The 105356-nt window shown below is 49.6% G+C and overlaps 3 protein-coding genes, 1 non-coding gene and 2 pseudogenes across 5 annotated transcripts; 4 read left to right on the forward strand and 2 right to left on the reverse strand.

Annotated features, from left to right (window-relative positions):
* Window positions 1–985: 985 nt before the first annotated feature.
* Window positions 986–10000, forward strand: LOC130839640 (nucleophosmin-like; annotated as a pseudogene).
* A 16607-nt stretch (window positions 10001–26607) lies between these two features.
* PRPSAP1 (phosphoribosyl pyrophosphate synthetase associated protein 1) lies at window positions 26608–54863 on the forward strand. Its single transcript, XM_057716454.1, has 10 exons — window positions 26608–27005; window positions 29450–29502; window positions 31795–31861; window positions 42800–42972; window positions 44667–44782; window positions 45244–45299; window positions 45994–46139; window positions 51940–52010; window positions 52797–52943; window positions 53609–54863. The coding sequence occupies exons 1-10, from the start codon at window positions 26836–26838 to the stop codon at window positions 53765–53767; spliced, it is 1158 nt and encodes a 385-aa protein (XP_057572437.1). The 5' UTR covers window positions 26608–26835; the 3' UTR covers window positions 53768–54863.
* Window positions 54864–56931: 2068 nt separating this feature from the next.
* QRICH2 (glutamine rich 2) lies at window positions 56932–83419 on the forward strand. Its single transcript, XM_057716751.1, has 21 exons — window positions 56932–57417; window positions 57874–57883; window positions 58846–58925; window positions 59347–59457; window positions 67696–69169; window positions 69215–70672; window positions 71280–71365; window positions 72042–72139; window positions 72702–72816; window positions 76068–76328; window positions 77053–77175; window positions 77261–77335; window positions 77517–77681; window positions 77798–77919; window positions 78500–78565; window positions 78812–78913; window positions 79521–79724; window positions 80217–80364; window positions 80733–80820; window positions 81574–81699; window positions 83150–83419. Exons 1-21 carry the CDS (start codon window positions 56932–56934, stop codon window positions 83332–83334), a joined length of 5583 nt encoding a protein of 1860 aa, XP_057572734.1. The 3' UTR covers window positions 83335–83419.
* Window positions 65374–67400, reverse strand: LOC130840818 (cytosolic 5'-nucleotidase 3A-like; annotated as a pseudogene).
* On the forward strand, window positions 71794–71866 carry TRNAQ-UUG (transfer RNA glutamine (anticodon UUG)). The gene has a single exon. It is a non-coding gene; the product is annotated as a tRNA-Gln (tRNA).
* A 2383-nt stretch (window positions 83420–85802) lies between the features above and the next one.
* On the reverse strand, window positions 85803–91387 carry UBALD2 (UBA like domain containing 2). 2 transcript variants are annotated; one of them, XM_057717035.1, is made up of 3 exons: window positions 90971–91387; window positions 90527–90589; window positions 85803–86967 (listed from the first exon to the last, which is right to left on the reverse strand). In XM_057717035.1, the coding sequence occupies exons 1-3, from the start codon at window positions 91088–91090 to the stop codon at window positions 86647–86649; spliced, it is 504 nt and encodes a 167-aa protein (XP_057573018.1). In that variant the 5' UTR covers window positions 91091–91387; the 3' UTR covers window positions 85803–86646. The 2 variants fall into 2 exon arrangements, with proteins under 2 accessions (XP_057573018.1, XP_057573020.1); XM_057717037.1 differs by having other exon boundaries at window positions 85803–86964; window positions 90971–91386.
* Between the last annotated feature and the right edge of the window lie 13969 nt (window positions 91388–105356).

A 105356-nucleotide genomic window follows, 5' to 3' on the forward strand; every position in this document is an offset into this window, starting at 1 on the left:
CGACACCGAGGCTCTCCTGGGCCCTGAGAAGCTGCCCCGCAGCTGGCGATCCAGGCCCACGCCCCTCACCCACCTGAGAGGAGCTTGGCGGTGTAAACAGGCCTAGGGGTCCCCATCCGGACTGGGGAGCCAAGCATCGGGGGCGTGCCCTCCGCCGCCCCCACTGGTTCAGCGGGAAGATGCAAACGGGCCCCGGACTCGTGTGTCAGTGCATGTGTGATAAACATATCACCCGCAAGTAAGTGACCTGAACGTGTCCGCGACCAATTCGAGTAAACCGCTCCCCCCCACCCCGCGGCGGGGGGGGGGGTTTGTTTGCGGCGACCCAGAACAGGAAGTTGCCAAAGCGGACTTGGTGACCTGACCAGGTAGGGCCAGAGTTAGAAAAAACCAAACCGCTGTAGGAGGCTGAGGTGGTGCAGGCTCAGGCTGCAAAGTGCTCACGCATCCACACCTGCCCCCGCCCGACACCCACTCACACCTCTCTCTTCCCATCGCCCTTTAAAGTCGAGAAGAGGCCGGTCTCGGCGGCGCCCGTAACTCGGGCACGCCTCCGCGGCATCAACCCTCACAGAGGACCCAGGCGGCCCGGCCCCGTTTCCCGACACCTGGGGGGCGGAGGGGGGCGGGGCCCAAGTGTCCCCACGCAGGGGGCAGGAGCAAGCTGGGACGCGCGGGTCGCCGGGCCTTTGGTCTGGCACGCGTCCGGGTGGAGGCCACCTCCGCCCTGCGCGGCCCCCAGGCAGCTCTGGCTGGGTCCTGAGCGTCCGGAGCGCATTCCGGGAAGGTGACTCAGCGACACTTTCAAGGGTCGAGAAACTCAGCGAAACTAGGAATCGGCGGAGGGAGCGGGGGCGGGGCGTCATCACCCTCTCGCAGCGCCGTGGCTGGTGTCCGCGGAGGTCTGATCTTGAACCTACAGGCCCCCCCACCCGGACCCCCCAGGAATCCAGCGCCAGGTGGGGAGCCTTGCGCTGCAGCCGCAATGCCGCGGTCACGCGACGCGGGGACGCAAGCGCCGGCGGGAGGAGGGGGCTCTTTGCGGGAGTCCGGGTTGGAGCCCTCGCCTCTCCTCTCCCCTCCCCCCTCGCCCAGCCTTCTCCTGCCGATACTACGGTCAAAGTCCGGGCTTTGGCACCTAGAAGACAGGGGACGCGAGGTGGTGCTCCCCGAGATCTCAGTCTTCGAGGGAGACGGCTGCGAACACCGCCAGGACAGCCTCCCCCTTCTCCCCGGCTGGGGAGGGCACTTCCATCAGTCCTGAAAAGCCGCTGCCTTAAACCTTGGAGTCTGGTGGGAAACAGGCCCCGGGAAGGGACGACCTGGCTGTACACGAGTCCGTAGTGAGAAAGCCCACCTGCCGCAGGGTCCCTCCGCCTCCCGGCGCCCAGCCTGGAGCCCCTGGGGTCGTGGGGCCGGGCGGGGGCGGGGTTGACTGGAAACCTAGCGGCGAGGGAGGCGGGGCAGCCTGCTGGGTTTATTATCCGGCCTCCGGGGGCCCAGTGGGAGGGAGGTGAAGGGCAGAGCCCTCTGGCCCCAGTTCCAGTACGCACAATGGCTCCTCTGTCCTCCCTGCCGCCTCTTCTCCTGCCCCCACCCCCACCCCCACGGTCCCTGCTCTGCCCTCTTCATTCTTGTCCGTCACCTCCCCTCTCCAGGCTGCCTCGCTCCCGGCCCACACTGCCCTCCGGCCCCTCTCTAAAGAGCTTTAGTTCATCTGCAGAAACACTCATCAGCATCCCTGGCCCAGGAGACAGGATTGGGCAAGAACAAGATGCTTTCCCCTTTTGATAATGCGGGGAACTGAAACCCTGAGAGTTGGAGTGTCTTGCCTAAGCCACTGAGCCAGTTCCAGACGGAGCTGAGAAGCAAACCAGGGTCCCAACCCCCAGCCTGGGAGGCGGAGCTGACCCCAGGCTTCGAGCTGATATTTGAGTATCTCTCCGCCTGGTGGGTTGCTTGCCACAGAACTACCCCAGGAACCCAGCTCCCTGAGAGACTCAGTCTCTCTGAGGCAGAGGAAGCATCTCGAAGCCCTCTCCAGGTTTCATCATCCAGGTCCTGATTAAGCAAATAGCTGCTGGGGCCACGTGCCTGGCTTGCATCAGGCTTGATCTGTCCTAATGGCTGACCGGCAGGTGACACCTGTCTCACAGGTGAAAGAGACTGCCTTTCCGTCTCCCCCAGCCACCCTCCTGCCTCCTTGAGGGCAGCCTCCCCAGGTGGATACACCTGAGAAACCCTGTATTTTTCTTCTTCAAAGAAAGCAAGCAGGCATTCCCTGGGCCTGGCCCAGCTTTCTGGAAACTTGGAGCCAAGGCTACCAGATGGCAAATGACTTGCTTTTAATAGGAGAGGCTTCCTGCCATCTCACCTATTCCTGAGTTTTTACCTCCCAAGTTGAATTGCAAGACCTCGAGGCCTCCCTTGACCTCAAGTCCTTTCTGCCTGGGAGGCTGCAAGGGCAGAGGAAGGGAGGTGTCCAGCCTGCAAACTGGTTTTTTTGCTTTGTTTTCTTTTTGTTTTTTGTGTTTTGGGGGGGTGGGGTTAATTATTTAATTTATCTATTTTTGGCTGCATTGGATCTTCATTGCTGCTGGCGGGCTTTCTCTAGTTGCGCGCAGTGGGGGCTACTCTTCGTTGCAGTGCGCAGGCTTCTCATTTGCAGTGGCTTCTCTTGTTGTGGAGCATGGGCTCTAGGCACACAGGCTTCAGTAGTTGCGGCATGTGGGCTCAGTATTTGTGGTGCACGGGCTTAGTTGCTCCGTGTCACATGGGACCTTCCCAGACCAGCGCTTGAACCCATGTCCCCTGCATTGGCAGGCGGATTCTTAACCTCTGTGCCACCAGGGAAGCCCTGGTTTTTTTGTTTTTGGGGGGGTTTTTTTTTTAGTGTATTTTTTAAATTGTTGTTGTTGTTGTTTTGGCCAAGCCGTGTGGCATGTGGCATCTGAGTTCCTCCACCAGGGATGGAACCCGCGTCTCCTGCATTGGAAGCTTGGAGTCTTAACCACTGGACCACCAGGGAAGTCTTGCAAACTGTTTTTAAGACTTGTGTTCGGGGACAGCCCCAGATGTGGTTTTCCATTCTAAGATCCTCGTGACCGTGCCAGGCATGGAGTGTGGCAGGCTGGGTGTGGAGGGGTGTGCCACACATGAACATGCAGGAGAGTAGACTAGTCACACGAGATTCTTGGCTGCTTGCAGGGAGTGTTCAGAGTTTCTCTCTCTGCCACTCTGGGTGTGGTGGGGTGAGCCTAGCTCTACCTCTTGGACGGCCTCCTTGTCCTCATGGGTGTGCTTGCCTGGGCTGGGAACCTAAGTCTCTTCAGGGCCTCTGGGCTCCGCCTCCCACACGCCCTCACGTGCAGGCTTGCTGAGATGGACACATCCCTTTCAGGGAAATTCACCTGCACAACCCTCCCCATGGAAGCCTGCGAGCCTTACCCACTCCACTCATTTCAGCTGCTTGCCCGGCATCTGAAGCATTTGTATTAGTTTCCTGGGGTCGTCGTAACAAGGTACCGCAAACTGGGTGGCTTAATAGAAATGGACTGCGTCACCGTTCTCAAGGAATCCAAGATTAAGGTGTCAGCAGGGTCGATTCCTTTTGAGGGCTGTGAGGGGGAGTCTGTTCCAGGCTGCTCTCCTAGCTTCTGGTGGTTGGCTGGCCAACTTTGATATCCCTTGACCTGTCATGCATCACCCAGGCTCTGCCTTCATCCTCACATTGCCCTCTTGCCTGTGAAAGATCTGGCTGACATTTGTTCTTTTAGGATCTACATTCTCTTCTGGGGGTGTGTTCTTTTTCGAATGCAGATTACTCTGGGAGGGAAAACCAATAAGTTATTAGGACTCTAGTGTGAATGGATGTATCCATTGTAAACTAAAAAATCTAACAATACTAGATGTCTCCAAAGAGGACAACAGTGCCTGCTCCTGTGGGTGTCACAGGAAAGGTGTCTGGGAGCTGGACCTGCCCACCTCCCACTGTTGGGAGGAGTTGTTTATATCTTCGCTGGCTGCCAGGTGGCCTTGCTCAGGCTTGCACGCCACCCTGGCTCCCTCGACTTTCAGATCTCACCTCACACCTTGGCTTATGGCACCTCTGGCTTCTTGAGCGGATGGGTTTATTCCCCAGCCCTCGGAAGGACAAAGCTGAGTTTTGTGTTAGTGTGCTGGGTTCGTATTGCTGCACCTACATATTATCCTGCGGTCCTGGAGGTCAGAAGTTTAAAATGGATTGACAGGGCCATGCTGTCTTCCTGTTCTAGCTTCTAGACACCTGCATTCCTTGGCTCAGGACCACTTCCTTCACCTCCGAAGCTGCCAGTATAGCATCTTCAAGTCTCCATCTGACTTTTGCTTCTGCTGTCACATCTCTGGCTCTGACCTTTCTACCTCCCTCTTACAGGGTCCCCTGTCTGTGATGACATTGGCCCCACCTGGCTAACCCAGGATAATCTCCCCATTCAAGAGGCTTCACTTAATTTAACTTAGTTGCATCTGCAAAATCCCTTTTGCCATATAAGCTAATATATTCGCGAATCCCAAGGATTATGACGCAGACGTCGTTGGGGGCTGTTATTCTGCCAACCACAGTTGGGTAGGAAAAGTCTGGGAACCGGGTCCCTACTTGGCTACGGAACCTTCTTTTTAGCATTCCTCACCTCCCCAGCGCTACCAACTGAAAAAACCAAGAACTTAGTTTCCCCCGAATAAGCATTTGTCATGGTGGGACCGAAAACACTCTTGCTGATGTCGTCGACATGATTCTGTAGACTTTGTGGTCTTTGACTTACCAGGCAGAGGGCCCTGCAAAAAAACACTGGTTTCCATTTTTTAAAATTACCCAGGCGGAAAAAAAAAAATGACCCAAGAGAGAGAAATTGGCATCTTTACTAAACATAGTAATTATAGGATTGCAAACGACTTTTCACCTGAGGAAGGGGTGGGGTGCAGACCAGCCCATCCATTTCCAGCCTGGCAGAATTCCCCACTCCGCTTTGCCGGAAGGGCTTGTCCCAGGGCCCAGCCCTCTGGGTACTACACAAAATGTGTGGTCCTCTAAGCTCCTGTCACAGGACCCGACAGTCCAGCTACTTCTATCCTCTGTGGTAAGGCTGGACCAGGCCAGCCACGTGGAGAACTGTGGCTGGGAACATTCCACAGGCTCCCGCTGACATCAGCTCTGGTTTGGGCCCAGTATGGGCTCTGGTATAGTCTCCAGCGCCCAATCCCACATCCTAGATACCTGTGAGGGAAGAGATGGTCCCCTTCGGAGACTGCAGCCAGCCCCCCACCCCACCCAACTGTGCTTTGTAATCGCTTACTCGTTTATACTGGTTTACACTGGTTCAGAGACACTGTGCAGCTGGTGAACGTTCTCATTCAAGGGAAAAGAAGCCATCCACCATGTGTCAAACTGCTTTGGGTGCTTTGGGTGATTCCTAAAAGGAGAACTTCTGGGAAGCAGGAAGAGGGACCTGGCCCCTGTGCAGTTGGGCAGCAGGAAAGCTGAGCTGCTTTTATCTGGTAGCAGCCCTGTGTCCAGGCCGAGGGGATGGGTGTGTACACAGTGTTCCGGGGGCTTTTGTTGTGCAATGTTTTCCACTTTCACATCTCTCAGAAGCTAAGTTATGTCCTTGGTTTGTTCCCAAAGCAAACAGACAGCAGGCTGGACTGGACACTGTGTTTGCACTAATGGTCTGGGGTGGTTTCCTCATACCTGCTGATGGACCACTTCCGCTGAGCAAAGATGAAATCCTCTCTCACCCCCGTCGGGAGATGCTCATTCTGCCTCGGGAACACTCTTTCCAGGAGCCCTGGTGGCCCCTGGTGGCCACCTGGGGATGCATCCCTCTCGTCTTTAATCCAAACGATGCAGCCACTCAGGCCTCCTCCACAGAAGCCAGTTTGTTGGAGGCGAAAGAGGGGCCAGCGTGCTACTTCGCCGAGCTGCAGAGTGAGGGAGGCTTACCTGTCCCCGATTCTCATTAGCCACAGCCCAAAAATAGAAATTCCCCTTCCCTGGAGGCTGGTCTCCTGAAAGTCAAACCCTTCGATTCTTTCCAGACACAACCCTGGTAATTTAAGTAATGATTATACGGGATGGGCTGGACAGCTGGGGCTGAGGAGAGGGACCCAGGGCAAGGGACACCATAACCTCATTCCACACGTGGGCCCCCAAGGCTTTGTGCAGCCAAGGGGGTGGTGCTGCGCAGATCCAGCAGGAGAGCCGTATCCAAAAGTGGCGCCTTGTGCTTTTTGCTTATCGCCCTGAAGCCCTGACCACGGCAACATGACCAGCGTCTTGAAAATGAGTTGAGATGTCATTTCCCCTTCAAGGCACCATCAGATGATCCTAGCAGCCTCCTCTGAAACCCCCCGTTTCAAAACAGAACAGGGAACTAAGTGATTACCTGCCAAAGCTTACAGACTAAGGAGTGAAATTATTGTAAAATAACAAACAGAAGATGGAATGGGATTAGAGAACTCTCCTGAGCGGTGAGGAGCTTATAGGTGGCAGCTAAAGAACGGATCCTTTTTTTTCTCTTTCTGTCTCCTTCCTAGAGCTGCAGTCGGTGTGGTTCTGTACGCAGAGGTCCTCGAGAAATGCTTGTGGTCTGACCTCTCCCAACCTCATCCCTCTGGCAGATGCAGCAGAGGATCCAGGGGAGGGAGCCCCATCTGGATACCAGGTGGCTGCTGCAGCGATGCAGAGAGCCCAGGAAGGGCACAGTCCAACACCCCACCTCCTCCTGGCTCCGGGCAGCAAGCTGATGGGTCCCAGGAGGGAGGGAGGGACAGACAGACAGCTCTGATGCAGAGTTAAAAGGACACATCCATCTTCCTGACTTGGCATGACCTAGAAAAATCCATAGCATCAGAACTTGGCATTTGCAAACAAGCACAGAGATCCTGTCATTTTCAGCCAAGTTCCAGTTGCCATGTGACAGGTATCTGTGACCACTGGGTTCTCAGATTGAGAACTTTGAGCACTTAAGGAGGGAAGACAGTCTAACTGCAAAATATGATTAGCATGGAATCAGATCTGCCGCCTTCATCTCTTGGCAGGAGTGAATGTTATTCCTAAGGGGAGAGATGTGTTGAGCCCTCGGGGTGGATCTGTTTCCCTGATCTGCAGCCATTAGCAGTGCAGGAGCCGCACTGGCTGGGGAGAGGGTGAGCGGAGGGAGGCAGGCAAACCCCTGGACACGGAGGGCCAGGTCTCTGAGGTCCCAGGCATTTCTGAAATGCTAGGACCATGAGTGGAACAGCAGGAGCCTAATTCTAATTCTAATCCGAGACTTGGATGTTGTGTGTACTTAACAAAGACTGTTAGCAGGTCACCCATGAAGAGATGGTCCTAATAGACATAGAAAACAAATCTGGAGGGACTTCCTTGGTGGTGAAATGGTTATGAATCCACCTGCCAATGCAAGGGACTCGGGTTCGAGCCCTGGTCCAGGAAAATCCTACATACCACGGAGCAACTAAGCCCTAAGCCCGTGCACCACAACTGCTGAACCTGAGCGCCACAACTACTGAAGCCCAACGCCTAGAGCCCATGCTCAGCAACAAGAGAAGCCACCACAATGAGAAGCCCGTGCACCACAACGAAGAGTGGCCCCCGCTCGTAGCAACCGGAGAAGGCCCGTACACAGCAACGAAGACCCAATGCAGCCATAAATAAATAAATAAATTTATAAAAAGAAAAAAAAGAAAGAAAGCAAGCAAATCTGGAGTACCCACCAGCCCTTGAGAAGAATATCTTTAAAAAAAATTTTGGGGGTGTTGGGGTAGGATGAATTGGGAGATTGGGATTGCCATATATACATTACTAATAAGAAAAAAATATCAAATTGTACACTTTAAATATATGCAGTTTATTGTATGTCAATATCTCAGTAAAAGTTCTTAACCTTTTTTTTATTGAAGTATAGTTGATTTGCAATGTTGTGTTAGTTTCAGGTGTACAGCAAAGTGATTCAGTTATACATATATATATATTCTTTTTCAGATTCTTTTCCATTATAGGTTATTAAAATATTGAATATAGTTCCCTGTGCTTTACAGTAGGTCCTTCCTGTTTTTCTTTTTTTTTAAATATATTTATTTTTATTTATTTTGGCTGTGCTGGGTCTTAGTTGGGGCACATGGGAATTTTTTTCTTTTTTTTTAGCTGCAACATGCGGACTTCTTTGTTGCAGCATGTGGGAGCTAGTTTCCAGACCAGGGATGGAACCCGGGCCCCCTGCATTGGAAGCACGGAGTCACACCCACTGGACCACCAGGGAAGTCCCTTGCTTTTTCTGTTTTATATATAGCAGTATGTATCTGTTAATCCCAAACTCCTAATTGAACCTACTTCCCTAGAAAAATCTCTCTCTTTTTTTCTTTTGCGCTGCACCGCGCGGCTTGTGGGATCCTGCGCCCCTGGCAGTGAGAGCGCAGAGTCCTAACCACTGAACCACCAGGGAATTCCCGAAAAATATCTTTTAAAAAGGGGAGACTCAAGATTCCTCAAAAAGTTAAACATAGAGTTACCATGTGACCTAGTAATTCCACTGCTGAGTATTTACCCAAGAGAACTGAGAACACGTGTCCACATAAAAACTAGTACACGAGTGTTCATAGCAGCTCTGTTCACAATAGCCAAAAGGTAGAAACAACCAAAGTGTCCATCAACAGATGACTGGGTAAAAGAAATGTGGCCTAGGACTTCCCTGGTGGTGCAGTGGTTAAGAATCCGCCTGCCAATGCAGGGGACACGGGTTCGATCCCTAGTCTGAGAAGATCCCACATGCCGTGGAGCTCATGGGCCAAAACTACTGAGCCCGTGTGCCACAACTACTGAGCCTGCATGATGCAACTACTGAAGCCTGTGCGCCTGGAGGCTGTGCTTTGCAACCAGAGAAGCCACCGCACTGAGAAGCCCTCGAACCTCAACTAAGAGTAGCCCCCACTTGCCGCAACTAGACAAAGTCTGCATGCAGCAACAAAGACCCAACACAATTAAATAAAATAAATAAATTAAAAAAAAAAAAAAAAGACCTGGTGTGATTCCATCCTACCCAGCTGTTTTTCAGGACAGTAGTCGTTTATCTCCGTCCACCTTCTCTCCCACCTAAGTGTGGAAGAGTCGATGGACATGGACATGAGCCCCCTGAGGCCCCAGCACTATCTTTTCAGTTGTGAACTAAAGGCCAACAAAGATTATCACTTTAAGGTGGATAATGGAGAAAATGAGCACCAGTTATCTTTAAGAACGGTCAGTTTAGGGGCTGGTGCAAAGGATGAATTGCACAGTGTTGAAGCAGAGGTGATGAATTATGAAGGCAGTCCAATTAAAGTAACACTGGCTACTTTGAAAATGTCTGTACAGCCAATGGTTTCTCTTGGGGGCTTTGAAATAACACCACCTGTGGTCTCACGGTTGAAGTGTGGTTCAGAGCCTGTGCATATATTAGTGGACAGCACTTAGTAGCTGTGGAGGAGGATGCAGGGTCAGAAGATGAAGGGGAGGAGGATGTGAAACTCCTAAGTATATCTGGAAAGCGTTCTGCCCCTGGAAGTGGTAGCAAGTTTCCACAGGAAAAAGTAAAACTTGCTGCTGCTGAGGATGAAGGTGATGCTGACTGTGATGAGGAGGGAGCTGAAGAAAAGCTCCAGTAAAGAAATCTGTACGAGATCCTCCAGCCAAAAATGCACAAAAATCAAACCAGAATGGAAAGCACTCAAAACCATCAACACCAAGATCAAAAGGTCAAGAATCCTTCAAAAAACAGGAAAAAACTCCCTAAACGCCATTAAAGACATTTGCTTTAATGTCTGCAGAAAACATTAAAGCAAAAATGCAAGCAAGTATAGAAAAAGGTGGTTCCCTTCCCAAAGTGGAAGCCAGGTTCATCAATTATGTGAAGAATTTTTTCCAGATGACTGACCAGGAGGCTCTTCAAGATCTCTGGCAGTGGAGGAAGTCTCTTTAAGAAAATAGTTTAAACAGTTTGTTAAAATTTCCCCTCTTATTTCGTTTCTGTAACAGTTAATATCTGGCTGTCCTTTTTATAATTGCAGGGTGAGAACTTTCCCTACTGTGTCTGGTAAATGTTGTCCAGATTCCATTGCCAAGAATGTGGTGTCCAAAATGCCTGTTTAGTTTTTAAAGATGGAACTCCTCCCTTTGCTTGGGTTTAAGTATGTATGGAATGTTATGATAGGACATAGTAGTGGTGGTGGTCAGACAAATGGAAATGGTGGTGAGACAAAAATATACATGTGAAATAAACTCAGTATTTTAATAAAGTAGAAAAAAAGAAAGAAAGAAAAAAAGAAAAAGAAACTTGACCTATCCATACTCAGGAATAGTATTTGGCCATAAAAAGGAATGAAATCCTGATCTATGCTACCGTGTGGATGAACCTGAAGAACGTTAGGTGAAAGAAGTGACAGAAGCCATATACAGAATGCCACACATTGTGTGATTCCATTTCAATGAAATGTACAGAGTAAGTAAATCCATAAAGACAGGGAGCAGAGCGGTGGTCCCCAGGGACACGGGGAGACACCGCTTAATTAGCTATGGGATTTTCTTTTGGGTGGTTTTGTTTTAGGCTGATAGTTATCATGGGTTTTATTTCAGAACTAGGTAGAGGTCACGGTTGCACAACATTGTGAACGTGCTAAATGCCAGTGATTTATTTTGTGTGTATTTCACCCCAAATTTTTTTTCTTAAATGAGGGACTTGAACCAGCAATGTCCCTTTCAGGATCATTCTTTTGTGATACATATAAAGTCCAGTTCTGGGGACTTCCTTCGAGGCACAGTGGCTAAGAATCCATGTGTCAATGAAGGGGACACAGGTTCGATCCCTGGTCCAGGAAGATCCCACATGCCGTGGAGCAATTAAGCCCGTGCACCACAACTACTGAAGCCCACGTACCCTAGACCCCATGCTCCACAACAAGAGAAGCCACCACAATGAGAAGCCCGCGCACCGCAACGAAGAGTAGCCCCTGCTCGCCACAAGTAGAGAAAGCCCTTGTGCAGCAACAAAGACCCAATGCAGCCAATAAATAAATACATATATAAATAAATTTATTAAAAAAATAAAAGTCCATTTCTAAGGATGCCGTTGAAATTCTGATTTGGGGGGCATTAAAGAAAAAAATTATTCCAGGCACTTGTTAAAGAAGGGTAAAGTGGACTTTACTGAGGACCATGGTGATGAGGGCAGGGACCCCTACCGTGGGGACTTGCAGTGGGAGGGGAGGGAGTAGAGATTGAGGTCAACTGTGAATACAAGGAAAAGTGGGAAGGTTAGCCAAGAAGCAGGGTGGAGGGTGAGTGGATGGAAGATTACTAAGAGGAAACATCAGGGGTAAGGGGAGATTCTCGCTAAACCAACATAGCTGAACTTGCTGAAGGTAGACCAGGGAGCTCAGACATTACCCTGGGATGGTGGAGGATGGGGAACCTGAACAGGTATTGAAGAAGGTGCCCAGACATGGAGGATGGGGCATTATGGCTAAAGTGACTTAGCAGGGTTCTTGCTAGGACTGGACTCTGCAAAGAAGGACACAGAAGCCCAGGGTTTGAGACCTAGTCAAAAAAGAGGGCTCAGATGACCCCGATTAAATCAGAGAGAGAAACTTTTTCTGTGGCACTGAATTATTAGGAGTCCAGTATGCTAGCCTCATTGAAACATTCAGAGGCGCCTTCCCTCTCCTTTCAGGGGTAAGGGCTTGCTGCCAGAGCTCTGGCGGCATTAGCTGGAGGGACTACCTTGTCTCAAAAGTAGTGTCACCTTGTGGAGGCCCTAAATGCAGATCTCTGGTCACTTATTTTCATTTCTCTGTATCTCCCCCCCACACATAGTTATGCAATATATGTGAGGTTTTGTTTTTTTTTTTAAAGAATATATATATGTATAACTGAAGTGCTTTGCTCTGTGGGGGGTTTCTTATGTCTTTATTGGATTATAATTGCTTTACAATGTTGTGCTTTACTATGTGGAGTTTTTTTTTTTTTTGGCGCACGGGCTTAGTTGCTCCACGGCATGTAGGATCTTCCTGGAGCAGGGATCGAACCCGTGTCCCCTGCATTGGCAGGCAGATTCTTAACCACTGCACCACCTAGGAGGCCCCATGTGGGGTTTTTATTGAAGGATGAATATATACAGAAAAGCACAAAAGTCATAAACTATGAATTTATGAGCCAACACACCTGCATTAATAAAAGAGCACATCCTAGAAACCCCTGGTGCTTCCTCCTAGCCACTGCTACCCCCACCCCTGCAAGATAACCACTCATGCAGTGTGTTTTTATATTTGGGAAAAATTACTTAGAATTTAAACAAAGTGAAAATACATTAGAGATGGAAATTTATTTTTATTTTTTATGTTTTGGCTGTGCTGGGTCTTCATTGCTGCGCGTAGGCTTTCTCTAGTTGTAGAGAAAGGGGGCTACTCTTCGTTGTGGTGCACCAGCTTCTCAGTGCAGTGACTTCACTTGTTGTGGAGCATGGGCTCTAGGTGAGTGGGCTTCAGTAGTTGCAGCATGGGGGCTTCAGTAGTTGTGGCACACGGGCCCAGTTGCTCCATGGCATGTGGGATCTTCCCCGACCAGGGCTCAAACCCATGTCCCCTGCATTGGCAGGTGGATTCTTAACCACTGCACCACCAGGGAAGTCCCCGAGATGGAAAATTTTTTTTATTTATTTATGGCTGCTTTGAGTCTTCGATGCTGCACATGGGCTTTCCCTAGTTGCAGTGAGCGGGGGCTACTTGTCATTGTGGTGCGAGGGCTCCTCATTGCGGTGGCTTCTCTTGTGGTGGAACACGGGCTCTAGGCATGTGGCCTTCAGTAGTTGTGGCACACAGGCTCAGTAGTAGTGGCTTGCGGGCTCTAGAGCGTAGGCTCAGTAGTTGTGGCGCACGGGCTTAGCTGCTCCACGGCATGTGGGATCTTCCTGGCCCAGGGATCGAACCCGTGTCCCCTGCATTGGCAGGTGGGTTCTTAACCACAGCGCTACCAGGGAAGTCCCAGAGGTGGAAGATTTTTAAATCCAGCCTTTTTTATTTGTGAAGGTTCTTCCAAGTGGCTCAGACGTGGTAAGGGCTCCAAGTGGGTTTGGCCTCGGGATATTCCTAAAGGAAAGCAGAAGGAGGCAGCTGGCAATAGCTGTGGGATCACCCGATGGCCCCATCTTCTTCCTGGGTCGTTTTCCCAAACTAGGCAGCACATTGGAACCCTTGGGGGAGCTTCAGCGCTGCAGATGCCTGGGTCCCATCCCCAGAGACTGTGATTTAACTGGTCTGGAGTGTGGCCTGGACTTCAGAGTTTTTCAAAGCTCCCCAGTGATTCTAATACGCACACAGGGCTTCCCTGGCGGTCCAGCAGTTAACACTCCGTGCTTCCAATGCAGGGAAACACGGATTTGATCCCTGGTCGATGAACTAGGATCCCACATGCCACGCGGCGAGGCCAAAAAATTAAAAATAAATAAATAAGCAGACAAATGTGGGAACTACTGACAACATAAAAGGAGGATCTGAAGCCTGTTTTCCAAGCAGGTGGGCAAACTCAAAGGCTTCCCAGAGATTCTGTAACTGCCACAAAAAACCTTCTTCTTCAAGGGCATCATGAATTGTCACGGTCCCAGTGACTATTTCATGTCTGGAAGTGAGTCAGGCGTAGTACAGAAATGACACATGCTCTTACAGCCTCCCCCCACATCCTCCCAGACACCGGCGTGGGAATGTGGGAACAGTGACAAAGCTGGCTGCCACCCAGGCTCCAGGAAAATGGGGGGGCGGGGGGGGAGGCTCTGCAGTTATTACAGCCACACCCACTAGGTGGCATCAAAGCAGATGCTCTTGTGAATTAAAAAAAACTCAGATCTTATTTCCCTGCTGCACAGTAATATAATTTTGAAGGTGCTCTTTCTTAATATTGAATTGGTATTTAATTACTGGAGGGGGAGATTCTATTTTCCGTGAAAGGAAGATGAAGTTACCTTCCCACCATGAGGACTCTCACACTGGGGCTCATCCTGGGTGTTCCCACTCCCTCTACCTCGCCACAGGGTACCTTCGTGCTTTGGGTCAGATTTCTAAGACCATGACTCTGTTCCTATGGTGGTAGTTTGGAATAGTGGTTTAAAATTTGCAGAAGGGGGTTCCCTGGTGGTGCAGTGGTTAAGAACCTGCCTGTTAATGCAGGGGACATGGATTCGAGCCCTGGTCGGGGAAGATCCCACATGCTGCGGAGCAACTAAGCCTATGGGCCACAACTACTAAGCCTGTGCTCTAGAGCCTGAGAGCCACAACTACTGAGCCCGTGCGCTACAACTACTGAAGCCCATGCACCTAGAGCCCGTGCTTCGCAACAAGAGAAGCCCCCACTCGCCACAACCAGAGAAAGCCCATCTGCAGCAACAAAGACCCAATGCAGCCAGAAAATTAAAAAAATAATAAAATAAATAAAATTAAAAAATAAATATATTTATTTAAAAATTAAAAAAAATAAAATTTATGGAAGAATGGGAAAGGAGTGACAGTGGGAAAAATGGGCAGGTGGGGGAAGTCAGGGGTGAGGGGCTGGAATGCTTTCATGTCAAGGGTTACCCGGCCTGTGAGTTGGTACCATGCCTTGGGCTTGGAATGGTGTTTGACCTGTGTCTTTCCACCAGCCCGGACATCCCACTTGTGCAAACCCCTCTTGGACAATCACTAGAAAGACAATTTTTCATCCAAGGAAGCACCATATGTTTCCGAAAGTACGTGACTCCCTAGGAAAGTGTTCCAATTATCTGTTTCCGAGTGATAAATCACCCTAAGATGTAGTGGCTTGAAGCAATAATTACTGGGTCCATTGTGGGTTGATTGGGCTCAGCCAGGTGGTTCTCACTTGGGGACTCATGTGGTTACAGTGTCAATGGACTGGACATCTGAGATGGGGCCCTCCTGTGGGACCGCTGAGGCAGGCTGTCAGCTAGATGGGCTGGGGCTGTCACCCAGAGTGCCTATGTGGCCTCTCCATGTGACATGGCGGCTGGCTTCCCAGAGGGAATGTCTCACGAGCATTATTCCGAGACACCCAGCAGAAGCTGTGCTGCTTCTTATGCCCTGGCCTTGGAAGTCCCAGGCCATCACTCGTGCCACATTCTACCACTCAAGCAAGTCACTAAGTCCAGCCCAGATTCCAGGGAAGGGAACCAGGGCCCCTCCCCCTTGGTGGGGGAGGAGGGATTGATGGAGGCCATATTTAGGGACTCTCAGTTACTTATCTCAGGACGTGACAATTGGGACAAATTTAGGGAACTGCTTCACCCTTAAGGAAAGTAGCTTGTAGCTTAAGAAGAGATTCCTTCAAGCATATTTTCAGGAACCTCAGTGCTATGTTAATCAACATCCCAGCTTCCCTGGGTCTCCATGCTTCCGCTGAAACCAGCTACCCTGCCTGACAGCGTTCATCCTTAAGTCCTCTCTCCACCGGAAGCTGTTGATTTTCCATTTCCTTCTTAATACAAGTGCCAACATTCATCACATTCTTATTCTGTGCCAGACAGTGTGCTAAGCATTGCATGTACTTGGCCCATTTGATTAAGAAGGCTTGTCTCGTTGAAGTGCCCCTTAAGAAAAGGTTGCTTGTTTGTTGGTTTCCGATAACTGCCACCAGCTGTGCTCTGTCCAGACCCCTTTGTCACTGGGTGTAAGGCACCCCATCTGTAAAGAACCTCCGTCTGATTCCACTTTACCAGTCATTTTTTGTTATTATCAGCCCCCTTTGGGAGTTTCAGATTTGTCCAGTTAAAAAGTCAAACTTGAGACACAGAGGTAGCGAACAAACTTATGGATACCAAGGCGGGAAGGGGATAGTGGGATGAATGGGGAGACTGGGAATGACATATACACGCTACTATGTATAAAATAGATAACTAACGAGAACCTACTGTGTAGCACAGGGAACTCTTACTCAGTGCCCCGTGGTGACCTAAATGGGAAGTAAATCTAAAAAAAGAGGGGATGTTTGTATACATATAACTGATTCACTTTGCTGTACAGCAGAAACTAACACAACATTGTAAAGCAACTATATTCCAATAAAAATTAATTAAAAAAAAAATCACACTTGGAAATTCCCTGGCAGTCAGTGATTAGAACTTGGTGCTTTCACTGCCAGGGCCCCAGCTTTCATCCCCGGTAGGGGAACTAAGATCCCGAAAGCCACGTGGCATGGACAAAAAAAAAAAAAAAAAAAATCAAACGTCTCAAATTACCTCTATCCTTCCCAAGCACAGACCTGAGGCCAAGCACTGAAGCCTGGATGAGGCCTGTCTTTCACAAGCCACCCCCTCCTCTGTGCTTATTTCAAGAAGTTGAAGCAGGGGGGAGAGAAATGGAAAACTGATGTGTTTCCTGTGGTGACTGGTGGGGGGTTGGTGACGTGGCTGTCCTGGGCCCTGGGTCTTTACTGCTGACCCAGGGTTTCTCAGCCTCAGCACTATTGACATGTAGGGCTGGATTATCCTTCGCTGTGGGGGCCTGTCCTGTTCACTGTTTAGCAACATCCCTGGCCTCTGCCCACTAGATGCCAGCAGTACTCCCCAAGCCGTGCAACCAAAAATGTCTCCAGTCCTTGCCAGTGTCCCCTGGGAGCAACCTTGCCCTGGTCGAGAACCAGTGCTCCTTAGACTCGGTGTGGACAAGTGGGGGCCCCTGGGCCTGAAGACGGAGACACTCTCCCAAGGGGCTCCCCTGGTTACATGTTCTTGCTGACCCATGCAGGTGGCCTCATGCCATATTTATTGTTCTGAATAGGTTCCCCAATCCCAAATCCCAGAATCTGCACTTCCATCCATACTCTGGACCCGACTCTGGGGCTGTGGGGTTGCATCCATCTTCTGAGGGGATGGGTGGCCCCAGTCCTTTGTCTCCTGGCCGACTGCCCACCATGCCAGCTTGTCTGGGCGCTGTCCAAAGTTCAGGAGCCCCAGGGCAGATCCACCAGCCCATGGCCAAGTGGACAGCCAAGTGGGAGGCAGACGAGGTGTTCCTCTCTACTGTCCCACACACTTTACAATGACGCCGCTGTGTCCCCAACCCTCCTCACCCCCACCTGGTTTCAGGGAAAGTCAGTCAAGTCTTCATGAAGAAGCGGCCTCTCACCCCTCCTCCTTCCCTTTTACTTTCTTTTGGTTTTTTGTTTTTTTGGTGGTTTTTTTTTTTTTTTTGGCTGCGTTGGGTCTTAGTTGCAGCATATGGGATCTTCATTGCGGCATGTGGACTTCTCTCTAGTTGTGGTGCGAGGGCTCTAGAGTGAGCAGGCTTAATAGTTGCAGCGCGCCAGCTTAGTTGCCCCATGGCATGTGGGACCTTAGTTCCCCAACCTGGGATCAAGCCCTGCATTGGAAGGTAGATTCTTAACCACTGGGCCACCAGGGAAGTCCCTCTCCCTTTTTCTTTTGAGGCAGGATGACGTGACACTAGCTACCCAGAGTTGGGCCAAACTTCACAGGTTAAGGGCACGGTCCTCCACAAGACTGTCCTCCCTCAGACACCAGCAGCAAGTTTGGAGGTCCCCAGGCCACACTCACTTTTGACCGGGGGCTCCCACCAGCCCCTCAGGTTCAATAATTCACTAGAATAACTCACAGAACTCAGGAAAGCTCTGTACTTGCTGGTACAGTTTCATGACAGCAAAAGGATACAAATCTGAACCAGCCACAGGGAGAGACACCTAGGGTGAGATCTGGGGGGGGGGAGGTGGGGGGTTGGGAAGGGGAGGTTCCAAACTTGAAGTTTCTGGTGTGCTCAGGGACACATTACCCTCTTGGCACATCAGTATGCGACAATATGCAGGGCACTGCCAACCGAGGAACCTCACCAAGCTTGGGTGTCTAGAGTTTTTATTGGGGTTTCATTATGTAGGTGCAACTGATTGTCATTGACCACTGACTGAACTCAATTTCCAGCTCCCCTCCCTTCCCCAGAGGTTGAGCTGATATCATGTGATTTATCCTAAGCTATCAGGTAGAATTGGAGGGGCCCACCGTGAATAACTGACACTCCTATCACTCAGGGAATTCCAAGGAAATTCCAAGGATTCAGAGGTGACCACCCAGGAGCCAGACAAAGGCCAGCCCAACGCTGGATTACACACAGGATTCATAGCGTCAGTGCCGTGAGGCATCTCCCCGCCAGCCCCCTGCTGGTGGTTCTCTGAACTTAGAATGTGGGGTGCATTTTATTCTTCGCAGTAGGCTCTGGCAATTTTTTTTTTTATTTTGTTTTTGGCTGTTTTGGGTCTTCATTGCTGCGCGTGGGCTTTCTCTAGTTGTGGTGAGCGGGGGCTACTCTTCGTGCTGGTGCGGATTTATTGCAGTGGCTTCTCTTGTTGCAGAGCATGGGCCCTAGGTGGCGGGCTTCAGCAGTTGTAGCACCCAGGCTCAGTAGTTGTGGCTCACGGGCTCTAGAGCGCAGGCTCAGTAGTTGCGGCACATGGACCTAGTTGCTCTGAGGCATGTGGGATCTTTCCAGACCAGGGATCGAATCCGTGTTCCCTGCATTGGCAGGTGGATTCTCAACCACTGCACCACCAGGGAAGTCCCTCTGGCAATTCTTGGAAAGCAGGAAAGATCCTGCCAGGCACCTCCCTCCACCTTGTCACACACACATCATCTCTTTTTCAGTCCTTAGCTCCCCCCACCCCCACCCCAGGCAGGTATTATTGTGATCACCATTTCCCAGATGAAGAAACGCAGGTGCAGGTTGGTGGGCTCCTCCAGGTGAACCAGCGGAATAGGACTGAGTCCATGTCTGACTCCAGCGCCGCTCCCTCATGGGCCAGGGAGCCCTGCCTCCGGCCCTTCACTGGTGTAATCCTACCAGCTCCCCAGGCGGCCTCCGAAACGCCTCCCTTACTCCTGCCCTCCCTGTTCTGGCCCTCTGTTCCTGGGCTCACCACTCTAAACCTTCCCCCTGCTGTCGCCCACTCCTGACGTCTCTGGTCCCGGCTCACAATCTTCTTGGCTCCAAGTTCTGAGAACGGGTAGGACATCCGGTTCTGGGAGTTGGACACCTGCCATAATCTCTCTCCGACCTAGAATCGTCTTCATCCGCGTCTGACTCCAGCCCCGACTCCTGTGGCCGCGGCAGGACCACCACCCTCCCCTTCTCCAGTGCTAAAACCCACATGCCAACCTGTCCTGCTTTCTCCCTCCTGTGGCCACACTGTCATTCAGGCTTGCCTTTAAACCTCTGGCCTTGAGCACCCCACCCTCTTCCTCGTCCAATGCGCTGTCCTGATGCTGTGGGGAAGGAGAGGAAGGGCAGTGCTTCGAGTGGGGACCGCACGCAGCTCCGCGATGCTGCTGGGACTCTGCGAACCCCGTTTCTCCTTTGCGGCCGCTCCCTTCCAGCTTCGGCCGCCAGGGGCGCTAGAGGGCCCCGCACAGCTGGAGGGGGAGAAAGGGCCGCTGCGTCCTTCCTGTCTCCTGAGCATCACCCTGGCAATGGTGACATTTGGTTCCTGGCTCCAGTGTCCCTGAGCTCCCGGAACCAGCCTCTGTGCCTCTCAGAGATACCGCACCACCTGGGCAGTGCTCCTCGCCAGAGATCTGAGTCCCAGCTCCGTGGGACCCCTCCTCCAGGCTTCTAGAATCCCATAACCTCCAACCTGTCGTCCTGGTTCCCCAGCCCTGGGAGTGGGGTGGCTGCTTCTCGTTGTTCCCCCAGTGCCGGCTTTCTGTGGCTTCTTTCCCGCAATACCCATCTAACCAATTCTCTGTATTAAATTCTTTGTTAAAATAATGGATGCATTGGGCATTCCCTGGCGGTCCAGTGGTTAGGACTCTGCACTTTCGCTGCCCGGGGGGCGCGGGTTCAATCCCTGGTCAGGGAACTAAGATGGGGGTGGGGGCGTGGAGTGGTGTGTTTTCCTGGTTGCCGCTACTAATAAGTATGTATTAAACGTTTGCCACCTCCCTTCACCTAATAGCTCATACGTGCCCAGACCTTGTTCTGTTTGACGTGTATTTACTCACTTAACTCTCACAAAACCCTTCCAGATAACAATTACTATTATCCCCAATTTACAGGGGAGAAAACTGAGGCAAAGGAAGACATAATTATTTGCTCAGGTTCACACAGCTGGGAAGAGTTGGCTCTGAGAGCCTGACTCCTGAGACAGCACTCACATCCACACACCCTGCAGCCTATCAGGGTGTCCCTGGGGCATTAAGTGACCACATAATGTTCCCGTTTACAGATGGCTGAGAGCTATTTTTGGATATTTGTATTATGTGGGGGTTTTAGCTATTAGAGAGCCTGGATCCCCTTGAACCTGACAAATTTAGGAGACTTGAGCCAGGAACCTTGCAACTTTCTGAATTATCTGGGCCGTGATTTGTTGTAACCTGTCTCCTTAATGTGTACCTTCTGTCTTCTCAACCTCCACTCCCCCTGGCCTTTTTCCTCCCTCCCATGTCTTTCCCTATGAGCCCACCTTGCCAGTGCTGCTATATATCTGAAGATACAGGCAAGGAGACGTCTCCCTTTGGGCAGAAGTCCAGAAAGTACTAGAAGGCACTATGGTCTCACCTTGAACTATAGTCTTCAGCGACGGATGGGTATTGGTGGTACCCTGAAATGCTTCCGAAGGCCTCCACCAAGAGTTCCTGAAAACCCCATGGCAGAAGAGGTCCTATCCTACTGAGCCTCCATGCTGGATTCCAGTTCAGACCTTCCAGTGGCCATCAGGGCAGCTGTTCTCTACAACTGCCCTTGTAGAAGTTGGGAAGTGTCACTCCCAGCGCGCTTGGCTCTGTCGGCCCACTATTTTGCCCTCGCCCCCAGCATGGTTTCTGGTGTCCTACGGAGAGAATCAGCTTAGAGATCCAAGTCAGTCTTATTTTTAGAACTAAAGATCATTCCATCTCAGCTTGCTTAGTCCTGTTCAGGGAACAAAAACAAGGAAAAGTCTCATATTTTTCCAAAGTTCAAGTCAGAGAAGTGCAATGTGGGGGCAACACTTCTGAATCATTGCCTAAAATGTGCTCCTTTGTTGCAAAGACTGACCTTGTCTTGCAAATAATTCATTCCCCGGGGACAAGGCTGAGCGGTTTGAAACACACCCCTCTTTGTCTTTCTCTGCTCATGCTTGGACAATTCTTCGTGCCAAATCTGAACCTGTGCTTTCTCTTCCAGTTTTTAGAACAGAGGAGATTGTATTTCCATAATTCATGCTGAACCTACAGCCCAGTTAACAACAGGATCTTTTTTTTTTTTAACTTGAAAACTGAAATTGGGTTGAATATGGAAAATGTCACCTTGCACTTGAGTGGAGCTGTTTTTGTTTTTGCAGGAAATGTCCAGCAGATCTGGAGCCTCAAGGATCAGCCTGTTCATATAGAAAAACATTAAAAAAAAAAACCTGGTACTGGACAAGAGAAGTTTCACTTCAAACTGCAAAAAATACATTCTTGGACTTCCCTGGCAGCATAGTGGTTAAGAATCCACCTGCCAATGCAGGGGACACGGGTTTGAGCCTGGCTGGGGAAGATCCCACATGCTGTGGAGAAATTAAGCCTGTGCACCACAACTACTGAGCCCATGTGCCACAAGTACTGAAGCCTGTGCACCTAGAGCCCATGCTCTGCAACAAGAGAAGCCACCGCAATGAGAAGCCCACGCACTGCAACAAAGGTGTAGCCCCCGACTCCTACAACTAGACAAAGCCCACACGTAGCAACAAAGACCCAACGCTGCCAATAAATTAAACAAAAAAAAAATACATTATTTGCAAAATGAGCAGAGCCATCTTTCTTCTCAATCCAGGCCCTGTGTTGGTCAGGGTTCTCCAGAGAAGAAACAGAACCAACATGATTATCTATCTGTTTAGAAACTAAATGTTGAAGAACTAAAAGGAAAAATAAAAACTCCACAATCAGATGAAAAATAATTAATAGAGAATCTGAATACAACTAACAAACTTGATCTAACCAACAGATATATAGAACACAAACTCCAGAACACATATTCTTTTCAGGTACGTACAGGACTTTTAGCTACATAGATCACATGCCAAGCCGCAGAGTGTGTCTCAACACATAGCCAGAAGATATAAGTTCACTTTGAGTGTGTTCTCTCACCAAGTGGAATTAAATTAGAAATCAAGAATAGGTCTCTAGAAGTTTCCCAAAGTTCAGAAACCAAGCAACACCCTTCTAAGAATTCACAGGATAAAGAAGAAATCTTAGTGAAAATTACAAAGATTCTCAGACATAAAAAACCATGTCATTTTCAGCAAATGGCAAACAGTTCAGAAAGCCACAGACCCAGGGTGTGGCCTGGGAGAACAGGAGATGGGGTGGGAGACTCAGGCCATATCAGGCTAAGGAGTTTGGGCTTATAAACAGTGGAAAGCCCTGGAGGCTTTTAACCACGGAATCTGCTGTGTGGGTGTGGAGGGTGGGCTAGAGATTTTGGAGGGAAGGATGGGTGGAACGTGAAAGAATGAGACCAGTTGGGAGACTCCTGCCCAAGATAAAAGATCCGTAGCCACTTGCCGTATCACTCAATGGGTCCACAAATATGAGTAGAGGCCCTTACCATGTGACAAGCACCAGGAAGTCACTAATGGATAACTTCTCCCAGATATAGCTTGTGAGCCAGCCCGGCACCACACAGATTATGTACGTAGGCCACAAGCTGGGAACATTTCCAACAGCGTAATCTAAATGTTCATTTTTTTATGAAGCTTCACGTTAAAACACCATGGTTCTATAGTTCTTGATGCCAGACTAAGATTAAATGCCTAGCCTGAGGGCGCTTCCCGTGACATTCTGTGCCTAGATCCCAGCCTCCTCTTTCCACGCCTGAGCCAATCTGGGAGGGCAGCTGTTTCTCATAAGCAGCCCCCCCAAGGTTATCCCAAATTCATCTTTTATGGCCCTTCTTCCCTATCTTACCAGTGGAGAAATAAGGTAAGTTTGTAGGAACTTAGAAACTGAGGCTTGGTGAATACTTCCAATCTTAAATTTTGTGATTTCTCCTCAGAGAAATTGATTATTAATCCTTGTGAGAGACCCACAGCAGGGAGGAGAAGGTGGGAGGGCTTCCAGAGGTTTTGGAAGGTAGAATACACAAAACTTGTTACCCCATTCTAGAATCCCCTTCCTCCATTCTTTTTTCTACTTTTTTCCCTCTGTGGTAGCAAGAAGAACAGTCCCCCAAAGCTGTTGACTTCCAGATCCCTTTGTTGATGAAAATTATCAATAAACAATCTATACTAGGAATAGAAAAGAGGTTTTTTTTTAATCTTCGTATTTTATTTATTTATTTATTTGACTGAGTTGGGTCTTTGTTGCTGCACACGGGCTTTCTCTAGTTGTGGTGTGGGGGCTACTCTTCGTTGCAGGGCACGGGCTTCTCAGTGTGGTGGCTTCTCTTGTTGCAGAGCACAGGCTGTAGGCGCACAGGCTTCAGTAGTTGTGGCAGAGGGGCTCAACAGTTGTGGCTCATGGGCTTAGTTGCTCCGCAGCATGTGGGATCTTCCCGGACCAGGGCTCAAACCCGTGTCCCCTGCATTGGCAGGTGGATTCTTAACCACTGCGCCACCAGGGAAATCCTAGAAAAGAGTTTTATTTGCCCCAAACGGAGGACTGTAGCCTGGAAGACAGCCTCCCAGATAACTGAGGAACTGCTCCAGAGAAGTGTGGTTTTCAGCACAGTTTTATGTCTTGTCAGAACAAAGAACATGAAACAAGTCAGGGAGACATTCCTTCAAGATTTCAAAAAAACAAAACAAAGCAGACCAGTATGTACACGAGTCAGTATGGCCTTGGCGCCTGGGAAGGGAGGGAGTCTTATCATTGGAGGAGAACGAGCATTGCAGCTGGTGTCCCAGGAAAGGAGACATTTAATCTTTTTCTTTTTTTGGGGCCATGCTGCGAGGCTTGTGGGATCTTAGTTATCCAACCAGGGGTTGAACCCAGGCAGTCAGCAGTGAAAGCACGGAGTCCTAACCACTAGACCGCCAGGGAATCCCCTAATCTTTATTTCTAACTCCTTAATTCTTTACTCCTGGTCAGTGCTCCCTTTTCTTAAGTAATTAAAGCAGATGTATAATATATGTTTGATAGGTCACAGACAGGCCATTTTAATTAGTATAAAATTCATCTTAACTCATGAATAAGCCAGAATGACTTCCCATACCTCAATGTGTGAAAATTTCTTTTATCACCCCACCCCGAACCTGTGAATGGATTACTTTACATGGTAAACGTGACCTCACAGATGAGGAGTTTAGGTCCCTGATATGGGGAGATTTTACTGGCTTATCCACTTGGGTGCAAAGTAATCATGAGTCTTCCTTTATAAGAGGGAGGCAGGAGTGTCAGAGTGGATAAAAATATGTGAATGGAAGCAAAGATCAGAGAGAGAGAGAGAGAGATTTGAAGATGCTAGGCTGCTGGTTTTAAAAATGGAGGATGGGGACCACTGGCCAAAGAGAGAAGTGGCCTCAAGAGAGGAAAAGGCCAGGAAGTGGATTCTCTTCCGGAACCTTCAGAAGGAAATCAGCCTGTCAACACTTTGATTTTAGGAACTTTGACCTCCAGAACTGTATGATCATGTAAGTTTGTGTTGTTTTAAGCCACTTTGTGGTAATTTGTTATCACAGCAACAGGAAACAAATACAACTTCTAATATACATATAATTTACTCAATTATTATGTTTATTTTTCAATTGCTCTCCCCCTGCTAGGTGTACCTCTCCAGGGCGGGAATATGCATAGATGGAGAAAGCGAGGGAAAGGAAAGAGTCAAGGATTCTCCTGGAATTTATTGACTGGGAACCTCATGTTATGTTTACTCACACAGGGGATAGAGGAGCAGGTGCAGTTTGGAGAGAACTGAGAAAATGAAAATGGGTTTAGTTTGGGGCATATTAACGTTTGAGGGGTTATGTGGAAGATATATATATATATATGGAAAATGGGAAGTAGTTTCCTTTAGTTTTTTTTTTTTTAAATAAATTTATTTATTTATTTATTTTTGGCTGCTTTGGGTCTTCGTTGCTGTGTGTGGGTTTTCTCTAGTTGTGGCGCGTGGGCTTCTCAGTGTGGTGGCTTCTCTTGTTGCAGAGCACAGGCCCTAGCCTCTTGCGCTTCAGTAGTTGTAGCACACAGGCTCAGCAGCTGTGGCACACGGGCTTAGTTGCTCTGTGGCATGTGGGATCCTGCCGGCCCAGGGATAGAACCCATGTCCCCTGAATTATTGGCAGGCAGATTCTTAACCACTGCATCACCAGGGAAGTCCTTCCTTTAGTTTTAGAAGGTAACATGGCTTATGGCTGGGTTCATCCACTGAATGAACCCAGCACAGGTAAATAATTTGATCTAAGCTATTTACCCCATAGCCCATTTGCTTTTTCCCTTTCCTTCTTTCTTTTCCCTTTCTTTCTTTTCTTTCTTTCTTTTTCTTTTTCAACCGCTCTATGAGAGAGGGGGGTGGGTGCGGCAGTAATTCTGGAGAACCAGCTGGAATGTGGGTCAGGCTGCTACAGGCCCTGGGGCAGTTCAATTTCCAAATCCTGAAGCTTCAGGCTCGTGAGCCTTCAAGACACAAGAGTCACAATCAATTGCTCCCTCAGGCCCAATGTCACAACAGGCAGAGTCCTCAGAAGATGGAGAAGCACGAGATCAGCCTCCTCCTCAATCCTGGGGCAACTGATAACTAGTGACTCAAATGCTTCCCTGCGCTTTACTTTCTTCTGGGACCTTATTCAACAGGTCTTGATTGTGTGCCTCTGGAACCCACAACACTGCCCTGGACACTGGGAAACAGGAAGCACTAAGTGATACACGATCTTGCCCTAAGAGGACTTACATCCTAGTTAGGAAGACAGATGTTCACAAACTTAAATTAAAAGAAGGAGTTATACACGGTGCCATGCATGGTACTGTCCAGCGGGCGAGGGCGGCTTACTGCTGTTGAAGTATTTAGAAAGACTCAGTGGAGCAGAGGTCACGTGAGTGTCTTCTAGGGACGAGAGCACGTAGAAGGGGAGGAATAACGGCTTTTCTGATCGAGAGCAAAGAGTGGCAGGAGTGCCTCGACTCGATCAGAGAGCCTTGTGCAGATGCAAGCTTGGAGTCTGGGGAATAAAGCCCAGGTTCAGGACTGCAGCATCTTTTGAGCTTGTTAGTATCCCAGGCGACCAGCTGGCAATAACCCCGCCCTCCACTTTTCAAAGCCGTGCCAGCCCAGCGCATGCGCCTCGTACGGCTCTGGCGCTGTGTTACCATAGAGGCGTAGAGCTAGACCGTCAGCCACCTCGGAGGCAGACATTTTGGATACTGGCAGAAAAGTTGGGAAGGCTGGCACCGCTACCAAGTCAGGATGCACCGCTCAAACACATGAGAGCAAACGAACTTCCTTGGAGCGACAAGATCAACCGGGGAAGCGAATCCGTGATGCTTCTCTCGGAAAAATAAGCTTGTAGAGAGTTGCCCACCGCCTTGCCCTCACCGGAGATGGCGGCTGTACGGGCGCTCTAGCCGCCCCTTTCGGATTCCCAGAGGGGGCGGTGCCCTCGCCGCTGGCTCTGAGGTGGCTGCGGCGCAGGTCCGGGCGAGCTCCGGTGGCGCCAGAATCCTTAGCGGCCTTCGGTGCGGGGAGGGTGGGGGTCCCGGGCCTCTCCGCTCCTGTGCCCCGCGCCGGGCTTCTCGGCGCCTTCCCCAGCCGGGCCTCGCGGCCGCCTCGCCGACAGCGCTCCCCGGTGCAGCCCCTCGCGGGCCGGCTGTAACTGCGCCCCCGGGCCGGACGATGCCCAAGAAGCTGCTGCTGCTGCCCCCGCTCTGCGTGTCCTCCGCTTTCCGCGCCCCGCGAGCCTGCCCCGCCGCCCGCCCGGCCATGAACGCCGCCCGCACCGGCTACCGAGTCTTCTCGGCCAACTCCACGGCCGCCTGCACCGAGCTGGCCAAGCGCATCACCGAGTAAGGGGCGGGGGCCGGGGACGTCCCGGGGGCCCCTCCCGGGAGACAGTCCTTGCTCCTCTTCGCCTCCACGTCCTCCGACCCGGGCGAGGGGTCGTGTGGCCCCACCGTCCTGCCCCTGGGGGAGGGAGTCGCAGAATCCTGCAGTGTCAGGGTTGGACGAACCCTTGGAGGTGACAGTAGACCCCCGAAACCACCTCACCCACCCACCCCCACCCCCCATTCTGTAGCTGGAAAACGTTCGGCAGACTCTTACTGGCTTCTCTCCACCCGCGGGTCCTTGGACCCCTCACCCTGCGGTCGGCTCCCGACTCCCACTTCCCAGGCGGTGGTGAGGATTCTGTAAGCCCCGAATTAGCGCCTTGGAGAGAGGGGCTGTGGGTTTGGCTCCCCTTCCCACGGTTGGAGATGGCCTCTGAATCTGGGCATCGCCATCCCCCCGTCTCCCCCAGGAGACGGAGGACCGCGCGTAGTTGCAACACCGGGGACGGGACGGGGCAGGTGCAGTAGGTGGGGGCGGCAGGAGGGCCTTGCAGTTGGAAGGCCGCCCGAGGCGCACGGTGCGCCGACGGAAGCAGAGGGGTAGGGGAGGGCGGTGAGAACTAGGCAACCCTAGAGGAGCGGATTTGTCGGAGTTGGTGATGGAAACGACAGGTCTAACCGTATTCTGTAAGTCAGTTAGATTCCATCAGTCTGAGTCTTTGCCTTTCCGTGTCTTTTTCACCTAAGGAAGCCTCTGGCCTCGAGTGGCCTTTGGGATCGAGCTGCCTTCCCAGTCTTGCCCCTGGGCAAGAGACGTCTGATTTTCCTGAATTTCGGTGGTAAAATAGGGATAGTTCCATCTGTTGGGTCCAGAACATCGTGAGCATGAACAAGTCAACGTAGATCAAGCATCTAGCAGAGCAGGGGCTCAGAGTGGCCCTCTAACACACGCTTCCTAAATGGCCTCCTTTCTAATTGGCTCTTGTGGAGAATCCCAGAGCCTAATGTAAAGGAAAAGCTTTATAAGCTCTTTGCAGATAAACTTGTTACAAGATAAGCTTGTTTTTTTTAACTTTTAAAGTCATTTTCACATTCTAAACAACTTACATTAGAGTTCTGTGGGTCTTTTAGAGTTGAAAAATAATGGCATGAATACATTTTAAATTCTAGATGAAAATGTAGAAGAAAGGGGAAACTTTAGTTATATTTCCTCAGTAATGCCTATGTTCATTTCAGCTGGAGTTTTAAAGATTAGAAGAGCGTCAAAAAAACAAACAATCCTTTTGCATTCTACTACCTAGTTTCTATTTCTGACCGCTGATTATTTGTCTTTCTTTTTGAGGCCAACTAAAATACTAATTTTAAATATAAAGGTTGTATTTGTTTATTTTGGGTCACATTTACCACGGTGACCTTGCTAAGAGGAAGCAGAGGGAGGAGGGCAGATCTAAGTAGTCAGTAGTTTTGCTTTTTTGTTTTTCTCTTTTGTTCTTGAAAAGTCTGTTCCAGAAAGATTTTAAGTTTTAACCATTTTAAGTGTGCAGTTCACAGGCATTAAGTACATTCACAATGTTGTGTGATTGTCACCACTATTTCCTTTTCAGATCTTTTCCATCCTTTCAAACAGAAACTCCTTACCCTTTAAGCACTGGCTCCGCATTCCCCGCCCTCTCAGCCCCTGGTAACCTCTGTTCTGCTTTCTGTGACTGAATGTGCCTGTTCTAGGTACCTCCTATACATGGAATCATGCAATATTTGTGCTTTTGTGTCTGACTTATTTTACTTGGAATCATTTTATCAAGGTTCATCCAGCATGTACCAGAATTTCATTCCTTTTCTTTTAAGGCTGAATAATATTCCATTGTATACTTGGGCCAAGTGTTTCTGAACAGATTCCACCCTTATATCATTTCACTCATAAAAATGGTAATGCTGATAACTAAAAACAAACAAAAACCTACCATTAATTCCTTGATATCTAGCATCTAGTCCTTGTGCATATTTCCTAGATTGTCTCAGAAATGGGTTTTTGCACTTGGTTATGTAATCGGGATCCAAACAAGATTCACGCAGTGTTTGATTACCGGCACTGAAGTCTGTAATGCTTTTGACAATTGAGGCGTTTCTCTTTGGCTTGTGTTTTTGGAATTATTGCTGGTAACCACATATTTGTTGGCATTGATCTTCCAAGACAATTATTATTCAAAAAAGTATGGGACTAGACATTAAACGGTGGTTGTGGGCTCTTCCCAGTGAAGTGTGTTACAGGATGGTGAGCTCTGGAAGCTGCTTGTGGAGTGACAGCAGATTTTTAGTTCTTAATGAATTAAATTTTTTTTTTGTAAAATAATGCTGGTGCAGTTATTGTAGTCTTTTTGTTAAACACATGCCTATCAAGTGGAGTTTTTTTTAAAAAGCCTTCTTAATTGCCTCCCCCCCACCCCCCCCCCCCGCCCCACCAGGCGTCTTGGCGCTGAATTGGGAAAGTCTGTGGTTTATCAAGAGACCAATGGAGGTAAGTTAAACTTATTTCTCAAGCATCCTTTGTTCTCTAAACTCCGTTTAATCGGCTGGCCTGTTTTTAAAAGGCGAATGTTACTGGTGTTTAACACAGAAATGCGTTTCTCTTTAATAGTTGGGGTAGAAGGCATTCTGTACTTCCCTCTAAACCTTGATTTCTTTGTCTCCTCCTTAAAAGTCCCCTTTCCTCCTGTTCCAAGATAATGCAAATATCTTGTCATTTTAGAATGAAAAAAAGGAACGATGGTAGGGAGTAACTTTTCTTTTTCCTTATTGTGCTGTATTTGATAAATGCTTTTTACATTTATTTGTCTCATTAAGTCATCAAATGGCATTAAGTACAGTCGGTACTAGATAGCAATGACTTGTTTAAAAACCCTGTTTGAGTTAGTTTTATCTCTCATTTTTTCTCAAGTCTTGTCGATGCGCACCCTGGGCTGGTCACCCACTTTTGCTGCCGTCTGGGTTTCTGGGCGGAGCTGGGACATTAAATGATATTGCTTGAAGGCACTTTGTCGAAAGCCAGTGTCCCAGCAATGCAGCAGCATCAGAAATGCCCTGATGGATTCAGAGTGTAATGCCATCACTCATTGTGAAGACAAGTTCGTATAAAAACAATTTGGAATTATTTTTGTAAAGTTGAAAGCCTTGGATTCATGTTTCTGTGCTTGCTTTTCTCTTTCCAAGGTATAACTGCCTATGGCATAACTAGCTCCATAGGAGGTAATTAAGACAAAATTGGTGTTTGGGGAGCTAAAAAAGCAAAGTATTGGAAGAAGGAAAGATAGTTTAATGGAAAGCACATGTTCCCGGGGTGAGTGTAAGTTACATGTGTGTTACAGTTAACCCCCAGAAACCCTTCATCCAGCTTCCACACTCACAACTTTTAACTTGGTGACTTTAGAAACTTCCCTGCCAGGGCAAGTCAGGAGATGTTGGTATTTAAGAACCTGAAGATGAGTGCAGATAGGTGAGATCTATTTAACAGTATTTAACAATAACAAATTTAACTCATCGTGATGGCATTTGGGTTTCTCATAAATGAAGCGCTCGAGGAAAAGAGGGTGGTTTAGGGAAGACCTTTTTCTCCATCCTCCCATCACTGTTGCAGGCCTCCTAGCTCTCTCTTGTGCTGTCGAAGTAGCTTCTTAACGGGTCTTCTTACCTCCATTTTCAGCCTCTCTGGTCTGTTCTACTCACCTCCATCAGGATATCTCCAAAATGCAGTTTAGTTACTACTGCTTAAAATTGTATAGGCCAGGGTCCAGTCTCCTTAGCAATCACGTGGGGCCCTTTGGGATCTGAGTTCTACCCATCTCTCCTGCTCCTCTTTCGTCACGCTCATCAGCACATCTTGTGTGCTCTGATTCAATAATCCACCTGACACCTGACCGCTTCTCACTGCCTCCGCTGCGGCTGCTCTGGTCCAGCCCACCATCTGTCCCTTGCCTGGACTCCTTCAAAAACAGCTGGAGTGGCTCCCCCTCAGAAGCCACTCTTGCTTTGCTACCATTTTCTTCACACAGTAGCCAGTGATCACACGAACCCTCCAGTGGCTCTCCTGTCACCCATAAAATCCAGACTCCTGTGTGGTCTGGTCCCGGTCAGCTCCCTGACCTCCTCTCTATCGCTTTCTCCACTTTCACTCTCTTTCCAGGTGCACAGTGACGGCCCCTCTGCTTGGCACACTCTGCCCCACGTCTTTGCATGTTCTGTACTCCCTTCCTTACTGCTCGTACCAGCCTGCAGTGAGGCCGTCATTCCCAGGCCTTTTCCTCCCTTCTCACGGCTGGTCTTTCTCCTGCACATTGACCTGGACAGTTTGCCAGCCTTTGGCCTCGCATTCTCTCTCCTAGGTCAGTCTTTGTCCCTTTGGCCCAGGTCCTCCACTTTGGGACCCCAGCTCCGGGCCTGGCACAGAGGAGGCATTGGCCTTGTTAAAAGAATAATAAGGATGTTAACCTCTGGCCTTTTTATTCGCTGTATACTTTTCCCTAAACATCTTGTGTTTATTTAGTAATGCATTTTCTTTTCTGGACCCTGAGATTTTATGTAGACCTGTTTGTTGCTTTTGCCTTCTAGTCTGTTTTTGGCTTATTTTCCCCTTAGCTTGACTGTTTTTTATGTAAGTATTGTACATGTCATTCAGAGATCTATTAAGAATTTATTTTGGTGCACTAAGCATGGTGTTACAGGTTTAGGTTCACCTTTACTCCCTTCAATTGCTGCCTAGTTATTGCCCCATGAAGAGCTTCTCTTAAAACTACAGAACATTTTTATTTTTCAGAAACAAGAGTTGAAATAAAGGAATCTGTTCGTGGCCAGGATATTTTCATTATACAGACGATACCCAGGTAAGAGTTAGCACTACTTTACTTATCCCGTGTCCTCTAAAAATCTTAGTGATGTAACTTATTATCTTTTTATATGAAGAACAATTCCATTTTCTTTTTTTAATATTTATTATTTTATTTTTTAATACATTTATTTATTGGCTACGTTGGGTTTTCGTTGCTGCACACGGGCTTTCTCTGGTTGCGGCGAGCGGGGGCTGCTCTTCCTGGGGCTCCTCATTGTGGAGGCTTCTCTTGTTGCAGAGCACGAGCTCTAGGCACGTGGGCTTCAGTAGTTGTAGCACACAGGCTCAGTAGTTGTGGCTCATGGGCCTAGCTGCTCTGTGGCATGTGGGATCTTGCTGGAGCAGGGCTTGAACCCGTGTCCCCTGCATTGGCATGCGGATTCTTAATCATTGCCTCACCAGGGAAGTCCCTTCTCCAAGCTTTAAACTCCTCAAGGACAAAATATCCTACCTCCATTTGCAGGAACCTAGGCCAGTGTCTGTCCGCTCTAGTCTGCTGGAAAGCTGTTGTTGTTAAATGCAGTGCACAGCTGCTACTGGTTCGTAGCCATCGAGACAGGTTTTGCACCACCTGCTCAGTGGCCGTTTCTAGCGGGTCTCCGTCCCAGATACCGTCTACCACTCCTTCCCTCAGGGCGGGAGAACTGGCCCTGGGAGGAGCCCCGCATAGCTGAGCAGGAGCTTCCCTGTGGGGTTATCTCCTCTCAGCGCCTCACTGGGAATGCTGTGGTTACATCACGAGTATCTCTGAAACATCCAGACCTCCACGTCTTGATCAGTGTAGATTCCTGAGACCGTGTTAGTGAGGAGCACGGCACGGGGGGCCAGCAGCCCGCGGAGGCTTTACACACGTCGTGTGTGATCCTCACGCGTCAGCCATACATGGCAGCTCTTGTTGGCCTCTGTGATACTGTGATTTGTAATAAGAAGTATGTATTTGGTCTTTCTCTCCTGGCACAGAGCTCCTAAAACCCTTGGAATTTGCTAAGTGATAAGAGCAGTAAAGGTGTCTTTCGTTATTCAGAATAAGCCCCTTTCAGTTACACCTGAGTTATGTGAATGAGGTGATTTTTGGAAAGCCCCTGGATAAACACAGGATGGGGGCTGGTTGCCAGGGAAACCAACCTTGTGATCAGAGGGTTGGTACTTTCAGCCTGGCCCCCTGACCTCCAAGGACGGGAGAGGGGCTGGAAGTTGAATCAGCCGGCAGTGGCCAATGATTTGATCAGTTGTGTCTGTGTAATGAAGCTGCCATAAAAAACCAAGAGGCCTGGGTTCGGAGAGCTTCTGGATTGGTGAAGACGTGGAGGTGCTAGGAGCCTGGTGCACCCAGAAGGGGCCTGGAAGCTCTGCACCCATCCCCCCTACCTCGCCCTGTGCACCTCCCCCATCTGGCTGTTCCTGAGTTACATTCTTTATAATAACCTAGTAATCTAATGAGTAAACTGTTTTCCTGAGTCTTTTCATTTATTTACTCCTGCTATGCAGCATGGGAGATCTTAGTTCTCCAACCAGGGATCTAACCCGTGCCCCCTGCAGTGGAAGCATGGAGGCCTCACCACTGGACCGCCAGGGAATTCCCTGAGTTGTTTTTTTTTTTTTTTTAATTTGCTCTAGCAAATTAATCGGAGCTGAGGAGGGGGTCATGGGAACCACTGATTTATAGCAGATTGGTCAGGAACACAGGTGATGGCCTGGACTTGCCCATGTCTAAAGTGAGGGAGAGGGCAGTTTTGTGGGGCCCTTACCCTTTGGGATCTGATGCTTTGTCCAGGTAGAGAGTGTCAGAACTGAGTTGAATTATAGGACACCCAGCTGGTGTCCCGAGATTCCAAGAATTCCGTAGATGTGGGGAAAAAAACCCCACATTTGGTGACCGGAAGTATTCAGTGTTGTGAATGTACAGAGAAGGGAGATACTGTTTTTCCCTATAGCCCCCTGTGAAGGGATTGAAAAAACTGGGTCTGAAGGAAACTGAGGACCACAGGGTCACAGAGTGAGTAATTTGAACCAGAGTATAACAGAGTTTCCCTGTACACTGGTAACTGGTAGATACTAAGTATTTTATTTTTAATACTTTTTTCTGATTATAAGAATAATGTTCATCTGTAAAAACACAGGCAGTATAGAAACATGTATCAGAAAATAAAAATTCCCAGCCCTCATCCACCCCCAGTCTTTTAAGATAAGTACTTTAAATAGGTGTTTGCTCCTCTCTGATAGGTGCATGCAAATTTAGGCTCCATAATTCAGGTGACCCTCAAGACCAAAATAAAAATAAGTTTAATTTATTGTCATGGTTCAAGTTTCGAAAGGGTGTACAGTGAGGCCTGGCTCTGCCCTCAGCCACCCTGCGGCCCTCCCTGGATACGGCAAATGTTACCAGGTTCTTGGGCATTCTTTCAGAGAGACTGCGTGCCCAAGCAGTTGCTTATATGTTTTTTCTTAATTTGTACTTAAAAGGAGTCTAATACACTTCACTGAACTTTTAAAAATAAAGCAACATACTATATCAATACAGAAAGAGCTGCCTTATCTTTTAAAGATCCTTATTTTAAAACAATCACAAAGTTACAGAAGACTTGCCTGTGCGGTGCAGCCACTTTCGATAGAGTTGCCATCCTGGTGTGTCGCCAGCCCAAACGCTTCAGGACGTAATTCCTGCAAAGGAGGGCTTTCCCTTACGCAACCACAGTGCTGCCAACAGAATCAGGATCCCTCCCTGTCGTTGCCACCTGAGCCTCAGGACCCATCGCCGTGTCGCCTGCCATTTCCCCCACCCACCCCGCGCTCTTCCCAACACAAGGAGGCAGTTGAGGCTCAGGCAGCTCTTACTGGCCACGTGCTTTGTCTTCTGGACAGTCAGGAACCATCCCTCGGTCTTTCCTTGACTTTCGGAATTTTGGCACTTTTGAAGACGTTGACGCTTTGGCCAGTTTATTTTGTCAAATGACTCTCAGTTTACGTTTGTCGTATCTCATTATGGTGGGATTCGGTGGAGCTGTGTTCCCATCTTGTCTGTTGCAGCTTCGTAGTGTGTTCTGTGGACGCTCCGAAGCTTATTCAGCCCGTCACACGTGCTGCGTCTCGTGCTCACCAGCCGTGGGACATCCTTTGTGTGCATCTTATTGCCTGTGTTTCGGGTGTGTCTGTATGAAGAGTCCAAGAAATGGGATTTCTGGGTGCAAGTGTCCATGTGCTTGTACTATTGATAGATGTGACTGCATCGATAGACACTTGTAATGTTTGTGGTATCGATAGATATTTCTATATTGCCCTCCACAGAGGATCTATTATTTTACGAAAATTTCCTCCAGCAGTTGTGGTTTTGTACTGTTGTCTCCTGGTGATGGGAGTGTTTTGTTGCTTTTTCTGCCCAGTGCTTTTGTTCGATGGGGGGACGGCCTGAGGCTGTATGTAGTCAGGGAGCTTTGACACTCCCTGGCGCTGCTCCCTGGCCTTCTGTGCTCATCCTGGATTTTGTTGCTGGTGAATAGCGAGGTTGCATTGTCATCACTTTTTTTTTAAGCATCTGAATTCTTGAGTTCCTAATACTAGTTTATTGAGGGAGAGAGAACAGAACCTTGACCTTTGTAGCCATAGACGGGCCAGCTTTGTCACTGCTCCTCCAGGAAATACGGCGGTCTGAGTCTAAAGGCAGTGGTGGTCAGTGAAGTCTCATAAGTCTCCCCTAGCTGAATTTATGACAGCAAAAGAATGTGTGTCATGTCAGGAATTGTTTATCTTTAAGGAATCTTAGCCTTTATTCACAGGTCTGCATCTCAGCCTGGAATTTGAGCTCTGACTTTGAACTCATCTCCAGGACAGGAGTTAACTTGGTCATGGTCAGTTGTACGCCAGCACACAAGCCGCTGTTCTCTTGGTAATTTTGTTCTGTTCCGTGAATCAGGGATCATCCCTGAGTTGGGGGAGGAACTAAGAGGTTATGACCTTGTCACGTCAGAGACCCCATTGTGTCAGATAGTCCCGGGTGCCGTTAGTGACCAAGGACTTGATGAGCTGCCTTCCCTGCTGCGTGTAGACTGCAGACGTCCAGCTCTTGGAGAGCCAGGGTGTTGACCAATCTTCATTTTAATGATGAGCTGGGATGGTCGAGGCTTTGCCGCCTATGTGAAAGTATAATCTTTTTCTATCAATTTCTCAATCATAGGATTGACTTAGCAAGACCAAATTTTTAAGTTTTTTTTTTTTTTGGAGTATAGTTGATTTACAATGTTGTGTTAGGTTCTGCTGTACAGCAAAGTGAGTCAGTTATACATATGTATATCCACATTTTTAAGATTCTGTTCCCATATAGTTCATTACAGAGTATTGAAGAGAGTTCCCTGTGCTATACAGTAGGTTCTTATTAATTATCTATATAGTAGTGTGTATATGTCAAGGACTGAATGTTTTTATAGCACATCTCTGAGGCTATCGAGTATTCTTTTCCCTTTACTTTTGAGTTCAGGAAGCAGTGAAGAGATATAATAGTAACAGCTGACTCTGCCATGGCCAGTGTGTGAAGTTGGTGATGTGTGTGAAGCTGAAGGGCTTCAGGTGGGTCATTCCATCCACACGCTGCCACCACCCTCTGAGGCATGTGTCATCATCACCCCCTTTTATGTCCTGTAACCACAGATTTCCACATTTGGGTGTCATTGTCTGCATGTTAATGCATGTAGGGCAGAGGGACAGCTATATCCATAATTTCCTTTTTGTTATAATCCATCTCCCTCCCTGGTATTAGCTCAGACTTGCTTTAACATATCATAAGCAGTATAAACTCACAGTCTATTGGCATGGCAAAATGCCACCCACTGCTAACAGCCCTGTCCTCCTGGGATCTTGAGACAGATTATGGTTAGTCTTCTTCATGCCAAGAAGTCGTGCTTTAATTCTTGGTTTCCATATCTTATGGTAACCGAGAATGCAGTAGAAATACTTAATACATGCAATCTAGAGTGATCCCAGGGCAGTAACATAGACAGAGCTTTACAATGTGCAGGTGTTTTCCAGGGAAAGGACAAAATAAACATGGAAAAATGAGTTGGTTAATGGCTAATTGGGAAACATTTGTAGTTTTTTTTTCTCCACTCGTGCTTAGGATATTCGAAAATTTGACCAAAGGAAGAGGTAGGGAGCTTGGAGTTGCAGCAGAGAGAGTGAATCTTGTAGAATAACCGTGACAACAGTTTTACCTGCTTACCATAGGGCAAGGTGTTTCTTCGAAGAAGCAGCACAGCTATACATGGTGCTTTTGAAACCAGAACCCTGTCCTGAATATGGTGCAGTTCCCTTGTGTGTACTTGTTTTGAGATTATTTAGCAGCCACTGTTGTCTTCCCTGTAGTTCAATTGGGTGGTATCAAAGCAAAAACATCCTCACCTGGCAGTTCCTGTATCTTTAGGATGATGGGGATGGGAGAAGAAAAATTTGGAGAAAGGACAAAGAGAATGTGTGTGTATATCCCAATAAACTATTTTATTGCTAGACTACAGAATATTTTAGTGACAATTAAATTTAGTTAATTTCGCAGGGAATTTAGTTTTTTAGTACCATCTGCTATAAATGGTTATATAGATTGTCAACTGAAGCAAAGCGCACAACCTAAAAGTTTGTTTTATTTGGAGACTTTGTTAATGCATGTAGGATAGAGAGACAGCTATATCCATAATTTCCTTTTCATTGAAATTATTCCTTAGATATGCTGAAGATGATAGCCTGGAGCCAGCCACTCAGCTGACTCTGAGGAGCAGCTCAGAAGAGGTAAGGGAGGAGGCAGGATGTGAGTTTTTTGCTGGGAGAAAAACCAGTAGTGGAACCTCAAAAGATTACTGCTGATCACAGAGAACAGACATCTCAAGTTAATGATTTTAGTGCTTTTCTGTACTTGGGAAGATGCAAGGATGTGGGTCATTGAAGTTATTCCTTAGATATGCATCTTCATATCTAGGGCCGTATCCAAGGCGCAGAATGCTGCTAGGTTTCCTCCATCCCGAATTCCCCTCAGGGCTTTCCTTTGGCTGCGGTGGCAAGTGGCTCAATCCTGGTGGAACTGGGCTGGCAGGCAGCATCCTTTGTTTACTGGGATGGCAGGGAACATCCCTTCATGCACAAGACGAAGGAATGTATCTTATAGATTTTTCTGTTGAGGAGGAGAGGATGTTACCTAAAGTAATAAGGCTGATTTTAGACAAGACGCAGCTGAGACATTGAAATGAGTTCAGTCACTTTTAGAGCCGATGTCCTGAGATATAATATACACCTCTTTTTGGTGCTGTTGTAACTCATCTTCTGGATGTCACTTAGGAAGGGCCAGATGGAAGCGATGTACAGGGCCAGGTATGCGGGAAGGGGCACGAAGCTTTCATACCTTTCATACCGCTGTCCCCACCTCTCCAAGTGGTCTCCTGCGCAGAAGCTCTCGGAGCCCCTCCTTTGGGGTTTTTACTGAGGCTTCATTACATACATATGATTGATTAAATCATTAGCCTTTGGCGATTGATTCAACCTCCAGAGGTCCTGGGGGTGGGACCGAAATGTCAACCCCTCTGATCACGTGGTTTGTCTCCCTGGCAACCAGTCCCCTCCTTTAGGTGTGGTCCAAAAGTCATCTCCTTCACAGAACTAAGGACACCTTGATTCCTCTCGAGGCTTAGGAAGTTCCAAAGGTTTTAGGAAGGAGCTTGGTGCCAGAAATAGGAAGCAAATACATATTTCTTACTATAAATTGCAGTATCACGGGGTGCTTCCAAATACACTGAGCATTGGAACTAGATAAAATAGATATGAAGCTTACAAAGTGTTTTTTGAAGGACGGTTTTCATGTTTTATGTTACAAGTTCTAGTATGTTAATGTAACATAAGAAGACTGATTAAAAGAACATTACAGGGACTTCCCTGGTGGCACAGTGGTTAAGAATCCGCCTGCCAATGCAGGGGACACGGGTTCGTTTCCTGGTCTGGGAAGATCCCACATGCTGTGGAGCAACTAAGCCTGTGCACCACGACTACTGAGCCTGAGCTCTAGAGCCCTTGAGCCACGACTACTGAAGCCCACGTGCCTAGAGCCCATGTTGCACAACAAGAGAAGCCACCGCAATCAGAAGTCTGTGCACTGCAACGAAGAGTAGCCCCCACTCGCTGCAACTAGAGAAAGCCTGCGCACAGCAAAGAAGACCCAACAGCCAAGAAAGAGAGAGAGAGGAAGGAAGGAAGAACATTACAGCTCATTCGCTGCGGGTGATTAATTGTTGGAGGTGGGGGTGGGGTAAATCCTACTCCATGACCCTGTTCTCAGTACTTTCCTCTGCGGTGCTGGTCTGTCTTTGCAATTTTAATTGATGTATATAGACCATGTCTGTTTCCTTACCTCACACTCATTTTTGTCTATCGAAAATGAGAGGGCAGTCAGGGCTGAGTTTAATATAAGACATGATAGTCACAGGGAAGAGAAAAATAGTTGATAAAAAGTTAAGATTGTCCTACTTAGATACAGAGACTACAGGCGCTAGCCCAGACGCACTTGAAAGAGTCTTAGGGAACAGATAAAGCAGAGGCTGCTGGCCAGTTTCTCTTTGCCCTGCTCGCCCACAGAGTAACTGCCTGGTATCCAATTTGTCCAGCGTCCCTCAGTGAATGGGTGAAGCCATTGTGACAAAGGCGCTTTTGTCACCTTCCTGACCAATAAGTGGTGGGGCATGGGAGGCTTTCCTTAGCCTTGGGCTAGAGAATGTTGAATCCCTTAGCATAGGGCATTAGGGAGAGGAAAAAGTAAAAAATAAAAACCTCATGGGAGAAATCAGTAATTAGTGGCAAGAAAGTTACTCTGAAATCAAGGCCCCCTCCAAAACTGTTCCTCTTGTTACAACAATGTCTCACCATCTGGCCCTCTCTTGTGTGCTATCCAAACCTCGTGTCATACGGTTGTGTATTATAAATGCTGTCACAAAGCCAGCTAGAAACCCATGATCCAGGTACATACTCTTCAGGATCTGTTTAATTAACTTCAACTGTTACTGTTGGCGTTGGGATCTGGTGTACGAAAGCACCACGTCAAGTGGAGCTTTTATAATGCCACATACTGCATCGCACAAGTGGAAAGTTAAGAAAGCTCTAATTTTACTTCTCACATTGACAAGCAGTCTGTGTATGGAAGAGGCTTTTGCTAGAGGGTATATGATGCCTGGTGTTTAGATGTGGACTCCTGAGTTCCCTACATTCTATCCTCTGAGTACTGTTCAGGCTTCCAGCTCAACCACCAGAGCCCACAGGGCATCGATTTAGATGATCTCTTGTGGGAAGGGAAGCTCTCCCCTCTGGAATGAAAGATAAGAGTGTTTGGGAAGGGGAACATTCTCAGGAGAGTTATCTGTGCTCCTTCTTGGGGCAGATGGTCACAGGGGTGATCCCGGGGTGGGGTGGGGGGGCTGTTTCTGGCTTTCCCCAAGATGAGGTCAGCCTTACTTACCCTGTTCTCTCTCCACTAACACCCCTAACACAGCGCCTGGTACAGGGTGCTCAATAAATATTTGTTGAATGGATGACCCAGGGTGGAAATTGTTGAAAAGTGTTGAAAATCGACCAAATATTATGAATTCCTGAGTATCTTGGAAGTGTTTTTTGTTTGTTTGTTTGCAATGAAGTGAGGACATTTTATTTATTTTTAATTTTTTAAGCTTTTTTGTTTTTTTAGTATTTTATTTTTAGCTGCGTCAGGTCTTAGTTGCGGCTTGCGGGTTCTTCACTGTGGCATGTGGGCTTCTCTCTATTTGTGGCTTGCGGGTTTTCTCTTCTCTAGTTGAGGCACGCAGGCTCAGTAGTTGTGGCGCATGGGCTTAGTTGCCCCTCAGCGTGTGGGATATTAGTCCACTGACCAGGGATCGAACCCAAGTCCCCTGCATTGCAGGACAGATTCTTTACCACTGGACCACCAAGGAAGTCCCCTGATTTTTTTTTTTTTTTACTTTATTTATTTTATTGGCTGTGTTGGGTCTTCACTGCTGCACACGGGCTTTCTCTAGTTGTGGTGATTGGGGCCACTCTTCATTGTGGCGCGTGGGCTTCTCATTGCGATGGCCTTTCCTGTTGCAGAGCACGGACTCTAGGTGCGTGGGCTTCAGTAGTTGCGGCACATGGGCTCAATAGTTGTGGCTCACGGGCTTAGTTGCCCCGCGGCATATGGTATCTTCCTGGAGCAGGGATCGAACTCATGTCCCCTGCATTGGCAGGAGGATTCTTACCCACTGCACCACCTAGAAAGTCCTCCCCTGATGTTTAATTTTTGTGGTGGGGTATATTTGAGCATGTTTTGTATTCATTAGGGAGATCCAGATCAGTAGCGGTAGCTACTACCTGGAAACTACAGTTCTTAAGACACACATTTCATAGAATCTTCTCCCACACTGAGTTTTCATTAGAAAAAAAAATTGCGTTTAATATATAAACAGGCATATGGTGAATGGTTGGAAGTGTTTGATAAGTGTTTTGTCCTGATTATACCAAAAGGTTGTGTGTCCTCTGACCTTTTGATGCCAGACTTGAGACATTATTAATTTGGGAGTATGAGAAGAATGTTCTAGTTTATTTCAGAGGAAGGAAATGAAACTGGAAAATAATATAACCAGCAATCCAAAAGGAATGCCTTAGTTGACAATTGCATCTTGAAGTTGAGCCCAGAATCAACCCTGCCTAGCCTGTGGGAGAAATAAACATAGACACTTACGATAGAATCTTGCAATAGTTGTGAAAAATCCAAACTACAAAGGTGAGGTTGGAAGTTCCACCATTTGAACGTGGGTGTGGAAAACATTGTCAGAGTGAAAGGGTGTCTTTGCATCGCTCACTCCCAGGTGCACAGGTGTAAACTTAAACTGGAAGAAACTGGGGGGAAATGGCCTCACTGTCCTTCAGACGAAAAAGCATTTCATGATGAGTATTTCATTCCACCACTTATTCAACAAGTATTTATTAAGTCTCTGCTATGTTGATGGCAGGCTTTCCATTTTGCTACAGATCAGATCATTCAGGAACTGAATGAGCTGAAGAGCCTGCTCCTCATGTGGGTGGGAACTAGGACGTGGGAAATGATCTTCTTTATCTGGGGACGGCAAGGAAGATATGCTCCTGACACAAAAGAGAGGGTGTTTGAGGCTGCGTGGATAATCCGGAGAGGAGCAGGAGGCTAGAGAGAGAGGGTTGAGCTGTGGAAGGTCATCCTGAAGGATTTCAAGGCCTTTAACCTTAAGGGCAGAGCCCACCTTATGCTTGGTCAGCCTTGGCAAAGGGTAGCAGTCAGCATTCATTAAAATTTGGAAATAACCTTTCATTTCAGTACCTTTCAGATTCATAGTCCCTTCTTTGTCTGTGTGGGTAATCTTTGTTAGGAATCTCTGTATCTCAAGGAAAGAAGGGATGGGGGAGATTTTTGGAAATTAAGTTCCAAGACCTCCCTGCCCTCCACCCCTTTCCACCCCCAAAAGAAAAAAAGAGACCAAATCCTTTCTGATAGTGGAAGCTAAGTACAAGGACAGGTAGGTTTCCCTTGGTCCCCAGGAAAACAAGGTGCTCGCTCTGGCCCGCGTCAGATCCCGGGGGTGGTGCCAGCAGGTGTGGGTTAACTCTGGTCATCAAGCAGTCGAGGTCTGCTCCACCTGCCACTCCCGTGACCGCGTTCCCGACAGAAGATCCAGACAGAGGTGAGAGTGGATAACCTGTTAATTTCAGTAACCTCAAGATGCAAACCGAAACTCACACAGCTAAAAAGAAGAGTTAACAAGCTTTCTCCTCTGTTCAGGAGGTGCCGTCTAAGCTAGTGTGATGATCCGCCCAACACCCGTCTTGGCAGCCCAGTCAGGTTGCTGAGGTCGAGGTCTTTGCCAGGGGTTAATAAATGAAATTCATCCGAAAGGACAAATCTCATCTGTTTCAGAGACGTGAATACAGCCGTGATGGAGTTACTGATCATGGCCTATGCGCTGAAGACCGCGTGTGCCCGGAACATCATCGGCGTCATCCCCTACTTCCCCTACAGCAAGCAGAGCAAGATGCGGAAGCGGGGCTCCATCGTGTGCAAGCTCCTGGCGTCCATGCTGGCGAAAGCGGGTGAGTACGGCCGGCGCCCCGGGGTCCCGCACTGTCACTTGGGACTCTCCCCTATGCCCGATCAGTCCGTACCTCAGGGAGCTGGTTGGGTGTGGGGACCTGTTTTCTCTAAGTGTTGTTTGGTAGTTACTTCATCTTGCTTCCTTTTGCAAGTCCTGGTTAGGGATATGTGAGCTTAGGTGTACCTTCTTTTTCTGTTCTCTTTGTCCTGCTTCAGGGTGACCTTATCTGCTTCAGGGTTTTCTTCTCTTCTCTCATCTTGGACTTTTTCCTCATTCCGCCTCCTTTTACTTGTCATCTTATCATCGAAACTTTAGCTGGCAATCTTGGCTTTCGGATATGATCTTTGGAGCTTCAGATCTAGATGAACCTTAGCTAAATTCTATTTATGTACATAATAGTAAAACTGATTCTTTTTTACTGCTTCTTCAGCTTATATACTCTTTTTTTCCCCTCCCTGATTGATTTTCTGTATAGTAGATCATTTTCTTTCCTTTTTTTTTTTTTTTTTTTTTTGGCTACATTGGGTCTTTGTTGCTGCATGCAGGCTTTCTCTAGTTGTGACGGTTAGGTCAGGGGCTACTCTTCGTTGCGGTGCACAGGCTTCTCATTGTGGTGGCTTCTCGTTGTAGAGCATGGGCTCTAGGCACATGAGCTTCAGTAGTTGCGGCATGTGGCCTCAGTATTTGTGGGGCACGGGCTTAGTTGCTCCGTGGCATGTGGAGTCTTCCCAGACCAGGGATCGTACCTGTGTCCCCTGCATTGGCAGGCAGATTCTAAACCACTGTGCCACCAGGGAAGTCCCTCGCAGATCATTTTAATTGTGTGTTTTTGTAGCGGTGACATACTTTCTGGGCTCTAAATCAAATATAATAGCATTTTACAATTATTGGGATTTTCTTTGCTTCATGTTTATTTAAAAACTCAAATATATATCTGAGTCCTCAGAAACATTTTTGAGTTCCTTTCTCTCTAAAAAAGGTGTAATGGTTTTGGAAAGAACAAGTAATTCTGGTTCTTTGCTCTGGAAATTTTTCAGTGACCTTGGCCATTTGCCATGTATTTATATATGTACATTTTTTTATTTGTTTAGCACTGTTGATTATAAGAGTATGTTTTTGTTGTTTTTCTGTAAGGATACTTCTTGATCGATTCTCTTAGGACATACACACATTTTTCCAAACTCTTTAGTGTCTTATCCTTGTGTTCCATGGATTTTTTTCCTTCCAGTATGTATATTACTTTGCCTTTGCTTTCTTATTCCTTCTGCCTTTATCCACAGTCCTTTAACATTTCTCCCTAGATTCTTTAATTGAGGCCTTACTATTTTTGTACATCTATTTTTGCTCCAGTATTTAATTCCATATTCATATTTTTGCTTCTACCTGACTTTTCTTTTCCCAATTTTCAGGCCTAAGCTAATGATTATAGCAGAGGATAGTGCTGTTTTCTAGTTTTAGTGTTTTAATCCGCGTGGAAGGTCATAGGCTCCTTTACATTAGGCTTAACATTGTCTTTAGTTCATTAAGTTTTGTTAAGGTTGCAAAGAAGGTCTGTAACCAACGTGCTTGTTCACAATACCCCACTGCCTTCAGTCTTCTGTTAGGAAAGAGGTGTTGGGCGTCTAGTTTGTGTCCACTGTAGGCGTTAACTTGTAGGGGTGAACTTTGTAATTTTTTGTTTTAAAATTTCAGGTTTAACTCACATTATCACTATGGATCTTCATCAAAAGGAAATACAAGGCTTTTTCAGCTTTCCCGTGGACAACCTTAGAGCCTCACCTTTCCTGCTTCAGTATATCCAGGAAGAAGTGAGGAGCACCAGCAAATACCCCATTGTCCTCAAAAGAGAGCCTATGTAGTTTTTCTCTGGTACCAGATTTCGATTTTGAAAGGCCCATAAAAATGATCAGATGATCTTTCCCTTAAGTCTTAATGCCTGAGGCAGCCAGACAGGGTCAGCATTTAGGCACAGAGGATCATATTTTTTAGATGTTAAAAATGGATTTCCTCCTAAGTATTTTTAGCGCTTCACTTATGTTTTCTAAAACAAAGGTTTTAAGAATTATTTTTTGTCTTCTTGATGTAGCAGACTTTGGCAATGATGTTAACTGATAAGGGCTAAAAATTGTTGAATGTGTGAATGAAGTTATAGCCTGTTTGTTTACCAGGGTGGATCACTGTTATAAGAGGGAAAAAATGTAATGCCAGCACCCAGGTGTTATTTTTTGGATACCTTTTCAGTATTTTCTTATTTTTCCTCCAAATCTAGATCCCAAATTACAGAAATGCAGTCATTGTAGCTAAGTCTCCTGATGCCGCGAAAAGGTAAATAAGCCAGATGTTTAGATTCATCCCTTTTGGGTGTTTCAGAACTTGGGGTCCATCTTAATATGGCCTGTGAAAACTCAGCTCCAGCTTTCCCCCAAATCCTGGTCGTACCCCGAACCACAGCTTTACCTCTAGTTTCCAAACAGCACAAGCAATTCTCAGAATTGTTCATTTTTCCCCTGGGAGAAAATGATGGTCTTCCTTCAAGTTCTTAGGAAAAGGAAAACAGGAAGACTGTCAGCGCCTTTCAGACAGTGGTTTTTGAGACCTTTTTGAACAGAGTTCTTCTGAAGATGAAGGACTTCCCTGGTGGTCCAGCAGTTAAGACACCGCGCTTCTGCTGCAGGGGGTGCGGGTTCAATCCCCGGTCAGGGAACTATGATCGAGCATGCCACGTGGTGCAGCCAAAAAATAGGAACAACAAAAACCCCTGAAGATGAGTGTGAGACTGTTGGACAGAGGTTAAAACCAACATGCTCTAGAGTCAGACACCAGCCCACATCCCAGCGCAAGCGCCTCTTGAGGCATTTACATTTTGGTCTGGGCCTCACGTTCTGATTTGTAGAAATAATTCCTTTGCCTATCCCTAAAAGGTTGAATATTTTCGTTCTGCAGTTAACAAAGTGATGAAAAAGCAGCGCTTGGGTTTTTCTTCCCGTGAACCTCCCCCTCCCCCGTGTCTTCCTCTTAGGGCCCAGTCGTACGCGGAGAGGCTGCGTCTGGGTTTAGCCGTGATCCACGGGGAGGCTCAGTGTGCAGAGCTGGACATGGATGACGGCCGCCACTCTCCCCCAATGGTCAAGAACGCAACTGTCCACCCTGGGCTGGAATTGCCGTGTAAGATCAGCTCTGTGGTTTCGCTCTATAAATTGAAGAAAGTTTTGAACAGTATAAATGGCTAGGAGTTAATTCCTATATAGATGTATGCTGTCTTGGTTTTTTTATTTTTTATTTTTATTTTTTTACAAGTTTGGAATTTTATTTCTTTTTTTGATTATTACTATGATTTTAAAAAATTTATTTTATGTTGGAGTATAGTTGATTTACAGTGTGTTTCAGGTGTACAGCAAAGTGATTCAGTTATACATAGACATATGTCTACTCTTTTTCAGATTCTTTCCCCATATAGGTCATTACAGACTATTGAGTAGTGTTCCCTGTGCCGTACAGTAGGTGCTTGTTGATTATTTTGTATGTAGTTGTGTGTATATCAGCCCTCATAATTGATCCCTCTCCCCACCTTTCCCCTTTGGTAACCATACATTTGTTTCCTAAGTCTGTGTGTCTTTGTTTTGTAAATAAGTTCATTTGTATCATTTTTTTTTTTTTTTTTTTTTTTTTTTCTGGGCACACGGGCTTAGTTGCTCCGTGGCATGTGGGATCTTCCTGGAGCTGGGATTGAACCCATGACCTCTGCACTGGCAGGCAGATTCTTAACCACTGCACCACCTAGCAAGCCTGTATCATTTTTTTAGATTCCATATGTAAGTGATATGCTCTTTGGTATTTTTAAATAACTGGATAGTATTACATTGATTTCGCCTTTTGTTAAAGATTTTCTTACACACTTTTGTAGACTAGGTAAGGACAATTTAGCTAATCTGGGTAGCACTTGGCCTTCAGAGAGTGTGAGATAATTTTAGCTTTAGTAAAAAAGCTGTATGTGTAGTGGTGTGAAATCTTAAGCTTTTATATTTTGGTAAGATGGGTGATGGCAGCCATTGATCAACTATCAGGCTTTGGCGATCAGGTAGCTTTAGCACTTATTTTAGTGATGTAGCCCTTTGACCTGATACCTGACTAGTTTATTTTTAATCCAACAGAGTGGAAGCTCTTTACTTCAGTGGACTTTTGAATGGCAATAACCAGCATTCTGTGCTGGAGATATTTCATGTCTTTTAGAGGAAGAAGAGCATTTCTTTTTCGAATCTGTATCTATTTGCCATGCCTCAGAAACATACAGACTAATAGGGTGGAGACATTTTAGCATGGTTACACCACAGACAGGTTAGTTTCAGACAGGCTCCTGTCTAAGGTATAAACATTACCATTTTTTCCCCCATTCTATAAAATTTCCATTGCTTTGTTTTCAACTTTGGAGGTTTTTATTATAAGAAAAACAAGTAATATACTCTTTAAATTTTTGGTATCACAGCATTTTATATTTTCATAATTAAATTTCTTGAATAGGGAATACAATTCACGTATTTCAAAATTCAAAAAGTATAAAATCCTTTATGGTGAAAAATATTTCCACCTTCCCCCTTTCCCTCAGCTACTCTGATCTCCAATGTGGTTGGTTTCTTGTGTATGGATTTAGAGCTTTTATGCAAATAAAAGCAAATATGTATTTCTTTTTCCCTCATTTTCACGCAAACGGTTGTATATTATACATTGTTCTGCCCCTCGCTTTTTTCATTCAATGGCTCCTTCTCAGTCCATACAGATTTCTCAGTCTTTACAATTTCATAGTTTACTGTTTTGTGGATGGGGCATAATTTATTTAACCAGTCCTCTGTTGATGCACTTGTAGATTTTTTCCCAACCTTTGGGTATAAAAAACAAGCCTCCAATAATAAATGTCTGTTGGGAATTCCCTGGCGGTCCAGTGGTTAGGACTCGGAGTGTTCACTGCCGAGGACCCGGGTTCAATCCCTGGTAGGGGAACTAAGATTCCATGAGCCTTGCGGCACAGCCAAAAATAAAAAAGAAATTAAACATTTTTTAAATAAAATAAACATCTGTTGAGTCCTCATTATGTGCCAAGAGCCGTTCTAAAGATCTCTTTAGTAGATCTTTGAATTTGTTCCTCGTGAAGTAGTATGCATAGATGCTCTTGTGATCCCTCCTTCTGCCAGTGAGGAAACCGAGACGCCCAGCCGGGGCTGGTGGCGCCCAAGTTTGGAATGTAGCCGCTGAGTCCACAGCTTTTTTATTTTGAACTAACTGCAGACTTAGAGAAAAGGTGGAAGAGTAATACAGAATTCCTCTCTGCTCTTCACTCAGAATCCCTAAATTGAACATTTGTATACCTTTTTTCCTGAACCATTGAGAGTGAGCTGCAGACACGATGCCCCTTTATTTACAATACTTGAGGGTATGTTTCTTAACAACAGAGAGTAATATAAGCACAGTGTGATTCTCAGACTCAGGAAGATGATGTTGTTACGGTGCTGTTACCTAAGCTGCAGACCTTACTCACATTTTACCAGCTGTCCCCACCAGTGTCCTTCAGGGGAAAAGAAAAGTTTTTTGGGGCCCAGGACCCAGTATAAGATCACATGTTGTACCTGTTTTGTCATTTCTCTTTGGTCTCAGTTCATCAGAAATGACTCCTCTGTTGTCTCCTGTGACCTTGAGACTTTGGAAGAGTGCAGGCTGGTTATTTGTAGAATATTCTTTCATTAGGGCTTGTTTGTAGGTTTTTCTAATTAGTTGCTTAGTTACTCCACGGCACGTGGGATCTTCCTGGACCAGGGATCAAACCCGTGTCCCCTGTGTTGGCAGGTGGATTCTCAACCACTGCGCCACCAGGGAAGCCCCAAGAAACCCTGTTTTAAAGTAACTTATTAAAAGTACGGTTGGGGACTTCCCTGGTAGTCCAGTGGTTAAGACTTTGCCTTCCGATGCAGGGGGCACAGGCATGCCTCAGGGTGTGGCAAAAAAAAAAGTGAAGTTGTATAAATGTTTCTCTTTTATAAAGTAGGATTGATACCTCCCTGATGGCAAAGGCATCTAATGAACTGGAAAGGATTGTATGTCAGGGTTTCATAAACACTGCTCTGTGTTTGCCACAGTGGTGACACTTTAAGAGTTTGGAATGCAAAAATGAGAGGAAGTCACCTTTTCTGGCTTGGTTTTCCTGGCTTGTTAATTTTACAGGTGAAAGTGTGGCTTTTACCACTAAAGTGAAAACCGACATTAGCTCTTCTTAAGTGTCTGTTAAATGTAAGTTTTGACTTGTTTGCATGTAGATTCGGTTATGAGCTTGGAAATAATTTCAGTTCTAGTTCTACTGGTGACCTTATTTTATTTCCTATATCTCTGTCTAATGTCAGTCTATTGATAAAATTTATTATTCCACTGAACTAGAAATAGACCAAGATCAAAATGGATAAACAGTAATTTCCCCCTTAGTCCTTTTTCACTTTTTATTTTAGGAGAGGAAGGTTTTTTGACTCTGGGAAAAGAGTAAAAGAGTGTGTGTGTGTGTGTGTGTGTGTGATCTAAAGGATGGTTGTAAATGCAACATTATTTTACTTGGAAAATGCTAATTTTAAAAGCAAAAGACAATTGCTTACTTCCTTCATAAGAACATTGGAAATTGACGTTTTTACCACAATAAGTTGATGTGGTTTTTTTTTTTATTTTTTAAAAACATTTATGTATTTTTACCTGTGTTGGGTCTTCATTGCTGTGCGCAGACTTTCTCTAGTTGCAGTCAGGGGGGTCTACTCTTCATTGCAGTGTGTGGGCTTCTCAGTTTGGTGGCTTCTGTTGTTGAGAGAGCCTGAGCCCTAGAGTGGACGAGTTTCAGTAGTTGTGGTATGTGAGCTCAGTAGTTGTGGCTCGCAGGCTCAGTAGTTGTGGCACACAGGCTTAGTTGCTCTGCGGCATGTGGGATCTTCCCCCACCAGGGAGTGAACCCGTGTCTCCTGCATTGGCAGGCGGATTCTTAACCACTGTGCCACCAGGGAAGTCCCTGATGTAGTTTTAATAATGATTTCTGGCCACAAGTAATGGTGCACAGTTCATTGTATTCTTAAACATATTGGGTTTTATTTGACAAAGTGGAGAAAGAGAACAGAATCTTAAACATAGAATAGTTTAGCACCCTTTATCCTTGACCTTCAGTACATATATTACTTTTACTGAAAAGTTTGAATCATTAGTGTTTTATTTTATGGGCGAGCTTTTAAAAACTTTGAGGCATTTTTTTAAGCCTGTGAGGTCCTGTTCTCTTGATGCTGTAGTGAAGTCTATCTCTTTTTCAGTAGCCCCCAAATTATGTGTTCAGTTTGTGCCGGTCCCGAAGCCAGTAGTGAGCAGGGACTGAGCATCCCAGGAGAGAGACTTTTTTTTTTTCGTATCCTTTTTTTTAAAGCCTTGATCTTAGCCATGCCTGTTTTTCATTTCAAACTGACAAAAGTTTTTTTGGGAGAGGCAGGCTTACAGAAAAGTCAGCAGGAGTACTGTGACATGCATCAAACTAGAGTGGAATTTCTATTGATATCTGATGAGGGATACAGGCTTGCAATCTTTTTCTTTTTTTTACAGAGAAAAATGGTCAAGAAAGGGACCACATCTCTTTAAGAAGTAACCACCTACCCACATGGTTTAATTTAAAGACAGACGTTGAGGAAGGCTTTTCTAATGTTGGTGGCTTACATGCAGAGCCTTTTTGACTGCCCAAATTCAAGAAATTGCCTGTGTTTCCGGGATGGGAAATCAGGAAATGTCTACTGAGATTTGTCAGTTAAATAGTGCTGAATTTCAGCTTGGCTAATGTGCTAGTATACGCAGAGGGACACGTGTTTTTCCAGGTTGACAGCGCCTGTAGACAGGAGTCAGCTAACATGGATTGCTTTCTGATCATTACGAACCTAATGTAATTACCCTGAATTTATTCTCTTCCCCTCCCCCACTACTCGTTTAGTAAATATTTCAGAATTAAAAAATGCTTTCCCACAAAAAAGTAGAATGTTTCACTTGTTCTTGTGAAATATTTCTCCCCTCACAGTTTACTAACCTCCTTTTCATGGTGAATTCCTGTGTCCCTTCTGCATCCTGTAGTTTGCTTTGTACACTGATGGGCCTTTTTCACATGTAAATTTTGTAGTGAGATAAGAAGCCTCTAATCAGGAAAAGATGATGGACTTGTGGTTATTGTCTCCGGCTTCCTAATTTTCAGGAAACCTATTATGTCGGTGGTGTAGTTATCTGATAATAAGGTTCCATTGTCCCAGTAAGGTTGCTTTGGAAGAAAATGAAGTCAAGCCAGCTATTCATCTGGCAGCCTTTTCCCTGTTTACTTTCTACTGAGCAGCGTCTATTTACATTTCTTTACGAGCTGTCGCCAGATGTTTCTGTTTTGCGTGGCCTCGCGGTGCTGCTTCTCTGTGCCACTGGGATCTTTCTCGCTCTGCTCCTCCGTCTGGAGGGCTGCGCTGGCCAGCATGGCCTGGCTCTCAGGCACACGGGGCTGCTGAGCCCATGACACGGGGCTGGTCCCAACAGAGCATTGCTGTGTGTGGAGAATGCACACCAAATACCAAGACTTAGTATGACAAAAAAAATGGAAAATGTTTCTAATAAATTTGCATATCACTTATATATCAGAACAATGATATGTTGGCTATATTGGGTAAAATAAAAATCTATTAATTTCACCTGTTTCCTTTTGCTTTTTAATATGGGTCCTAGAAAATGTGAAATCACTTTTATGCTCACTGCCCTGCTGCTGGACGGCGCTGCTGCGGGTCGCCTGTTTCCTAGAGACCCCGGTTGGCTGAGGAAGCTGCAGGGTACCTGCTTGCCCTGGCTTCGCCACCACGTCCAGGGAGTGGCGTCGCGATGACTGCATTTACCTAGTGACACGCGACTAACTGGGGTCTTGTGATTTGTTTTGCTTTGCTAGTGATGATGGCCAAGGAGAAGCCGCCGATAACGGTAGTTGGAGATGTTGGAGGACGCATCGCAATCATAGTGGTAGGTCATGGTCTTCCTGCATGTGCAGAGATGACATTACTGGCCCTTAGTGGGTGTCCACCGTGGGACTGGCGTCCAGTGACGATGATAGATCTAAATGGATACATCTAGCTGTTGTCGCCCCGGCTCCCCTGGGACAAGTAGCAGAAAAATTTAAACAGGTGAACAGGGATTATTATAACCTACAGGTGTAAAACAAGCATAGTAGTAGCAACTATAAGTAAATCCAGTTCCATAAATAACCTTTGTCTTAAAGGGTCTGGGTGCTCTCAGACCAGCTGACCCACTACTCAACCTTAAGCTCGTGGGCCGTGAAGTGAGCTAAAGACAGGCTCTTCCATTTTCACTAACAGAACATGTGTCTCCTTTGTTACTTTAACACAATCCACATGCTTCCAGCTCTAAATGCCTCAGCTGAGCCAGAGGATCAGCCCTTGACAGTGGCTCACTTCCTTTCTCCGTTCTCCTCAACGTTCTCTTGGAAAAAAGTAAATGAGGCACTGGCTATGTGGAATTCATCAGAAATTTGAAACAGGAAAAGGAGTCTTGGGGTCTCCTGATCTCGAGCCATAAATGTCACACGTGACTGTAAGGCTTTGCTGCTCTTTCCACTGAAGTACAGTCCAAGCAGTTCTGTTGCCACTGCTGGGTGGATGTTCAGTCTTTTACCCAGGCAGATGGTCTGATTTTCTGTTAGACATCCTCCGAAGCAGCGTGCAGAGAGGTATGTGCTTATATCCAGGGATGGAGGGAACTTCTTACACACTGACACTGGCCTCTTCTCAGGATGACATCATTGACGATGTGGAAAGTTTTGTTGCTGCTGCGGAGATCCTGAAAGAGAGGGGTGCTTACAAGATCTACGTCATGGCCACTCACGGCATTCTGTCTGCCGAGGCCCCCCGTCTGATTGAGGAGTCCTCCATCGACGAGGTCTGTCTGCTCTTTTTTTTTTCTTTTGAAGTTTTTGATTCTTAATGTTGTATACAAAGAGCTAGCATTGTTTCTGCATTAGGTAGATGTTCTGGGTGACCCATTCAAGGAAGTTCACTTAGTCCAACTTAGAGGACTGTCCACTCTTGAGTCACAATTGGCTGCTCTGTTTTCTGTGAATGGTTCAAATGGCTCAGTCAGTATTGCTAAATTACTCCGTCTTGAGAGGACTGTGAAATCCTGCTTTGGGTGGCCGGAGGTCTGTTGGGGCAGATGTATAGTTAGGCATATATGTGTATTTTCATAAAGATTTGCTCTGTGTACGTCAGTATAATTTGTATTTCATTATGATTTGATACCATAGTAGCATTTCTCTCGAGACTTGAATTCTTCCTCGATAATGTGAAGGTCTCCTGCGGTGCTAGGGCTCACCCTGTCGTTTCTGCATACATAGACGTGACCTTCATAAGCTTCTGTTTTGAATCATGGAAGCTTCCCCCTGTGTAAAGTTGGTTTAGTTTGTAAAAACAATACACAGTGGAATGAGGTTTGGTAGTTTGGGACTTGGTCTGTGGGTACCAAATGTTGGATAAACTTTTCTGAGTGACCACGTTGGGCCACACACATCAGTAACAGTGTTTATTTTCTGTTGCTGCAACGACCAGGTGGTGGTGACGAATACTGTCCCTCATGAGGTGCAGAAGCTGCAGTGTCCCAAGATAAAGACTGTGGATATCAGTCTGATTCTCTCTGAAGCGATTCGGAGAATCCACAACGGGGAGTCCATGGCGTACCTTTTCCGAAACATCACAGTGGATGACTAGCTTTCCTCGTTGCCTTGGCCCTGGAACTCCTAAGGAAAACATGTGAAAAGCAGTGCCATCAATTATGTACACAGTGTTTCCTTTCAAGGGAGGCAGATAATCTCTCTGGCCAAGTTCGGTGGGTAGGAGGCGTTAAGATAAAGGGGAAGATAGATCACAGACAGGTACATGGCTTCAGTCTGCCGTGGTCATCTTGTTCCTTAAAAAAAAGTTAGACACCTTCCCAAAAAGAATCTGAAAATCTTGTTGATATTGAAAGGGAGTGAAAGGCAGTAAAGTCCTAACTCTCTAACGTTCATTCGGCTGTTTCCACCGCAGGGAAGTGTCCATGTTAACGTTGAACTTGGTTAGGGAAGCTCAGCGCCCAGCACTGTTCCTATTCCAGTTATCCTCTCACCGGTCAACTTCCCGCACATCTTTTATAGAGCATCATATTTTTCTTTGAGAAACTCCTTGCCAACAGCCAGTGAACAATGAAGCATTTGTGGTGTTACTCCTAGCGAGGACATCAGTTTAGAGAATCACATCCTATCTCTGGATCTCCGAGTTGCTCTTAAAATGCAAATAAAAGAGTTTGCTGTCTTGCTAGTGTCTTCACTACATTGCAGAGCTGCCCACTCTCCTGCCTTCTGTCCAGACTCTTCAGAAGCCAGTGCCTTGAATGCAGGGTGGTCCAGGTCCACGGCTGGCCCCAGGCCCTGGATATGTCTCCTGCTGCAGGTTCCCTTCCCTTCACATTCTGTGAAGTTAAATTCTTGTCGAATAATATATTTTAAACCTAAATTAAAAAAAAGGAAAAAAAAAGACCTAACTGTACTCTTTCCTGCGTGACAGGTGACACAGGTTCGCTGCATTACTTCGGACTGCACTTGGTCTTCCTGCCAACATTTTAAATTACATAATCATGATTCTAGTTGATACCTTATTTGTCAGGCAGGTCTTGCCACAAATGTAGTGTAGGCTTTTTATACCTTTTAGCCTGGTCCGTGTCAGAACTGAATGAAACAGGCAGGACGAGTGTCTGCCTGGAAGTAAACTGCAGTCGCTCATGGGTTCTGTTCGTTTCTGAGAGGTAATAAAGGGTAGTTGGCTTGTTTGTACAATTGTATTTCTCTGCAGGGAAGTTTCCTGGACATTTCTCATCCTTTCCCAAAGACTAGGAAAGTTCCCAGCCCACCATCATACCTTGAGCACATTTGCTTTTTCAGGCATACAAAGAAGTTGCCTTCTGTTAATAGTCCAAGTAGGGGAGTTCTGAGAAAAGAACTTCAGTTTAAAATAATTAGCGTGGTTGTAGAGGAAGAGTTGTGGACTGTTACTCAGGAGACTGGTTCTGTCCTGGAGGTGGGGCAGATGACCAGTCCTTGCTGGGCCTCTGTCACTGGTTGTGAAAGGGGAGGTTAGGAATTGAAAGCTAAGGTTCTTTTCAACCCCAAATTCCATTTATATCACTGGTTAATGCTTTCTGTGTCTCTGAGAGAGATTTTTAAATGTACTTAAGTAGCAAAAGCATTTAGGAGAATATATTTCCTGGGATTAGAATTGGGAGTATGTTAAAAGAATATGGTAACAAGTCTCAGGGACATGAAAATGGAAACATGAGTGCTTGGGGTGCTGGTGTTCTGGCCTTAGCTAGTGTAGGAGCAGTAGCAGTCACATTCTTCTGGAAAGTCACTGAACTTAGAATCAATTAAGCCCACGCACCGTAGCTTCCAGTACAGCTGATGCTCAAATCCTAAGGCTTCAACTTCCACTCTGTGATCTGGCCTTACGTTTTCTAATGTAAAAGTGGAAGTGCACAAAAGACTACAAATAATTTCTTCTTTTGATGATCTCAACAACCACCTGAAGGCCTACTGAGTGTCAGCCTCTGGGAATATAATAGTGAATGAAAATCCTTGGGTGTTACCCTCATGGAGGTTATAGACTTGTGTTTAACTCCATTTCCAGGAAACACTGCTTTTTTTTTTTTTTTTTTGCAGGGGGGAGGGAGTGAACATGAAGGGTTTCAATTTTACCAGTTCAGACTAAACTAAAAATTTGAATTTGAAAAGTAGTTAAAATAATACATAGTATAGATGCAGTTACAGGTTTTCTTTAGCTTTCCTGAATATAAAAACTGAAAACTGTACCTGTTTTCTGGGAGGATCTGGTATGGGGAAGTCAAGCCTCAACTGCTGAGAGCATCAGATTCCTCTGGTCCTGTCTAATCTGCCCTGCCCTGTAACCAGGGGAGATGCTGGCACTGGACCAGATGAGCCCATTTTGAGATGAATGAGGCCAGGGCAGCACAGAAGAGGCCTGTCAGCTGGTGGCTGACTGGAACCGCCTGGGTGGGGAGCGGTCTTTTTCCAAGTTACCTTCCCTTCCAATCAAGCAAGATGATATGGGGACTGTCCCCAAGGGGCCAAGGTCTCAGGACTGTGTCTCTTAGATCCGTGCCACTGCCCTGCGAAGGGAACAGCTGAAACACACAAAATACAGTGGCCACGAGGCCCCTTAAATTTTTCCATTATTGTGGCCCCCACGGGAGAGTGAATCGGCTGAAATCTAGGGGTCTCCACCCCTCCCCCACAAAAGTGATGTGTCCTCTGGTGCGAATGCCTCGGCACAGCCCCATAGCGCCGTTTTTGGGGAGCGTTTACTGAGAACAAAAATTGGTGGCGCCTTGGGGTGTGGCCAAGGCTTCCCGACCCACTAGGACAGGCTCTCCTTGGGAGTCTGGGGCGGCTTCAAGGACGCTTAGGTCTCCGCGCCGAGGCCGAGGCCAGCTCTCCTCTCTGCAGGGCGCGTTCTTCCGCGGAATCCCCGGGGCGCGCGCGGGGGAGGGGGCCCACAACAGGGCAGCGAACGGGGCCGCGCACCCCGTTCCAAACGTCTGCCCGCCGCCAGGGCGGGGCACTCCAGGGCTCGAGCTCGGAGACCAGAGATCAGACGGCGGCTGCGGGCTGACAGCAGAGGCTCGGCGGTGCCGGGACCCCCGTTTCCACGGAGCGAAGAGTGGGAAGCCCGGCGGCCGGGCGCTTCCTCTCCGTCCTCCAGGCAGGCCCCAGACCGCGGCTGGACCCGGGGGCAGGGGCGCCCCGGGGCCTGGCAAGAGCCCCGAAAGGCCCCAGAGGTGCGGCAAGCAGTGAGGGGGGCAGGGTCGCCCCAGAAGGGGCACAATGCCGCCCGCGGCGGTGGCCCCCTCGGTCTCCCTCCGGGAGCTGGCCGACCTCGCCATCGGCACCCCGGAGGTGGGTGCCGTCAACTTCACGGCCCTGCACAAGCTCATCGTGGCCATGCTCAAGCACCTCAACCTGCAGGATACGCGGATCGACTTCCAGTCCCCGATGCTCGAGCGGAGTCGCTCCTTCGAGTCCCCGCGGGTCTCGAGCAGCACCCCGCAGGTGGCTGCGCCCAAAGAGAAGCGGAAGGGCAGCGTGATCAGGGCGCAGCCGCAGGCGCTGGAGAGCCAGGTGAAGGACCTGGGCGGGCAGGTCCAGGACCTCAGCCAGCAGCTCAAGACCATGGGGAGCCAGGTGCAAGCCATCGTGACGCACGTGCAGCACCTCCCCTCCGAGGCTGGCGGGCTGGACGCCCGGGACTGGCTGGAAGCGAAGGATCTGGCTTTGGTGACGCAGGGCAAGGCGCAAATAGGGTCTGCGACCGTCGGGAAGGACAGCAAACCGGTCCCCCAGGTGGGCGCGCGGGCTGTCCGCCCCCTCCGGGCCGCTCTCCAGCGCCCCCTGGAGCTGAGCCCCGGAGGCGCACCGCGGGAACGAGGCCGGGGGCCCGGGCCTGCTTGCGGCCTGGGCCCAGCGGCCCGTACTCTACCTTGCAGGGCATGGAGCTGCTCCGGGACATCATGGAAGACGTGAAAATCCTGAAGGAAGCCCAGCAAAAGGCGAAGGAGCAACCTGAGTTGCGCCCCGAGGTGAGGACGGCAGGGACCCCACCCTGGGGAACTGAGTGGCCCCATCTGGGCAGCCTCCTTCCTCCCCTCTGTTTACAGAGCAGCTCACCCACCGCTTGTCAGACACCCAGGCATCCTGAACCCACCCAGAGAGGGGCCGACAACTTCTCAGAATATTCTTTGAGCAAATTTCCTTTAAACTAGAATGAAGAAAGAAGGTGGTGGGTGTTGAGAGACAAAGCTTGGTCTAGGAAGAGGGGGCCTGGAACGGAGAAGGTTATGGGTCACCACCACCATCCTCCCACCTGTAACCCCACTCTCACTGGGATCTTTGCTTCCTGGGAGAGAGAAGCACAAATCCCTCAGCGTAAGCATTTTCCAGGGAACAGCAGAGACCAGAAGCATGTCAGTTCCAGGAGATACTAGGCAATGCTCCTGTTTCAGGCCCACGTGAAGCCCAAGGAGGGGATTTAGAGCTGGGGAAAAAGGAGGCGCAATTAGGAGGAAGCCCAGGGAGAGGCTGAGAAGAGAGAATTGAGGGAGAAGAAAAGCTGGAAGGAGGAGGCGGTCGAGACCCTGGAGGAGACGCACCCACCTCATCCCCAGCCTCCAGCCCCCAGCGGGACTCATTTTTTGCTCTGGGAAGCTCTTCTTTTTAAAATGTAGTGTTTTTAGGTTTGCGGTTGTCTTTGGTTTTCAGACTAAAGGCTTGTTTTACCTTTAGAGTCGTAGATACTGGAGGTTTGCAGAAGTTATAAGGAACCACTTAAGTGGTAGCAATTTGTTTGGGTTCTTTAGAGGCGCTTTTCTCTGTAAGCAACACACGTTCAGAGGCCCTTGAAGGCCCAATCATCTTTGTCCTTGAGAGGCGAGGTCAGCCTCGTTGAGCAGAGCTGGAATGTCTCACTAGTGGGCTGTATGAAAAGCATCCCAGGACCAAAAAAGTTTCCCATCCCTGCATCATTTTAGCTCATGGCACACTCTCTCCGGGTACCACCCACCACACCTGCTTCCCTTCCTCTTGTTGGCCGGGAAAAGAACAAGGAGCCTGACTTACCAGCCTTCTCTTTACCCTCAGTTCCTCTCAGACCAACATACCTCCTCTCCTCTTCTGCCTTGTGTGTGTGTGTGTGTGTGTGTGTGTGTTTGTAGGGGCCACAGGAGGGGCTGCTTTGATCCTCAGTCTCTGAACTCTTCTTCCAGAAACTCCTCCAACGGATTGACCAACTGGAGAAGCTAATTAGAGAAAGGGACGAATTCCTGGTAATAAATATCAGCCAGTTTGGTGGGAAAGGGCTCTCAGGGGCGCCAGGGGGTAGGATGGTTGCCCGCAGCCTGGCCCCCTCTCCTGGGGCTCATCCAGACTCCCACCCCATGTATCTGCATCCCTCCAGGGTAGGGTGGTGTGTGCCCTCTGCCTCTTGGGGTGCCTCCCCTGGAATGAGGGAGCATTCTTTCCATCCCTGCTATCTGGGGCCCACATGGGACAGGAAACCAGCCGCCCAAGACTCACTGGTTACTTGTAGGACAGTGACTTCTCTGGGCTTTGGAAAGACCCACCCAATCCTGTTAGTTCTGTTCTGTTCCTAAAGCTTCCTGGGATTAAACTAGGGGGGGGTGTGTGTTGTATGTTGTATGTGTTTGGGGTGTGTGTGTGCGCATGTATGCTGTCTGTCACTATCAGGAAATAATAAGCCGGAAGGTGGGTGTGATGCCCGGTGCAGAAGAAGCCACCATGGTCACCTGGGAAGAGCTGGAGCAGGCGATTACTGACGGCTGGAAGTCCTCACAAATGGTGAACAAAGGCGGGGGTGGCGGTGGGCTGGGCAGTGGTCTTGGGTGGGGCCCTGAACCTTTTTCCCTTTTTACTGCTATGCAGTGTTCCATTATGTGAACGTTTATAATTTATTCTACAAGTTTTCTATCATGGATATTTTCTAATGTTTTCCCCCAATCTTACAACAAACCATGGTCTAATGTGACATTCACACACGTGAAGGTACTCACAGGGTAAATGCCTAGAAACAGAATTCACTTTTGTGGTTTGGCTAGCTTTTGCCACATTGCCTTTCGTGGGGTGTGGTTCCAGTTTGGACCCCCACCCAAAGAGAGAGAAAGAGAGAGCTTGTTTCTCAATATCCCACCAACACTGTGTGTTGGTACCCACTTTTTTTAGCTTGGTTGATCAGTTAGATGGAAAACAGTCCCAGAGTGTAGTTTTGATTTGCTTTCATAGCTTTTCAAAGGTCCTTTATAGAGTCTGTCCTGAAATGCACGAGTCCCTTCACTATTAGTGGATGAAGGCGACCAACCCTGGAAATAAAACCTCTTCAGGGAGCCTTTTGCTGATGGTAACTTGTACACACGGGTGCACGTGCACACATCTGTCCCGAGGCGGTGCGCAGCGTAACCAAACTAAGTGTTGTTCACCTGAATAAAGTGGATATTTTCAAACGGCCCTCAAGGACAAGGATCAGCTGCCCTTTTGGTCTTGACTTTCCTCTTCCCCTGGCTGTGTGTATCTGGGTCACTCAAAAAGCATCCCATGGATGTACAGACTCCCAGCGGGAAGAGAACCAACCCTTGGGCGCCACCAAGTGGCCATCTGGGGTGCGCCAACTATTGAGGGTACAAAAGACACCCTTCTAGTCTCCCGAGACTGCTTTCCGAGTCTGGGGACCTTCTTCAGAGGAAAGCAGCATCAGACGGAGCTGGAAGAAGAGCCTGCAAACAAAGCGAGTGGCCTAGAGAAAGGTGGCCTCTGCTTTCACTGTTATTTTTTTTTAAGCCAAAGCTTTTTTGACACTTACCCACATGTCACTGTCCTATGTTTTGAGTGAGCAACACATTTCCTCGGGGTGCCAGCAGAAGACACCTGCAAGCCCTAAAAATAAGCCTCGGCAGAAGCACCCCTAGACATTTTCACTTCTCCGGAGGTGAGGAAGTGTCAGGGCTCTGACGGTTGCTCATAATCATGAACGACCCCAGAAGCAGATGAGAATAAATGTAAATGTTAATTTTTGAGACGCAAGAGAGCAAGTAATGACAAGTGCAGGCCTGCACAGACCACAGTGAAGGCAGTGGAGAGTTTCACTGTCTCAAGCTGAAAAGATGCAACCCACTTGAACCCAATTTTTTTTGCATCGTTGGCGGTAACGCTAAGGCAATTGTGAGGCGCGCCATCTGCCTGCATCATGAGTAGTCGGCCAGGCTGGGAAGGAGGGTGTGAGTGCGGGGGCGGGGCTGTGATGGGCACCGAGGAGTAGATTCCATGTTTGCAGATCCAGACACGAGGAAGGAGGCTGCAACTGTCCGTGTAGCAGCTGCAGTTAAAGGAGCTCGGAACTCACATGGAAGATGCCCATCCGAGGACTTGAATGTGAAAGGACACTGACCGTTTCCAAGGGCGTGTTCTGATGGCCAACAGGGCAGTTCTTTGCAGTTTTGTTCATATACACAGAGGTGATGATGGTGGCACTTCTACTCCTCTTCCTCCTCCTCCTTTTCCTCCCCCACCTCCTCATCTTCCTTCACCTCCTTCTCCTTTTCCTCTTCTACCTCTTCCGCTTCCTCCTCCTCTTCCTCCTTCTCCTTTTTCCTCTTCCTTCTCCCCCTCCTCCTTCTCCTCCTACTCTTCCTCCTCCTTTTCCTCCTCTTCTTCCTCTTTCCTCCTCCTCCTCCTGGTACTACTTCTTCTAATGGTCAGAAAGAATGAAAGATTTACCATAACCAGGAAGACCCAATCCTAGCATTGTAGTCAAAACTTGCTTAAGGGACGAAAAAGCTTCCTCAGTTCCTTGCGATCAAGGTAATGAGTCTGGCGTGCCAGCTAGATCCATCGCAATGGGCTTTTAACAATCAGAGGATCCTCCAGTGGCCATTTTACTAGGTCCGTTGATGTTGAGGATAGATGCTCTCTTGCAGAAATAGCGTGTCCGAAGTAAAGGACATTTTGTCTTCAAAGCTTTGTGACCTGACAGGTTAAACAAAGTAGAAAGCAAAAATTAAAACTTATCTGCAGGCCTTCACCTAGCGAAAGGCAGGTGATTGCCTGTTAGGCTGTGCTCACCCTTTGGATATCTTCTGCTTTGGGACCCAAAGAATAGTGGAGCGGTTTAGAAAGGGGCTTCACAAGGTTGAACATGACTTCAACTAACTGGGCAAAATGAGTTAAGTCTGACTTCATGGCACATCCCCAGAGAAGCAGAGCTAAGAATTTCGTCATGTCCTGAGGTCACAGAAATAGCAGGTTGGGGGTTGGGGGTCTCAGTGAAGACACTAAAGACAGAACGTCCCAGTTCCACAGGGACTGCCAGCCAGATCTATCCTGTCTGGAGGGGAGTTCATCTTACACCCTCCTTGTTCAGATCACAACCTAACAGGTTATTAACAGGGAAGAGGAGGCTCAGAGAAATGCCTTTTGACTCAAAATAAAGTCACTGATCCAAATGTATATCTCCCCCCGCCCACACCCACACCCACACACATTTTAGTATCTCTGGATACAAGATGTATTTTGGAGTTGATGGTGTTTTGTAATTAATTGGCAGGGTTTTCCCTTTCCTACCAGTACTTAAAATAATGGTATCTTAAATAGTATCTTAAAATGATACCAACACTTTGATTTCAGACTTCTAGTCTCCAGAACACTTTTCTGTTGTTTGAGTCACCCAGTTTGTGGTACTTTGTTATGGCAACTCCAGAAAATGAATACAACATTCTTGCTGATTTACTGCTTATTTCTATTATTGAGAGAGGGGTACTGAAGTCGCTGGCTCTAATTATAGATTTGCAATTTCTCCTTGCAGTTCTATCAGCTTTTGCTTAATGTATTTTGAAGCTCTGTTATCAGATGCATAAACATTTAGGATTGTTATAGCCTCTTGATGAATTGATTTCTTTATATTAGGAAATGAGCTTTTTATTTTTTTATTTTTATTTTTTAAAGCTCTTTATTGGAATATAATTGCTTTACACTCTTGTACCAGTTTATGAGGTACACCAAAGTGAATCAGCTGTATTTATACACATATCTCCATATCCCCTCCCTCCAGCGACGCCCACCCCGGCTCCTCCTCCTCCCCCAGGAAATGAGCTTTTTAAATTCCCAGTAATAGTCTTGGTTCTGAAGTCTACTTTGATATTAATATAGCGATTCCAGCTTTTTTTCTTTTACAACTGTGAACATGGTGTATCTTTTCCCATTCTTTTTAGTTTTAACCAATTTATGTCTATATGTAAAGTGTGTTTCTTGTAAGCAGCATATAGTAGGGTCTTGCTTATTTAACAAATCTGACAATCTCTGCCTTTTAATCAGGCTGTTTAGATCATTTACACTGAATATGATTATTGATATAGTTAGGGTTGAGTCTCTCATCCTGCAATTAGTGTTCCATTTAGCCCATCTTCTTTGTTCCTTTTCCCCCTCTTTTTCTGCCTCGTTTGAATTATTTGAGAGTTTTTTTTTTTTAAACCTCCTTTGTTGGATTATTACCTATAACTCTGTTATTTTAGTGGTTACTTTAGGGTTTATAGGTTTATACATCTTTAGCTTACCACAATCAACCTTCAAGTGATATTATACCAGTTCAACAGTATAAGAGCTTTACAACAGTATACTTCCAGGGGCCTTTATTCCTGGGTCAGCAAACTTTTTCTGAAAAAGCCAGGTAAATATTTTAGGTTTTATGGGCAATGGCAATCTTTGTCACAGATACTCAGTTCTGCTGTTACTGTGTGAAATCAACCATGAACAATACATAAATGCCTGGATGGGTCTGTGTTCCAATAAAACTTCATTTACAAAAAACAGATGATGGGCTGGATTTGGCCTTCGGGCCAGTTTGCCAGCTCCTGCTTTCAGCTATATTTTCCATGCCTTTTACTTTTGCAGTTGTTCTAAACCCTACGATATATTGTTTTTATGTTTGCTTAGTCAATTCTCTTTTAAAGAGATTTGAATAATAAGACAAGCATCTTATATATTCACCCATGTCATCACAGTTTCCAGTGCTCTTCATTCCTTTGTGTAGATCCAGGTTTCCATCTGGTATCATTTTCCATCCACCTGAAGGATTTCATATAACATTTCTGATAGTGGGGGTCTGCTGTGCATTAATTATTTCAGCTTTTGTATGTCTGAAAACATCTTTATTTTCTCTCTGTTTTTGTTTTTCGTTTTGTCTTCTAGTGAAAATGTTGCATGTGCACATGAGAAGGATGTGTACTCTGGTGCTTTTGAGTGGAGTGTCCTATAGATGCTGGCTGATCCAGTTGGTTTATAGTGTTGTTCAAGTCTATGTCCTTGTTGAGCTTCTGCCCATTAGTTCCACCCCTTATGGAAAGTGGGGCATTGAAGTCTGCAACTGTTACTGTTGAAGTATCTATTTGTCCCTTTAATTCTGCCAGGTTTTCTTCATGGACACTGGGGCTCTGTTGCTAGGTTCCTATGTATATATTTTAAATTGTTGTCTTCCTAATGAATTGACTTTTTTATCAGTATAAAATATCTGTGTCTCTAGTAACAATTTTGCCTTAATTTCTATTTTGTCTGATATTAGTATAATCACTTCAGCCTTCTTTCAGTTGCTGTTTGCATGGGATATCTTTTTTTTTTTTTTTTCTTACATACCATGTAGTTTGTGGGATCTTAGTTGCCTGACCAGGGATTGAACCCAGGCCCACGACAGTGAAAGCACAGAGTCCTAACCACTGGACTGCCAGGGAATTCCTGGGGTATCTTTTTCTATCCTTTTACTTTCTACCTGTTTTTTCCTTTGATCTAACGTGCTTATTGGTGCTTCAATATAGAACATTTGGTAATGACTAGTGACATATAGGTACCAACAGCTTTTTCAAACACCCAGTGCCAATATTTTCTGGAAAAATATTGATTTTCTCCCAAAACAAAATAACCGCATGTAACACAATTTCAGGAGATGGTTATACCATCAGGACAATTCAACCAAATTACAAAAATGGGCAATACTGAAAATCTGGCACATTATTTTACCATTTCATAAAACTTCTTTTTTAACTTCTCCAACCTTTGCCCATGTAAAAAGACTCCTCAAAAATTTTGTGATAACATAAACTACTACAAAATTCACTTCAGAAAAGTAGGAATTTGTTTTTTAAATTTTGGTTTAAGATTTGTTTTTTTTAACTGTTAAAAAAATATGGTGACGGATGTATGGAGAGAGGTAGGGGGAAAGGAGCTTCCAGTTCATGGATTCAATGTGTCTATTTTTTTTTTTAAGATTTGTTATTTATTTATTAATTTATTTTTGGCTGCATTGGGTCTTCATTGCTGCATGTGGGCTTTCTCTAGTTGTGGTGAGTGGGGTCTACTCCTCACTGTGGTGCACAGGATTCTCATTGAGGTGGCTTCTCCTGTTGCAGAGCACAGGCTCTAGGTGCATGGGCTGCAGTAGTTGTGGCACGTGGTCTCAATAGTTGTGGCTCACGGGCTCTAAAGCATAGGCTCAGTAGTTGTGGCACTTGGGCTTAGTTGCTCTGAGGCATGTGAAATCTTCCCGGACCAGGGATCGAACCCATGTCCCCTGCATTATTGGCAGGCGGATTCTTAACCACTGCGCCACCAGGGAAGTCCTGGCAGGCAGATTCTTAACCACTGCACCACCAAGGAAGTCCAGATGAGCAGTTCGTGTGTCAGTTGCATCCATAGGAGAGAGGTCTTGAAGGATGCTTCTCATAGACTCTTCTGTAAGATAGGGTTGGCTACCTCCCATGATTCATCTTGCACTATAAAACAATATCATAAGAGTCCATGTACCTTCTAAAAGCACATCCCCTCTACCATTTAGATATCCAGCTTCTGGAATGTGTCAAACGTTGGCTATTCTGTCTCCCATTCTTAAGCCTCCTTGGGTGTCTCCCAGCAGAATTATGTTATCTTTTAGTTAATTGAAATATTCTGTCAAGGCACTGTCATGTTTGTTAATGTCATGAATTCGTTCTCTTTAAATCCTTGAGTACTCCATTTGCATCAAAATCCATGCAGTTGGCCATGACTTTGACATTCGGGTGATAAACACCAGCTTGATGGATAAGTTCCTCTAGTACATTACTGATACCAGCCAAAAGTAGGAACACAGGAAGACTGTGTGATTGTTTATCAGAGACATTCTTAAGTCTTTCCTTGAATATAACATCAGGTTCTGCCACAATTTCTTTTAAGGGAAGCTTTTAGAAAAGCTGTTCAACAAGCAAGCCATGTGATTTTTAGTATACCATTCTACATTATAAAGATATTTCTCTTCTAGGGTAAGAACAGGATCAATTTCAATAGCATAATATTTGTCCTTTAGTTGCAGTAACTTTTTTCAACACTCATCTGTAGCCAGTTTACAGTTGTCAATAATATCATGACACTTGGGGCACCTCTTCCCTTCCTAGGAAAATCTACGTAATGTCATATTAAAGTCTGTTACTATCTGAAGTTTGACAGCTTCTCCTTTAATAAGATCACAGATAACTTCTCCTACTCTTGTGGGGTTTTTTGGGTTTTTTTAATACATTTATTTATTATTTATTTATTGGCTGTGATGGTTGCCACGCTCAGGCTTTCTCTAGGTGAGCAGGCTACTCTTTGTTGTGGTGTGCAGGCTTCTCATGTTGCAGACCACAGGCTCTAGGTGTGCAGGCTTCAGTAGTTGTGGCACACGGGCTTAGCTGCTCCACGGCATGTGGGATCTTCCCAGACGAGGGATCAAACCCGTGTCCCCTGCATTGGCAGGCGGATTCTTAACCACTGCACCACCAGGGAAGTCCTACTGTATATTTTTTGAGTTATTTTCTTAGTGGGTCATGGCCATGTTCAGTGGAGGGTAATTATCCTTCACTTCCAACGCAGCACCTTTCTGAGTCCTTTGCCTTCTGAATACCAAGTTTCTCCAAACTAGCTGGTAGAAACAGGCACTGTTCCCAACCCCACAAGAGTCTGGAGCGCTGTTCCCTCTAGCTTCGCAGAAGGGTCCTCTCCCCAGTCTGGGTAGTTTCCTCACATGTACGTGCTGGCCATTTCTGTGCTGAGTACCCAAGGGGGAACCCTCTGCAGATTGGCTTTGTCGTCTACGTGCTTGTGCTTTCTTCCCAGTCCTCTGTTCTTTGAGCTCTCACGGCTTCAGTCTCCCTAAGTGCTTATCTCTGTGTCCTCCACACAGGGAGTCTGCTGGGCCCCCCATCAGTCCCCCGTCCCTGCACTGCAGCCTGGCAACCATCCAGGCAGTAAGTCGAGGCATGGACCTCCCCATCTTTCAGGGATTGCTAGTCTTCCTCAGCTGATACCCAGTGTCTAGAAAACCACTATTTCATAGTGGTTGCTTTTTGTGTTTTTGTTTTTGGTTGTTATAGACAGGAGAGTAAATCTAGTCCCTGTTACTGAATTTGGGCTGGAAATGGGAATAACCCATCATTCTTTTTTTTAACAGCTTCTTAATGATCTGCTGTATGGGCTGTCATAAATATATCAGTCCCCTGTTGATAATCTATCTCCATAAACAATGCCGCAGACTGTCTTTGTATATATATCTTGGTACATTCTTCTGTGAGAGTCCTTACAGAAAATTCCTAGCTATGGAATTTCTGCGTTTGTGCTTTACATTTTGAATACACTGTATACTTTCCTTGCAGTGTACACTCTACCACCAGCAATGGGTCAATGATGGAGTAGACTTTATATTGTAAACTCAATAAACTACTCATGTCCTTTATTTGTAGACTCAGCAAGAGTTGGAATTGATCACTTGTATTTTGCAGGTTTCCCCCTGCCTTTTATGAGGGAAATTACGTATTTTGATGCCATTAACAAATGTGCAGATTCTCAAAAATCTGGAGAATTATCCTTCAAGAATGTCAAAGTCGGTCTTTGTGTCCAGTTTAGTTTTGTAAGAGTATTTTTTTTCCCAAGGGCTCTAAATCATCTTAGATACCCCAGACTTCTTTGCCTCCAACTGTTATAATGAGTCCTTTTTACTTAGAGTCACTGATTTCTTTCTCCCTTTTCCACCAGATCTCAGAGTCATCAACAGGAATTCCTAAGCGCAAAGTACAGGGTTCTGTGATATCAAATGATATCATTCCAAGTGGAACCTCCACCAAGTATCCAAGTACTGACCAGGCTGTGGGGTCCGCCAGTGGTTTTATCACAGATAAGACCTTATCAGGAACCAGTGGCATAGGATACTCTGAAGGGGTTACTGGCAGGGAACAAAGCAAAGGTGCCCCTGCTACTGTGTTTCCTGGTAGAGAACAGCACTCCAGGGCCCGTGATGAAGCTGGTGTGGCCAAAGCCCATCCCCCATCTGTGTCCCAATTGAGAACAGAGTCAGATCGTCGCCGGTCTAGAGAGCAGCACAGCTTAGCACATAAACGCAGAGATGAACGAGATGTACACCCTGGCCCATTATATCAAGACGTGTCCTCGGCCACCTTGCCTAGAGAGAGGCATGGTCACATGTCCCCAGATCAGCATGGGGGAGTGTATGGTAGCCAGGGTCAACTCTATGCAAGGCCAGATCAACATGGATTAGGAGCCCTTGGCATGGAGCAGCTTACGTCGCTACAGCCTAGCACTTACATACATGGCGTGTTACCTTTCATTGTGGGTCAGCTTGGAGTGATGCCACCTGGAATGGATGAGCAGGAATTGGTACAAGCTGACATGGCTCAGAGGGATGCGGTGCCACCATTGGTACCTGGCAGAGATCAGCAAGGATTGGAACTACCTGGTACAGATCAGCCTGGTGTGGTTCCCCTTAGCGCCTATCAGCGTGATGTGATACTTCCTGGCATGAACGAGAGTAGTATGGGACCACTTGGCACAGAGCAGCATGGACTGGTACCTCTTGGTGTAGATCAGCATGGATTTGTAATATTTCGCATGGATCAGCAAGGATTGGTGTCACCTGCTTTGATGCAAGTTGCTGCAGATCAGCAAGGTTCTGTACAGCCCAGTTTGGGAATATCTGGCTTCATACAGCCTGGCGCAGAGCGGCATGATATGATCCAGCCTGCTGCAGGTCAGCCTGCTGCAGGTCAGCCTGGTTTTGTGCAACGTGGTGCACGTCACCCTGGATTCGTGCAGCCTGGAATGTATCAGCGAGGTTTGGTGCAGCCTGGTGCAGGTCAGCCTGGTTTTGTGCAACGTGGTGCACGTCACCCTGGATTCGTGCAGCCTGGAATGTATCAGCGAGGTTTGGTGCAGCCTGGTGCAGGTCAGCCTGGTTTGGTGGAACCTGGTGCAGGTCAGCCTGGTTTGGTGCAGGCTGGTGCAGGTCAGCCTGGTGCAGGTCAGCCTGGTTTGGTGGAACCTGGTGCAGGTCAGCCTGGTTTGGTGCAGGCTGGTGCAGGTCAGCCTGGTGCAGGTCAGCCTGGTTTGGTGGAACCTGGTGCAGGTCAGCCTGGTTTGGTGCAGGCTGGTGCAGGTCAGCCTGGTTTGGTGCAGGCTGGTGCAGGTCAGCCTGGTTTGGTGGAACCTGGTGCAGGTCAGCCTGGTTTGGTGCAGGCTGGTGCAGGTCAGCCTGGTGCAGGTCAGCCTGGTTTGGTGGAACCTGGTGCAGGTCAGCCTGGTTTGGTACAGCCTGGAGTGGATCAGCCTGGTTTGGTGCAGCCTGGTGCAGGTCAGCCTGGTTTGGTGCAGCCTGGTGCAGGTCAGCCTGGTTTGGTACAGCCTGGAGTGGATCAGCCTGGTTTGGTGCAGGCTGGTGCAGGTCAGCCTGGTTTGGTGCAGGCTGGTGCAGGTCAGCCTGGTTTGGTGCAGCCTGGTGCAGGTCAGCCTGGTTTGGTGCAGCCTGGTGCAGGTCAGCCTGGTTTGGTACAGCCTGGAGTGGATCAGCCTGGTTTGGTGCAGCCTGGTACAGGTCAGCCTGGTTTGGTGCAGCCTGGTGCAGGTCAGCCTGGTTTGGTGCAGCCTGGTGCAGGTCAGCCTGGTTTGGTGCAGCCTGGTGCAGGTCAGCCTGGTTTGGTGCAGGCTGGTGCAGGTCAGCCTGGTGCAGGTCAGCCTGGTTTGGTACAGCCTGGAGTGGATCAGCCTGGTTTGGTACAGCCTGGTGCAGGTCCATATGGCTTTTTTCAACCTGGTGTATCTATGCCTGGCTTGGTTCCACCTGATGCACATCCACCTGGTCTGGTACAGCCTGGCGCGTATCCACGTGGTTTGGTCCAGTCTGGTGCCTTTCCACATGGTTTCATGCAGCCTGGTGCCGATCGGCGTTCTTTGGTTCAACCTGTAATAGATCAGCGTTGGTTGAGGCAATCTGGTACAGATCGAGGCTTGATACCACCAGGAACAGAGCTTTATGGCTTTCCAACATACCATGCAGATCCTCGAAGTTTTATAACAGCACGCCCATACCAGTATGGTGTGGCACCTCCTGGCAGAGATCAATATGGTCGGATGTCATCATTCCTAGCCAGTCAGGGTTTGGCATCACCAGGGATAGATCAAGAAAGTTTGGTACCACGAGAGACTTATCAACAAGGTTTCTTGCGTCCTGGCTCAGACCAGCGCAGCCCAACCCCATTACGCACAAGCGTGGGATCTGCGCGCCAAGATCAACAGCATTTGGAAACACCTGAAGCAGAGCCGCGTGACCAGGCATATTCTGTGCCAGACTCCCATGGCCCAGGGTACCAAGGTATAGATCAGTACACCCAGGTAGGTTTGGATCCAAATGAAATCTATGACTCAAGCCAACGTGGAGTTTCTGTTCAGACTTCCCCAAGCCAAGATGCCCCCTTTCTCAGGAGCACACACTCCTTTGACTATTTATACCGAGGCTCATCAGAAAGGAGTGATGTGCAGAGTGAGAGACATGATTCACTGGAGAAATTGGCTCCCAGCTTCCCCATAGCGCTGGAAACATTCCATCTGATGGGAGAGCTTGTCGGCCTCTACGTGGAGCTGAAGGAGAACATAAAGGATCTGGTTGATGAGCAAGCTGGCCAAACGGACTTGGAGAAGATCCAGTACCTGCTGGCACTGATGGGTGGGTGCTGCATGCACGGAGGAGAGGCCGCCGTCCTCCTCCTCCTCGCTTGATTTCATCCTTCTCTTTCCCTGGGCCTCTGCCTGAGACCCTGAAAACAGCACTTCCATCCGTAGCCGTTCTGGGTTCTCCCATAGCCTTCAAGGTCCAAGAGATGGGATTAAACCAGTAGGAGTGAAGGAGCCTCAGGAGAGGGGTGAGGCAGCTTCTTATGCCTTTGCCAAACTCTCTGGAGAGCAGCTGGGAAGATGTTGGGGTGAGGGGAAAACGATTGCCTTGGGTTGGGCGGGCAGAGAGAATGTTGAAAAATTAAACTTAACGTTTGCACTTTCACAACTCTAGCTGCAGGGAATAATTAAGATTTTAGAGTTGGGTGGACATTGTGGGTAAGTGGTCCCACAGCCCGTTAGGATATGAAGCATCAGGTGGACTTTTTAGGGCTAAGGATGCTTGTCCCCTAAAAAGACACTCCTTTCTCCCCATCCCCTCCCCCAGCCCCCAGGAAAAGCCAGATAAATGATATGTGTTGTTCTTCATTGTGAGGCCCGAGATGGGGAGCCCGTTGGAAATCTGACCCTTCTGACTCTAAGGTCTCTATTCTCCTTAGTCAAGAAGTCCATACCCCCTGACCTGCAGGAACAGCTGAAGACCTTAAAGACCTTGACCAAAGAAGTTCAGCAGGAAAAAGCGAAAGTAAGTAAGGGAGGGTCCGCCTACTTTGCTTTGAGAGCCAACAATCCCACTTTCACTTCCATCATCATCTCATTGGAGCTGTACAATCCCCTCAGGTGGGAAATGCACCTCAGGCATCAGCATGTTCATTTCCTGGATCTAAAATCTGACTTTCAAAACTATTAAGATTCAGTTGAGCCAACAAGGAGGCCTGAGCTCCTTCCATTACATGTGGCCGTTTCCAATAAAACCCACTGTCACTGGAACAGCCCGGGAGCCAAGTTTGTGGGACTGTCTGGGATCAGCAGTCATGGCGAGGGACTGCTAGGTCTTCAGTCATTCTCTTAATGCTAGCTGCCTACATGCATGGGATGGATGGGTGGGTGGATGCCAGGAAGGGACCTTGGGCTTTGCCAGAGGGTTGAATAGGAATAGGGAATGGGGGGACTTCCCTGATGGTCCAGGGGTTAGGACTCAGTGCTTTGACTGCTGGGGGCCCAGGTTCCATCCCTGGTCGGGGAACTAAGATTCCCGCAAGCTGTGTGGCACAGCCAAAAAAAAAAACAAAACAAAAATAAATTTTTTTTTTTAATTTTAAGAAAAAGGATTAGCAATCGGGGAGGGGCTTGCTGGGACTGCAGAGGTTTAGAAAGTAGAGCTCTCCAGCCTGCCTAATCCTCCTCCATCGGATGCGTAGCTGGAGAAGATGAACAGGATCGTGGAGGGCGACGGGGAGCAAGAAACAGGAAAGGAGGTGAAAGCCGGCCAGCTGAACCTGCAACTGGGCATCCTCAGGTGAAATCCCCCTGCCAGTGCAGCTGCTGCCTGGCATCACGTGTTCTCGGCCGAAGAGGCGACAACAGTCTTTGGCTCACTCACCCTGAATCACTCATCCCTGAACCGACCACAGTCTTTGACCCGGGATTGTGTCTGCCCTTCAGGTTGTCCGTATCTAGTTCAAGTTCCACTAGAAACTAGTGGAAGTTTCCCAGGTCCTTAAAACAGCTCAGTCAGAGCTTGGAAGAGGAAAAACAAACAAAAAAACAATCAAAAAGAAAAACCCCAAATAAACCTCCTTTAGATTCTGTCCCCAGTTGGAAGCTTTGGAGCATTTGCTAGAGCCCCTCAGAGACGTCTGTGTGCAGTGCCAGGGCTCACCCCCTAGAAGCCTCTCAGACCAGCACACTGGGCACCCACCTCCACGACAGGCGGGGCCTTGGACTCCTTAAGAGCCTGCCGGAGCAGGGCGCGAAAGGGCCCCATTCGGCCATCCCCACCCCTGACAGCTGGGGCTCAGCGGTGGTGGGCCCAGGCCCCTGGGCTGGTGGTGGGGCTGGACCGTCTCTCGTGCACGCAGAGTCACCATGGCTGACATCGAGAAGGAGCTGATGGAGCTGAGGGAGAGCCAAGAACGGGGCAAGGTCAGCATGGAACATTCCGTCTCCGAAGCCTCCCTTTACCTGCAGGATCAGGTGAGGGTTCCACACTCTTCAGTCGCAGGGACTAGGGCCCCCTTCAGAGCCGGATGTGAATGGTGGGGATACTGGACTCTGATATATAATTTGCAAATATTTTCTCCTGTTCTGTGGGTTGTCTTTTCACTCTCTTGAAAGTGTCTGCCTTTACATCTTTTTTTTTCTTTTAATTGGAGTATAGTTGATTTACAATGTTGTGTTAGTTGCAGTTGTACAGGCCTTTACATCTTGAGTGTTGCTAAACTTGGTCACCCCAGAATGTTCCCGGTGAGGAGTGTCTGGACTAGGAACAGCCCTCCGGGTGCTCGCAGCAGAAGGATCGGATGGGCAAAGCCACTGGGCCCAGGGTGCTCACGTCAGGAGCCCCTGTGTGCTAGAGGCCCCTTTCTGGGCCCACTCCAACTTGGCCAAGACATTGCTGGGCACCATTGCATGACCCAGAGCTGACTGTCCCATGTAGGACACCAGTAGATAGTGTGTTGGAGGGTCACCTGTCATCCCACAGCTCACGCCTGAGCCCAGCAACCCCCAGGGCTCCCCAGGGCCTCACCCGGGAGGGCATCCGTTCCCTGCTGCCAGGCCCGGCCTCCTGACTCTTCGGAAAAGTGTCGGCTCTTCTGGTGGCAAGAGTCTTGCTGAGCTCAGGCAACAGGGAGCCTGGCTGAAATACACACGTGTAGAGGAAAGTGGGAAAAGCAGCATTTCTAGGCCAAGCGGGCAGTCTGGCCCGGGCCACTACCTGTCTGTCTTTCTGTGTCTTCTTTTGTGTCCATCTTTGCCTCTGTGTCCTCTTCTTCATCCATCGCTCTCAAACCCCCCCCCCCCCACATCTCTCTTCCCTTCTGCTCTCAATCAGCCTTCTTATCTCACACACGGTCCAAAAGGGCTTCCCCGGGCCTTGTAATGTCACACACTTCCAAGAAAAGGGGCCTGAGGTGGCTCAGCCCCTCTCTCTGAACCAGGACAAGACGTCACAGGTCTACCCGGGACCAATCATTTGTGGGGACAAACTAGGACCGTGGGATCCAGAAGAGAGCAGGAGGGCCAGCGGAGGGAGTTTGTTCCCACCCAGGCCGTGAGAGGCCCCTGTAGTGGCAGCACTTGTCACATTTCCTCTCTCTTTATCTATTTTTAGTTGAAATGTAGTTGATTTACCATATTATATCAGTTTCAAATGCAAAAATACTGTTTCAGTATTTTTATAGATTATATTCCATTTAAAGTTTTCATAAAATAATGGCTCTGTTTCCCTGTGCTGTACAATATGTTCTTATAGCTTGTTTATTTTATACATAGTAGTTTGTACCTCTTAATCCCCTCCCCCCTTCTCTCCCCACACTGGTAACCGCTAGTTTGTTCTCTAGATCTGTGAGACTGGCTCTGTGTTGTTATATTCACTAGTTTTATTTTTTTAGAGTCTACATATAAGTGACAACATACAGTATTTGTCTTTCTCTGTCCGACTTATTTCACTAAGGATAATACTCTCTGGGTCCCTCCATGTTTTTGCAAAGGGCAAGATTTCATTCTTTTTAATGGCTAAGTAGTATTCCATTTTATATATAAACCACATCTTCTTTATCCACTCATCTATTGATGGAAACTTACGTTGCGGCCATATCTTAGCTATTGTAAATAGTGCTTCTATGAACATTGGGGTGCATGTATCTTTTTTGGGGGGGGGAGGTGCATGTATCTTTTTGAATTAGTGTTTTCATTTTCTTCAGATAGATACCCGGGAGTGGGATTGCTGGATCATATGGTAGCTCTATTTTTAGTTTTTTAAGGAACCTCCATACTGTTCTCCATAGTGGCTGCACCGATTTACATTCCCACCAACAGTGCAAGAGCATTCCCTTTTCTCCACACCCTCTCTAGCATTTACTGTTTGTAGATTTTCTGATGATGCCCATTCTAACCAGTGTGAGGTGATACCTCGTAGTTTTGATTTGCATTTCTCTAATAATTAGCAATGGGTTTTTTTGTTTTTTTTTAATTAATTTATTTTATTGGCTGTGTTGAGTCTTTTTTGCTGTGCGCGGGCTTTCTTTTAGGTTGTGGCAAGTGGGGGCTACTCTTCGTTGTGGTGCGCGGGTTCCTCATTGCCGTGGCTTCTCTTGTTGCGGAGCACTTGCTCTAGGCGCGTGGGCTTCAGTAGTTGCAGCACGTGGGCCCAATGGTTGTGGCTCACGGGCTCTAAAGCGCAAGCTCAATAGTTGTGGTGCACGGGCTTAGTTGCTCCGTGGCATGTGGGATCTTCCTGGAGCAGGGATCGAACCCGTGTCCCCTGCATTGGCAGGCAGATTGTCAACAACTGCGCCACCAGGGAAGCCCATAATTAGCAATGTCGAGCACCTTTTCATGTGCCTGTTGGCCAGCTGTATGTCTTCTTTGGAAAAATGTCTGTTCAGGTCTTCTGCCCATTTTTTAATCATGTTGTTTGTTTTTTTGATATTGACTTGTATGAGCTGTTTATATATGTTGGATATTAACCCCCACCGGTCATATCATTTGCAGATATTATCTCCCATTCCGTAGGTTGTCTTTTCTTTTTGTCGATGGTTTCTTTTGCTGTGCAAAAGCTTTTAAGTTATAATTAGGTCTCATTTGTTTATTTTTGCCTTCGTTTCCTTTGACTTAGAAGACAGATCCAAAAATATATATATATTGCTATGATTTATGTCAAAGAGTGTTCTGCCTATGTTTTCCTCTAGAGGTCTAAGGTTTCTGGTCTTACAGGTCTTTAATTCATTTGGAGTTTATTTTTGCATATGGTGTGAGAAAATCACATTCTCTTGTTATTTACATGCTGGATGGGGACAGAGCCTGTGTGAGCCCACCCCTCATGTCCCCAGGGCCTGGAGCAGGGCCTGTGTGTCATCGGGGTCCTCAAAGTGTTTGTGGGTTGACTAATGGACATCACCACTTTAGGATTTAGCTAGAGGAGATGTGTTCTCACACTGCACCAATGGGCTGGCTGCAGAAATGTCCAGAAGCCTCCTTCCTGCAAGGGCTTTATCCGTATCAGTGCTACCCTCCCTGGGAACTCTGGTCACTATTTCATAGACAGAGGTCGAGCGCCTCCCATGTGCTGTATACCCTGCGAGGCACCGGGGCTGCGGGACGGCCCAGATCACGCAGGCCAGGGCTGAAAGCACATGCTGGTGGTGACTGTGTGGACGCAGCGTAGACGCGGCATGGCTGGGCCTCGCTCACTGCCCCGCACCCACCCTCGCGCCCACACCCAGCTAGACAAGCTCAGGACCATCATCGAGAGCATGCTGGCCTCGTCCTCCACGCTGCTGTCCATGAGCGTGAACATGGCCCCGCACAAGCCGCTGACCACCCTGGCACCTGGCCAGATTGACCCTGCAGCCACCTGCCCAGCCTGCAGCCTGGACCTGAGCCATCAGGTCAGCACGCTGGTGCAGCGCTACGAGCAGCTCCAGGACATGGTCAACAACCTGGCGGCCTCCCGACCCTCCAAGAAGGCCAAGCTGCAGAGCCAGGTGATGCCGCCCGCCTCCCTCCTGTGTGACCACACGCGGCCCGCCTGCGGGGAGACGCTCAGGGAGTCCCCGGCGGGGGGGGAGGGATGTTTGGGCCACTTCTCCAGGGGTGGAGCCCTTTAACGAGTGCACAGAAGTCCCTGGTCTTTCCATAGGGTCACAGCAAGGGCAGCCATAGAGCTGGCTCTGGGGACAGGGGACCGTGGGGAAGGGCTGGCTCCATGGGTGGGGACGGCAAGGCCAGCTGAGGGGCGGGACAGTGCCATTCACGTGCCTCAAGATGCTGGCATAGCTGTAGGATTCATTGCCACCCCTTCACGCCGGTCTTCTGGGCCCCTTCCCGCTTCCCCTTCAAAGGGTAGCCCTGCTGGTGGGGCAGGGAACGACACAAGTCCCTGAGGCCTGCTGCTTAGACTCTAGAATTCAGATTCAGCTCAGAGCAGGTGGGGAGGCTGTAGCCCACACCCCAACTCTCAGGGGCCCCAGGGCAGCTCACCACTCCTGAGCCTCGAGACCACCTCTACTGATCACCCGCCCCCATGGACCAGGTTCCTCAAGGCTAGTCCATGGGGAGATGGGAAATTGTGATGGCAACCGAGGAGATGCAGAATGGGGTCCGAAGTTGACGTGGCTGCCGGGTGATGTTCTAAAGGCTGACTCACCAGGGGCAGCAGTACCCCTTGGGGGTGCCTCAGGGAGCCTTGTCTTTGTCCTTCTGCCGCAGGACGAAGAGCTGCTGGGCCGTATCCAGAGTGCCATCCTGCAGGTGCAGGGTGACTGCGAGAAACTCAACATCACCACCAGCAACCTCATCGAGGACCATCGGCAGAAGCAGAAGGACATTGAAGTGAGGGCCGGCAGGGCGGCGGGGGCGGGGCCGAGGGGCAACCCCGGTTCCTTGCTCCTTATTCTCTGCTCCCTCGGCCTCCCAGGTGTTGTACCAGGGTCTGGAGAAACTGGAGAAAGAAAAGGCCAACAGGGAACACCTGGAGATGGAGATCGACATGGTAAGGCCAGGCCCAAGGGACCACCCTGCATCCCAAGAGGTCCCACTACTTGTTCTTCCAAAGGCCGGGAGAGGGGAGCCGGAGGAGGGATGTGGGTTCAGTGCTGGGGCTGACGCTGCGGGGAGGGGGGGCCCTCCATGGCTGTCTCCCATCTGGGGGGCCTTGTCCTCTCTCCTGGCAGAAAGCCGACAAGAGTGCCCTGGCAGCCAAAGTGAGCCGGGTCCAGTTTGATGCCACCACGGAGCAGCTCAACCACATGATGCAGGAGCTGGTGGCCAAGATGAGCGGGCAGGAGCACGACTGGCAGAAGATGCTAGACAAGCTCCTGGTAGAGATGGACAACAAGGTGAGGGCGGGACGCTCCAGGGCCCCCTGTGCTGGGACAGTGCCATCTTCTCCGGGTGCCACAGGCCCGCACCTGCTTTCCCAGACCTCACCTGGGCCCCCCCCCCCCCCCGACAGCTGGACCGCCTGGAGCTGGACCCAGTGAAGCAGTCGCTGGAGGATCGCTGGAAATCTCTGCGACAGCAGCTCAAAGAGCACTCCCCCCTCTACCAGGCAGACGAGGCAGCCGCCATGCGGAGGTGAGGCCTGGGAGGGGACGGGCAGGCGGGCTGGAGGGTCCCCAGAGGAGCAGCTCCCACCAGCACACAAGCACACGGTGTGTTCAGAGGGAATGGCTGGTCCTGCCTGGGACCATCCCGCAGCAGGAGTCACAGGTTTGGAGCGTGCTGAGAGAGGGAGGGGAGGGAGGCGTAGGCTCTCTGGGCACAGATGGGAGGGGGTCTACAGCCCCCAGAGCTGAGAGCACTCCTGGGGGCCTGGCCCATGGCAGCTTGAGTCCTAGGATTTCCATTCCTGGCCACCAGAGGGCCCCCGAGGCTTACGCAGGGCAGCCCTGGGGCCTGGGGAGCCCTGCGGCTTTGGGTTGGTGTGGGTGGGTACTGGGTGTGTGTCCAGAAGCGGGCATGTCTAGGAGCTGGTGAGTTCCCCAGGGAGCTGAGCCCGGATCTGCCTCTGGTGGCCTGGGGCCTGTCACTCTGGGCACTGGCGTCCAGCCTGCCTGGCCCACAGAGAGCCAGGTCCCACTGGTTTCTCCATCTCTCGCATCCGGGACCCTCTGGGCAGGGCACTCACCCCCGGTGCGTGTCCCACTCCTCACAGGCAGCTCTTGGCACATTTCCACTGCCTCTCATGTGACCGTCCCCTGGAGACACCTGTGACTGGACAGTGAGTGCCTCCAGCTGGTGGCCGTAACGGGGGCGGGCACGGCTGGGCGGCCTCTCCTGTATTCCCCGCCTCGACTCCTGGCTCCTCCTCTCTCACGGGTCCACTCCGTTCGCCTGGGCTGCTCCCACCCCTTGTCCCTCGGCCCCAGGCCGGAAGGCCCCTCGGGCAAGTGGAGAAGTGGAGTGTGGGGAGTGGGCGGTGGGTTTGCACAATGGGGTTTCTCACACGCCAGCCTTCCCCGTGCAGAGTCATCCCCGTGACTCCTGTGGGCCCGGTCCTGCCGGGGCACCGGTCCATCCGCCCCTACACGGTCTTTGAACTGGAGCAGGTCCGGCAGCAGAGCCGCAAGTATGGGCAGAGGAGTCCTGTCCAGGGCTTTGCAGGGGGATCTGGAGGGTGAGAGTAGGGGCTCCTCCTCGTGGCTGGGATACGGAGTTGGGGCGGGGGCGGGGCGCTGCTGGGGGTTTTCTGAAGGAACTCCCAGCTCTTCCCAGGGCGAGAGCATCGGAGGAGAATGCAGACTGTAGACCCACCTGCCTCTGGGTCCCTACGAGGCATCCTGGGGGGGCGTTGCCCCTGAGCCCCCTTTCCCTGCTCACAGCTGGCATGGGAGAAAGGGAGGGGGTGACTCCGTCAGTGTGTGGGAGGAGGGGGTGGGGGGCGTGTGTCACGCTTCCTGGGGCTCCTGCTCTCCTCCCCACAGCTTTCCCATCTCCTAAGGCCGGGGGTTCCGTGGAAAGGATGGTTTTCAGACTGCACTTGGAGCCCTAGGGGGACCAGGGGTGCAGGGCCAGGATGAGGGGCCGATGGAGCTGGGCTTCTCTGCCTCTGGCTCTCCTGCCGTTCCCAGCTCAGGAAACCTTCCCCGGCGCGTCCGGCCCAGGTCCCCGGGGCTCTGTGGAAGGGGAGGATGTGGGGGCGTGGCTCACCCCTCCGCGGGGCCCGCCCCCCGCAGCCTGAAGCTGGGCGGCACCGCCTTCCCCCGGGGCGACCTGGAGCAGCTGGAGCGGGGCGTGGGGCGCCTGCGCCGCATGCACTCCAAGATGCTGATGGACATCGAGAAGGTGCAGGTCCACTTCGGGGGCTCCGTCAAGGCCAGCAGCCAGACGATCCGCGAGCTGCTGCACGCCCAGTGCCTCAGCTCCCCCTGCTACAAGCGGTGGGCGGCCAGGCCCGGGGGCCCCCCGGGAGGGGTCAGCGTCTGTCCGCCCACAGCGCACCCACTGCCAGAGAGCTGGCCCAGAGGAGGGCAGTGTGTGTGTGTGTGTGTGTGTGTGTGTGTGTGTGTGGAGTGTGTGTGTGCGCGCCTGAGGGGTGGGGCCTGTGGGAGAGAGTATGTGATGTCTGAGTGTGTGTGTGAACACGTGTATAAAGCTGTATGAGACCGTGTGTGAGAGTATGTGGGAATCTGTGTGGAAGCACGTGTAAGTGTGTGACTATGTGAACGTGTATGTGTGTGTGTGTGAGAGAATATGTGTGTGAGGAGGTGTGAGTGTGTGTGTGAACGTGTGAATGTTTGAGAATGTCCAGTCCTGGCTCGAGCAGTGGCCCCTGGCGACCCCTGGGAGTACTGGCCCCCCTGCCCCCGTCCCCACCCTAGTGGTGTCCCAGGCCACACCCACTCCCCGTGACTCCGCCGTCTTCACCGCAGGCTGCCAGATGTGGCTGATTACACCTACTCGACGGTGCCCCGGCGCTGCGGGGGCAGCCACACCCTGACCTACCCCTACCGCCGCAGCCGCCTGCAGCACCTGTCGCAGGGCCTGTACCCCACCGAGGAGATCCAGATCGCCATGAAGGTGGGGGCCGTGAGGGAGGGGGCCCTGACGTGACCCCAGACTCTCAGGTCCCTCTGGAAAAGCCACCAGAAGTCCCCTCCTCGGCCCTCGGCCTCGGGGCGATTTCTTAATCAGACTGAGTCAGAGCCTCCAGTTCGTATCCTTTCCTGGGAAAAAGAATGCTGCCTCGGCCACTTGCCCACCTGGCACTACAGCCTCCACCACGGGCCCCCCTTCACCTGGCCGCTCGGCCCTGGTGCCGCCCAGAGTCCCCTCGAGGGCTCCGAGCACCAGTTGGTGGCGGCATCAAAAGAGGATGGCCCTCTGGGAAGCAGGACAGGACAGCTCCGGGCAGCAGGTGGTAATGGGCCCCCCACCCATCTCCACAGCACGATGAGGTGGATATCCTGGGCCTGGATGGACATATTTACAAGGGACGGATGGATACAAGGCTGCCAGACATCCCGAACAAAGACAGTGAGTGTCCAGGTGGCCCAGAGGCCCCCAGGCTCCCTGCTTGGGTCCCACAGGGTCCGTCCAGCTCCTGCAGGCCCAGGCACTTCTTGGGGCCGCCGGGCCCCGACTGCCCTCCTCCTCCACCTCCCTGACTCCAGACGTCCAGGTCTCCAAAAGCCCCCAGGTCAGTGTTGGCAGAAGGGGGACAGCTGTCCAGTCTCAGCCAATTAGCTGGGATGTCACGGCCCCATCTTTTCCTGCCAACCTTCACCCTCAGGCTGCCACCCCGGTTCTCCTGCCTAAGCCTCTGTTCCCCGCATCACCGCGGCCAAGTCCTACTCCTTCTTCAAAACTCAAAACACCCTCTCCTGCGCGAGTCCCCCATCACTTTGTGAATCTCCTGTGTCCTAGGATGTCCCCTTCAAAGTTAGCCACCCTGAGGTGTGCTCTTTGCCACTTCCCACTGGGTCTCCCACCTTTCTAGCTGCCTCCCTTCCCGAACTGTAAACCCGGGGTCAGAACTCACCCAGCACCTGGCACGGGGCTGATGTCTGTGGATGGATATCTGAGTGAGTGGGTAGATGGACAGACGGACAGACATATGGGTGAACGAGGAGCTTATAAGGGGCATATCCACGAATTCAGACCGAGAAGGACGCCAGCTGAGGCTGGCTGAGACCAGCAGCCCTGCAGCCCTCTCTCCCTCCCCGTGGGTCCCGAAGAGCTCCCACCCAGCGTCTCAGAACTGACCTCCCCTCCACCGTCTCCCATCAGACTCAGGGATGAAGCACAAGGCCAAGCAGTCCCGGCCGCACGTGCACCGGCAGCAGACCCTCAGCGACAGCAGCCAGCTGCCCTCGCGGCCTCAGAGCGCCCAGATGCTGGCTGGCAACAACTCAGGTAGCTCCTCTCCGGATGGAGGGTCCTTCTGGGTGGCATCGGCACTGCCCCGAACCTCTCCTCCTTGCCCTGCCGGCCCCTTTCCTGCGCATGACTGGTATATACCTTTATTTCCCTGGAGATAGGAAGGGCCTGGGAGCTGAGGGACGGGATACAAGGGAGGAGAGAGAAAACCCTTCACTGCTGAGTGCTTGATATGCTCCAGGTCTGTGGGCAGTTACTGCTACTGCCCCCATTTCACAGAAGAAGAAACAGGGGCAGGGTTGCAGCCCAAGCTCTGGCTCCAGGCCCAAGTCCTTCCCCTGCTCTCCCCAGAGGGACTAAATCCTGCCTGAAAGTCAGAGGGCTAAGGGTTCCCCTGGGGTTTGGCTACACATGGGGGCCAGAGAGGGACACTGGTCTGCAGCCAGGAAGCTCCATCACTTCCAGGTGACTCTGCGCACATCTCCCCCTTCTGGCAGGTTTCCTCGTCTGTTAATAAAAGGGTGCTGGGTTAGGGCTACTTGGTTAGGCTCCCGCTTGAGAGTCTAAGAAAGGTGCTGAATTCTTCCCATAAAAAGTTATGCACCCACAAAGCTTTGCAGCTACTTGCCGGAGGCTCAGGGACCCCACCCCCCACCCCCGCCCAGGTTAAGAGCCCCAGCCCTAGGGGCTCTTTACTCACCCTTCAGTGCCAGCATTCAGTAAGTGCCTGGAGGAAGCAGAAACAGAGTAAGTGACAGTGATGGTCGCTTGGCCTCGCCTCTGTTGAGGGCTCCTCATCCGCCAGGTGCTGCCGAGGAGCTTTAAACACATGTGAACCAATTTCAATCCTCACGCACTAAAAGGTAGGGACCATTGTTAGTCCCATCTATGGCTGAGAAAGCTGAGGCACAGAGAGGTTAAAGTACTTGCCCAAGGTCACACAGCTAGGAAGCAGCTGAGCTGGAGTTCAAAGCCAAGCCTTCTGGCCCCAGAGCCAGCGCTGGTGACACAGGCTGAAAGCCGGGGATGGAGGATTCAGCAGTGGACAGACAGCAGGGGTCTGTGGCTCTGGCTCCCAGAACTGTTTTCTTGGGGGTATTTAGCTTTTCTCTCCCCAGCACTCCACCATCTACTCCAAGGGCATTTAAAACGTTATGGGAGAGAGAGGGAGAGTAGTCTTAGGGAAAATTCCTGGGCCCATTTATGTCAATATTGCCCAAACAGTCTCTGTATTAATAGAGGGAATATTACCAAAGAGGCAGGCTCTTGGCCCCTAGTGAGGTCTTGTTTATTTTTAACTCAGAGGGATTCTAAAGGAGAATGGCTTAGGGGGTCGTACGAGGGCTTGGCCCCTCCAGCATGAGGCCCCAGCTCGGCCTGGCTCCTGAGGCTGCTCCCGACTTCCCCGGGCTTTGGGCAAGCTGGGGCGGGCCACTGGTGGACCTGGGAGCGAGCCAGAGCCATCTCAGCCCCTCCTGTCTCGCAGCTCCTTCCCGTCAACGGAAAGACAGACCCGTCTCCACGGAGGGGCGCCTCTCCCAGCCGAACACTGGCCACCTGCCCAGCGAGGTGGCAAACCTGCCAGCAGGGCTGGAGATGCACATGGATGTGCCTCCTGGGGAGGGGCTCGAGGAGCCCACCCGGGGGCCGCAGTCCACCACTGCTCACTGAGCAGAGCTATAAATAAATGTTTAGGAAAAAGCTCAGGACCATGTGGCTTCTCTGGTCCTGGCTCAGGAAGGTGGAGAGGGAGGGGCCGCTGCAGGTTGGGCGGCAGACCTCTGGCAGCGGACAGGCCGTGGCCCCCCCAAACAGATCAAGCTGTTCTCTGAGGGTGCCAGGGCTTTGAGAGGACTGACTGTTGCACCCAGGGCAAGGGGGAGGCAGCACAGGCCAGACCCCAGATTCCAGGCACTGGTGGGCCTGCAAGGGGTCTGCCCTCTCCTGACCCCGACTGGACCCAGTGCTGCACCCTTCCACCTGGGAGGCTGGCCAGGCACTCTGGAGAGGTCAGGATGCTTTACGTCCGTGCTCGAGCTGCACCTTGGAGCGAAAGTAAGGGTGGCAGCCCTCCCACTGCTGGCACTGAGGCTCCTGGCACATCCTGGTGGGGAGCAGGGCCACCAGCACCTGAGACGGTTCCTGTTTGCTGTCCTCTGTGGCTTATCCTTGAGTGGCTGCTGCAGATACAAGGAGGGGCTAGGCCGTGTCCCGCTTCCCTCCCCTCCCGTCCCCTCTACTCCCCTTCCCAGGAAGATAGAGCAGAAGAGTGTCTGGCATTTGCCAGGGGGCCTTGAGGCCTGGCCCTTGTCCTGCTCTAATGTCACCCCAAACAGGCAAGAGGGCTCACTGCTGTCCCCCAACTCAACTGTAAGGGACAGGCCCCTGTCCCCAATTAAAGCCCCAGGGACAAGGAAGAGCTGCCCCCCACCCACACGGACGCCTCTGCAGTCATGAAAGCGGGTTTTCTGCCTCTAGATCTGTTCTCATCGGCTCTCTCCTCCAAGGTAAGGTCCCCTCCCCCCCACCCCCAGTCCCCTCTGCCCCTCTGACGTGGGAAAGGGATGTCTGGGGCAAGAGGCCTGCTTTAGGGTGTGAGGGGAGGGGTGACAGAGTCACACAGGAAGGTGTGGCAGGAAATTGCCCAGAAAAGGGTTTCTCCCTCATTCCCCTGTGGGCACAGGAGGGTGGGGCTGGCTGGGGGTGTCATGGGTGGGACCGGCACTCCCTACGGGAAGGGGCGTCCCCCCCTTTCCCCGTCTGAGATCCCTTTCATCCTGGAATCCTGGGGTCCCAGTGGGCACCCCCCACACCCCGCACCCTTTTCTGTGCAAGCAGGAGGGAGGGCCCAGCCCAGGCCTCCTCTGCTCCGGCTGGAGAAATGTCAGATGGCCTCTGACTCAGTGTCCCTGGCCTAGAATCCAAACTCACCAGCTTGGCAGGGAGGGGCGGCAGCCAGGCCTCCATGACACCCCCAAAGGATGAAGGGTGACATCCCCCAAGCAGCCCAGGCCACCCCCGCCTCCCCACACCTGGGCCCGGCCACCCACTAGGACTACGCAGGCTGCGCAGCACTGACCGCCCACGTGCCCGTGAGGGGCTCCCCCTTGCAGCCTGGGAAAGCACAGGTGGGCAGAGTGAGGGGTGCGGGTGGGAGGAGTCCCACAGGTTCCCAACCAAGAAACAAAACTGAAAGGACAAACCCAGCCTCAAAGTACACGATCACATGCAGCGGGACCAAGAGCAGCTGTGTCCCCCGTTCTGCTCCACTCCCACAGGGGCTGCCCCACAGGCGACCCTGTGAAGGTACATGCAGGCCCAGGAGCAGGTGGGCTGGCTGGCCAGGTAGGGCCCTTCCCAAGTGTCACTGCACGTTGGGCCTGAACCTTCAGACCCCGCAGTCCAGGGCTGCTGAGGGGAGGGAATGAGCCCACTAACACGTGTGGAAGGGGCGGGCGGGGGTTGGGGGGCTGGCAAGGGGCTCAAGGAGGAATCCCAGCCCTGGAGCCAGCCACCCACTCCTACACGCGGGCGGACAGCTCCTCACCCACCGGGCCACCTGTGCTGGGGAGTCAGAAAGAGCCCCACTGGGCCAGGAGCTGCCATCACGGCTTCCATCCTAGTGCTTGGAGGCCCAGCAAAGGTGGGAAGACAAAGGACGCCAGGCCTTTGGGACAGGGCCACACAACATGCACAAGGGGACAGGTTACCCCAAAGGAAGCTGAGGGCAGGAACAGCAGAGACGAGCTCAGCGGGAAGATGCCTGGGGGCCAGACAGAAGCGCGGGGCTGCCATCAGGCCACCAGGCGGGGAGGCAACTCCCCCCGCTGCAGACAGAGACAGGGGCTCCAGGGCTGAGGCCTAGCCTGGGGTGGGCTGCATGGTGGCGAGGCCCAAGGGGACAGGGTCACCGTAACCAAGCCAGGACCAGTCCTGCCGCTCCTCCCCACGCCCAACCGGATCCGGCCTGTCCCAGCAGCACCCTGGTCTGGATGCCCCTTGTCCGAGCACCCAGTCCTGCCACACGACGATGGAGCTGGTCCCCCAACCGCAGCACAGCCAAGAGCCCCACACCCTTCTCCCCAAGGAGAGCACTCTCCGTACCAAGGTAAATAAAGGCACCGCAAACCAGGGAAGTTAGAAAAGTCTCTTTTAAGTTTTAAATTAAAATTTCACCCTGGTGAGATGACTGATTTGGGAACTAAATCCAAAGGCAAGCTCTCCACTCTTGTCCGCGGCCAGGATACACGGGGGAGGCAGGGCGGCTGTGGGGTCAGGCCCCCGCTGGCAGAGTTTGGGCCTCTGACTCAGCTGGCTCTTAAAGTCCCGCACAAGCCCTGCACACCTAGCTGGAGACAGAAGTGACCCCAAGAGAGGCGACAAGAACTGGGGAGCCACTGACTGGGGGTGGGGACAGCCTCCTGATGGCCAAGAGGCCCCCACACCTTCAGCCACCCAGCACCTCTGGGAGCCCCTCCTGCTGCCACCATGTGGAGTAAGGTGGTGGTGGTCCTTCTCCTGATTCCAAAAGGTGTGACCTTTGAAAGGAGGCAGCTAGCAGACACCTCGTGACTGCAGGATCATGCCACCTGGCTTCCAAGCACCTGCCCTGGGACTGGGGTGGAGGGAAGGTGCTGGGCCAAGGGGAGGGTCCTCTGGCCCTTCCCCGCAGACCCAACCCCCCCCCGCCCCCATCAGCCAGCCCCATTCTCACATACATTAGTCACTTTTATATATTCATATATATATTATAGTTATATATTAAAAAGAGAAAAAACTTGCCTGAAGAGAAACTCCTGAAGGACCCAAATGGCTCAGGAAGTTTACTGTCCCCCCACCCACAAAAATTCTCTTATAAAATCTTCCAGTGCGATCTTCAGGAAACCCCCACCCGCCCCAGCTCCCCCCCACCCCAGGCCTCCTATGTCCCCACGACCCTGGACTGCCCCCCAGCTCCAGCCCAGGACCCGGCGGCATCCAGTCTCATCTCTGGCCATCCATCGCAGCCATGGCTTTCTGCTGGGTGCCCCCCTGCTGTGCTCCAGGGGGCCACGTGGGCTGTGGGCGGTGGAGGTGGTGGAAGCTGTGGGCCGTGGGGGAGGAGGGCGGGATCCAGGCGGCCTGGTGGCTGGGTGGGGACGAGGCCCAGAAGGGGCTGAAGTTTGCAGGGGGGGAGCAGGCCACGGCGCTCATGGGGCTGTTGCTGCCCTGCAGGCCCTCGGAGGCGCGGAGCTTGGAGAACATGGCCAGCGCGTCGGGGAAGTTGGGCGGTGTGGCAGGTGTGTTGCTGGGCGTGCACATCTGCTGGGAAAGAACACGGGTTGTGAGGGCTGCCCGCACGGGCTCCCCCACCCCAAGCCACGGTCCGTGGTCCTACAGAGCCTTCCCCTGGGGCTCACCCAGACCGGGCCCTCCTTTCCCCCCCTTTTCCAGTCCATAAGTGGTTTCAACAGGACAGAAGCACCCCTTGCACCCTGAGCCAATAAAAACAAAAACATGGGGACAGACGCCTACAATTTTTGTCAAAATCAAAGTGTTTTCCGATGCTTGGGAATGCTTGGGAATTCCAGCCAGATTAAAGCCAGGACAAGGAAGGCAGCCCAGGACACCACTGCTTAGCGCCTCGCCCTGGGTGAGAAACCAGCTGGCTCCTCAATAATCCGCCCTCAGATGTTCCCAGGTTGTTAGTCATGGGAAGGCGGCCAGATCCAGGGTCTCCCTCCTGTGCCAACCCAGGAGGAGCTGCACTTGCTCGGTGCTGGGTCCTCGGGGCCCCCGCCTCTATTATCTCAGTTCTCGCAAGAGTGCTAGGTCATTCTGATTATTCTGTTACAGATGAGGAAACTGAGGCCCAGCATGCAAGTCACTTGACCAAAAGCACACCACTGCAGGGCACGAGTTGAGAAGCCAGAATCCTGGGGGCTCCCAGGTCTGCTAGGCCCAAGCTCTTAACCTCTACCCAGCCCCCACTCTGCAGTGAGAGTCAAGTGCAACTTCATGTCTGGGCTCCCTGAGGACAGAAAAACAGGGATTTCAATTTCCCCAGTGTCTCCCCGCAGCCTGCCCTCAGCCAGATGCTGCCAGAGTGTCTCAGTCCGCTCAGCCCCCTTCCCAGGGGCAGCTGCAAACATCCCAACATCTGTCTTCTGCCACCATCCTGAGCAGGGACCCCAGCCAGGAAGGGTAGGGGCTGGGCTGGTGTGTGGTAACTGGCAGCCTCCCTGCAAACACCGGGGACCACAGGCCCCCCAACCCTGCAGCTTTGGGGGAATGGGGGGAGTGCCATCCACAAGCACCTCACCAGGGCGCAGGAACAGGCAGTAGAGAACAAGGCCTGCACCAAGCCAGTGCTGACCCGAAGCCAGTGCTGACCCCGCAGCAGCTTCTCTCTTTCCCAGGAAGCCATGGGAGCCCTTCTTTGAATTTCTCCTAATTTTAGCAACACCGGCCCCTCCCCCAGGCACAGGGCTCAGGGAGCAAGATTCTAGGGCTCTTCACCTTGCAGAGACAGCGTTCACGCTCTGCAGCTAAACCCCAGCCCCACATGGGGACAGGCCTGCGAGAGGGGGTCGAAACCCTCTGACTAAGTGGGCCGGCCCCACATCAGCAGCTGGGGCACTCCAACCAGTGTCCTCTCTGGGGAGGCCACAGGACCCAGGGCAGGCCTGGCCCCACCCAGACCATTTCCCCCCTCCTCCCTTCACTATTCCCGCCCCCACCACAGGGCTGACTTCTCGGCAGCAGGAAACAATGAATGGGGGGTGGGGGGAGAAGCTAATTGCATCACAGCATCGTGACCGACTTCCCCAGTTCACCAAGCCAGCAGCCACCCTGCTCCAGACAGCGGCCTGGATCAGGAGCAGGCCTGTGCCCGCCTGCCTGTGTGAGCTCGGGCAAGTTCCTTAACCTCTCTGAAGCGTCTCTCTACTTCTATAAAACCAGGGGTTTGCATCAGGTCCTGTAAAAGTCACTCCAGCTCTACTTCTAACAGCTCTGGATGGAGCTTTCCAGCTCCCAAGCATACCCAGTGTCCACAGCACCCTGCTAATGTCCTACTGCTTGCCACCCTCAGTGTCTTTCTCCTCTTCCTGGCCCTTCCCAATCTAACCCAGGAGGCCCCTCCCCCACCTTTTCTGGGACAATGCCTCCAACTGTGTATGTACGGTAATCTATGGGACAACCATTTATCAGTTACTCATGGCCTGGGTCACTGCTGGTATTTTTATTCAACATTTTCCTTTTATTATCTCTCAAAAAAAATTACCAGCTCCTTGAGGGCAGGGATGGTGTTCTCTGTGCTGCTGGTTAGGTACTCAATACTTGGTGCACTCATGGATACACTGCTGCTACAAAGCCAGCCACAGCCCTTGAGGGAAGCTTCAAAAGGAGTACAATCCCTCTGGGTTTGCGGGGAAGGAACAGAACCCGAAAGGACCATCAGTCCCAGCTCTCTCGGGCGAGCCTCTCTCTGTGCAAGGCAGCACAGAGAGGCTGTGCTGGAAGCGTGGGCCTTTTGAAACGACCACAGTTGGTGGAGCAAACCTCAAGGCCCTTTTGAGAGGAGATGAAGGCAAGATGTTCCCAGGCTCACACTGGAACTTCCTCATGGCCAGGTGCAGAGGAGGGTCCCCTGGAGATGAAGCCCTCTTGGGTTTACAGAAAGCCCAGCCTTGACTGCCACAGCCCTGCAGCCAGCACAATTCTCATCATATTCCCATGCGGTTTTGTTTTTGATTTATACACAGCACGAGCCAAGAGCAAAGCTGGTTAAAAGGGTCAAAACAGACCCCTCTCTACTTGTCCTTTGCAACTAGATGAATACAGGGCGTCAAGGACAAGACACAGCAGAGGAGCCATTTGCAGCTTCTCCAGGCAAGGCGGCAGCTCTGAGAAGGGAGCCACGGGCAAGGACACCAATTGTTAAAAATGCCAAAAATGTACTCCAGAAGCCACAACAGACCTCCTGGGGAATCATGTTTTACAATCCCTATCTTAGGGCCCTCCTCCCCAGCAGGGCTAATCGGTAACTAGAGGGGTAGAGAAGGCATCCAAGCCTCTGAAGCGAAAGGGATGTCCTGTGCCCGTGGAGAGCAGGATACCTTATGGCCAGGAGGGCAAAGGCCCAGGCCTGGGGCCAGCTTGGAAAAGAGAAGAAAGCAAATCCAGGCCTGAACCACTTCTGTTTCCTGTGCTCTATGTATCTTCACCTACTGAGATTAAATGCATTCTCGACTTATCTTGCCACAAATCTGTAAGTTTCCCACACTCAGGGTAGGTCTTTTTCCATGAACAGGAAAGAGTGGATATAACTCTCGGGGTAGAGCCCAGTTCCCAGGCCACGGTGGACTCATCCCTTTCCTGGTCTCTGCGGAGCTGAGCTGTCTGGATGGGGGGCTGCCACTGCACCCGCAGGAGGGGGGCTCCCCATGAACAGACACCCCAGGTCCCAGGCCCCTGGGGACCCTTCACTCGCCCCGGTTCCCCCGACGTCTAGTTACCGTCCGAGCCCCCCTCCCCATTCCCTGCCGCTCGGCTACTCCTCCGGCCGCCCCCCCCGCCGCCCCAGCCGCCCTATACCCCGTGGCGCCGGCGAGAGCGCCGGGCACAAAGCCTCGGGCCGCGCTACAGCAGCCCAGGAGGCCTGCCCGCGACGCTGGGCGAGCCAGCCGGCCCCGGAGCCGCTCTTTCCTGGAAGACATTTTGGCTCTTTGTTTACATCGCGGCGCGGCGCTCCCCGGCAACATGGCTGTCACCGCCGGCGCCTGACAGCGGCCCCCGGCCCGCGCCCGCGGCCACCCGGGCGAGCTGCGGCCGCGGCGAGGCCGGCCCTCCCGCCCTCCCGCCGGAGCCCGGCCACACTTACCATCTGGTGGTGGTGGTGGCTGTTGGGAATGTTGGTTTCTTGGAAAAACGTGCTGAGGGCGGTCTGCGGACAAACACAGCGGCAGGGCGGCGGTTAACAGGGCCGGGGCAGGAAGCCCACCGGCCCCAGGGGCCGGACTCATCCGCGGTGTGCGCCGCGTCGCGCTCGGGCCGCCGGGCCCGACCCCTCGGCCGGCCGGCCCGCGTCGCTCGAGGGGGCGTCCCCGGGCCGCGCGCGCGCGCGCGCGCGGGGGTCCCGGGCGGCAGGGCCCCACGCGCGGCCGCGGGTCGCCGGTCGGAGCTATATAGAGCTTCCGCCCCCCCCCCCCCACCCCTCACCTCCGCGGCGCGCGGCTGGGCGCCCCGGCCTGCGCCCCTGCCCCCAGCGCCGACAGCCGGGCAGCGCGGCCGGCCGGGAGCGCTCGCTAGGTCGGCCCGCACGCACCTCAAACTGCCAGTGGGCCGCCTGCAGCAGCTGCTTCGCCTGGTCGGCCGCGCAGCCCGCGGCCAGCACGAACTGGTTGATCATGACCTGGTGCCGCAGCTCATCCATGTTCACCGACATGGCTCCGGCCGGCACGCACTCCGGGGCTCGACGGCCGCGGGAGGCCGGCCGCCCTCGGCTCGCGCTCGCCGCCACCCGCGGCCCCCGGACCCTCGCCCGCCCCGCAGCCCGCCACCCGCCGGGCGAGTGTTGTGGTCCGGCTCGCGAGGCCGGCCGACACCACAAACAACAGCGCGGGGCGGGGCCGGGTGTCCCAACGTTCGGGGGCCGCGAGCCGCCGCCTCTGATTGGCCCGCGCCGCTCGGCCGGCGCCCCGCTCCGGTGCGGACGTTCAATTCGAATCCTGCGGCCTGCCGGCCCGCACTGTTTCTCTTTTAGCCTGGCCGCGCCCATTGGCGGACGTCGGCACCGTGGGGTTCCCCGGCATTGGCCGGGCGCTGTGTTTTGGCTTGTCCGGGCTCATGATTGGCCACGGCCCGGCGTTTGGGGCGGAGCCGCGCGCGCTGATTGGCCTCCCGTGGGCCTGTTTGAACTCAACTTGAAAACCTTGAGTGCCTGCTGATTGGCTGAGGCCCCTCTGTTTGCTGTTGTAGGCTTGGGGGGTGGTGCGGCCAAGTTCATTCATTACTTCATTGAAACTGAACATGCTCAGCTGGAAAAGCAAGACAGAGTGGCTTTGACTCACTTCCTCTGAAAGATGTGGTCATCTCGAGAAACAGAGTGATCAAAATAGAAAACAGAGCCTTTGCAGCTGCTCAAGTCTCAAAATTGTTTATTTTTTTAAACGTTCAAGCCGCTCTACTTTTTTTTTTTAAGCTTTTTATTGAAACATAACGTACCCCCTTTCATGCCTCCTTCCAGCCTCTACCCACCCCAAGAGCCCAACAATCTTTCCCTACATTTTTAGGCCAAAAACTTTGCTCTCTGAAGATGTAAACTAATGTTAATGTACACTAAATATAATTGCAAGGGGGAAATGAGACTTTCTCAGACACTAATATTCCAAGCTAAAAAACGGTTTTTCCTTAAATTGATTGACCTAGCTGAAACTTTAATTTGTTTCCATACAGGTAGGCTCTCAACCTTAGACATTTAAAAACAATGTTTATTTGTATGCCCTGAACTTCCATCTTCTGGATTAGGATTTAACCTTCATGGTTTGTGTTTGGGAATTGTGGGGGGTGGGGAAAGAGCTAGGAGTTGAAACAGACTGAAGAAACTCCAGAAAGTGTAGGAAGGTAAACATTGCTAGGAATTCACTGTTTGAATTTCTGTTTCTAAAAAACCCAGTAAGTTCTGGATCTGAAATACAATCGAAGAGTATATAATAATTAGTTAAGAGTCTTCAGAATGGGAGGCAAAGAAGAAAGCAAGCCATGGTTCTATTTTGACTTTGCCTAAAGTGGATTTAACTCTCCATCTAAGAAAACTTAACCATGTAAAAAAATAGAATATAAATAAGGAAAAAGTTACACCCAATGTTTATGTACTGATGAAAACCAGCCTCGGGCACTATAATGAGTTTGTCCCATTTAGTTAGTCTTTTTGTTTGTTTGTTTGTTTTGAGTGGGCAGGAGTCAGCTTTTTGCTTGCCCAGACCCGTTTCTCTTGCCGTAATTGCACTTGGCCGTCCCCAAGTGCGCATGGGCTGAGACCTGGAGTGTGGCTGGAGAGTCAAGCACAGCTCGCAGCCCTTCCCTTCCAGTAATTGCAAGGTGAAAACAAAAGTGAGCAGCCAGCAGCTGCCGTCGCCAAGGAGCGTGGGCCACAAGCAACCCGAGAACAAGGAAGTACTATCACTGTGGGACTCCAGTTTTCACAAGTACCTACAGGTGTCAAGCATGCCAAGGCCATGAGTAGTAGGAGCTAACTGGGCAGAGGCATTTCAGGCTGCAGGAGCGCTTAGGTCTTAACTAAGAAGTTCTCAAGGAAGACAAAGGTCCTGAAAACACCGAAATTACCAGACCTATTTTTTCTTGGATATCAACGTGGTTTATTCCGAAGCTTGCTTGCTTTTTTTTAATATTTATTTATTTATTTGGCTGTGCCGGGTCTTAGCTGAGGCACGTGGGATCTCGTTCCCTGACCAGGGATCAAACCTGGGCCACATGCATTGGGAGAGGGGAGTCTTAACCACTGGAGTGCCAGAGAAGTCCCCCAAAGCTTTCTTTAATGTTTACCATTTGCAGGGCACAGTTTTAGGCACCTGGCAGAGGCATGGAAGACTAGGCCCCCAAGCCATTCTGGTTATCTGCTGGGGACACAAAGTCACCCTGGGCAGAGAGAGCAACAGACTTCTGCCTCTGATTTGTGGCCATGAGTAGTGGAAATGGTTAATCAACACCTTGGCTTCTGAGAATCTGTTTGGTTATGAATGGGGGTACGGCTTTCCCTTCTCAGCCTGGGAAACTGGAGTGCCCCCCTCCTGGGAGCACAGGGAGAATGAATGAGGTCATGTTTGTAGAGGGCTCTGAGCTGTTGGGATGAAAGCAGCTCCCCAAGAGCAAGGTATTATTAACTGAAGGTGTTATTATTTTAATCTGAGAGGACAATGTGCAGCAGGTAAAACAGAGCGATAAAAACATGCCCATTCATAAGGAATAAAACACAGTAGTAGCCTCGGAAGGAACAAAATCCTTGTTACATCAACAGTCTAGGCTACAGAACGCGCCACGATACAACAACTAAGGGAAACAATCTTAGCCAGTATTTCCTCCCTGCCCGGATAACAAGGATATTATGAATGCAAGTCATTGAGTTGGTGCAGAGACAGGCGACAGTAAATGGCTGGACCATCACAAACAGCTGCTATTTACCAAGCACTTCCTGTCTGTCAACTCATTTCAGTCCCCACAACAATCCATTTCACAAGCAAGGCACTTAAGGCACAGAGGAGGGGAGGAGCTTAACCCAAGGTCACAGTAATAAGTGCTGGAGTGAAGCATGGGCCCCGCGTAGTTCTAGAATCTTGCAGTTAACCATTACGCCATACTACCTTCCTTAATGCTGTAGTGTCACCTCGGCGGGGCTCACAGGCGAGAGCTATCAAGGGCACTGGGATGTGCACAGGGGATGCCTGGAAAGGAGTGGACCCCACATGGGGGAAGGGAGGCACCAGCTGTCCGGGGCAAGCATGGGGGAGGGGTGGAGAACTGACATCCACAGCCTCCATCTCTGCAGTGCATTCCATTCCTACTCCCTTTTCCTTCCTTTCTGCCTCCTATTCCCCAACCCAAACAGATCCCACAAAACTGAGCGAAGGAAGGACTTCTGTGGCGTTCCAGTGGTTGAGACTCTGCATTTCCAGTGCACAAGGGTGGGGGTTCAATCCCCGGTCAGGGTACTGAGATCCCACCTGCCATGCGGTGCAGCCAAAAAAATTAAGAAACAAAGAACAAACAAACAAAACTGAGAGAGGGAACTTGAGGACTCTCAGTATGCAAAACTCACCACTGGCAGGCTCCCTGTGAAATTTTGTGCACCTCTGGCACATCTTCTCTGATTTGAAACTTCCAGTAAGCTTGAGGCTCAGAGGGGGAGAGGAACCTACTCAAGGTCACCCAGCCTCTGCTTGATTTATGGCAGCACTGGGATTAGATCTCTCTTTTTCTTCCATTCCTTCCTTCCTCCCTCCCTCCCTTCCTTCCTTCCTTCCCTCCTTAAATTCTTGTTTCTTGTTTCCCTACTGTTGCTTCAAAATGCCAAGACAAAGGGACAGGGTGGCCAGGAGAAGCAGAAAGATGTTAAGAGAAGGAGAGGGAGAATGGGAGAGGATGCAGTGCCAGGTAAAGAGACCAGATGCAGACAAAGCAGCACCAAGGCCCACTGGGCAGCTGGGTTAGCTGGACCCAGGCACTTCTGGAAGTGGGATGGCTCCCTTCTTCTTTCACGGACATCGAATGCTATTACCAGCCCTTGTTTATTTAACACAATCTAATTTTTTTTTACTATTGCCTTTGCAAATGTATGTTATTTCTACTATATGATGGGTAAAGTAAACTTTGCCACTTTTGAAGCGTTCGTTTTTTTCCTAGTCTTTTTTCCTTAAAGAAAGAAGATGGGGACTTGGGCGCGGGAGTATGTCTACTCCAGGCAAATCCTAGTCCTCCTCTGTGATCACTGAGATTTATGTCTGTTGAGAATGTACTCTGAACCCAGCTCTGTACTATTTGGATTACCTTATTTAATACAACAACCCAGGGAGGTGGGAACGGTGCATACCCCCAATTAACAAAGAGAAGCAAGGTCAGAGAGGTTAAGTGAATTGCCCAAGTCACTCAGCTAGCTCAGGGTGGAGCTGAGATCTGAACCCAGGTACATGTGTTTGCTCCCAGAGCTGGTGCTCTTAAATATCACCATCTACTGTCTAGCTCTGTTCACTCCCTGGAATCCACCTTATCTTCTCTCTCAGGGGTACTGAAAAGACACAAACGCTTGTCTGTATTGTTGGAAGTAGTGGGAAGGTCAAAGCCCGTCCTCAGGTCATGAGTTCATACTGGTTTACACCAGATTACGTTCTCACCAAATGTCACATGTCCACAAGGGACAAAGGCCATACCACTCCCAGCACAGTTAATGGCGTTTCCCAAAAGCAGCACTGGCAGCCTGTACTCTGTGTCCTGTACCTGCCAGCCCCGTGATAAGGCAGCACCACCTCTTGTTGCCAGGTGTGTCTCATGGTAGGTAAGTCTCTGGCAACCCTTTTGAAGGGATATCAGAGGTGGGTCTTTGCCGAGGGGGACAGAAAAGGAGGGCAGGAGACAGCCTTCTTGGGAGGGTCTTCCTTCTCTGGGGTCCTCAACTGTCTGCTTGGACTTGGGCATCAGCCATTTTCTATGGGACAGAAATCAATCCGCCTGGAACTGGGCCTCTCTAGCCCCACCCATGTGTCCAAAACACAGGAGGCCTGTTGCTGTGGCAGCCACTGACTTCAAGGTTTGAGACAGCCTTCCGACCTGACACACCTTTTTCTTTTTTTGAGAACTATTATACACCAAGTTTGTGTATAACCTACGCACAGTTTGAAGAATAATAAACAATCACCCACATACCCAACACAGAACTGAAGTCCAAGACTAGTACCTTTGAAAACTCTTGCATGACTCTCCCCAGATGCATGTTCCTTTCCTCTCCAGACACAGAATCCTCAAATTTGCATTAAGCATCCCCTCGCTTGCTTTTCTTTGTCATTTAATCCTATGTGTATGTTTCTCCAGACAAAGGCGATTGTGGGTCTGAGAGATGGATTCCATTGCAGAAGTGACTCACCTTTCCCCGGGCCCAGTCCATCTCTCCCCTAACTCTGCCGGGTGAGCTCAGCCAAGCCCCCGAGCAATATGGATTACTTGCAGCAAGGGCTGGCTCTCTTTTTCTCTTTTTCACGACCTCAGACAGCGACACTGATCCAAACTAGCAGTCATAGGAGACAGTCTAAGAAGGCTCCTTGGAGGAGGGAGATCTGAGTTGGGAAGGGTTTGGGTAGATAGAAAGGAGAAGGAAGGGAATTTTTGGAAGAGGAAACAATACAAACGAAACTACAGAGTTACCTAAAAAGCAAGTTCATAGCAAGACCCAGGGGCTTCTGTTGGGAAGCCCCAACTTCTCTTGGGAAGTGGGGTGGGGGAGAGGCTGAGCTTGGAGAGGCAAAGGTTGGAGTGGACCTGCCCTGGCCAGCGGCACGCGGGGCGGGCTGGGTATCACTTCCTTTATCCACGAAAAATGATACATGCTCCCTCAAGTTGTTGCTGAGACTCCTCAAATTAGTCAGGTGAGGCTAAGCTATGCTGAGGTAACTACAAGCCTGCTGCCTTACTTCTCACCCATGCAAAGCTCGCTGTGGTTCTATGACTCTCAAGAAAAACTGCCCTCTGGGTCACGATACAATGATCCACCCTATGGGAGCTTCCACTGCCTTGCAGCTCCGAATTGGCAAGCTACAGCCCTCGGGCTGCCTCCTGTTTTTGTAAATACAGTTTTTTGGAACACAGCTATGCTGATTTGTTCATGTATCATCTGTGAGTGCTTTCGTGCTACAGCAGAGCTGAGTAGTTGCAGTATGAACCACAAAGCCTAAAATGTTTCCTATCTGTTCCTGTGCACCAGCTAGAACTTAGCAGTGAGAGGGCTGGAGGGTTGAGCACTGACAAGTAAACACTTCAGCCCAGAAGTTATACACCTCTGCTCCCCGGTTCATTGTCTAGAATAATCACATGGCCTCTCCTCACTTCCAGGGAGCAGCAAAGTCGATCCACACCCGGAAGTAGAGAACTAGGGACTGGTAAACATCAGCAGTGTCTAAATGACCTCCACGCGGCTCTTCCACAGGTACCAGGCTGGTGGGCAGTGAGGATGAACCTATTGTCACTTGCTTATCTCGAAATCCCAGAGTCATAGAGGGGATGTAAATGGACCAGAACTCAGCAGAGCAGAGAGAAATAGTGGAGCGGTCTGGAGTTTCCAGTGAGATGCTGCTTGAGGTTGCGGAAATTTTCAGAAATACAGGAAGCCAGGGCACACAGCGGGGGGAAAAACGGAAAAGCAAGTCCTGGAGGAGAAGCGTTTGTTTAAAATAAAGCCCCTGGTGGTTTGTTTGTTTGTTTTGCACGTTTGGCAGTGACTGGTGCCCTCCTTCAGGGACACAGGGCATCTCCGGGTGACGGATGGACATGCGCTATTTCCTGACCCCAAAAGCCCACACCACATAGACCACTCTTTGGACCAAGCAGCGTGCTGTTAATAAACACGGGGCAGTGTTCTGCATAAAGAGGAAGGAAGTCTCTACTGAGAATGAGAGCACTGGGTTGTACACAGCAGAACGGGGAAACCACCAGAACGCGCCTTGTCACTAGCAGAATCCATGCCCATCACACCCTGGACCCCAAGAGCAGGCAGAGAAAATCCCGTGACTCGCCCTCGGGGAGCTGCCAGGCCAGACCCGTCCTACTGACTAGGCTGTGTACAGAGCCTAGTCATCAGACAGGATTGTGCAAGGAGACGGGTGTCTGTCCAGACCTGAAGGCAGTTACAAAGCACAGGGTTCACCCAGGTGTCTATAGGAGAGAAGTCCAAGGCCAAGGAAGACTTCCACAGATGAGAGGAGACGGGGGTCAAAGGGCTTGTTGAAAAATGGTCCTGATTCAGATAAGGAGATGAGGTAGAAGGAAGTGGGATAAGGAAGGCAGATTCAACTTAGAGATGCAAGGTGAAGGTGAGGTGGAGAGAAGTCCCCATGCGTTGCCCCTTTTCCCTGGTGCCACTGCGGGGAGACCTACTCTGCTGGCTTGGTGACCAGCAGGCCTGTCACAGTTTTCCCCACGGAGGCTGGTGGGACAGGCAATCTGTGGGGAAGACCTGGGACTTTAGGCTCAGGTGAACCTCAGGGAGGTTCCTGCTACCTGTGCCTGGACGGAGTGAGCTTCAGTTTCCTCATGTGGGAAATGGGAACAGTAACCACACTTAACCTCTGAGGGCTGTTTTGAAGATTAAATGAGATAATGTGTTCAAAAGGGCTTGGATGGAGTCATCGTTCAGAATCGATCATTCTTTGTATGTATTTCACCAGTCGTTTATTTAATGACTCTTACACGTATGGGAAACAATGCGCCCCGTCCTTCTGGGGGATTTGAAGAAACCAAAGACCAGGGGTGTGCTAGCAAACTAGCTCTGGGGAGTGGGGAAGCCCTGATTTGCAGCATTTGACGGTTTCTGTGATTTAAATAGTCCCATTATGGCCAGTTTCAAGCTACTGGCAGTTTAACAACTTGGTTGGCAAAATTCTGAACAATCAGCTCTGGAGAGCCCACCCCAACCCCATGGCCCTTCTCTCTAGTTAGCAGATGACACAGAGGTGAAAAGTTAACAATGGTGGCTCACAAATGCACAGGCCAGTCCACAGATGGCTGATCTAGGCCTCAGGGGCTAGAGGGCCTTTGAAGGTAATAGTCGCTTCCAGCGCAATGACTGGGGCTGCTGAGCTCTGGGGAGAAGGAAGGGGTATAGACTGGCTCTTTCTCTGGCCATTCAGGAGCCTCCACAGCTGTGACTGGGGAGACGCGTTCCTGGCATTTCGGGTTCCAATGCAATGGGCTCGGAAAGAGGATGGGCTGTGCCTGCAGCCACTGAGGCACCAAACTTAGTTCTATCATCTGCACAATGAAGGCAGGGATGGAACCCAGGCCCCCTGCAGGAGAAGCGTGGAGTCCTAACCACTGGACAGCCAGGGAAGTCCCAAATGCAGGGTCTTGAAGGCATGTCCTGGCTCAGAAATCCTGGAACTCTGATGTGGTACATATATACAATGGAATATTACTCAGCCTTAAAAACAAACGGAAGTGGGACATTTGTAGAGACGTGGATGGACCTAGAAACATGAGTCAGAAAGAGAAAAACAAATATCATATATTAACACACATATGCGAAATATAGAAAAATGGTACAAATCAACCGGTTTGCAAGGCAAAAATAGAGACACAGATGTAGAGAACAAACATATGGACACCAAGTGGGGAAAGCGGGGTGGGGGGTGGGGAGGGGAGGTGGGTTGGGGGGGGATAAATTGGGAGATTGGGATTGCCATATACACATTACTCATAAGAAAAAAAAATCAAATTGTACACTTTAAATATATGCAGTTTATCATATGTCAATTGTATCTCAATAAAAGTTCTTAAAAAATTATCTTTTGGAATTCAATTCCTTCATAACAGTATTTCTTTTTATTGAAGTATAGTTGATTTACACTGTTGTGTTGTTCCTGGTGTACAGCACAGTGATTCAGTTATATATATCCATTCTTTTTCAGATTCTTTTCTCTTATAGGTATTAACACATTTTTTTAATTTAAAAAAAAAATCAGCATTTACTGAGTCCCTGCTGTGTGCCAGGAAGTGTGCTAGGGCTTTATATAGCTTGTCTAACTAAATGTTCCGACTGCTCTTTGTTCTCATGTTCACTTATAGAGGAGGAAACAGAGGCTCGGAGAGAATGAGGAACTTTCCCAAGACACACAGACAGTAATAGAAGAACTGGGCTTTGGACCTTGTTCTGATTGGCTCTGGCTGATACGCCTTTTGCCTTTGGAAGCTGGGGACAATCTGCATATAAATATCAAGTGAGGTATACAGAAAATTATTCACACAATAAGACTTCTGAGAAAAGAAGAGCCAACTGTGGGCCATGGTTCTCAGAGGGGGCTTCATGGAAAAGGTCAGATTTCAGCTGAGTGGGATGGACCGCAGCACAGAGGTGTGGCACAAGCGGAAAGGTTTTTCATGAGCAAACACACGAGAGGAATGACAGCTGTTTTTAGGGTACGAGCAGGGTTTATTGGGACACAGAGGGAGAAAAGGGCTGGGGGATAAAGTGTCTGTCTTGTGTCAGGTAACAGGGAGCCACTAAAGGTATACGGGCAGTAACATGATGACAGCTGCGTATCAGGAAAGTTAGACTGAGAGTGGTTTTTAGAATGGTTGAGAGGAGGGACTTCCCTGGTGGTCCAGTGGTTGAGAATCTGCCTTCCAACCTGCAGGGGATGCAGGTTTGATCCCTGGTCAGGGAACTAAGATCCCACAGGCAGAGGGGCAACTAAGCCCATGAGCCCTCGTGCTCTGGAACCCACGCGCCACAGCTAGAGAGAAGACTGTGCACGCTGTAAGGAAAGATCCAATGCAGCCAAAAATAAATAAATAACACGCGGCCAAAAATAAATAAATAAATATTTAAAAAACAAAAGAAGAATGGGTGAGAGGAGAGAGGACCAAGATGCAGGAAAACCAGAGAGGAAGCTAATGAAATTGCTAGACCTCTTTTCATACACAGATTGCATCTTGGACTATAAAAGGTAACAGTGCACATCGAAGAATGTAATAAGTATACACCTCATGGTATACAGAAGAGACCTGAGGCTTCCAGCTGTTCACCTTGAGAACCACAAGGGTAAGTGGTATCTCTGTTTATTACTCTGTCAGGCTTAACACTCGATCTTTGAAGTGCCCCTTGATGAGGATAGTCGGTGTCGCCTAAATGAACAAGCAATTAGCTCAGGAATAAATGGGTCTTTGTAAATGAAGTCACGGAATTGGCGGATGCTCACACTTTAGCAGGGACGTACCGTGAGTATGTATGTGACACTTTTAACCCACTTGCTCAGAATCTGCTCTAAACCTCGGTGGCGGCTCTCACCCCTCTTTTCTCATCTGCCCTTTGGTTCCGTGCCTGGGAGGATTTGGATGACTGATCTGACCTCAGCTCCAGTTTCAGGGGAGTAGAGGGAGGGCGTAGGGAGATTCCAGCTGAGAGAAGCTTGGGACTGGATAACTTCGGTGGGAGAGCGGTTTATTGTGTGTCAGCACTGGTATCACAACAGGTGAACATGTGTTTGTGTTGGATTTCTGAACTTGTTTCTTGACTTGGTTTGTCCTCTTATACTGGCTCTAGAAGTCAACCTATCCTGCAAAAAAAGAAACCAAACCAGCAATACGGGTTTCCCACAGCAAAGCCTGGTTCTCCAAGCCTGGGATCCCTGGGTTCTAAGCCAGGCTGTCACTCGCCTGGCCTTGGGCAAGTCCCTTCCCCTCCGCAGTCTGTAGCTGCCTCATCCATCAGGTGAGGGGCCTGGATAAGACGGGCTTCCAGTTTCTTCCAGATCTGATGCTTCTGCCAAGAAACCCTGGGAGAAGGAAGAGAATTTGTTCTCAGTTTCTCCCTTTGATTTTCTAAGTAACCACAGTTGAGCATAGAGGTGTGGAGGCTGTCACCATACTGCCTCTTCCACATTCTGGTTTCTCTGGGTAGCAGGAGACAGATGCTGGGCTTTTTGCCTGCCTGGAGTGTTTCCCTAGGAAGAGCAGAGGGGGCAGTGGATCCAAAGTGGGCTGAAATGTGAGCGGCACCTTCCTTCACACTGCTTTGATCACCGGCATGTGCAGCCCCAGATGGGGCTGAGCTCAGAACCAAAAGCAGGGCAGAGACATAAAGGCAGAGGCGAGTGTACAGAAACGAGCTTATGGGCTCTGGTGTTTGATAGAAACAATCTGGGACTAAACTAAAGCAAAACAGAACGAACTCTCCTGATTCCTTTAAAAGAGTCCTTGAAAGGGATGAGCATCGCAGGTCTCTCATTTCTCCGAATGCCAGATGCCTGGGCAGCAGGGCCGGAGGCAGAGTGAGGCACCTGCATGACACTCACAGCCAGTGCCAACTTCAAGGTCACACCCCAGGCATCTCGTTCTCCCCACCCAAGCCACGCTGGGCAGCATAAATATTGTCTTTCATTTCAATCTTAACTTGAAAAGTAAATTAAGAAGCTACAAACCTAACTGAAGTCTGAACAGTTCTCCTTTGTTAGAGGCACACAGCTGAGCAGGAAATTAACTTATGAGGAATTCAGCTTTGCAAGAAGCAAAATATGAAAGGTCGGTTGCTGATTTCCTAATGGGCAAGGTTATTTTCCTCAACAGAGAGCCTTAGGTTGTCAGAGGAACTGTTTGCTGGGTCCCAAAACATTTAGGATCAGGCCCCTCTGTTGGCATCATCCTAGCACAATGATTTGGAGCAGGATGTGAAATTCTCTGCTTGTGGTTTTAGCTTTAACCCACTGAAGCCATGGGCCCCGAGAGAGAGATCAGGGGCTGTGTGCTGTGATTGGGCCCCATCTTTTGGATACTCAGAACAGCCAGGGCTCTAACCTTCCTGTCCCCTTAGCCCAGGCAGAAGGGCCAAGCAAACAGCCAAGAAGGACCTGTGTTAGCTCCTTCGGGTCCCCGTGGGATCCCCTGCTCTGCTGCCTTGGGAACGCTGTGCTACATGCGGGGCAGCGTCCATCAGCTCTTCACCTGCAGGCTCTCTCTCCCTCCTGATATAGGAATCTGTGCAAATCTTTAAAATGAGTGGATGTGTTACAAAGGTGGAAAATGCACATGTGAGCTGAAACCAGGACAGCCCAAATGAACAAAATTAAAAGCTCAAGGGGACCAGCTGACCTAGAAATTACTTGTCCCTCTCTTCCCCTCCCCACAGGCTTTTCCTTTAGACCCAAGGTCGAGAAGAAGGGCGAGGACCTGATAAAATGAGTGGCTTTTACCTCCCTGCCTTCCTCGGATGCTTAGAGGAAACCCCTGAGACCTTTAAACGCTGGGTTCTCCACTGGGATTCTCCCGAGGGCTGCATCCACAACTTGGAAACAGATAGGATGCCTTGAGGCTATTTACCCAAAGGATGCTTGGTATTTGCATGTAATTTCCCTTATGCACTCTGCGCCACCTCTCCCCAGACCATTTGCTCAAGTTAAAAGTATTTTTATGGCTCTCCTGATGGTAGTCACTTCTGGATTTTTCCTCTTGTCTGTGCCATCTTCCCCCTTGGGGCCTCTCCTTGGCCCAGATCTCTGGCAAGGGAGTTAAGAGGCACCAAGAAGGACCTGGGAGGAATGCAGTGGCGGCTCTTCCAAAGGTTTGCTTATCTCGCCTGTGCCCTGAGCACTGGCGGAGGTTCTCTTTTCCAAAAGTATTACACTATGTGATTACATTGCTGTTGTAGATGATGGGACTCTAACTCAATTCACAGAAAGTCTCTTTGAGCTGGAATTTTCCATCCCTTTCTCTTCTGTCTCATGACCCTAGGCAGCCAATTTATTATCACTTCTTTTTTAAATTGTCTTGATTCACTAATGGTTTCTTTGCAATAGCCAGTGAGGGTTGGGCTATTTCGCAGACAAGGAAACTGAGGCTTGCTACGAAGGGCTTAGTCCAAAGTCCCACAACTGCTTAGGGTCTTCATTTGTCCAACTCGAAAGTCCAGTGCTGTTTTTCTGCCTCAGTTGCTCCAGTCGTGAAATGGGATGTTAATAGCACGTGCTTCGTAGGGTTACTGTGAGGGATGGATGCTGTACTATGTGTAACAGTGTTTAAAATAGGGTCTAGCACATGGAGAGTGTTTAATAAATGCCCGCTAATGTTACTGTGCTAGGCCCTGTGTTTTACTATTCCGAGCACTGGATTCATGAGTCATTTGTGGGAGGAGGAACTAAGTTATAGGCTTGGGAGTCTTGTCCAAGATGGGGAACGAACCCGTTTCCCAAGCTCAGAGCAGGCTGAGATGCGACAGATCCTTGCAAGCAACGGGACGGAGCTGCCTGGTTGAGCCACATCCTGTCTGGCTCTGGCTGGGACAAAGAAACCCGCAGACGTGGGTAAACCCAATAAGAGGATGGTTCCCCCTTTCCCAAATGCTGAAGCCAGGAAGGACAAAGGCTTCTGAACAGAGTGTAAGATTATAAGGCATTTTACCCTGTGATGTGCTGAAGGCCTTCTGCTTTGAGGTGGTTCTAGATTCCTCATGACTTGTATTTTCCCTTTACCCAGTAATTACAAGGTAGGGCCTGTGTGTGGTGAAAGGAGTATATAGGAGGTCATCAGCTCCCTTCCAAAGGTACGTCCACAAGTCTTCTAGTCATGAGCGTCAAGGGCTGGGGGGATGGCTCTGAACTCCACCAGGGGGCCCTGGTGCTTGGGAGAGGCTGCCCATCCACTTGTCTGGGCCAGGGACTTGCCCTGCCGCTTAGGCCCTCCTCCGCATCAGCAGACAAAAACGACAGGGATGTGCTCCTGCCATCCTGGGGAACTTGGAGAAAACCAAGGCAATTGGGCATCGGTATCTTTGTCACCAGGTCTGAAGCTGAAAAGAGGGCGAAGAAAAGTACAAACTACAATCAGGAAAGAGACTCTATGAAATGGCTTTACAAATCTAATCAAGGAAACGCGATGCCCCAAACCGTGCCCTTTTCTTTGGCCACGCCCAGCGGCAGGCGGGATCTGAGTTTTCCTGACCAGGGATTGAATCCACGACCCCTGCATTGGAAGCATGGAGTCTTAACCACTAGACCGCCAGGGAAGTCCCCCCAAACGGTACTTTGAACCTTGCTGAAACGTTGCTGAAATCTTGTTCTAGCAGTTGAAGTTTCTGCTCATCAGTCCACCCTCCCAGAAAAAACCAAAAACACAGACACACACACACATACAAATAATAACGAAAGGTTTACAAGTGTCTGTAATTAAGCTCTGGAGTGACGTCTTCTGCCTGTCCAAGCGTCCCACTGTTGGTGCGTGTGCGTTCTCATCCAGAGGAGCCTCCCAGCTCTGCAGGGGCCCACTCGCGTCCCCCTGCGTTGACTCTCCTCGCTCACAGGCCTTTCCAAAGTTTCCGAAAGGCGCACTCCGAAGGTGAATGTCTTGATCTTATTTTGGGCTGATGGTCTCATAATTTCAGGGCTACACGAGCTGCCCAAGGGACCCATACACAGAGAACATGTATACAGTTCCGCGCTTTTTAA

The sequence above is a fragment of the Hippopotamus amphibius genome, chromosome 17, assembly GCF_030028045.1.
Source record: "Hippopotamus amphibius kiboko isolate mHipAmp2 chromosome 17, mHipAmp2.hap2, whole genome shotgun sequence".
NCBI classification, from domain to species: Eukaryota; Metazoa; Chordata; class Mammalia; order Artiodactyla; family Hippopotamidae; genus Hippopotamus; species Hippopotamus amphibius.

Excerpts from the sequence above, each read along its gene's own strand:
- PRPSAP1 (XM_057716454.1), top strand. The coding sequence starts at position 26,836 with ATGCCCAAGAAGCTGCTGCTGCTGCCCCCGCTCTGCGTGTCCTCCGCT. Across the intron at positions 42,973-44,666 it reads GTCCATGCTGGCGAAAGCGG|GTTTAACTCACATTATCACT; the intron begins GTGAGTACGGCC and ends TTAAAATTTCAG. Across the intron at positions 45,300-45,993 it reads TCTCCTGATGCCGCGAAAAG|GGCCCAGTCGTACGCGGAGA; the intron begins GTAAATAAGCCA and ends TCTTCCTCTTAG.
- UBALD2 (XM_057717035.1), bottom strand. The coding sequence starts at position 91,090 with ATGTCGGTGAACATGGATGAGCTGCGGCACCAGGTCATGATCAACCAG. Across the intron at positions 90,590-90,970 it reads CGGCCCACTGGCAGTTTGAG|ACCGCCCTCAGCACGTTTTT; the intron begins GTGCGTGCGGGC and ends GTTTGTCCGCAG. Across the intron at positions 86,968-90,526 it reads GCCACCACCACCACCAGATG|CAGATGTGCACGCCCAGCAA; the intron begins GTAAGTGTGGCC and ends GTTCTTTCCCAG.
- QRICH2 (XM_057716751.1), top strand. The coding sequence starts at position 56,932 with ATGCCGCCCGCGGCGGTGGCCCCCTCGGTCTCCCTCCGGGAGCTGGCC. Across the intron at positions 69,170-69,214 it reads TTTGGTGGAACCTGGTGCAG|GTCAGCCTGGTTTGGTGGAA; the intron begins GTCAGCCTGGTT and ends AGCCTGGTGCAG. Across the intron at positions 70,673-71,279 it reads GTACCTGCTGGCACTGATGG|TCAAGAAGTCCATACCCCCT; the intron begins GTGGGTGCTGCA and ends TATTCTCCTTAG.